Source organism: Festucalex cinctus, chromosome 20 (genome assembly GCF_051991245.1).
Source record: "Festucalex cinctus isolate MCC-2025b chromosome 20, RoL_Fcin_1.0, whole genome shotgun sequence".
NCBI lineage: Eukaryota > Metazoa > Chordata > Actinopteri > Syngnathiformes > Syngnathidae > Festucalex > Festucalex cinctus.
Window position 1 is genome coordinate 20,696,848 of NC_135430.1, and position 143,638 is coordinate 20,840,485.

Genomic DNA, 143,638 nt, shown 5'->3' on the forward strand with positions numbered 1-143,638 from the left:
ATTTGACATGGAAAACACAAATATGTCAAATCTAAGGTATCCCAAACCATAGCTGTTAGACAAGGTTAAAGAATGCTTTTTTTTTTTTATTGTTATATAATTCATTGAGAGTTCCATACTTGATCTATTGCACCCATTTTTTTTTCCTTTTACAGAAGTGTGCTATTCATTTCGTGTTTGGATGTGGATACGGAGACCACACTAATCCAAAATTTATACAACCAAAAACTTTAAAAATGTCATGAATTGATGGTTTTTAACCACCTTAAAATAATGTATGAAGCCCATCATGAAATTTTACCAATTAACATGCAAATCAAATTATAAAAAAAAAAAAAAAAAAAAAAAAAAAAGCGGGGGAAAGTGAGTACAAATTAAAAGGAACATATATTTTTTTTTTTCCCCAAACCTAAATACAGAACGATGTCCAAGGTGTCAGTCTGTGGAACAATCTGGATGAAATAAAAATTTTGAATTGAATTACTTAGTGCGGCCGAGGCTAACTGCAGAACTCCGTCCCAAGTCACATGATCTTTTCTGAAAAAAAAAATAATAATAAATTAGCGATGCTGCGCAAGCACAAAGTATTTACAGTCTATCATGAATATATCATTTATTATACTTACCCTGCAGATCTGCGTGATCCACACGACTGGCTCGCCGATCACGATGTACGATTGTCGAAAGACGTCAGCCTGTTGAGCCAGCAAATATGAATCGGAGTCAAGATCACAACTTGTCGCTATTTCTATCGCGTAACAAATATGAAGTAGTTGAGTTTGCTGTGTTGTCACCTTTATTGGAGCAGAGGGATTCTTATACAGCAAATGAAGCAGATTGCTCAGCATCCGTTTCTGCCAGTCTTCATGTTTCTGTATGGACGTGAATGCAGGTTCCTGTCTCCCACTGCAATAAATGTTAAATCATTTCCATTTCTATCACGTCTTTGCTGGACGACATAGTTTGTGTATTTATGTTGATTACCCGGTGAACTGTTGTCGGATGGCTTTATTTAGGCGGTAGTGGTCATTGAACGGGCTGCCGTGGGAAATGCACAACATCAGGAGGAGCATAGCAACAAAGACGCACAAATCCCTGAATGACAAAGAGAAATACACTTTGCTAAACACTGCCAACAACTTTAAATCCATGAACATACAGTATATCACACTCACCTGAGAGTTTTATGGATCAAAGCTTCACGTCTTCTGCGCGCTCGAGTCGGCCTCAACTCCGCAACAGTCGGCGGACGCGCACGATTGAGAAATCTCGCTCGTTGGCGCTGTTCACGACGCTGAAAGTCAGAAAGCGTTTTGTTTGAACCATTAGATGTGAGATCTCAGATTTGCAGTGAAAACGGACGTTCGTCACCTTTTGGGGGTCTGAGCAGCTCTCGGATCGAAGAGCTGCTTTATTAAAAACGATTCTGGAAGGATTATGAAAGGCAATTCTCTTTCCGTTCCAAATGGAGACAGTCGCAGCAACAGCAAAGATCTGTGGCACCAAAGAGTCATTATTGTGAATGTATTATTCAGGAATGAAGTCAAACGTGTTATTTATTTAGAAGGGGGAATTATGTTCTACCACAATTGGCTGGATCAGGAAGATGCACAACAACAAGGAGTTGAAGACAGAATGCAGCCAAAGTTGCAGCTTACGACTGCTGAACCTGACAAAAAAAAAAAAAAACACACACAACTTTCAATGTTATTTATTCCAAAAGTACACGTTACACGTATTCATTCATTTTTGTTACGTACTGAGGTTGGATCCCAAAACGCAGACACAAATAGGATTTAACTCTTTATTCACGCAACTTCACGAAACCAAAAACAACGAGAACGCGTCGAGAATCACGAGACGCCAAGCACAGCTTATATAGGCAGTGAATCAATCTGATTGGTTGTGGCTAACAGTACTGACACGGAATTATCTGGTTGGCTGTTGCCCAGATAAAGAGACTAAAGATTCTTGACATCACATAGCGTTTGATCAGTTGAAACCAGATGCTGTTACGTCAGTTCAAAACAGACACTTGACCACACGGTCATGACCCAAACAGTACCCTTGCATGACCCTGGTCATGACATTCTTCTGGTCAATGTTAAAACGTTCAGCTGTGTAGATACAGCAAGAATTTCTCTTTAAACTCCCTTTTGAAAATGTCAAATTTGCAGAGGTTGTTAAAGATCTTTGCAAAGACACAAATTATAGAATGATTGTGTAAGTATAAATTGCAAGTACCTGAGTCCCAACAGTGCAGCGAGCAGTAGACCAACAACGGACAGAAGCAGACACAGAATCCAGGCCAAATAATAACACCAGAACCAATTTGGTCTCATTTTCCCACATACGCCATCAAAAACACGCCGACATCTTCTGCGCTTCGGCTTCTGAATAACTTCTGTCTGGATTTCACTGGCCTCATCATTCACATCGCTTGTGACCACATTCTCCTATAACAAAAACGAAAGGAAAGATCAAATTATAGATGAAAGGAAAAATAGGATGAGTCAAATAGAGATTGTGATCAGTTGGAGATACGACCTGATATTTATTCTTCATGGCATCCATGTTGTCCACTGCAAAGACATCGCAGAGAAACAAAGATAAACCCAAACAACCTGTAATGGAATTTTCTTTTACCATAACGAGATCAACTTCACCTTCAGAAGGATCCTGGTTAGTTTGCGTTCCTTCCTGTTCCGTCGTCCGCTTCACTCCATGCACTCGAAACAGGAACGTTATCAGCGTCGCCATGGGCAACGCCACCACCACACTGAATACTCCGCTTCTCAGGGACTCGGCTGTGACGCCCGCTTCGAAATGCAACTGTGAAAAGCAACCTTGGACTTAAATATCGATACGCAAAATTATGTTTCTTATTTTTAACCCACCGCTTCGTCCATTTGCGATACGATGAGTGCATTGACGCACGCGTAACCCGCAAATAGCAGCAAGCAGACGCCAAGTCTTTGCGTACGTGTGAATGAGTGAGGACGAGGGCAGCAGTACACAGACGTCCACGTGTGGAAATCCGCCAGGTAGTCACACAACGTGAGACGTAACATCTGCAGGCAAACATGCAGAAGATGAAGTGATTGTTTGATCTTAACTCATTTGCTACCAATAACGTGTAAATCCGTTTTTTGTTTTATGTTCTAAGTGACCCAAAGACGTATTTATACGTTGTTGTTTTTTGTTTTGTTTTTTATGCTAGAGCATACAGAAGGCTTTGATGCAGCCTCTCAACTGCAAAGAACGGTTGCAGAAATGGTAGTTACCACACAAACGGCCAGCAGGTGGCAGCAGAGCAAAGGAGATCAACCAGGGACATGTTGAAAAAAAGCTCATTTACTCAAAATTTTAAATTAGATTTTTGAAAATTGATGAAACTTAGTAATCATGCTAATTGCTGCAAAACGGAAACAGATAGAAACATACTTTTGTTTTCCCTGATGAAATGTTTTTGTAGCAATAGAACACAATATTCTGTGGGCCTTGCAAAATCAGTCCAAATCCAGTCAAACAACCGTGAGCGAACGGGATTGCGAAATGTGAAAATGGCTGGCGAGCGAATGGGATCTATCCAAATGTGTACCTGAGCCAATCGTATTCCACGGGTACAACCACGGAGCATTCTCTCCACTTGGCCGTCGCCTTTGCTGACGGACAACCAGCACTGGCTCACGAAGAGCCACGTTCGCTCCGCCATGTTAGCTCGCCCTACCTGAGGTCACGCAAGGTCACAAAATGTAGCCTGGCATGATATAAACAACATGAGAGAAGAGCCTTAATTACCTCAGATACTTCCACCAGTTTGAGGTATAAATCTGGTGAAGGTCCCGAGTTGTCGTGCCAGATGTGGACCCCCCACACTGGACCCAGGCTATCTGCTGCACTGTGACGTCATTGAAACTGTTATGTACATTTCACATCAATTTGAATATGCTTGGCTGTTACCTGAATATAAAGGTGTCTTGTGAGTTCCTCCTGAACAGAGTGCATCCTGGGACGTGTAGTTCTCTCGTCTGTGAGATGCCGTCAACACCATAAAGTGTTAAGTAAACCTGCGAAAAACATGATTAACAACGAAATTTCACTCCCATAGAGAAATGCATCCGCGTGGGGATGTGGCACCAGAACCCCAAGTTGCAGGTCGCTGTTCTAGCATGATAAGAGCCATTCCGTGAAAGAAGTCATTCAGACGCTTGGCATAATATGACCTTTGCACTCAGTTTGTATGCGGAGCAGAGGCCAGTGTAGATCGTAACAGCGTAGAGATGTTGGTCCAGTCGACAATTGTCATTAAGGTAGTGGACTTGTCGATTCTGCTCGGAGATCCCGTCTGCTCTCCTGCATCGCACCAATGCTGGGACGTACAGAAACGTACACAGCAACAGGACAACCAGGACTGTCGCATCAGCGGGCTCACTGGAAGGACGAATGACACAAATGACAGAATGTTACGTCACATGTATACATAAATGCAAAACCAATCAATTAAAAAATGAATTCATATTTTTATCAATTAACAAAACATTAAATATGTTCATAATTAATAAAATTCTGAATAATCATAGATTCAGTCCAGTATTACTTTTGAATATTTAAATTAATTTATTAAAGGTCATTTTTGGGCTATAAATGTATAAAACAACGTGAAAATCGGGGGGGTGCAGCTTTTATAAAATAATCCAGTTGTGTTTTTAGGATAATTTTGCATACATATCAAATCTTGAACTTAATTATTCTGCAACTCAATGTTTTAACACCTGTGAGGAGAAAGTCACCTGACAAATAGATCCAGGTCAGCTGCTTCATAAGTAGTCTGAATCTGCTTTTGCGCCACGGTTAGCGCCCTCAACTGGTGACAACTGGGACACGCAAAATGGCAAGTGAGGCGGCTTTGAAACGAGTTTCAGTGTATAAACATAATCGGCACGTCCAAACCTGCAGTTGACAGCGTTGGCGCTGTGTGATTGGTGTGCGCTGCAGCCCAGATGTGTCCAGGCCCCCTTGAGCCGGTCAAAGGTCAAGCATTGGCTGCTCTCCACTGCCACAGTGTAATTGATCTGGCTACTCAGGTGCTTGTGTCTGATTGGTTTGCCAAAGTCACCATTGAAGAACGCCAAGTAGCCAACCCCTGCAGCTAGATATGAATTCCTAATCAGTTTAATCCGCACTCGCAAGAAAATTGATGGCTCGAAGGAACCCACCATTGAGGTTGGATGTCGGCAGGGTGATGCGAGTCGTGTTGGTCTCCCAGGGGTGAATCTTACGCAAGTGGTGCATGCTGGGAGCCGGCTTCGCAAACATCCTGCCACAGTAAAGGGACAAGAATCACCCCGGATTCAAAACATGCCACTTGAAAAATATTGTACCTGAAGAGCAGTATGATGGGAAATGGCCGCTCAGGTGGCAGCGTGAAAGTCACACTCAGCTGGATGGCCTGTTGGAAATGTTCCTGGGTTATGTTGAAGCTGTGGTAGTTGATGCGGTTCCACGGGAGGAGATACTCAGATGCAGATTCCTTCTATGAGACATATTATAACATAATTTTTAAATTAATTAATGATTTAGTTTAAAAAAAAAAAAATCAATACAGGTGGCAATTACATTTTCAAAAAAGAATCCAACTTTTTAAAAGGTAGATGAAACAGGTTTTTTTAAAAAAAGAAAAAAAATCCCTAAACAAAAAAGTGACCATTAAAAAGGAATAGAAAAAGCAGAAAATAATGTCTTTGGAATAGCCAAAAACAAGTCAAAAAATTCATTTTTTTTAAAGGCAGGAAATAAAACCTTGAAAGAAAAAAAAACATAAAATATCCAAAAACAAAAGAAGAAAGGCAAGCACCATAAAATGTCTTTGGAATTGTCAAAAAAAAAAAGTCAGAAATGGATTAAAAAAAAAAAAAAGCAGGAAGGAAAGCATTAAAAAAACAAAAAGTAACTGTAAAATGTCCAAAAACAAAAGAAGAAAATAAAAAAAAAGGCATAAAATAAAAGGTTTAAAAACAAAAAGGCAGAAAAAGTAACTATAAAATATCCCAAAACAAACGAACTCACCAAAATTGCCATAAAATGTCAGAAAATTAATAGCAAAAAGCCACAAAAAAAAACCACAAAAAAAAAGCCATAAACTCCACATAAAAAGAAGACAGAAAATGACCATAATACAATATTTTCACAAAATTGCCAAGAATGTCAGAAATTTGACGGAAAGACAGAAAAGTCTAAAAAATGTATATTTATGGTGCAGCTCTAATTAGCTCTGAGTACGGTCGACTAAAACTAACACACTGTTTCGTTCATCATAAAGTTCTAAGCTTTTGTGGCTCCAGACAGATTATGTGTTATTTATTTATTTATTTTCTTTTGTCAATAAAGAGGTTGCAGACACCTGCACGAACGTAACAGTAAAGTAAGTTGAAATTAATTTAGATGTTATTTTTTTTTAGCTAACTGGCTCCAAATATGCCACAAACTTTGTCTTGTCTTGGTTTCATCTCCACAATGACTGGCTGAACAAGCGACCGAACTGAGATTTTCCTCCTTGTGCTGCATTTATACAGACTCAAGTCCACCACTGGTCCACTTATCTGCAAAACAGCAAAAATTCAAATGAATGTTGCGTTTCTTTGAGGCAGTTATTTTACAGTATGTCGCCCCACTTTGCTCACCCCGCCCGGAAAAGGAACCCGAGTCCAAGGCGAGTGTTTGATTTCAGCAATCAGGCTGAGCACACAATTTCCTCCGTGAGAATGAATCACGGCCGCAGGTGTGTAAAAGATGGCGGAATCGCCGCTGATGACCGACGTTGACGAGTTGTGTTGCGCCATCAGGAGAGAAATGCCGTCGCTACGGACTCTGTGCTCTTGGATTTTGCTGAACAAGGTGTGCTTCTAAAATGACACAAAACAGGAAAAACAACACTCGATAACCAGAAGGTTAAACCAAGTTAGCGATGTTGACCTTTGACCTCTCACCAGAATCAAATCCGAAGCAGTCTGTAGAATGTTTTCCACCAGCTGCTGTATCCTACTGGTTTGCAAATCAACACTGGATGCATCCGAAATGTCGTTCCCTAAATGGAATCCATCTTGTGGGACGGATGCCATCTTGCACGCGAAATCAGCATTGTAAGTCGATTCGACCGTGACGTCATTCGCAGTGGCGGCAGACTCCAGACTGTACGATAACATGGCGACCAAGATGTTAAGCGTCGTCTGGTCCAGTTGGTGGCGCTTCGGCACGCTGGCTCGAGAAAGTTGCCCTGAGATGGCCTTCACGTGAGCAACCACTTGTCCGACGCTCGCTAATGTTACCTGAGAAGAATATTATTGGATGTCAAGTGCTCTTTCTTTCGGAAATCTTGAACTTACCTGTCTTGTAACTTGTAAAAGATCTCTGAGAATGCTGATGTTGTCAACCAGTGAGTCCTGGAATCAAATAACATGTTACAAAAGAACGTAGAGTAAAAGTCTCAGATCGCCAACATTGTTTGAACTTTGTCACAGCAATACTAAAATGTGAAGTTTTGTGATTTCAACAAAAAATATCAAATAGATATCTGCTGAACATTGTTGAGGAAGGAGGAAGAATATGGGCTCATATGAATTCACATGGACGGAATAACAACTTGTGGTGTTCCACAGGGTTCAATTCTAGGGCCTTTGTTGTTTTCATTGTTAAGAAAAATACGGTGGTTGTTTGACAGTGTTTTATTAAACTCATTCACTCGCAGCCATTTTGACTGAAAGCAAACTGTTTTACTGGACTTGGACTGATTTTGCAAGGCCCACGGAATATTGTGTTCTATTACGATAAAAACATGGAACCCTCCAAAAGAATGATTAGTCTCTTCTTTCATCAGGAAAAAAAAAAAAAGTATGTTTCTATCCGTTTCCGTTTTGCAGCAATTAGCATTAGAATATTGCTAAGTTTAATTATTATTCACAAATCTGTTTAGAATTGTGGGGAAACGGCTTGTTTTCATCCTGGGCCTGTTTGATCTATTTTTGTAATTACTACCAGTTTTTTCACCAGTTCTCTGCAATTATGAGACTGCATCAAAGCCTTCTGTATGCGCTAGCAAGAAAAAACATATCAATACGTCTTTGGGACACTTAATACATTTAAAATAGAACATATTTATATGTTTTTGGGAGCAACTGAGTTAATATTGGCACACCCAACTTTTCTTTGTTGCATGTGTGCTGTGTTGTTGTTTTTTTGTATGTGTACCTGGTCCCGACTTTCCAGTTTGCACATAGTGCAGATGAGGACATTCCGCATGTGACTCTGAGTGTGCTGGTCTGCCTGACTGTCCAAGCTGAGTCGATTAAGGATGCCGGACAACAGACTGACATAGTTGCTAATCTCTGCGTTGTTCCCAAGCAGAATCAATGCAGACAGGTTCTTCAGCCCTGTTTGGGACCTGAAACAGAAAGTGAAATAAAATCCGTCACACAATATCAAATGAAATATTTAACATCGTACTCCTTACAATTCTGCATCAGGATTGTGAGAGGAAACATCTCTGAAGAAGCTCGGTTGGACTCGGACAGTCACAGGGCAAACTTTAGTGGACGATCCGTACATGCTGCTGCTGATTTTTGTGTATACGGTTACTAGAAAAATGAAAAAAGTCTTGAACCAGTCAGTCACGTGTTGGTCTTGATCAATTTGATTGCCTCTGTCACCTTTATAGTCATCACTGGGATGTCCAGATGGAAGGCTGAAGTAATACTGGAAGTTTCCGCCCTGGTACAACATCCTGGGAGGTTCGTCCCCAACACTGAAGCTGAACTCGTACAGTAAGTCCTTCAAAAAGACACACCACACGCGCACGCGCTCGATTTTGTCTTTACTTTGATTTTGGAGACGTTAGCTAAATACTGAAAAATGTGAATTTCTACGGTCGAGCAATGTCTTTTTCTTTTTTTTTTACCTCTCTCCCTGAGGTGCAGAAGATGCTGAAGTGAGTGTGCAACTCGACCCCTTTGCTCGGTTGCACTTGGCATGTCATTCCTTTCGGAATGGGCTTTGTTCTCAAGAATAGTTGAGTGCGGCCCAAAATCCGACTTGCAGATTCTTTTTTTTTTAACAAAAAACAGTCCATACTGGTCATTATCCAGTTATTTGAGTTAACTGATGAATGAAGGACTTACTGGCGATGACCTCCAGCATGTAGACGCTGCCTGGCTTTAGACTCAACGGCCTGACGCGGAGCAACGCGGAGGAAAGCCCTGCAAAATTGCGACATGCGTTATGATCAACAATAAGCGCATTTTTCCTTGCGTCGCGTACCCGTGTAGGTGTACGATGCAAATAACCCCGCCTGGATGGGGTCTCGAGGGAGCTCGATTAAGGTTTGCTTTGGGATGATTTGCCTGGGCCTGGACCCCAGCAGATTACTCCCCTCAGAGGCATGTGGCACTGGGGTGAATGACGGCTCATCTCCTGGACTCAAGGTCGCAACATCCACACCTAAAAATGCATAATGTGGAGTAGGGGTGTTAAAAAAAAATCGATTCGGCGATATATCGCGATACTACATCGCGCGATTCTCGAATCGATTCAATTTTTAAAAAAAATCGCTTTTTTTTGTTGTTTTTTTTATTTTTTATTTATTTTTTTTATTTATTTTTTTTTAAAGAGCTCAGAATTGTTCATTCGGTATTCTTACCGATTCAACGTCTTATCATCATTGCCTTTTTTTTTTTTTTTTTTTTTTTTTTTTTTTTTTTTGTGTGTGTGTGTGTGAATCGATTTTTAAACTTCCATTTTTAATGGAAAAATATTCAACAAAACGTCTGACTTCGGGTTAGGATTCACACCTTGAGCATGGAAGAATGTTATATGAACGGAACATTAAGCCTTAATATTTTATTTTAATGCTGTTCAAACATGAAACAGATTACAACCTCTATAAGACTGAAATTTCAGATAAATAATACATTTTCATATAAATCTTACACTCTACAAGCTTACTGATTAGTATTTTCTAAATTTGAATGAAAAAAAAATCGCAACAATCGACTTATAAATTCGTATCGGGATTAATCGGTATCGAATCGAATCGTGACCTGTGAATCGTGATACGAATCGAATCGTCAGGTACTAGGCAATTCACACCCCTAATGTGGAGTGTATGGGCAAATAAAAAAGATTTAAAACTATACATAAAAAAAACATACCTGTTGGTCTCCCTGCTGAGATTCCTGGATCTCCCTCCTCTGCGATTTGCAAGGGAATATCATAATCTGATCAGAAAAAGAGCACAGAGGCAAAACTTGACAATGACATTTGACAAATAATGATTGACATATCACTCAAAACATGGCGGCGCCTGCTCGACACCTTGTCCGTTTATCGCGTCAGCACTGCCCCAGTCTGCGGAGGAGTCGTAATCGACTGGCGATTGACTTCCAATTTCCCTCTGACCCAAATGGACGCTGCCATCACCATCACCATCACCAGCGGCATCACCAGCGGCAGCCCAGTACAGAGAATCCAGAAGGCCAAAATCCCCCCGGGAATTCCAAGGGGGATCCTCTCCTAGCCATAAAGAGCATTAGAAAAGGCATTAGCTGTGAAATAATTCATACAAAATCACCACATCGTTCTAAACCAGAGGCTTGCATTTCATTTGGCGCAGCGTCAAGTGTCAAATATAAAGCACTGTAAAATACTGTAAATATGTATACATGGATTCTTTTCATACAATTTGATCAATAGCATTGAAGACATTATCCCACTTCTTTTGAAAATCAACAAATTTCACTGATATGAGTATTTGAATTACGGTGATGTTATCGTTCAAAAGACAAAAGTTAAAAGAAAAGACAAAAAGTCCTTCTGCCCTCCCTTTTATATGCTGGCGAATTAGGGCCACAAATAAATATATTTTTTTAGAGGGTGGGAGCAATATGCCGAGGAAAAAAAAACTCACAAATTTGCCACTTTCTAAAGTGGCTAATTTGCGAGCAAAAAAATATATCGTAAAATACAAAAAAGAAAGTACGACGGTGTATTAGGGCCATGTATAATTTTTAGTTATTTTTTTAAGAGGGCGGGGGCAATATGATGATGATGATGATGATGATGATGATTATTTCACTTTTAATGCTGAAATGTCTTTACCATTATGTGTGCTAAATTAAAAAGTTATGATTTGCAAAATGTTTTCTGAAAATGCTGAAAAAAAATGTTGTTTTTCGCCTATTGCTTAATATGCATATTTGATGAAAACTAATGCAAACAAAGAATATATTTTAATGAGCCACCATTATTTGCTCTGGCAATAGGTTCTATCAATATTTGTACAAATGTAACTTGGATAATAAACGTAATCATTGTTAATTATTTATTCAATACATTATTATCATATTTTTGTGAAGCCTCACCCGATCCTGCTGGTTCATTGGTGGTTGGAGACGCTCCACTGACTGTCTCTGTCAAACCGGTATAAAAAGCAGACGGTTTTGTTTCACTTTTTGATCACGTTGGAGTCCATATTGCTTAATATTTTACATACCAACGACGGTTGCCTTGGGAACAAAAACACCTGATGAGTAAGCAGGGTGGGACACATTTGGAGGATGCGGATAAAGATGTGAGGGGAGCATTGATGTTGTGTCTTTGATGGCGGATGGGGCACTGAGGTCGACCGTCGAACAAAATGGGACTGTAAAAACGGACAATTGATCACTGTCACAGAGTGGGAAGTGAATCCATGAAGTCAGGGCGGAAATATCACGACATCATCGACTCCAAAAAGAGGCGACAAGGCTGATTTACCTTCTAGCATAAGTTTGGAGGACGCATTAACCAAGTGCAAAGCCCACGTGTACTGGGTGTGCTTTGGCGGAACCTCACAGTCTTCACACGTGGCTTTAACAGAGAAAGGCTGATCCCAGTTTACTTGGTCTCCTTCACATTCCAGACAGGAAACTGCCAGCCTCCTGATTTGTAAACAATCAAAGATAACTTGGAGGAAAATCTGAACTGGCCACTTTAATCCGAATGTTAACGTCTGTCATTTGTGCAAATACGATCTGCAAAGTCTGCATTGAAGTCAAATTCGTCCCGTACCCGACAACGTTTGGCGTTAACGTGACGAAAGCTTCCGTCGAGGCTGACAGCTCTCCACTGCCGACGGCGAGTGTGAAATGAAACTGGTCAAAATTCGGTTTGAGGAAGCTCATAGGGAAAGTGAGCACGGCGGAGTTTGTAGCAACGTGACGACTGAAACAGGAAGTCGTGATGGAGCTGACTGGTTCGCACGTCCATTTGACGCTAGAAATGGGACGACATTTTATTTCACCCGCAAAATAGCCAAAGGACTCCTTTCAATGTCTGTTAAACAGAATTCATATCCTCCACCTGATTGGCTCCATCGGATAGTCAGGATTGTAGGAACGCTGTCCATCCAGTGTTACCATGGCGATGCTCCTGCTAATGAAAAAGTTGGTGCCGCCCTGGATGGAAGCCACAGGCCGGCTGGGAATCACTTGAACTCTCACGCTGTAGTTACTGTACACCAAACTGCCAACTACCTGGACCTGCAAAACATTAGCAGAATCTTATGGCACAAGTAAAAATATATTTCACTAAATAGTTCTCTCCTGAAATCATAGTTTAAGAAGTGTATAGTGGCTATACGACACAATCACAACAAGATGAAGCAACATATGTCAACGTCAGACTTTACAATGAATCTGAATCGAATTACGCGAGTGCTTCTATACTGGACACAGGAAGTTAGAAATCGGGTAGGAATCGGACAACAGCTACTCTTACTGCCGCACGTGTTCCTTTTCCTTGATTGCTCATTTATCAACTGTAAATAAAACATTGACAAATGACTGTGCAGTTTAGTTAAGTCATGGCTGTAATTAATTGTCAATTATTTAATTTTTTATTTTATTTTTTTACGTTTTTGTGTTACTCAGAACTGACCTGAAAAGTTTCATCATCAATTGCATTGTTCATGGTTTGTAAAGTATTCACATTTGTCGTGAGATGCATAACAATGTTTGATATTCACTATAAAAAAATCTATTAAAAAAAATCTCTGCAACTTTTGGATGTTTGAAGAGATCATGTAAGAGATGACATTTCATGAAAAAAAACAAAAAAAAATGTTGAGGTCATGTGATCCACAAAGTCAATTTCAAGATCAACTAGAACAAAAGGTTAACAAAATCTTCACCAATATTATAAATGATTGATGGATTTAGAATCCTTGTCCCTTTCCAACAATACCTGTTTTGTGAAGACTGAATTCCTGAGATGTAAGGTTTTAAAGGAAGGCGGCCACACCCCTTTTTGCCAAAAAAAAAAAAAAAAAGTTAGCAGACCTTAGCTCCCAAACCCCTGCGATTTGCTTAAAATTTGACATTTATTGTTGTCCCATCACTGTCAACAAGAAAAAAGTTCCATTAATGTCAAAATCTGCTTGGTTAAGAGAAAATTGTAAGATAATACGTTTATTAAGATAAGATGAATTAAAATAATTTATATGTACATTTAATATGGTGGCGTGATTTGTGTCCAAAATGTATGTTTCCAATGATTTATTGTTTCACAAACTTAATTGGTCTGTAATCCACCTTTCCATTTTGTAACACCACTTGAAATCCCCCACAAAGTTCCAGGATGTAAACAAAATGGCTGCAACGCAGATGGACACCCGTCTTACTTTTGAACTTACCCTGGCCATGGCAATGTAGGTGTGATAGTGCAGGAGATGTGCTGGCAGTTGGAGGTTCTGCTTGTGAGCGTCTGAAACAGGCCAAATGTGGCCTGCGGAGTCAAACAAGGTCCACGTGTAACGGACGCCCCTCATTACGTCACATTCGATGTCTGCCTCGTAGGACACTCCCAGACGGATGGCGTTGTGTCTTCGCACCTGAATGAATGAATGAATGAACGCCCCCTTAACACATTCACTGCCAGCCCAGCAAAAATGCATTATTTGACGTCTTTTTCCGTCAATGGCAGTCAATGAGTTAAGATGAGATATAACCAAAATTGGCGGATTTTTAAGCAAAATTTGTCTTAAAAAAAGAAAAAGGGAAAAAAGGATGCTGCAATATAATCACAAAATATATTGGCACATTGTGTTTAAAACATTCACTGCCAGCCCAGCAAAAATGCATTATTTGACGTCTTTTTCCGTCAATGGCAGTCAATGAGTTAAGATGAGATATAACCAAAATTGGCGGATTTTTAAGCAAAATTTGTCTTAAAAAAAGAAAAAGGGAAAGAAGGATGCTGCAATATAATCACAAAATATATTGGCACATTGTGTTTAAAACATTCACTGCCAGCCCAGCAAAAATGCATTATTTGACGTCTTTTTCCGTCAATGGCAGTCAATGAGTTAAAAGGTACTTGGACAAGACAAGCGAACCTGCAGTTTGCGAGGGCCCATGTTCTTAACAGGTGGCGGCCGACATGGATGGTCTAAGACGAAGATGATGCTGCTTAGGGAGGCCCAACTGACCCGGTTGGACGCAGTCACTTCCAACAGGAACTCTCCCGTCCTACAACCCACAAAGGCATCAGCGGGTTGCTGCGTGTTTGAGGTGACATGTCAGGAGAAACGCGTCCGAATCTGAATGAACCTGCGGAAGACGTGCCGTTCACTGCTTTGTCCCATCCTTGTCGTCCCGTCGCCGAAGCTCCACAGGAAGGTGACGTCCGTGCCGGAATTGACCCGGCAACTCACGGCGCTCGTCCGGTTCCGAAGAACGTAGGCCTGGTGGAACAGCTTGTTGAGCTTCACTGCTCTTTGGATGAGTACGGTCAACACTCCGGAGGTGAGGGACGCGCGACCGTCACATATCACCACTCTTATGTTGTACCTGCATGAATGAGAAAAACATACATTTCACTTTTTTTTTTTTTTTTTTTTCTTTTGTCAAATATTCTACCTGGAAAGTACAACTGAGGTTGTTCTTTAATGAAGCTATTATTGATTTAAAAAAATATATATATTAATTGTGTTGGCTTAAACTGAAAAGTGGTCCCAATATTATTTGGTTAATCTTTTTAATATATCTTGCTAACTTTTATATTCATAACTGTAAATGTGTTAAGTCAAAACCTTTTTTTTTTTTCTGTAAGTATATTTATTTTCCATCTCTACTTCTAAAAATAAGAAAGCTGTTAAGACTTTAACCTTGTGTTCTCATTTTGGTGTTTTTAATATTTCTTAATTTAAAAGACCCCTGCCAATTTTTTTGATTTTGAATTTTTTGAGATTTTTGTGTATGACTTGCGAGTTTACTGTGCTGCGTAGTGTTTGCAATGTTTTGGCTTTTGATTTCAATTTGTTATAGTAATATTAATAATAATAAAAAAAAGTAAAGTAATAAAAAGTGGTCCCAGTATTTAAAATTACTATATTTAAATGTGGTCTATACTATAGAGTATATAAGCCACACCCACTAAAAATAATAATAATAATAATAATAATAATAATAAGTTTATTAGGTGATTCGGGTTATGCAGAAACAAAAACGAATAAACAAAGCCCAAGTTGTTGTACTAGTCAAGCCGAGTTTATCCTCCTGATTTTGACCCCCAACATGGCGGACAAACAAAGATCATGAATTTGAGAAACTAGCAACTGTATTCGATATAACTCTCAGTATGACAAGTGAATGAAACCACACTAATAAACATTATGTATAATTAATACATACCTAACTTGAGCATTATTATGCACATATACAGTATAGGCATTCATAATGCTATTTTTTATTGTGTCTTATTAGAATGCAAGCGTAGCATATAAGTACATACTGACAGTCTTATCGAAGACGTTTTATTTTGCGCAACATACCTTCCAGGTGTGTCGTATCTTTTGGTGACGTTCCCGCTGCTGGTTCTGGTGGATGTGGAGTCTCCAAAATTCCAGAGAAACTCGAGAGGTTCCGGCACGTCGGTCACAGCCAGGAAGGTCACGTCCGTTTTAGTGGGATAAGTTTGACGCTCTGTATAAACGTGCACAGCTAAAAAAAAGTGAAACAGATTTCACACAGCAACAGAGCATTAGCTTTTAACACCTGTAGAGATGTACGGAAATGATATCGGTAAATATGCTGCATCTGTTGCATTTGAAAGGGTATTCGAGGGCGTCTCCTTACTTCTGTCAATCATGTTGAAGGTGGTGGCATGAAGGTCGGGGAATGCAGGACGCAAAATCACCTGTAAGTACACAAGTCGATATTCCGATGTTACACTAAGTCATTCAGTCGTATTTCATTTTCTTTCTTTCTTTTTTTTTTTGATGTATTCATATTTGAAGGGATGCTTGACTCATTGAGCCATTTTCGGCAGTAAAAAGTTGCGTATAATTAATGTGATAACTTCATTATTTTTCATGTACAATTAATACCCTTAAAGAGTAATTTTTCCACTTGGTGTCGACGATGACATCGCCTGCGCTCAGGAAGTCGATAACGGCCAATTGTGGCTCAGTTTACTGACCGAACCCAGAAAACGGGTGAGCCATGATTGGTCGTCCTCAGCACAGGTGATGTCATCTTCAGTCAACGCCAAGTGGCAAAATGTGTTTTTAGAGGTATTAATTGTACCTGAAAAATAATCAAGTTAGCAAATGAATTCTGGACAAAAAAAAATCACTTTTCACTTCTGAAAATGGCTCAAAAGAGTCAAGCATCATTTTAAAGGTAAAGCGTATAGTGATTTAAAAAAAAAATAAAAAATACATACACATAGAAGACTTGTAGTTTCTTGGCCGGTTATTTAACTCTATTTAACAACAAAAGCTAAAAAGAATGAATTGTAAAGCTCTCTACTTCATGACAAGGGATCAAAAGTCAGTGTTTGACGTAAGCTGATTGCCTCGCATGTTTGAATTGATTGTACATTCCAAAAATAGCAACAAACTTATAACCTTTCGTTTTTGGTAAGATTCCATCATGAAAAAGTTATGCTAGCAACGTAGCTGCCTTGGTGTCACGTCGGTTCAAAAACTGAGCATTTTTATTTTTGGAAAGGATGATTTTTTTTTTTTTTTTTTTTTTTTTTTGGTAAAATTGTATTGAAAATGTGTATTAACCATTGAGTCTGTGCTGTGCACAGTTAAGCTACAAGGTTGTTATTTTACAAAAAAATAACATAATTAATGAACCAAGAATACTCACATTGATCTTCTGTGTCCATCCACATTCATTTGAAGCAGTCACGCTTTCACTCAGGAAGGTCCAAATCTGGTGTACACAGAGTTGGACATTTTTGCGTGAAAACTTTTCTTGAATGCGCTCACTAAATTCTATCTCAACAGACATTCATTCAAATAAGCAAAACAAACAAAACGACCCCCCACATGTGTACCGGCTTTAATTGCGACGCTCACATACCAGGCTGCTATTCAGGCCCTCGCAGGTCCTCTCGACCCCCACCTCCTTGTCTCGGCCCCCGCGACTAAACGAGCAGCACAACTGTGCTCCTGGCCCGTCAGCCACGCACGCCCGCAGCGTGACGGGATCCCCCACATTGGCGGCCCGCGCGGTCCCACTTTGGGAGCTTGTCTGTGGGAGGGGGGTTCCGTGAAGCAAAGAGATCTCCAACGGCGGCAGGACGCAAAGGCTCAGGGGGGGGGGACGCTTGGAAAAGGGCTTGGAGAGTGTCGCCTCTAAAAACAACATGACAGGGAAAAAAAAAAAAAAAAAAACGTTAGCATAATAAACATTCACAAATGAAATAAGTATTTTTTTTTTTTTAATCAGACATACTGATTTCATGCCTGACTGATGCTTCCAAAATAAATTGATATGAATGTGCAAAGGAATCATCATCTGACATGTTGACCTGCTGTGAACTTTGACCCCATGAGGTCCCACAGAGGAACTGTACAGCGATGTAATGGGTTCCGCCCAGTACCACTATCCCACCAAAAAAAAAAAAAAAATCAGTGTTAAAAGAAAAATTATAGCAATACACTGAATGCATTATTATGCACAAATAAATGTTTTTACTTTCATGATGTTATTGTTGCAATTTTCAGCTTGTCCCATCAATGACTTATTTACATACTAAATATAAATAAGTACAATTTGTTAAGTCAAACTTGCCCCTGAAATTTTGAGTAACCCTTGATTTATTTATTTTTATTTTTTTTTATGCTTTTAAGAACATGTTTTTCAACCAGTTTTCAGATTTGCAACATGTTTTTGTTTTTTTTTAATATTAAAAAATATACATCTTTTTTTTTTTTTATTCTAACAAAAAGTTTAGGGAGGTTGCAGGCTAAGTAGTAACGTAAAATGAAAATCCCTCCCTTAATTTTTCTACAGTAAATAAAGCTTTACAAAATGTCAATAGAATTGAAATTTTAATCTTTCGCTTATCACTCATTATCATTATTTTCAATTCAAAAACAAAAAAGTGCATTCTCACCACATCTGCTGGCCAGCAGGTCGCCAGTGTGAGGTCATGCCAGCAGAGAACTTCAAATTTCAATTAATTTTTTCATTGATCGCTTATCGGCTGTTGGATTTTGAAAAAGAACCGATGCCGATAATTGGCCCGGCCAATAATCAGTCTATCATGTATATAATATTTCAATGTGTTACAGTTTTGTTTGCACAATCCTGCTTAATAATAAACTTTTTAAACATTACAACTAATGCAATGTTTAAATGTTAACATCACATGTTTTATATGGGCCCATTTAAAATTATTATTATTAAATCACACTAAATTATAACATGTGCAAAACAGAAATAAGAAAACCAGTTTAAGATTGCTTAAGTAGAACAATACAATTAATTTTTCCGATCTTTTTTTAATTTAATAATTCATTTTAAAAATATACAAAACACTTTTTCAATCCTTTAAATAAATAAATGCTGTCTCTCTAACATGAAGCTATCTGCATGATTTTTTTGTGATCTACATTGACACAAAACACCTCCACGAATCTTTATTTCTTTTCACACGAGTGTTTAATTTGGCCTCTCACCTGTGACCTGGTCGGGGCATCCCGCCAGCTTCTCGCAAACTTCCAGAACAAAAGTCTTCCCGCCAAGCGCTTTCTCCAGAAGGATCGACACGTTCATGTGGAGCAAAAACCGTCCTTCTGTCCTGTCAAGTGTCCGATTTCCCACCTTGCTCCCAATTGGAAGTTTAGGGACTCTGAAGACAAAGAAATCAAACACAGAAATGATGGGAAAGAAATAGAAGATAAAAAGAAATGACATTAAAAAAAATAATCCCCACCTTTGTTCTCGTCTGACCTCTGGTGAACTTCCATTAGATGAAGTGTTGAAGCATGCAGATACTCTCGCGCCTTTGAAATGATGTCCACAGTAGCACCATTGTGTGGTTAATGCTTCAACATTAAACCTTTTATAAAAAGAAAACAATTGCACATATGTCATGTTAAACGATGTGATGTGATTATTGCATTCGCAAAAAAATGAATCTTGGATTTTGAAATGACTGTCAGTGACAGTTTCAGGGTCTCGGCTAAGATTTAAAACCGAGGTGGGGAACCTTTTGGCCTGTGGGTCATGTATGGCCATTCGAACTGCTCTGCCATTCATTTCTAAACACAAATAAAAGGTCAGGGGACTCAATTTAACACACTCACGCTTATAATGGACAAATCGTTTCAGAAAAGTTTCCATGGCCGCTGGGAGGACTAAATAAAACTAAATTAAGTGCCCCATCCTTGATTTATAATGAATGACTGCACAAAACGTGATTTTAAATCTCGTCCAAGCTTGTATTTTTTCCCCCCCCCCATATTTCCTGTAAGACAGCCCAGCAGAAAAACTGTTATGAGTAATGAGTTGTTTCGTTGCCTATTTTTTACAGCATATAAAAGAAAATCTGCAACTTTTTTTTTTTTTTTTTTTACTTGTTCTCTCACCCTTCATCCAGGCAGGATACCAGGTCAAGGTCATCAGGGACAATCCTGACAGGATGAAGCGAGCTGCAGGTGTCGTCGCACCCCAAGGACCACCACCAAGGGCCCCCCAAGGATGCTGCTGCAGACCAGTAAAGAAGAAGGCAGGTGAAAGTGGCCATGGTACGAACTAATAGGGGCCAAACACGCATCTGTGCCTGTGGCAATCGTCACAGGAAGGAAAGTGAGGCCAAGAGGAGGTACGTGCAAGTGACTGTATGCAGGTGAGGAGAAGAGGCAAGTGTGAAGAGGGGGAGGAAAGTTTCACTCAACATGACTCAAATATCACTTGGGTCACTTATGTCACTTTTATTATAGATACAAAACTACACTGTGTGAATATTATCTTACATTAAGTTAGGTCTACACGTTTCATCGTTCAATCGAGAACTCGATTTTTTTATTATTTTTTTTATTTTTTAATGCAATCATGCAATTCTCTCGCCCTAATTTATCACTCGTGGCCAAATACGACGTAATCCAACCACATGAAAAGTTTAGTCTGTTCATTTTGAGTTAACAGGTTTAAAAATAAAAACCACAAAGCGGCGAAATGTGTCGTTTGCCAAGTTAGCCATTTGCAAAAACACAGTAAACAAATAAATATAAAGTTCTTCGTCGTTGTGGTTCAGTTAACTCGCCCGGTCTACCTTAAAAAATCTCTTCCGGTTTCCCAGACGTCCCCTTTAAGAGACGAGAGCACTTCTCTTGATGACCGGCAGAGGTCGCCGTGAGACCGCAACATTTTTTTTTTGTCTTGTCTGGACCAGCTTGAAGCAGACGAGTGTCGGGGCTCAAACCCGCGTTCTCGCTTCGTTTTTTTTTTTTAACCAAGAAGCGCACAATTGCGTGAATTCGTTTCATATTAATAATTAGAGCCTCTCACAACACGGACGCGCGCATTTGTTCCATTTATTTTCCATTTAAACTAAAAAAAAAAAAAAAAAAAGACGCGCAGCTCAGGTCGAATAAAAAAAAAAGCACAAGAAGACGTAGTGTGTTAGCGCTGCATTATGAATCGTGTAAAAATAATCACAAATAAATAATTAGTGTTGGCGAATTCCCAACACTTGATCTAAATGCGTCGAATTTTGACGGATCACACCACACGTATTCATCACGCACACACTTTTACCTCTTTGTGTTTTAGGCGTGTTGGTGCGTAAAAGCCCCCCCGGGCTTGCTTGAAACTTTTTAAATGTGTTGAATTGATAAATGAGAGTGTCAACGAAATATTTGAAAAGTGGTGGAGAGGGTGGAAATAAATGCTGATTGAGCGTCAGCGAGCTGGAGAAAATGAAGCTCTTCTTTTAATGTTCTTCTAGATTTGTATTATTATTTTGTTCTTAAAAAATGGTGTGCTTCAACATGAGATGCTAAAGCGGTTTAATATCATAATTTGATGTGACTAAGAGGGAATTCATATTTTTCATAGCCAAATCTAAGATTAAATATTACTTCATTTTTTTTTTTTAAACCCCAATATTCTTTATGTATTTTTATTTGCTTTTTATTCATTGCGATTACTACCTCCATTCCCTCTAAAATATAAATTGGATTTATTGAAATGTTTTATATAAATGAAGTAAATATTCAAATGATTTTTTTTTTTAAATATGCCACAGAACGAGTCGATTATATTTTTATGTTGATTTTTATAGGCTCACCCTTACGTCACTCGGATGACAGGCAAGCCTATCACGAGGCAGACGAATCATTCAATTTCAAGTCTTCACTTATCCTTCCATTACATATTTTGCATGATTGTGAAAGGAAACCGGAGGACACGGAGAAAACCCTGCACGCATTTTTTTTTTATGATTCTATAAAGTAAATCTGCATGACTTCCCTTGAGGACACGAAACTCATGAGCCTGAACAGCTGCAAATGAGCTATAGAACTAATTTCAATACTGACCGGGAAAGGTCAAATACTGGACTTTTTTGTTTGTTTGTTTGTTGAAGACGTTTTACCTTAACTCCCAAATGTTTCTTTAGCTCTAAATTGCAGGCGTGTCGTTTTAAAGACTTCCACGCCTAAAAATATAACACTGGATGAGCCTTTTGGATGAAAGGTGACACGTCGTCAGCAAACATGACAAGATGGTTGCCTCCAATTGAGCTTTGCTGATTACCACGACGACAGAGAAACTGAAAAAAATCCAATAAAATTATAGACTCAGTGAGCGTTGAGAGACATGACAGATTAAAATACACTGCAACAAAAAAAAAAAAAGTGTGGGATAATAGAGCGAAATGTCTCGTTTTATTTCAAAGAAAAACCTTGAAAATGACCGATTGCAAATATTTTATGGCGTCTTAATTAGTGCAATAACATGGAAACTAACCGGCTGACTGGATGAAAATGGATGGTCACCTTTACATCAAGACAGAACCCATACAAATGTTGGCTCAATTTAAAGAAACATCACTGCAGTGAGGTCAGACATGATGATTTATTACAAAAATATAGAACAACACCTATAATCGTTCTCCTTGTGCCAGAGTCTTCATAAGGGCAATTTCTCACTGAGGGGTTTTGCAGCCAATCAGTGCAAACCTTCTAAATCAATCTTTAAAAAAAAAAAAAAAAGTGTAACATTTATTTGACTTTGCTCATTGCATCATAATTTTTTATATAATTTTTTTATATGATTTTCAGAGGACAACTAAAATCCAAAAAAAATAAAATCCATCAAATATTTCGCAAAACAGATGATTGGCTGATGTTTTAATATTAGAATCTCACTTTAACCAATACAAATACATATTTGTGATGCTCATTCTTCTTGCTAAGTCTTGAGCCTCCTGTGACATGAAACATACTTATTCAAATGGCCTTTTCCCCTGGGGGCAGGCAGGGGGCTGTTGTGCACTCAGATTACACTCCAAACAAGCCCAAATCTCTATTAATGAAGACCAAAAGCAGTTGTGCAAAAAAAAAAATAATCTAATGAAATAGGGCGAACCAAAATGAGTTGAAAATTAATGATGCTTTCATTAAGTTGGAAAAAAAAAAAACAGCTTCAAAAAATGATTCATTTAACATTAGACAGAATGTGACATGACTTCCACTTCCTTCCATAAATAAAACCTCGGCAATAAGAATCCTCTTTGCTTTTCCTCTTGTCCACATCCTGCACTCACAGTTGAAGGAATCTGGAATGTCTCCTATACCCTCAAATTAAAATACATAAACCAAATAAATAAAGAACCTTGATCACCATACTGGAGCAGGCTGACTGACGTTTGACATGAGAGAGATGAGAAAATGTGGGCTGCTGATCAATACGGGAGCTCATTAGGTGACGTCACATCATATTCATTTTACAAAAGGATGTTTGTGGATGTATTTAGAGTTGCGTGCGCGTCATAATAAAAATATATTATTTGAAAGGCAAATGATTTTATTCAGCTCATTACGACCACAAACACGATTATAATATAACAAACATTAAAAAGTAATTTGCCGAGAAATGTATTTTATTATTGACAAGCCAATAAAAAACTTGACCCACATTTGCCCTGAAACTTCAGTTCTAAAGTACACATTAAAATATGTATCAATAAGTCTAAGTTGTATGACACTGAGGTGTTACTGCATGCCTGCTTAGTTGGAAGCTTTTTTTTTTTTTTTTGTTGCCCACACCCTCAGCCTGTTCCTAACTCCCTGGTATGAGGAGGGTCAAAGGTCACCGCCGCTTGTGGCCGTGTTCAAATCCCTCTAGCGCCCATTGCTCTCAAGTGAGCTGTCATCTCACAAAAAAAAAAAAAAAAAAAGAAGAGAGATTTGTTTGCATGTGCAGGCCATGCAATTATCTGACAAACATCTGCATTTGTTCAACGTTTGATTCTTTTTAAAGGCTCATATTATTGTTGCAATTTAGCTATATTGTCATTTATCATTTATTTTGTTGCATACAAATGATTCCTATTTTCTTTTAGTGTTTATTTTGCTATGTGCTTTAGAAGAGGTGCAGAGGTGTGTGTTGCTAATTCTTATATGTAAATAGATATTAGATAAAATATTAATAACAACATAACCAAAATCCATCATAAAATGTGAGGTATTTCGCCACTTGCTAATATTAAGTTCAAATGAAGACCTCATTGAAATACCTCAAATGTAGGTCATGTGAATGTATTTTTACATGTTATTTTTTTATTACATTTTGAAAATAAATGTACAATTGTTTTGAATCATATATTTCTAAATCACCTTTTAAATTTGCATTGAACTGAATGATTGAATTCCCACATATTAAATTGTACCTTAATATGTTTAATTGTGATGAATACCATGTGTATAAATTATTCTCGTTAAGCCTGATGAATAATTCATGAGCTCGATAGGAGCTTGCGGGCCATTCAACTAGAGCAGAAAAGCATTTGAATCGCCGTTTGAATTACGCATTGCTGCACAAACGCATAACAAAACAACGTCGACGAGACTGCAAAAGTTTCATGAAATGTTTCAATTGCATCATTGTCTGCCGGCTTCGGTGGACATTTGGTTGTATACGTGCAGTGCGGAGGAAAGCCTGCACAAATGCAGCTGACGGCGCATGAAGCCCTCCACACTGCTTTTCCCCTTCCTCTCCCGGGCAAACCCCCCCCCGACCTGGAAGACCCCACGTCTCTCCCGCTCGGGTCTTTTCAGCCCTTTAACCCCAAAGCATTTGAATGAAGCTGGAGGAGCACGCGTCTATTCATAAAATGGTGCTTATTGAGCCAATTATGATGTTGACATGAGGCTACAAAATTTTACAAGACGAAAATATACAAAATCCACGAGCTATTCCGTTTTTTTGTTTTTTTTTCTTAATTTGTAATATTTTTTCCCCCTTACCATCCTCCACAATCCACACGAGACGGCCACCATGCAGGGGGAAGCCGGCTAACACCCAGCAAGGTGCCGCTGTTTACTTCTCTTATATCCAACCTCGAACGTTGGGAACGTGAAGAATATAGACGACAACAGAGGAACGTCATTAGATGTGCTATATGGTCAAGACCACGTTTAGGCGACACAATTTATTGATTGCTTAGCACCGAATGCTGAAAAATTAACATCAAGGATATCGGGGCATAAATTTAAAGTCCAAGTATTTTTGTGCATTGTACTGTGAAATGCTGAATTTGTATTTCATTCATTTTCAGTTATAGATTACACTTTTTATTTTTACGTCAGGATACATATGGTGCAATTTTGATAGATCAACTTTGCAACCTAGAGCAAATTGCATTCCTTTCAGCCGAGATTTTTTTATTTGCGATAATTATAAACTACTTTATTAACCGTGAAATTTCACCTCACTGATAAAAGCGTGAATTAAATTTAGAAAAACAACACTGGCCTGCATGTGGAAGTTGATGTTGAATTATTGCAAATACACGAAAGTAAACAAATGCACATGGCGATTAAAATGTGGACTTTTTTTTTTTCTATGCTGTTACGTGTCAGTTTGATGTGCAGAACACACTTTGCGTTGCACCCAAAAGCGGCGATTGATTACACGCCGCAGGGTGAAATCTAACCGGGATAAAAGATGAAAGCGCACATGCAGACCGTTTTTATCGTCCCCCATACGCGTTAAATTGTCTTAAAGATCAACGCAAAGTTGATCAAACGTCCGCAATGGCCTGCTCAAGTGAATCGTTCTTTGCTCAATTCTTTTTCATTCTGCTGCAGTTACAGTCTGCTGGTTCCCAATCCGCACTGGAATTTAGCCGCTTGGCTCCGCGCTTGTAGATTTGGGCCCCTGCACGCATGCATGCAGGCCCCTGCAGCGGCTGCATGGACTTGCTGGGTCGGCTGGCCGAGGTTGCCTGCATGGCGGGGCTCTCTGCAGGCTTAAAATGCATCGCAGAGGCGATGGAAAATCAATGGAAAAGCATTTCGGTCAAACGTTTTCACTTAATTTTTTGGCTGCAGCCTACTGCACCTTATCATATATTGAACCTGAAATAAAAATATATACGGTTTAAATTGCTATTATTCGGATAATTAGCACTTCTGGTGAATGGTGGTTTTACATTAGGAACCCCCCTGAAGGCAAAATAGCCTGTATACTATTTTTTTGTTCTTGATGTGTTGTTCTGGGTATTTTTAAAATCTGGAAATTTCAGTAGTGTTGAATGGTTCATGTGCCGTATTAGGCTATAACTGTCAAAAAAATCCAATACTTGTAATCCAAAAATGTTCATAAGGTGCCTGCCTTTTTATTACCCCTGAAACATTCCATGTCCAACTGGGTCAAAAATAATCCAGATTTGGTCGAAGAAAAATGGACCAACACAACAATTTGGTTGAGTCAAATGAATAACGCATGAAACAACCCCCAAAATTGTGTTGTTTTGCACAACCAACACAAATGACTTGACCCCCTCCCCCCCCCTTTTTTTTCCTTCCCATTTCCAACACAAAAATCGAGTTGTTTTGTGAATCATTTGCCCCAAGTTTTTCGGTTTAAAAAAATAACCTAAAAAGATGGATTATTTAATTATTTGGGTAAAATAACCCCAAAAGTTGAGTTGTGTTTGTGTTCAATAACCAAAAAAAAAAAAAGTTTTTTTGTTGTTGTTGAATAAATAACCCCAAAAGTTTTATTAATTTTTTTAGTGGTTTAATAAATAACCACCAACTTTTTGGGGTTATTTAAATTTTGGGGTTAATTTAATTACCCCTAAAAGTTGCCAGTACCTTTTTGACCCAATATGGGTCATGTTTGACCCAACTGATTTTGGAGTGGAAACCATTTTTCCTATAAAGATGGAACAATCAAACAACATAAGAGAATTTGTGGAAAATGTCTTGATCGTGTGCATGGTTGTTTATATTAGCTACAGAACACGATGAGCAATATTGAAAATGGATGGATGTGTTCTTTGAACAGTTTCATTGAGCTTGTATTGAATTGCATGGCAGGACTGATCAAATGTTGTGGACGAGCCAGCTGCAATCGTGTTTCCCTAAATTCAAACCCATCAATGTCCTCATCAAAGAGTGATCTCATAAAACAGACTTTTTTTTTTCTCTTTACACTCAGATGTGTTTAATGAATGTTTAATCATAAAAAAAACACAAGAAAGGAAAGTGCTTTATAAATCCACTGTTCAAGTTTCCATTTTGAGTGCAGTTGTCCCGTATGCATACAACAATAACAACCAAAAAAAAAAAATGTCTGAATGCAAGAAATCTCAGAAAATTCACAAAAATAAATATTCCGTTTCATAACCAGTGACTTCAAACTCCATGTCAAAAAAAAATATGACCTCAAGTATTGTATCAAAAAAAAAAATGTCGATGACTGAGGAAAATGAGCAGGATGAAGAATATTGTCATTATTCAGTATTGTTTACAAAGATAGTGTCAGTGAGCTATCAGACACGACCACCCTCTCCGTGCATGGACCCTGCGTGAGAAAACGTGTGTTGTGCATGTGTGTGTGTGTGGTTGGGGCGATTTGGGCGCAGGCTATTCCTCTTCCTCCTGTGCCGTGCACAGCCTATATGCTTTTGACATGCGGATTAAAGGTTGAAAGCTTTGCTCTTGCAACACAGCAACCCCCCCCCCCCATGTCTCGACTGTGTGCAACCCCCACAAAACCACCCCCACCCTTTTCCGCCATTTTTTTAAATACATATACGTGGGCTTGCTCATACCTCGGGGCCAGAGCTTTTTTTTTTTTTTCTTTTTTTTTCTTTTTTCAAATAGCCGCTTTACAGGCTGAAATAGGGCTCGGGGTTTGAATTGTCACTCCTGGAGGAGGCCGACCCTCAATGAGCATGCAGGGGGCTTCACATGTCTACTGCCTGCTTTAATCACAGGGTTTAATATTTACCACATGTTGATTTAAAAGCAGTTTTAAACAATCTCCATTTAAATACAATCATCTGAAGGGAGAGCCACCCTTTGCTGAGCTTAGCTGACGTCACTCTCGCCATTCACCGGATCTGCTCTCTCCTTTTCTCTCTCTGGAGAGAAAAAAAAAACCCCTTGCCAATTAGCAGGACCTTGTCCTAAATTCTAACATCTTTCCACATTTCGTCAAAACACGCAGCACACGTGTAGGTGCAGCCGCAGTCATTTGCACGTGTTTCCTGCGTGCTGACGCCCGAACGGCTACAATTCATTCGAGCTACACAAAAACAGCTTGGAGTCACTACATTCATTGATGCTTATAGTTACATTTATGGCCGTTTGATAAATAAAGCTACATTAAAAATAGGGCGTTTTTGGTAGCAGACTTCTAAATGAACCCAGCTGATGAATGGCTTCACAAAGAGAAACCAAATATCAGATTTAAGGGTCATTTTAAATCGTATCGTGGGTGTATTCAACAAGACTCATGTTTTTGTTTTTGTTTTAAGCATTATACATTCGCCCTTTGTGTGTGTGTGTGTTTTTATTATTTCTGATCAGGCAGCCACGGCTGACGCATGAGGACCCCCAAACAGTGACAAAGTGCATTTTGCTTCTTTTCTTTTTGTTGTTGTTGTGCTTTGTCCGCTTTGTTTCTGAGTAGCCTTTGGCTGGCCTCTCTTTTCACCTCAGCTCTTGTGAACGTCTGCGCAGGCGTCTTAGCGAATGAGCAAATATGCACAAATATAAAATTGAGTCGATCACGTGAGTAATCTCAGCCTTTTCATAATGTAATGTGTTTTCCCCATGCTGTTTTTTTTTTTTTTTTTTTTGATTGTCTCCATACATAAGGCTTGTGTTGTGTCTATCGAGCCTCGTGGGCATAATCCACTGAAATTAAACCAAGAAAACAAGTTCACGTTACACACTCACGAAAAAAAACAAAACAAAATTAAATCTGATAACGGCTGTGATAGACAGAAAATACGAAAGGCTTGAAGGCTTGGGACGTGGCTGTTGAGCATGTCAATCATGAGGGGCAAACACGTCCAGCTCGGGTATAGAAAATGAGTGGCACAAAGTGGAATAACCCTGATATATGCTTTTAAAGTTCACCAAAGACTGATTCAAATAGTACATCCTCGTCTAAAGGAATGCCGTGATTCTATATTTTCAACCTCTGTCAGGCGAAGCACCAACCAGAGACACCCTGGCACAAGTCATACAATCCAACAGGTCGAGTAAAATTAAGGTTACAAAAAAATAATAAAATTGAAAAAGTCAAGTCATGAGAACTTAGGGCTGGTAGCTTTTTTTTTTTTTTTTTTTTTTTTTTTTTTTTTATATTATAAATCCACTGAGGGGTCTTTTTCTTTAAGCTTCAGTTGACTTCCTGTGTTGTTTTCCTCTTACTTCGAATACAATTGCAACAAATTTACAAGACGAGGGGATAAAAAAAGAGAGAGAAAGAAAAGCTCACTGGTGATGTTTTGAGATGCAGCCGGCTTTTTTTTGTTTTTTTGTTTTTTTTTTTCCGCGCTGCTCAGTGGGCCTGTTTCGAGGTCCTGTAAGCGTGTGGGGGAGGGAGAATGTGTCCGCCTGGCTGCCAACTCCACACGGGGTGAGACGGAGGGGGAGGCCCCGGACCCCTCCGAGAGTTGAGGGAGTAAGCGGGGCATAGATCCCCGTCGCTGCCAACCACCAGCGACGGCGAAAATGGGAAGTTTGCCATGAGGCTGAAAGGCATTTTGGCGTTCCAAGTCGAAGTGCTCGCACTGCTGCGTTTACGTCGGCTCGGTAAATTCTCCTCGCAGGGGTGAGAGGAGGTGGAGGAGTTGGGGGAGGAGGAGGAGGAGGCAGCCCTGGTGACCCTGGCTTGTTTTGATTGCGCCCTGGAAAGCCTGAATCTCCCCCCCAGCTCCGAAGCAGCCCTGCACTTTTTACTCCTCGTCTCCCCCTCCTCGAGTCGGTCCGGAATGCTCTGATGTCCGTGCGAGCTGAAGGGGCACGCGGGGCCCACATCCGGGGTTTCCTCGGCGGATTTCACTTCCGCTGCTGCGTCTTCTGCGTTGCTGGAATATTCGCTGTTGATCGGTGGCACTTTGACTTTCACTGCTCCGGCCTGGCTCTGATATTCATATTCATATTCATCGCGACAGTCTTCCGCTTTTAATTTCACTTTGTGGAGAGCAAGGGGTGGCGTCCTGGCAAGCTTGCAGCCGCCCTCGGAACGAGGAGACGCCGTCACGGCAAGCTCCTCCGCCTCGGTCTTGATTTTCTTGGGCGGCGTGGGCAGCCTTTGTCCGGCGAATCTCGCTTCTTTGTCCCGCCCGCAGTGTTCGTGGACGGGACACGCCGATGTCCTGCGCCATGCGTGGAGGGCCGCCTTGTTCACGTTTGGCTCCGAACGGACGCGTTCGACCACCGAGTCGGTGTTTGGACCCGTTTTGTCACGTCCGTCCTCCGTGAAAATAACCGAAAGGAATTTCGATCCAGAGTTATTCCGAAATTCACATTCTGCTTGAGATGTGACAACATGGCCGTGCAGCGAGTTGTCATGCTGCTGCTGCTGGTGGCTGTAGTGAAAAGTGGGCTGCAGAACCAGAGGCGCCTTTATAGGGTTAAGAGTTTTGGCGAGGGTCCCTACCCGGGCCCGCCTAAACCGGATACTTTGAACCGAAACCCGGCTGGAAACGGAGCTGGAGTCGGAATGAGAAGAGCTTTCCTCCTCATCCGAGCTGACCTCTGTACTCTCAGACTGAGTGTCGTCTTCATCTTCCTCGGAGCTGCTGCTGGTAGAGAAGCCGGAGCCGAAATCCGAGTCGGGGTAGGCCCGGTCCGAGTAGGTGCTGGACTCGGTATCGCTGCTCTCCGCGAAGTTGCTCGCCTCCAGTTGATGAGGTTGCAGGTAGAAATCCGGGCTCAGCTGAAAGGCACCAAAAGCGGAGGATTTGGGCTGCACGAGCAGCACCGGCGGGACATGCTGCTGATGTCTGCTCCTCCAGGGGTGTCTTCCGCCGTCCCTGCCGCCGCCGCCGCCCCCCTCGCGCCTCCTCTTCCTTTTGTGAGGAAGGTCGCCGGCTGCGCGAGACAGCCTGGACTGAACGGCCATGGCGGACTGCAGCGCCGCGGCGGGAGCGCTCCGGAAAAACGAGTGTCTCTGGCTGAAAGTCACCCGATTCCCTTGCAGCTTGGCGGTTTCATAGTTTTTAAAGTGTCTGCGAGCGGACTTGGTGGCCGAGCGGTCATCTCGTCCGTGGCTTTTGTGGCAAAAGTGAGGTAGTTTGGAGTCGCAGGGCTCTCTCCTTCCCTTGCGCGTGCGCGCTTTGTCTTGCACGCCGTGCAAACTGAACCAAACTTTTTTGCGCCAAAGCTCGGCGTCGGCGTCGGCGTCGGCGCGGAGGAGCCCCGCGGACGCCAGGCCGTCCCCGGCGGGACGCGACGCGGCTTTGCTTTTGTTGGCGGACTTCAACACTCGCTCCGTCTTGCAGGAGAAGTAGAGCGCCTCCACGTCCTCCCGCGATATAAGCGTGCACTTGGCTGCGTGGAAAGCTATGGAGTTGATTGCTTTGAGCTTGCGCAGCTCACCCAGGTCGCAGTGGTGCTTCTTCACCTTCAGGTGGTCCATGCGCTTGTGCACGGTGGTGCGTGGAATGTTCTTGAGCAGCTCGGTGAAGACCTGAGACAAAGCAAACATTTGCTTGCCTTGGATGAGCAGGTATCCCAATTTAACTCCTTGCATTTCCTCAAAGCCGCACTCCAGGTCTCCCATGTTTTGTGGATCAGCTCCAAATGCTCATGGATTCATCAGGGCATCCTGCTCATGGACCTCCACGCCGAACTTTGACATGCCGACTGTCAGGTGGAATGAGCCGGTTGCGTCCCGCAGCACTCGGCGCACGCACAGTCCGGCATGGTGGAGGAATGAGACGGATGCATCCGCCGAGCCGGGGGAGGGGGGTGGGGGCTGCTCGCTGCTATACCTGCCTCTGCCGGCTCCACTTCCCTCTCTGGTCGGCAGCAGAGCGAGGGGAAGGTGTGCACAACTGCCTCAGCCAGAGGAATAAAACAGCAAGTGGAGGGAGGGGGGGCTGTGTGTAAGGGGAGGGAGAAAGCGAGAGAGAGAGAGAGAGAGAGAGAGAGAGAAAAGCAGCTAAAATGCAGCTGCTATTGGCACCACAAATAAAATGACAGCAAAGGGGTGGCGCGCCAGTCGGGAGACACCTTCATCAATTAATGTTCACGGACTCGACGCCCATTGGATGCTCTTGACAGGTGATGCAATAAAAATGATATCCCAACCCCACCCACTGGCTCCCACATCCACTTTACAATCGCCCACAGCCCATATAGTAAATCACTCATAATCATTGCGACCATAGCTTGAAAAAAAAAAAAAGAGGGAGAGATAGACGCTAAAAATCCATCGCCGCTTTGCGCCACTGCACGACAATATTTTCCCTTTGCTTTCTCATTAAAGTAAACACACATGACGAGAGTTGCTTTTCCACAATTTAGCTCCTAAATCCTCCTCATGTTGGCTTTTCATGCGTGTGATTTAGCTTCCATGCACTGACCTATATATCCTATACAAGGATTTCTGCTTGAACTTCAAATAAACATCAATTTGTACATTTTCAAAAGTGTTTAAAGGGAGCAAAACGCGCGTGTGTGTTCATGAGTTCGAGCAGGAATTTTGAATGTCATTAAATATTCTCATAAAATCAAATAAAAAAAATCGTGTATTAAAATCGCTGTAATTTATTTCTTACGGTATTTTTAATATCTCTAAAATGCGTGCAGTATAAAGAGGTTTTGCAGTCATGTTGGCGTCTCATGCACAATTGTCTTAAAAAAAATAAATACATTCCCTTATTGGTAATACAAATGTGGTAATTGCATCAAGCTTTTTGCCCACGCACATTAACATGATTTTCATGCAAACACGAAAAGCACGCATCACGCGCATCATTCATTGCAGAAGGATTTTCAGCGTCCACCTCGCACGCATGCTCTGTTGAAGTCGGAAGTGGGCATGCACCCACAATGCTGTGCGGCTTCGCCTCTTTGCGGGCTCCAGTTTGGACCGATGTCTCCCTTCATATCTTCCGTCTTATATGCTCCAAAACACGTGAGTCCCCCGCGGCCATTGCAGTCCACATGCACGCAGAGGCGTGCGTGATGGGGCCCATCATGCAGTCAAGAGTGGGCATGCGTGCTCTGCATAAGCCTATTTACTTGTTTACTTGTGTCCCTTAATTCGGTCTGCAAGGCAGAATGAGGGACAAGCAGCATTTTGGTGGTCGAGGTTTCCAGGAATTTTCGATAAATAGCCTTCATATTTTGCTGAATGGTAAAACGACCCAAATGGTCGTTATTGTTGGAGGACTTATACTCAGTTCTGTTGCATGCACATATAGTTACTGTTTCTCTGCTATACATCAAATATTGGCTTATCTGTTGCGTAAGAATTATAGACATTCGGAATATATTTGTAATATTTACGTGCGGTATTTTTCCACAAACTTAGCACAACGATAGACACGTGTCTCACAAAGTTTTATCAGTCTTCCTTTTGCATCATAACTTGTGCGTAAGTGCGGGTCTCTCTTTGGCACACACGGATTGTGACATGCAACATTACCGAGCATACGGAGTTGTACGGATGCAGAGAGGATTGGGGGTTGCTTGTTTAGTTTCCGGGTATACCACAGGGACTTATTTAGTTTTTCCGGGTATACCACAGGGATATGTTTAGCTCATACAAGCGAGCATGTTGTGCTGAGCCCGGCTTGAGAGATGAGGCAACCACATATGCGTCTGGTGCTTGCGGGATATACCTTTTTTTTTTTTTTTAATATATTTTTAGGATTAAATTAAAGTAAGAAATTTTAAGAATTTATAATGGAATATCTACGGCAGATCCAGCAATATTATTTGCTATATGTGTTTCTTGTTTGTCCATATCGTAACACAATTATTATTATTTTTTGCCTTTTGTCGTCTCTGCACAAACTGACAAATTGTGTTATTTTGTTGAGACGTGGCACGTAATTCACACGAGTGATATATTTTTTTAAATATGCTTTACGCGTGTCCTATATGCTTCTCCTGTTCCTATAGCCGACAATCCAATCGCACTTTAGGGTTAAAAAAACAAAACAAAAAAAACCGACACAAATATTCGAAATTTGGACTTAATTACTTTTAAAAGCGGGACCCTTTGTCATCCAGATTTATGTGCACCAAATGTCACATGGCGTTGCCTCCTTCTCCCTCCCGTGCCTGTCACGGATATTGGGAGAACGACTGGCCGTGAATGAGAGCTCATCCCCGGAGCAGAGTAAAGCGAAGACCCCGCTGGCACGGAGGCAGAGACAACAAGTCCTCCAACGACTTTGGGACCAATTGAGGTATTTATACCGCAATTTATTTATCTTCAGCAGTCGTCTTTATAATCTTGCTTATCCTTTCTATTTTTAAATTGTTAAATGTAAGTATGATTAACAATTTAAGTTAGTCTTTTTTTTTTTTTTTTTATTGTTACACATCGTGCACATAACACCAATAAATCCAAACCTATTTGATAGCCATCCTGCAGTGCAGTCAGCTTTTTGGGTTGACTAAAATTGGGACTGGTCAAGGAGGTGAGGGCACTTGTAAGAGCATAGACTTTTTATGACACAAAGCCACTGCCCCCCTGCCAAAACAATGAATTCCACTCCACCCCCCACCACCCAGGGAGAATGTGATTTTACATGCAATCCGAGCCTGAAGTGTGTGCGGACAGTGGTGGGGGGAGGGCTCGCTTTCACCTTTCACCCCGTCGTGTTGAACCCCCCCCCCCCCAAAAAAAAGTATACAGATGGGTCCAATATAGGGACCCAGAAAGAAAAAGTCAGATTCAGAACACTTTAATAACCCAGTTAATTTAATATTTTATTTAAAATTATTTATTTATAATTTCACGTGAAGTAACTTACACAGTTTAGAAATTATTGTATGCCACATGTCACCTTAATTGTTGTATTATGCAAATACATTTCAGTCTCCTATAAAATGCAATGATATGATATGACAACAAGACTTATGTATAAGAAGCTATAATCCAATCCATTGTTCAAGAGCGCTATTATTGTGCTTTCCAGTGAAAAAAACATTAACTTAGAACAGGGAAAAAAAGCTCAAATAGGCCTACATAAACCATAAAATATTCAACCAAGAGTAAATTAATGAAAGGAAACAAGAGTGGTTCATTGGTCTTAATTTGACATTGGTTGAATAGTTTTACTGATCATTTTAGCCAACCAAAGATGCTTGTCGTTATTTAACATTGCACGCACGTAAACATGAATTAAATGCATTTTTAAAACATTGATTTTTAAAACAAGCACATATGTTTGTGAACATAATGCGTCAAAATACTCGTCGACTACTCTCGGCTGTCACTACTCATTTGTTGAGGCTTATGAGGTCAAACTGTGAAAACATTCCATCTTCTTCGGCTGAGTTCTCGCTGCAAACCGCACGCACGCACGCAAATGCGCGTACACGCACACAGACGAAATTAAGGTGTGCAATTCTACAAATAGGTTGTCATGGCTTCATTAATTGTAAAAAATAAAAATAAAAAAATTAAGTCGAAAGAAAGAATTTTTTTGTAATTTAAAGGTAAAGGGAAGAAAAATATACATGTACAAAAAGTCAAAATGGTGTGAAGTATAGCCTTGTACATCATGCAAGGCCTATATTGCATTTTTCAAAACCGTTGTTCAAATTGCAGTTCCAAATTCTAGCTTTGAGAGCAGCTTTCTATTTCATATCCAGAGTGAGATAGTCCCGAACAACAATTCTTGACGTGTAAGGGCGTCTTGGTCATCTGCGTGAATATGTCCAATTTGGTAAGAGGTCAGCAATGGAGTAGCCAACCTTTTGGAACAAAACATCCCTGCCTTCTGCAACCTGAGGAACATTACAGATTATTCAGGCGGACTACTACTTAATCAATGCAAGTTGACCAAGAAAAAAAAAAAGAAGAAGATATTTGTAATTTTCAGTGTTTCAGTAGTTATATGGGCCCCTTCACAACCACTGCTCCTTCCAATGCCTCCCTTTGTTCTCTACGCCTAATAGGTTTTCCCCTGCCACACACAATTCACTTTTTTCCTTTTTCTGCACCCCCCCACCACCTTTCCCTTGCTCCCCATCCCCCCGCACACCCCTTTTAGTGGAGTGCCCAGTGTCGACTAGAGCATTTGAGCAATTTGAAATTAAAGCAAACAATGGCTCGGCACTCCCAGGGACCTCTCGCTCACCATATTACACGGAGGACGCTCGTGTGCTCTTGCGCATTATTGGCAAGTCATTACGTTTCTCTGGAAACGGAGAGCAGGAGCTCGCTCTGAGGAATCGGTGACGTAAGCAGCAGCTGAGTGCTTGGAATAGCATACGTGTGCGTGCGTGTGTGTGTGTTCTGGAGCATCCTTGGCAACAGCATGTGGATGCTGTCAAAACAAAAGACATTTTTGTTTTTGTTTATAATCATTCAATGTTTAGTAAGGATCAGATGTAATAATTCTTATAAGGCTGTCCAAATTCCTCTGGCTTGTATTGTGTGCATACATTTCTCATTCCTTTAGCAACCCTGCTCAATGAAATGTCATGAAGTATATGTTCACAATATTTGATCTCATTAAAAGCTGAAAAGAAATGCATTTGAAATGAATGATAAACAAATGCATTATTTGTAAGATACATTTGTATTTTTCATGTCGATATTAATAACAGGGAAGATTATCAAAATTTAAAGTTGTCAAACAACTATTGTTTTAAATTAAATCTAATTAGAATATATACAAGTGTATCTCTGATTAACGTCCATTGTGTATGGTAGGCAATGACAACTATTTTAATATATATATATTTTTTTAAGTTTAAGAATAAATTATGTATAATAATAATAGTTATTTGAGCAACTGATAAATGTATAGTTTTCTCTGCATGAGGACAAAGGTAAAAAAAATTGGATGAATAAGATGATATTAATGTAATTAATACACCGGAGTCTTGTTATTAGGTTGTAATGATTTGCAATTGATTCTTGGTCCGCTGTAAAATTAAAAAGTAATTAAAGTTTCTCAGTAAATGTAATTACAATAATTATAAATAGCTATATAGCTTACATTTAAGCTATTTAGTGTTTACTATAAGTTCAGTTCATTCTGTGTCTAATTTTGTTGTCTTGGTACCATTTAAATTAAAGGCTTTCTTTACATTCAGTTTCTATTATTAAATCAATCCACTGTGCACTATGTAATCTAATATATCTATAGTTAGACCTCAAAGTTTAAAATCACCCCAACTATTAAGGTTTAAAATGATTAACTTCCCTTCATTGCTTTATATATCACGGTTTTAATAATTCAAAGTAGGATCACAGTGTAAAACGCCTATACTTATGCCACTAATAATGATTGCAAATAAGTTAATAGAATAAAATGTTTTTATTCGTGTATAGGGAATACCATTGCACTCATGCGCCAATGTTTTACTTCCGGGCATACTTGCACGTATGGCCAACGCGTCATACGTCATGACGTACTTCCGGTTCCCCTTGGAGGACCCCCTCCCTCCCTTTAACCTCAACATAGCGTCGTGAAGTGCTTGTTTTGGTTTAAAATATCGCGTCAAGAAAGCACGCCAACACGTTTTAAAACATGGAATTTCGGCGGAGTGGGACCCAATGCAGCAGAGCGGAGGACCGGGGGACGCGTTAAGCGAAGGATTTGATTCGCCTTCCTGTCGTATTGCTCCGCATGTTCAATTTCTTCGTAGATGGTCTCCGGAGAGCGTTGTCTGCTGGTGGACACAGAGTTGTCGACGAGTAACATGAAGGAGATGATTGGAGGGTGTTGTGTTTGTTCAGACGAGAGAGGCTGGGCGGAGAACCCGCTAGTATACTGCGACGGACACGGCTGCAACGTCGCCGTGCACCAAGGTAAGCTCGTCGCTTTCTGCTAAGCTAGCTGTTAGCGTCCAAGCTAGTTAGCCTGCTGCAAGGTTATGGAGCGTGCAGCTCCCAAGGCCAAGCTTGAGGGCACGACAACGCAACTGCGTTAGCTGGGTCGTATTTGTCAAGTAAGCCAGCGTTTTTAAAACGACAGTCGTAACGTTCTTCGGTGTCAAATCTCCGTTCGAGGGTTTTGACACAAAGAAGAGAGAAGCGTAAAACTGTCAAAATGTCATCGCGCCAAACTTGGGTGAGATGAAAGCATGAATGCATTTTGGCTGTGTTTACAAACGCTGCTACTCACCATGTGGGGAGGCCCACTTTTCAAATGTCCTTATTTGAACAAACACAAGCAATAAATTAATATGTATTACAGTAAACAATATCAAAGTTGTTAAACATAAACGTTTTAGTCTGACACTAAAATTAAGTCAGATAAACCATGAATTTAATATGAAATTCAAAGTATATCCTTCACTCATGATCACTCACAAAACACTTTGACTTGCACACCTTTAATCACTACGACAACAACTTAAGATTCTACCAAAGAAGCTTAAATGTGAATCTGCCGGCAGGTCAGGGATGATGTCTGCAGTTTTGAAATACCTAAATATCGACAACATTGTCGGAGTGGTTAATGTCTGTAAATTGAGAATTTGGCGTGGTAGGTACAGAGATTTCTGTTGTTCATTTCAATGATGGACTAATTTATTTATATTCCGCACTACCCTGAAATGGGATTTTATTATAATGTGAAGCTATCTCTTAGAAGTGGAGTTCAGAGCTTTAATTTTACGTGTTTAATTAACACATTTAATTAGAACAGCTCTGATTTAAATCTGGCAATTTCAATATTTGAAGAAGGATTTTGCACATTCCCAACTGATTCAATAAGAAGTTAGCTCCTACAGTTAAAAAATATAATTCTTTTGGAGTTTTCCCTCAGCATGTCTGTTTACCAAGGTTCTTTATTTTAACCTTCGGGGTTACGTTGTCCGCAGAAATCTGGATTATAGCGTGTGATTTTTTTGGATTATAGGATCTGTTCAGATCAGAGATAATCTAAAAAATTGTAGATGTGAGCTTTACAGCCAACATCTATAAATGGCAGCTCCAGCTTCACTAACTTGATGTATCTATCACTAAACTAACTGTCCTAAAATAATGAGTGGAGCACTATTGATACCGAAATGCTTAAATATGCTAATTAGAGGATTGGAACATGTTTATCGAAATTGTGTTTAAAATAAGTGAGTGATTTGAGTTTATTCGGGGCTAATGCTAATCGTGATTGTTCATCGTTTAGCATGGGCTAACTTGCAGTATGGGACCCTGCAGTTAGCTTGGTTACTTAGCACAACTCTCTAGGTCAGCTGTTCGGTTTCCTCTCCTTTTTTTCCACCATGGACTGCTTTCAATTAAAGACAGATTTTTATGGACAGATGAAACAGCGGCACAATGACATGGACATAACCATCTTGCTGGTGGCCATCTTGTGACATGTTCGGCCACCGTCTGATGGCAAATGTAGCCGTTAACGCCAGCCGCCGTAACAGTAGACTACTATGACTTAACTACTTTGAAAAAAAAAACAAAACAAAAAACACACACCTTTGGCAATCACATAAACACGTTGACTGAAATCATGTTTTTGATCTGCAACAGTTAAATTGTTAAGCCCAAGTGTGGGAAAGGTTTTGTGGGAATGCTTGGTAAAATGCAATAGTCTTTTTGCGTGACTCCAATTGCTGATTGTGCTTTGTTTTTGTCTCTCTGTAGCCTGCTATGGCATTGTGCAGGTGCCCACTGGTCCATGGTTCTGCAGAAAGTGTGAATCTCAGGAGAGAGCGGCCCGCGTGGTGAGTCTTTCATTCCATCTGGCACCTCATTTATGATCAAATTACTGGAATAACAAGACAAATGTGTTTTAGTTAATTATATATATTTACCTATTTCTGCAATCTATAGCAATTGGGTTCAGACGAGTATTACAATGAACATTGCCAGATAGCCTACGCCAAAATTTCACATTTGGAACTTGTCCTGAATTTTGCAGTCCATAATGCATTGATTCTTATGATACAGCTAAAGCCATTGTGCAGATTGTGGGATCTTTGATGAAATGCGCTGTTGATTGATGGGCTTTGCTGAGGGTTTTAACTGACTGCTGCTCTACTTTTATAAATGTAGTACGAAACCTATTTCAGGTGAAATGTCTTGTTGCCTGAAAGAAATCAGTCTTCCCAGAATCCCCACATAACCACGTTTAGTTGAAGAAGACTTTTGTCATTTTTTTTTTTTTCGTCATTGTCATTAACATATTTTAAGCACCACGTCTGGCAGATCCGCTCAGCACCAATTACTGTCAAGTGTCACGCGTCTAATTAAATATGTGTGACAAGCATTGATAGGGGATTATGGGCATATAACCAGGCTCTCTTGTTTCTGCGTCCCATCTGTGGAAGTAGAAGTTTCAACTTAATTTGACCTTGGCAAACAATAAAGTCTTCTTCACAATCTCAAGACTGTGTCAAGCATAGATAGACTTAGTATAGCTGTTGATACAGTTGTTTACGGTTTGAATGGGTCCAGATTTAATATTGCACACAAATACAATAGTGGAATACCACAAATCCAGAGTTTGAACTGCGGCATGCACAGCGTCGCACAAGAGTTTAGAATATCTTGTGAGACTTGGGTTCCGTGAAGAACTAATAATAATGAGTAATATTTGTCCTGTTTTGTGCTTTTATGTGACGCAGAAGGCAAATGAGAAAAATATGATGACCACAGAACTGGAAATAAGAGCAGATAGAGCCAAGCAAATCTTTATTGTCGCTGCTTAGAAAGGTGTCCATATATTATTAATAACAAAAGATGATGAAAGAAATTTTACACGGACAAGTTCTTCTTGTGGTACATTGTTCAAGTGGTTAGAACATCTGCCTCACAGTTCTGGGGTTGGTGGTTTGAATCCCTGGTTTTCCTGTGACGATATCTCCCGCACTAGTGTGGGCTTTCTCTTGGCACTCTGGGTTCCTTCCACTTTAAAAACAATGTTTCTATGTGCCCTGCGATTGGCTACCGACCAGTCCAGGGCATGCCCTGCCTCGCACCCAAGGTCAGCTGGGATAGTACCGCTCACGTACTTTATAACTTTTATTGACATGGAACGGAAAAATACATTACACATGCTTTTGTGTTGTATGTGAACATGCTTAAGTAACACAAAATTGTCACGATATGATGATTCCAGTGGCCATTGTGCCTTTTCGTTTTATCCACAGAGATGTGAGCTGTGTCCCCACAAAGATGGCGCCCTAAAGAGGACGGACAATGGCGGTACGCAGCATCACACGCACGCACATAACCGCGCTCTCATCTGCGCTAGGCCTCTTGTGTTGATAATTGCGTGTCGGCGCCAAGTTAAAGGGATTTGAACGTGCTGCAAGAGCTTCTGTTTGGTTAGCGAGTGCGAGTGTGTGCGCGTGTGCTGCTTTTCCTGCACCTTCCTCTCCAGTCTGTCTTTTATGTGTATGTGTGTGTGTGTTTGTATGTTTATGAGGGGGTGGGCCACGTTGGGTATAGTGCGTCGCCTGTGAGGAGTCTCCTTGCCGGGGTTCATTGAGAGGTCAGCTTGGTTGAGAATGTAAATATTCTGTGTGTGTGTGTGTGTGTGTATTGAATCAGTTAGAGAGAAGCACAGCTGTGGGATTGTGTCCAGGCCTGCAGGGAGGCATCATGACAACACTAACACACACCGTTTTACTACTTTCTCCTTTATTTTACCCTTCCCACGACCCCGGTCTTGCTTGTCCTTTTCCTCTCCCCCTCCATTTTCATTATCTTGTCCTGTCAGCTCCTCTTCCTCAACTTGTTGAACTGCGTACAACAATTTTTACAACCAATCAAAAAAGAAAATAACATTGACCCGTATTCATATTGCGCCAATTTGCTATTTATTGCAGCGAAGACGTGGAAAATGCATTTGGAGGTTGTAGGCGTCATCAGTTACATTCACAGGTTACTGTGAAGCATCATCGATGCTTCATTCAACTGTACATTTGGTTTTATAGCACTTAAGGCCGTGTTGTACTGAAGGCAGCATTCTTTTATTTATCTGGTCCTGGCAGTCGTGGTTCTAATGTAACCTTCAAACGCCAAGCGTGTTTTTGTGATTGCGCCTCAGTTTCTCTTGAATTTGAACCACAACACAAATAAATGGCCAAAAGTTCACCGTCCGTACACATTGGACTTCTTCGTTGCGCAGCTTCACAAAAGGGCTTTTATGGTGACAATGTGAATTGTTAGCTTGAGGAGCAAGGCCGTGCCACTTTTATAGTCCTTTTTTATAGGCCTCTTCCAGATTCTTGGAGCGACTTCAAAACAACAACATGCCCCATTTCACACCCGCTGCCTTCTCCCTGTTCCGCCCTCTGCCCAGCTCCCCTGTCCTGTCCGCTGGGTCAAAGGCAGGTCAGGGGTTCAACTGTAAGTTTAAGCCTGTTTTTGTTTCCTCTGTGGGGGGAAAAGACAGACACTTCCAACGTGGCAGAAGTCTCCCACTTCCATCTGACCTCCTGCTCACCTTCTTCTGCCACTCCTCAATTTGCCATCAATTCTGCTGTCAGTTTGTCTTTGCTGACAAGCAGCTGTTGTGCCTGTTTGGTGGCACAATAAAGACCCTCTTAACTTAATTGCAACTGTACAATTTAAAATGTTCAGTGTTCAATTCAGTGGACGTTATGATTGTTTCATTCTTACTTGCATATTAATTAGGGAATGGGCATTTGATTCAATTAAAAATTGCAGTTCAATTATGCAAACGATTAACTTCTTTTTTTTTTTTTTTGGCGGCGGCGGAGGGGCAGAATCTGAATGTTCTAAGATCCTGTTTGAAGGGTAGAATCATAATGAAGCAATGATGTTGTCAGGAGGACTTGAGATGGACAGCAGGGTGGGCAACAGGGCTGATGAAAGCGTTGTCATCCATGTTTACTCCAAAATATCTCCACACGGCTGACCTGGAAGGCATAAAGTGGTATTGGTGTGATCGTATCAGAGCATTTATGCAAGTATGCGACTATGCGCACAAACAGACAGTATAAGTGCATCCCCATTTTAGACAGGTAGTTAAACGTTGATGGCGCGTTTGCTGTTGCAGACAAATAGTGCATGCCATTGTGCCTCAAAATTAATCCAAGAAACCATTATTCTGTAATCACTTCCACACAATCAACAGTATTTTATTCTTATTTATTTTTTTTGATCAACTAGTGGATTCGTGTTATTATGACATATTCCTAATACTAACTCAGCTTGAGGAAACCTTTTTTTCTAGATATTCCGCAATCAGCTTTGCGACTCACACAAATTTTAAGATGATGGGTCTTTTTGTTGTTCAAGTTGGTCTCTCGTTGTGTTTCACTTCGCTTGATGATACTGAGGATTTTTTTTTTTAATATATATATTTAATTTTAGATGCTAATGGCTCCAACTGTATTGTATGTTATATGACTAACAAAACAAAACAAAAAAAAGCTCTACAAATGGAATTTCAAGATATTTTAGATTGACCAACAGTATAAGTCACCTGCCGCGATTTGTTTATGCAGACTGTGATTTCCCAGTTTTAGTTGCAGATGACATTGAACCAACCATGGAAGTAAATATTTTGTATAGAATGCATTCATGTTGTGCATATAATATAGACCCTTGAAGGTGGTTACAACTTAGAACTGTCACTTTTTATCAGTCTTTAATGCTTGTGCACATCACATTGGTCTCTGCCATGACACAGCAGTCAAAAATTAAGTGTATATGTTGGTTTGTCAGTTTTGTCTTTTTCAAACTGTTACAGGCTGGGCCCATGTGGTGTGTGCCCTTTACATACCTGAGGTGGAGTTTGCAAATGTCTCAACTATGGAGCCCATCGTGCTGCAGTCTGTGCCCCATGATCGCTATAACAAGGTAACAAATAAATCACAATGTTTAGGAATCTGTTTAAAGAAGTACGTACATGTGCTGGTAAAAAAAAAAAAAAAAAAAAAAAATTAGAATATCCTCAAAGTTGAATAATTTCCATAATTCCATTCAAAAAGTCTGCAGGTGGTTCAGAATGCAGCCAACAACTTTTTATTACTAACTCTTGTTTTCATTTTTATAGTTTGTTTTACATGTCTGTATCATATTTATTATTATTTGTTGTGTTTTAACCTTGCTGCTGGAAATCGAAGGCTTTGTTGTAAATGTGCTCTATAAATAAAGTTAGTTTATATTGGACTGGTATCATACCAAGTCCTAATCCACTATCTCAGCAGTGCAATGAGAAGACAAAAGGTGTGCACCCAAATTGTCTGATCTATCTGAATTTTTATTTATACATTTAATTTTTTTTTTAACTATTGCTGCTCCATTGGGCAGTATCTTTGTCCCTTGGGATTATTATTTTGTTGCAAAAAAAAAAAAAAGGAAAACAAACCCCATCCTTTTTCACTGAATACCAATCATCCCTTTTTGTGTGCTTTTGTGATGTGTTTTTATGTAGACATGTTATATCTGCGAGGACCAAGGCCGAGAGAGTAAAGCAGCCACTGGAGCATGTATGACATGTAACAAACATGGCTGCAGGCAGGCCTTCCACGTCACATGGTGAGATTCCCTCACGTCATATTTACCTCACTGGTCAAAGTTGGAGAGTACTTTGTAGGTTGAGAGATTGCTTATGCACTTTTGAAATTAGGAACTCAGAATTAATATATGCATCATCCTGTCACCGTTTCTTGTATTTCACATGCCTTTAATTTGTCTGTCCTGCCACAGTGCCCAATTTGCAGGGTTGCTGTGTGAGGAACAAGGTTCTGATGCAGACAACGTCAAATACTGTGGTTATTGCAAATACCACCACAGCAAATTGGTAAGTGGACGTTTCTGTTTGGCACAAATTCCACAAACCTTTATTTTGTAATTACAAAATCCACAAAGCAAGGCAAGAGTCGAGGTTTTCTGCAAGAGGCGTTGGTTCTAAAAATCCAGGTTCATCTTAATTTCAAATGTCATATTTAATTAGATGTATTATTTGGATTAAAATGTTGTAAATTGTTTTAGTGGTAGAGTAGCCTGCCTCTTCGCAGCTTGCTTCACTTGAACTAGCTTGTAAGAACACCTTCCTTTACTGTAGACTTGGCTTCAGTTTAGGTTTTGTTACATCCACTTGAATTAGAGCATCTTGACCAGAGGAGCTAAAGTCTGTGTTAAACTGTTTATGAATGTCTCTTGGTTGTGTTGCACAATGTTAGCTGATTCATGACATAATAAGGTTGGGGTTATCAGGACTTGATGGAAAGCACGCAACACGTTTATTTTGTAAAAGAGATTAGAATATATTTTGCTTTCAACCTTCACATTCAGGGATTTATTTTGTTCATCCATTCTTTCAGTCATTCACTCATTCCGATCACAGTCATTTGTCACTTTACTGTCATTCTTCTTTTCTGCTTGCCTTCACAACCATTTAACTCCTTAGCCAAAGTTCATACTGTCTTTTGTCAGAAACATGCAACATCTATTCCATCCATAGCTATATTTTATGTAGCGTGTCAGTATTCAGAAATTCTTTCCATCAACTGATTCCTTGGATACATCTGTATTTTATGTGTACTGAATTTAATCATGTCCCAAACAATTCTCTCTTGACCCTTAGTTCCGTGGCCTCATCCATTGTGGGTATTTTTTTTTTCTTTTTTCTTTTTACCGTTTTCCTGTTTTTGGCAGGCCTTTAAGTATAAACAGCAGAGCATTGTCCCCCCCCCCCCCCCCCCCCCCCATAAACAACACATTACCATGAACATTATTGTGTTCCAACATGCACATAGCCATCAAAATTCAATGGTACCATTAAGGTACAGTACCATAAATTTCCCAGCAATATTGAAATCAGAAAGAGATGGCTCGTGAGTATTCATTACAAGAAGTTCACTGTCACAGCGTACAGCAAGGTCTGCTCTAGAGAGAGACCGATAATCGGGGCCGATATTTGACATATCGGCATCGGCCTTTTTTTTATTAATCTGACGGCCGATATAAGCGATCCATTTAAAACTCCGTCTTTTTGCTTCGAATGCAGCCCAGAGCGTCTCTGTCTGTTAGGGAGTCCAACTCGAGCAACGTAACGCCCATAGCAGCATCTGATTGGTTAGCCGTGCAGGAGCCAGAACCAATCAGTAGTGTATGACATGTATCACAGTAGCCGGTCCCGCACGCACCCACGGACACAACGCGAGAGACACATGCTTCGAATGTAAGTTAAAAGAGAAGAAACTCCGCCGAACTTTTCACCGTGATAAGCTAAACACATTGAATTATATTGTGTATTAAATACACTATATGAATGAAGCTGCATTGCCTTGCATTGAATCCCCGCTAGCTAACAGTGGTGTGTTCAGCTTTGCATGTAGGCTAACACCCAGTAGCTAATTCGCTACTTGAACTACTCGGGGAGGGAATCACACACATTTTCACTTAATTAAGTAAACAATGTTTGTTAGAAAGGTTCCAAATATTAACAGTTGTCATTATTATTTTGTCTAGTTCCATGTTAAGAGTAGAGTGACGTCATTATATTTGCCGCTCGTGACGCACGCATTGCATTCTGGGTCAGGTCCACTACTTGTTGCATAGCGGTTATTAAGCAGTTAGATGCCACAGTGACACTACATAGCGTTTAGTTACTTTATATTGTGTTTATTTGTCGCACTGTTTTGCCATTGTGTGCCTTAAGCTTCGACGTCGATTTGATTGACAGCTCGTTGTGCACCTCGTTAAAGTCCGCTCCGTAACTAATTAAGTGTCTCAAACACCGTTTAACTACACGAACGTGTTCTCTTTCTTATGTTAGGCATTAGTAGAGAAGTGCGCTAAAGTATAGTGTGCTTATTTGCTCGTTTTGTCTCTCTTTTCACGTCATGTCTGCCGTCAGTTGGGACATTACGCTCTCAGTGGGCGCCGCCATTATGTGACATCTACGGACGGAGTCGGCTGCAATTAATGTTCAGTGATGTCATTTCGTTACGTGCATCATAGTTTGAGTAATGAGCTCATGTTTGGTGTGTTGTATAAGTTTCTCGTGTGTTAATAACCATTCATGTGTACAGCTAAGAGAGTGCTTGTTAATGTAAATTAGCAATGTTGCAGCCCAGTTATTATTTAGACAAATAAATCTGTGTCATTACGTAATACACTACAGTACAGTAGTGAGAGAATAGTGTGCCCATATACACACGTCTCTGTAAGTGTAAAACACATTAAAATGCAGAAACTGGCAGCGGTCCACTGCAACAATGTCTGTTTAACCAAGTTATTCTTACTATTATTATAACCAAGTTATTTTACTCTACCTTTTTCTGCATTGATTGGGACATCCTAAGTGGCAGTAAACTACATGATGAAGTGTGTCCTGAAGCTGTCTTTTGACAGTTCTCTTGTAGAGAGTAGCATGATATTCCTGTTCTAGATTTAAGATCAAGAGCTTATCAATACTGTCTATATGGTAACAATCATAATGAGAATGAGGTCTACAAGAGCTGCATGGTGTTCAGGGATGAATAGTTTCCCTCATGGCAATTATTTTTTGTATTTTTATAGTTTTTTTCTGTAGTAATAAGTAATGCCACAGCTGATGCACATTTTGAATGACAGGATTCCTCCTATTACTTGAAAATGTTCAAATATAATATTTATATCATAAAACTACTAGTATCCCAAATGCTATAAAAGATAATGTCATGTGGCCCCCACATTTAACTCCCCCCGCCACCAACGTCTTATTACAGATGGAAGGATGTAAAATGAAAAGTGCAGTGTGAGAATCCAATGTAAAGAACTGTTAGGGTTTGCATTATTAAAAAAAATTGCTGCCAACATTTTAACTTTTACTGCATCATGTGGAATGCACTTCTGCTCTTGTTGATGGTTATTGGTCTGCAGATAATTTGCTACACTAAAGCACTGTTCATTAAATAAAGCAGAAATGTGATCATTTTTATGCCTATTTGTCAATAACAAGAGCACAGCTGTTTTTTCTTGTTTTTTTTTTTTTTTAAACAAAATACACAGTAGTGAGTAAGAATTGTTTTATGATTTATGATTTGTTCATGAACTTGCAGTGTCCAGGTAGAAAGCAAATTCTGAGACAGACAAGTAGGCATGTGAATTCCTCATCGCTGGGGAAATCCATTGAAATGCACATTTGAACACAACAATGTACATATTATTGTCTGTGCTCTTTTTTTTTAAAAGAAAAAACAAATATATATATATATATATATATATATATATATTTTTTTACAGCTCATGCTTGTATGTTTCCTTGAGGCTCTGAATACGAATATGAATATTTTCGGCAAACCAGAAAAGGATTAATTGTAGGGGTGTAACAGTTTACGTATTTGTCACAAACCATCTCGGTCCGGACGTCACAGTTTCACTGCATACACTCGTTACTTTGCATATTTTATATACCTATATTATATAAAACACAACGTATTGTACATGTAAATATTGCTCTTTTAATAGCTTTGCTAGTATGAAATGATCCGACAAGCTTTTTAATGTGAGCAGTGAGACCACATCGATGATATTTTGCAGTGTTAACAAACACAGATGGAAAACTCATGCTGTCATATTGATTTGTGCAAATGGTTTTGACTGTTGCTGGAAATGCTGGATTTGTTTGGCTGACTGTACCAGAGTGAATCAGTGATGAATAAAGTGGGATGGGCTTTAGAAAATGCCGATTGAAAAATGTGCACAGCATATCAAAAAAAAACAAAAGACCATCGCTAATTCTAGTTATGTTCTAACATTTTTTGTATGCAGGATGCCAGTTTTTCTGTAAAATATGTGGGCCATTCGAAGAGATATTTTGTGAATGTCAGTAAAATCAGATCTTTCTTTGCTTTATCTTTTTGACATGCTACCAACATTAACAGTAATTTTATAAAAGAATAATTGTTTTTCTTTAAAATCTTTTCGCATGAGAAAGGGAACCAAATGGTGTTACTCGTTAATCTTGTACACATATTTCAAGAAATTGATATATTAGGATATAGCAGATTATAACCAGGGCATTTAAAAATAAATTAATTAATTAATTAATTAAAAAAAAAAAAGTTTTTCTAAATGTGCACACTATCAATTTAAAAAAATATAGATTTTCCAAATACTCATACTGAATGCAGTCCTTAATCTATGCCTGGAGGTAATCTCACTGCTTCTTAATCACCATGGCAACAGACGCTATGAGCAAAATATCAAGCAGGCTAGGACTAAGATGGATGCTAAGGCCATCCAAAAGTGTCCCAGGGTACCTAATAAAAATTGTACCCTTAAAAAGACAGCACGTGTCCTGTGCTGCACAGTGCATTGCATTGCAGTGCATTGTGTTGAGGAATTTGTTTTTTTTTTTCCTTTTTTTTCCCCTTCCAGTGCTAGTTTTGCATTAGGTTAGGCTGAGCAGGCAATTCAAAGGAAATCTGCTCTTTTTTTGTTTGTTTTTTTCTTTTTTTTAAAATTAGCATGACCGTATGCAGAATGGTCTGCCAAGTGCAAATACAAGTACAGTAGTTATTGATTTAATCAAGTCAGCTGTCTATACACACAGAATCATACCTAGCGAGTTTGTAAAAGTTGATGTTCCGGCATTTGTCTACCAAAACTTTGTTTTGGCAAGCTTAAAATGTTAAGCACTGTACCAAAAACAAACAAACTAGAACATATTTTTAGCTATTTGACCACTTTTATAGCATACAATGCTATACTCATGGATGTTTTGTGTGGCTGATTTTTTATAAATTTAGACCAGGCTTCCCCAATCCTGGTCCTCAAGAGCCGCACTCCTGCAGGTTTTAGATGTCTCCGTCCTCCAACATACTAGGACTCCGGCCCTCAAGGTCCAGGATTGGGGAAGCCTGATTTAGTCCTTTATTTTTTAATTTTGACCTGACTTCCTGTGATTTTCTTTCCCCCCCTCATTTTTCTTTAGTAATTCTAGATTTTAGTTCAAGCCTCTTTTTTTTTTTCTTTGAACTTCATCCAGTAACTTGGAGTTCCTCTTTACTTTTTTTAGCGAAGGCGCAGGGGCCGCGGTAGTAGATCTCAAAGCTTAAGTGACTCTTCCTCTCAGTGTATGGATAGACCCCCAGACCAGGAAAAGAAGGTAAGACAGCCTTCAGATCTTACCCTCTCTTCGCCTCCCACCCATGACTGCGACCCCACCAAAGATATGTACTGTCACTTTTATATGCCCACATTGTGGAGGGACAGTCAGACATGTTCTACCAGTACTGCAATTAAGAAACGCTGCTGCTGCTGCTGCTGCTGAAGTAGCAGCTCTCGATTCACTTCTATTGGTAGGTTTGCTTTGTATGAGATGATGAGTTTTAAAGAGCTGAACTAACAAGACAAAGTCAGGTGTGTTTTATTTATTTATTTATTTATTTATTTTTAAAGAACGATGGACATAATTGATGACTTAAGAAATTTGTTGGTGTTGAAATGATTGTTGATTCATTGCATCATCAAACAACTAAGGCAAAATTGATTGCACAACTTGACAGCGTATTCAATTTCTACAGCTGGCAGTATAACAAAGAAAAACATGTCACCAACCATGGGAAGTTGAGCAACCACTCAGACCATCAGTCTTATTGTGCTTAACGTGACATTGAAACGGGACTTCAGAGAATCTCACATTCTGTACAAAAATGTTTTCATACTTGAGTCCTATCATTCCATTCATCATTGTGTTTTTGATTTATTTGATTATGAATTACAGTTTTAACTGTACAGATCAATACTTTCTTATTTGAAAGAATTGGGAAATCGGTTTTGATTTAACAGAACCAAATTTGCATCGTTACATTTTAAAATATTAATCCTTGAATAGTTGAACCGTATCGCATCTTGTGTCTCGAGATGCGTATTGAATCATCTTTTCCATGAGATGCACACCGGATATAAAAAGGATTGATTTAGCTGATTATTCGTTGTTTCTTTGATTTTGCCCCTATAATGCATTTACAGGTCTTCAGAAGAAACAAATCAATAAAAACATTACGTGGAGGCACATGCCCAGTTCCACCAGCAAAAGCTCACTTTGTGCTGGAAGAACCACAACATTTTCCAGGGATTCCTAATAGCACAATCACTTGCACTTTTAACTTTATTGAGAGCTACACTGAAGGCTAATTTAGAGGCACAAAAAAAAAAAAATAAGTGAGGATGTTCATGAACCGAGGTTCCGCGTCACCAAGTTGTGTGTGCCGTTCATATGTTTGTGTGCTTGCTTGTACACGTCCAATCAGTTCTGCTCACCTCGTTAGACCCTCCAGTCAAAATACAGCAGGGGCTTAAAAAGATCTTTCACACTGGACACTTAGAAAAGGCCTCCAGGAAACACACGCAAATCCTGCAGGAAACGGCGCGGGGGAATTCCTGCCAGGCCAGGGCAGATTATACCCCCATACCTCTCTCACTTCCTGTTCCTCTATTTCACCCTGTCTTCCCTCACCTCTCCAGACTCGCCTTCCTTCTTAGCTTCTTCCTGAGGCCTTTGAATGGTTGCGAACAAACAAGCAGTATATTATATCTCTTATTCTTCCTCTACTAGTGACGTTTTTGCTGTTAATTGAGAGGTTGTGCAAGTTTTATCATCACATTCTAATTTTGTGGCAAAATGAAACGGGGATATAGTGATCAGTGATTTTGTTGCCATCACCCTCCCTTGTTTCATAGGTTGAATAATGGTTTGACATATCCACAAAACAAGATTGATGCTAATGTGCATTGTTGGAGGCTTATTTATTTGTTTGACCAAATGTATCAGTCATGTGCAGTTAGAGCCTAAAACATCTGTCAACAAACATTTGGGCAAATGTTTCACTCCTAATGAGTCTCATGATCTTTATTCTACATAGACGGAGTGGGTGTCAGTCTGTTGTCGGTCCGCTCATTGTTTGGGCCGTTGTTGATAAATAGATGTGGACCTCGTCCTCTGCCGCACTCATATTTACCTCACACACTTTCAAAGAGCGTTTGGACATGTCAAATGAGCTTGCGGCTAATGGTGGCCAGCGGAGAAAAAAAAAGGGGGCGAGCGCAAACTGAAAGACATTGTCTCCGCCTTTATAATCAATTGACCTGATTGATAAGGGTGTGTAAGGTTATGTTGTGTGTGTGTGTTCTCACGCCCAGTGTCTTGGGTTTGTGTGTGTGTGTGGGGGTGCGCGTGCATGCATGAGTGATATCTGACCCTGGCTGCTGCATCAACACGAACCTATGGAATGTTAATGAAAGAATACAAAACATTTTAGAATCTGTCTCTTTCTGGCCACTATTTCTTTTCTCTCAAGATTTTTTACTTTCATTATGAATTAGATACATTTTTCAAAATTGTTTCCTACAAATGAGTGATTGACTAAAAATCATTGAGACAAAATATATGGTGAAATTTATAATTGTGCTGTAGTAATTAAATACATGAAAATGTGTTCTCATTGTTAGGTGTAAGTAGTATGCTCAGTACTAGAATGTGATGTATTAACCAGCATTAGTTTTCAACTAATCTAAATAGGATACGCGGTTCGGGAAATGGATGGATAATTTAAGTATTTTCATTCTTTTGCATTTTGGCTTGCTGACATCCTTATTGATCAAGTAATATAAACCGCAAGCCTTAAAATCTTAAACGTGACCAACGAATAATTTTTGTTCTCTTGACCAAGTTGAGTAATATTTGTTTTATTCCTTTTTTAGCTACTTACCGGTAATCTACTATATATTTAGTTTATAGTTGATAAAAATAAGTACATTACACAATGTTGGAGGTCATCGAAACCTACTCCTATTTATATTAAAATGCAGATTGATTGGTAACTTATTACATGCCATTGTTGTGCTATATATTGGCAAAACTCAGATTCTCTTGATGTGTGTGTCTGTTTGGGTGTGAGTATATTTGTGTGTGTATAGCTGCAACAGCCACCATAAATAATGTTCAGCCGTCGCCTTTACTGTGTTTTTACTCTGTTCTTTAAGTGCAAGTTATTTCATTCAATTTTGCTGAACCACTCCGGTGTTCAATGCTCCAAATTTCTTGATGTTAATTTGTGTTCTATTAGAGCATGTGTTGGCAATGTTCAGACATGACAAAAAAAATAATAATAATCATATGTGAACTAAATTTTAAAAAAGCGCAAACCTCCTCTCCTGTCCCCCCAAGGAGCCATCATGCTGGCAGAACATTGTGGCTTGTCGTGATCATAATCATCACCACTACCACCAGACCGGTTTTCAGACCGGTTTAACTGAAAACACCTGCCTTCTTTGGTAAAAAAAAAAATAACAGAAGAGTAGTAAGATAGACCAAATGTTCTTGCAGAAAACATGTTTACATTTACAGCAATATGTATTAAATGTAAACAGACAAAGTTTTATGGTATGACATGTAAATTTTAATCAAGTATAATGACCGGGGTTGCTCAATTGTAGCCGCAGTTTTTAGTTTCAGCCACAAATACGCACATGTTGAGGCCAGGCAATTAGCATTAGCGGAAAGGCAGCTTACAAGCATGTTCCAGTGGAGCTGCTATCTCCTCTTTCGGCTGGTGGGGTCTGTTAACTGCCACTCAGTGCGGAAGTCTGGCTAAACTGTCACCAGCTTTCATGTGATCATTTCCCAATGAGACCCTGAGGGGAGAAATGCAGGGGGGGGAGGAGGAGATGCGGTTGTGCTGCTTCTGAGTTGTCACGGCACCAATACAGGATTGATGCACATTTTCGCAGTCTGTCTAACTGACGGCGTGTGCGTGTAATAGTCTGTATGCGCATCTGTCTGTCCGTATGCGTGTGCAAAGAGGTGTCAGGGTGTGGGGTGTTCATGTGAGGTGCAAATGCGCCGGCACCCGGTCAGCACCTCACGGGTGCAAGAGAGGAGGGCGGGCGGTGTGCGAAATGGAGAGGGTGTAAATTGAGATGCTATGGTCCAAGAAGGAGGGTATGATGGGATGAAACAATGAGATCTTGTGCACTCGGGCACGAGGCACTTAGACACACTACTCTCAAACTTCAGCAGGCTGAATTCCTGTTGCTCCCAAAGCTTTATTTTCCCCTCATCTCTCCGCAATCACTCTCTTTGTGTTTGTGAAGCTTTCATCTTAGAGTGATCCTTTGAAATGTAATGCTTTTTCCTTCACACACACGTGCGCACGCACACATGTACTCCGCGGCCGTTCCTCTGATTTATTCGCTATCTTTTTTGGAAATAATCATTCCCACAATGGTTACATGTTGAGATGTCAACAAATATTTTTTAGCTTAGCCTTGCTTATGTGTTATTTCCCTTTTTTTTTTTTTTCCTTTCCTTTTTTTTTTTTTTGTACTCTTAATACTCAGAAACACAAAGAACGGGACAGACACAAACCCAAACACAAGAAGACCTCCATGGACATGTCCCCTTCCCTTGTTCTTCCAAACATCATGGTCCCAGAGAAGGTGAGGGGCAGCCTTCTCTTTTCTGTAGTGAACTGCTCTTTAAATAGAAAATCCTATATTGAGCCAAATGTTCTCGTTTTGGTCATCAGTGGATTGACTTCCCCTGGAAGGAGACATGTTTTCTTTTGTCATTTGTTAGCAAGCTGAATTACATAAACTGCCAAACCAATTTCCATTTTGGTGTCTGTCTAGATTAAATGCTTTCATTTAATAATGATTTCTGTGCTCCCTTTCCTGCAACAATCATTATTCCGCATTCATGTTCCCTTTCCACCTTCCACCTCCAGACCTACAACAGCAGCAGTTCAGTGGGAGGGGGTCCAGCTCTCTCCGCATCCTCACAGAAGCGCCTGGATGACGGTAGCGCCCGTTTCACCAACGCCAACTTTCAGGAAGTGTCGTCCACTCACTCTATGGGCAGCTCCAAGGACCTTCTTGCAACTGACGGCGGGAAGGTGGCGCCTGACATGAAAAACAAGAAGAGTGCCGGTGGAAGCCATGCAGTGGGACAGAGGGGTGGCCGGAAGTCTCTCGCCTCCTCAGGGAAAGCGCTCCCTTCTGCTGTGGTCACCATGGCAACCTCCACATCTGTGTCTGCCTCCACTGGGCCTTTCCACCAAGGTAAATTGATAGCTGCAAATGTTTCTGAATGTTAATTTTTTACACAAAGCGCCTGCAGTTGCAAACATGGTCACAAAGTGTCGGATCATCTGGTGGTCTACCCTGCAAATGTGTTTATCCTGTGTGACTGGATTCTGACCAGACACCAGACTTTTTTTTTTTTGTGTGTGTGTGTGTGTGTGTGTGTGTGTGTGTATGGCCTTGATAGCAATGTTTTGTCTGTGGCCCCTGGCTCCTATAATCTTGGTACTTGTCTGAGAAAAGATACACACAGACATGTGGGGGAGGTCAGAGCCAGTGCTTACACTAAGCTTTTGTGTTTTCTATAATCAGAACCTTGAGCTCTCATCAGGTGTGTGCTTTGTCTATCTTAGGAGTACCAAAGTGTATTCATCCCCCTGCGTACTTCCTTTGTGGGAGGACGGCATGAAGAGCGGGGGCTTACTTTAGAGCGGATGGAGATTAATAAAACGAAATTTAATGATTATTTTTGGTCATCTTGTTTCTCCTGTTCCCACGTTGATGGGAATGCAAAAACATTAGTAGGGAGATGTTACACCCTTAATGTCTGCCCCGTCCCGAGCGTTCTCTCATCCTCTATTGGTTTTTCACACCCATTTCAAACAGTTCCATATTCACTTGTCTTATCCCATTTCCTCTGCCTTCTCCTTCATACACCTGTCTTACCAAGGGCTGCTGTTGACGAGTGCCAGCAAGACACCCGCTGCCCCCGCATCCTCTGATTTCCTAAGCTTCGTCGACGCCTCCTTGCGTACGGGAGGCGTGACTTCCTTCTCGTCGCCGCCGTCGTTCAGCTGCCTCGTGAAGCCGAGTTCAGAGAGCGGTGCTTCGGAGGGAACAACAAATCTTTTTGGCTCTCTTGCAACGACCGCTCCTGCAGGTGATGGTGAACTAAACGTGATTTGATGACGAGTACACTTACATGTGAGACTGTGTGGAAGTTTTACATTACGGTTATAGTGACTACAATTATGCCTGCCGTCAGCATAAGGACGATATTAAGACTGTGGGATGATGCTATTCGGGGATAGGGACTGGGCCAGCCCGCGAATAGCACGAATATGCATATATTTGATGGCCATAATGCATTGAGAGAGAGGGGAAAAAAAACAAGCAAACAAAAAGTAATCGTGTCACAAATACATGTATGAAAATGTTGCAGCGTGTCATACACATTATGGGGGAAGTAAGTTTAAAAAAAAACAAAAAAACTAGTACAATTCTCAGTGACGTCACTGTACTAATGAGATTTAATATTTATAATGAAAATATTAACAGTCTGAAATTTCGCAGTTCATCGGTTAAAAAATAGCAGTAATACAGTTTAATCCCTAGTAGTATGGTCTTTTGAAATTAAAGAGACCCATCAAAACCCCACATGAGGAAGTACTTGTAGACGGCAGCAAGGTCAAACTCCCATCTCACAGGACCTTGAGTCAATCCAGATTCTTTTGTACTTAGCTTGGATTCATTATGTCAAACATTGGAAAATAAAGGACAGCCTAGTAGTCCTTGATAATTTTGAGAAGCTAACAAATGTCAGTTGTGTGAGAGTCTGTCTTGTATAATTGTCTTATTGATGATACATTTAGTGTTTATGTGCTGTGTTAATGGAGGTGTACATGTTTGTTTTTGTTTTTTGCTTGAAAATGAAACATTTATTCCCCCCACTTTTAATCAATATCCCACTTAAAACCAAAGTCATTTCTTTTGATAAATGTAATCTTCTGATAAATGTACAAAAAAAAAGGCTGAATATTCATTGCTACTTTCTAATTATTGCAGTGGGCGGGAAGCTGTATGAGAATTCCCACAGTCTCTCAGCCAGTGAGACAACGAGCCTCAGTAGCCCGGCTGCCTACAAACGGCCACAGCCCTCCAGCACCGGACCGGGGATCGCTGGAGCAACCACGGCAGGAGGGGAGGATGGAATAAAAAGGAAAAAGAAAGGCAACTGGCGCAACAGATTTGGACCGTGCTTCACAACAGACGTCAAGCCACCCGAGTCATCACCCTCCCTTGCTTTGCCCACCACTTCCACGGCCAGCACCTCCTCCTCTTCCTCCACAGCCCCCACTTCTTCCTCCTCCTCGACGCTCTCCGGCCGGCCTGGCTCAGCCTCCAGCGGTGGTTTAGGAATGGGAGGAGGAGGAGGAGGAGGAGAGAGGGGTCTCGGGGTCATAGGTGTTGGCTGCGGGATTCAGAAGTCCCCCTCACTCCTCAGGAATGGGAGTCTGCAAAGCAGCAGCGGGCCAGGTGAGAGAGCACAGAAATATAACCTTTCCGCTTCTGTGAGCGCACACTCTGATTTTGGCACAGCCATTTGCAAAGAAGGCATTGAAGGCCAAACCACAAAACTGAGGCAAAAGTGTTGGTATAGTTGTGGAAATGCTGTTTTTGACATGTTCATTTGTGGCGTTTTCAAGGTGTTCAACCAAGCTTAATTGGGATGAATTTTTATTTTTTCATTGATACCAGAAAATAATTCCAACCTTGAACATGAATTGATTAAATGTACCGGCTTATCATGTCTTTCATCCGTTTTCTCCTGATTACTGTAATTTTGATATAAATGATCTAAAATGAAAGGCATTGAGGATCGACACACTATTATGTGTATAAGATTTAAATTACGTAAACATTATAGTTTTTAATTCCATGGAGAGCTTTTTGCTTATATTGTCACTGTAAAATGTAAAACCTCCTCTGAGCAAGGTTGGTCAATTTCATACTTTTTTACTTATCAATAATATTTCTCAGTCCCCATGTGGGTCTGTTATGTTTACAAATTATTGACAACCTAAAGTGTTGAAAATGACTTGCTCTCTCAACGATTTAATGGTTCAACAAACATTACTTTGTGTTGTTTTCTTGAAAAGTGATGTTTTTGTGCATGTGAGGATACTGGAAAGAGCTCTTTCTATTCATGCAAAGTGTATAAAATACAAAGGCCATGGAAAAGTCATGAAAACACTTGACATCTTGAGAATATTTAAATGAGATTATCATACTGTTGTGTAAAAGTCATAGTGTGTGTGGCTCAATTTCTTCAGATATTTGTTCTAAAACATCTGCTGTTCTGGTAGGTTTGTATAATACTGGTGATTTTTTATTTTATTTTTTTTAAATGGATTCACTATTCTAATTGTATTGACGAATTTAGGAAAATGAACAAACAAAATTTACCAAATAAATTGGAACACAGTTTATATTAATTGTTGCTAGTGGTGACTCAAGCAAAGAGCTGCATTTATACCCCATTTAAAATACAAAAGCTGCTTTTCACCATGTTAAGCCAAAGTACCAAGCCGTTGCTACATTGTTGCGTCTTTCTCTACTTTAAACCATTATGTCTGGTAATTTTATCCAATTTTCATCCAAATGATAACATTAAAAGGAAATGACAACCTATTTCTATTGGACGGAAAAGATATTAACAATTACCTGTAACTATCAACATTAGTCCTTAAAAACGGTAATACAAACCTTTGTAATTGGCTTCCTGCAATGAAATTTTGGTGTGTGTGTGGAGCTACCCAGCTTTTTTTTCTTCTTTTTTTTTCTTCTTCGTCTTTGTGTTCAGTTGCTTGGCAACTGCTTTGGAGTTCCCCTCTGCTGGAGGAAATGGTTCAGTACAGCTCTCGCATACATCCCGCATTTCCACTTTCTTCCAAGATTACCACCTTTTTGTTTATCCTCACTGTCTCCCAGCCCCCTGCTCTTACCTTTTTTCGCCGCTTCTGACATCCTTCCTCATCTGATAATGACGTACGCTTATTTTCCAAAATGCTAATAATCTACGGTATTGACCGAAATATGATGTTATTGTGTTGCTGCCTGAGTGCTGAGAAAATATATTTAATAGCTTCAGCACCACTACTAATGTTGTTGAGTTCTATTTTATTTTTTGTTAATTTTTTTTTTTTTTTGTATAGCTCTAATTTGCAATTAATGTGCAAGGTTTTTCTTTTTCTTTTGGTTTAATTTGGTGCTTAACTCTTAGAGTAAGTATTTCAGAACTGAAAATAAAATGAAGCTGAAGTGGTCAATTTGCTTACTTAACTGTAAACTCTAAATTGTGTCACTTACCTCAGTGGTTGCATGGTGCGGATATTCTAATAATTTAAGTGTCACAGTAAATTTGTGTACTTTAGCTTTACCACAATTATGTGTTGAAAGGGGTAGCCATTAGCCACTCCAAAACCATTTATAATTGCATACGTATTACTTTGCTGTTTTTTTATTTTGTGGCTGTATACATAATATAAAATAATAATAACTAGAGCTGCGAGCAGCTATAAATTCCATGTGTGTGGCGTGTCTGCTGCTTTTCCCTATCGTAGTTCGGTGTCATTTGTTACCACCGCTGGTGTGAGAAGGTAGGGGAAAGGGTGCTGATATGGCCTTGCATTTTGTGTGTGCCTGCGTGTGTGTGTGTGTGTGTTAATCATGTGTTCGTCTTCACACTGTAAATATTTAGCTGAGGGTTAATGTAGGGCAGTAATGGGGAGAATCCTTGGCTGCCCTCCTTCCCCCTTCATCCTGCTTACTCCACCATGCTGATGGATAGATAGTTAGCTTGATAGATATGTGCTGGTGGGTGGTGAGAGGCAGGGCTTCGTTTTTGGTTAGGTTAATGTTTGACGGGGGGGGGGGGGGGGGGGGGGGGGGGGGGGGGGTGAGGTGGTCTGTAGCCAGACCCGTGTGTTCGTTTATGCGTGGTAGAATTTATTCTGTTCAATGTCTGTGTGTGGTGGAGAATAAGAAAAAAAGAAGGGGCATGACTTTTCCCCTGTAACAATTTATTTTTATTTGTAATACATTTGTGTTTTTGTTTTGATTATTTTTGATGCAACTTTATGCGTTTGTGTGCTAGTGTGTGTGGGCATACTTCCGTGTGTGTGTTTTCAAAGGTTTACAAATCCGAAACATATTCTTTGATATTTTTTTTTTAACCGAAAAATATTGATGTATTTTTACTGAATTTTATTCTGAATGGTCTGATTGAGCAGTCTCAAATTACAGTTAACAAGCTAGAGCATTGTGGTTGATTGTGCTTAAAATAGTTCAACTATTTAGGCTACCAAAATTTGTATTTGAATAATTGATCCAAAAAGATATTATTTTAATGTGTGCGCGCACACACACACACACACACACACTCGTGCTTTTTCTGCATTTTAAAACCACGACATGATGCCAATTTTTTTGCAGTTCAAATTAACGATCCATAAAAGGACAACAATATTTTCTCATAAAAGCAGAAAATCAATCCGACTTAATTGCTGTACGTATTTTAGAACGTTACAGATGATCTGAGCAGGGAAAAGGAAAGGATGTGAGTCAGAGTTCAATTAGTTACTGAGCATATGAATAAGTTTTATAAAAAGACATTGTTGGGCAAGTTGTAAGCCCCATCAAATGCAGTAATTTAAAAACATTTGTCTTATTTGAGTGTTGTGCCATGGGTGATATTTATTACATTTTCCTTTGGCTCTTCTGGGCTACAGTTTTTTGTTTTTGTTTTTAAATAATTAGAAGCTATTTATTTGAACCGTGTTTTTTCCCCTACTGGGATTACTTTTATTTGTCAAAAGTTGATTCCCCAATCTTTAAATTTAAGCAAAGGAGTGAATTACAATTGTTTTTTTTTCATAATGGAATGGTTGCTATAAGTTAAAATATTGTCATCATACCTAATAAACAATCATAAATGTTTAATTGAACCTTGAGCTGCTCATACATTCATACAATGTCGTCTTTTTTTTTTTTTTGTGCATCAATAGGTGTAAGAAGCTATTCATATTTGATGTGAACAAAACTAATAAATTGTTGGTTTGGCCTCTCATCCAGCTGCTGAACATCTCACAGGAGCACATATGCCCTCTGTGTGACTGCAGACCAGCTTTTGCGTTACCATTTTTCTGGTGCATATTACAAAGTGTTATAAATAGTATGTAGACCCATGTAGTGTATAGATAGCTCCCGCTCCCCCCCATCATCTCCCTTCTCCCCTCCTGGCACAAAGATCTCTTGTTCCCCCAGTGAATGTATGCTGCCCTGAGCCATTCAGGCTTTTGTGGGACTGAGGGGCCCTCTCTCCCCCCCCTACCACCACCTCTGCTGAGGTCAAAGGGGGCTGGGGCAGGGCTTATCCCCGGTTAGCGGCTGAGCACAGGCGTGTGTGTGCGTGTGTATGCGAGGCAGGCTGAGATAAGGGGATGAGGCATGCACACATGAATGTGCGGAAACAGCCTTGCTCATTTTATTTTATGTGCATATAAAATGTTGTTTTAATTATATATTTTTTAATTTTTAGGTTTTATTGCTTTCCTGCACCTTGCAGTCTTAAATATTTATTTTTTGTGTTTCATGTTTTGGGTGTTGATTTGAACTCCTTTCCTACAGGAAACCTGCATTTTTTTTTTATTTAATTTTATTTGACTGAAAATGTTATATTTGGGTCTAAATTGTTAGCTCAGCACGCTGTTAAAATTCCCTTCAATGTATTATTTTTAGTTTAACCAGTTGGGAACATTTTCAACAAATGTAAGAAACAAAAATTAGTCGCTGTGTGTTTTGTATTTAAATTATTAAAATTGTTTTTATCCATTCCCCCCAAAAAAATCAATCTAAAAAAAATTAAATAAAAAGTAATTGGTGGAGAACATCCTAGAAGAGCACTGACACAGTTTTATTAAAATATATATATATATATATATATATATATATATATATATATATATATCACATCAAAAGCATGTTAACTTTATTGTATTGAAAATCAAATCAATGTTTTGAACGGACTGTTCACAGGTGTTTTCTCCAGCGGCGATGGGTCGTCGTCGTCGTCGTCGGGCCCCGGCGCTGTTGCAATGGGCGGAGTCGCATCAGACCAACTGCAAGCCACATCTTCACTGGCCCCTCCCTCTCCCTTCACCGCCACCGCACCCCTGACCAGCACGGCCGCCACACACGTGAGTCGGGAGCACAAGAGCCGTGCTGACGACACACAAGCACACTTATCCTTCTGTTTGGCTCTTTCACACCGGGAAAAAACTAAATAAAAAATTCCACACACGCAGTTTATTCAGCACCCGCTGCCAATGCAACGTCTTTACGATGAAGCGTAGATTAACTGCAGACGCGCAAATAAACACCGCTCACTAATTAAAATATCTTCCGAGGCAAATCTCTCTGCATGGCACGTTAATTATGTGTGAGGCACAGGCGTCCTGACCTTGTGTGAATTGTCTATTCTCGGTGAGTTATTGGACAGCTGATAGTGCTGCGCACACGCTGGGGTCTTCAGGTTTATTCACAATTCAGAAGATTCCTTTGCCGCTTTTGGTGTTTGCCCGCCAATTTCAATTACTGGTGGCTTTCATAGAAAAATTCTTTATTTTGTCAATCAAGCGATGTTTTATTTATTTATTTATTTATTTATATATTTATTTATGTTTTTAATCCTGATTAAATTTTCTAAAAATGAAACATTCTCAGAGCAGGTGCACTCATGCTAGGCTAACTATGCTACATTTGTGATTGACAAATTTGTTATTTTGATAATACAGTGGGGTTAGAAAAACACGACTTATTTTGAATACATTTTTATAAAGTTTTTAAGATGACCATATTCAAAAATTTCAAAAACTCTTTTCTCTTTAAAAATGATTAGCTGGGGTAAGAAAAACAATAACAATCTGTTTTAGTTTTTAAAAATTGAGTATTGAATTGAATATTGACCTCATATTTGGTGATGTTTTTGTTGTCAGCAACAATATTTTAAGATTGAAATATATTTCAGCTTTTAAAATTATATACTAGAGATAGACCGATATGTTTTTTTCTTAAGGCTGATACCGTTACAGATTATTAGTAGTCAAGGAGGCCAGTATCGATATTTCAAGCCGATATTCATTTGCAATAAAATGGAGAAGAAAAAAAAAAAATGTTTTAAACTATATTGATACATTTGTTTAAAACATAAAAAAAATTGCAGGGAGCTTCCAGGGTCATTAGAATGTGTTAGGCTAAATTAAAAAATAAAGTACATAGATCCCTAAAGATTTCTACTGTAAATATTTTTTTTAATATCCCAACACAATTTCTTGATTTATTTTTATTTTTAAATTAAAACGTGTAGGGAGTTCCCATTTTTTTATAAAGCGGAAATTTAAATGGATCCATAAATGAAAAGTTCCCTGCATCTCACTGAGTGACAAACGCATGCGAATGTAGCTCTTTTGGGGTATTTGTTCGGGTTCGTAAAAGGTTTCAAAAGATCTTTGTAGTGAAAAATTGTCTGCATATGTTCTAAATGTGTTTACGACAAGTAAATCCTGTCTGTGATCATCTTACAATTCCTGATGAAAACCCCAAATTCGCTACGTTCGCAAGTATTCGCTGCTCAGTGAGATACCAGGCCTTCAGATGGAAAAAAAAAAAAACGGCCGGTGGGCCGATTATCGGTCTATCCCTATTATATACTGTATCTTATGAATGTTTTCCAGCTGCTTAAAGTTTCATCCTAATCCTAATAAATTCAAGTGATAATATTTTGGTAGCTTTTTTTTTTTAAGCACCATTGAATTACCCCATAAAGGAGGAAAAGGGAGTGCCGTGTTTAATCTGTAGTCACTGACCTCGGTGTCCTTCTTTTCAAAATGTCCTCAGAGAGAATTTTCTGTCAGTGTCCACCAAACTCCATTTTTCTCCCGTGTCCCCTTACCACCTCTCTTTTGCTCTCTGCAGCTCGTTCACACATCTCTCCCCCTTCACTTTCCCTTTTACCCCCTCCCAATGCATCCGTCTCTCTCTAACTCTGCCTCTGTTGTCCTGTGATGTAATGACATCTGACAAGCACCACAGTAGGGCGCTATAAAGTGTATGTGTGAGTGTGTGCGTGATTGGGGTTGTCTTGATTTTTCAGGCCTGGCATTTATCTTAGCCAGTACCGTTCTCTGTTCCTACCGAATCTGCCGCGGCAGGCACAGGAGACCTCGACTATTTGCTGTGTGTATATGGTGGAGAGGTTTGGTCTGTATAGTGTGTGTGTATGTGAATAATTGAGGGATAGGGAGACGATGCACTCCTGTGCATCTATAACACGCGCACACAGTTAGCCCAACTAAAGAATTCCGACTGCAGTCTTCCATGTGTGAAGACGGACCCAGGCCATTTGTTATTTTCAGTCCACTAGCCTCGCACCTGGCTGCCTGTTATTGGCTATCATCCTAGGACAGAAAAAAATAGGAGTGCGTATTTGAATGAAAAATGAATGTCAATGAAAAATGAATGTCAATGGGAAGCAGGCGGGTATATGGTACTGGGGAAAAGGAAGAGGGGTCGTGAGGAATAATCGACTAATTTCAGTGAAGGGGAAATGGACAGTGGATGGCGTCTTCATTTAAGAGGAATATAATTTTTCCAGGTTGTTTTCCTATATTTGATGTTGAATTAGTAATAGGAGATAATGGCTTTCTCCTCCCAGATGATATTCTAAATGTGAGCAGATGTGTCGCAACGACTGCTCCATATCACAACTGTCTGACCCAACGCTCATCTTTGCCTCATAGTCAAAAATCAGTGAAAGTGTTTTGTTGCCTTTGTTTTGGTGGCATTAAAATAATTAGTACTACAGTAATAAAACTACCTCAACAAAAACAATTGTGCACTATCCTTCATGCTTTTCCATCTGATAGGACCAAAACAGGCATTTTGTTCCCTCCCATCCTATCATTCCCCGCCCTCTCACTCAGACCACACCCCTTTCCACAGCCTTTATTTGGGAAATACTTTAATTGGATTAAACTCTATGCATCAGAAACACTTTGTCAGCATGTCAGCGTTGTGTCAGTTCTCGGAGGGGCTTTGGGCCTCACGTGTGAAGCCGAACAGAAAGATGCGGTGTCGCAATATTCTTGTTTTATTTCTCCCCCTCATGAAAGTTAGATGAAATTCACGGCCATTATTCTTTTCATCTATACGGCAGCATATATATATCTTTTCTTTTTTTTCTTTTTTTTTTCTTTTTTTTTCTCATCATCAAGCAGAATCTCAGAGGCCAGGTCGCTTGAGCCTTGAACACAGGTTGTGGAAAAAGTTTTTCAATTATTTATTTATTTTACTTTTTTTATTTTTAACCTGGCAATTGAACTGGGGTGTTTGGACTTTCTACATCCACGATACACTGTATTATCTTACCCCAACTATACAAGTATGAGCACTATTATTGATATAATTGATTGGTTATTGAGACTAAAAGTTAATTGTATTCATACAAATTAATTTGCTAATTCAATCAAAGCATTCTCAAATGCAGTAATTTTTATCCCTTTAAAATTGTTTAGGTTTTTATTGTATCAAATTTATTTTAACACCCTCTTAATAATTTAGAAAATATTGATTTGATTTACTAAAAAAAATGTGGTAAGGTAAATATTGATTTAATTAATTTTACTGAGTATTTTTTGAATTAAATACATTTGTGGGGGTTCTTTTTTACATTGTTGGAATATTGTCCAAATTATTTTGACGACGAGAATGAATGAGTAGTTGAATTTCTAAAAAAAAATGTTTACGTTAGTATGAAGTTCAATGAGAAATCGTCAGAGTTAGACTGAGTCAGAACGCTTCAGGAAAAATGGTCATACTGTTCATAAATGGAGTTGTAATAGATTTACTATTTGTTTGCTTTATTTGTACCTGGGGGAGTCGGGATCAGCGCAACAGAATCTCCACACAGCAAACAGTTAATCCGTCGATGACATATATTGAAAATGTTGATTTTGATATGCCGCAATCGGGCTGATTAATTTACTTGACTCATCGACTGGGTAATCATTTCCACAAAGATTCATACGTGACAGCCCTCCTCCCTACCAAGCACCCTCCCCCTCCCACGCGGATGACATATAGGTCGGATGTATACAGATTCGCGTTCATACTGCAGACACATTGCATTTATATCCAATTTATACCCACATATGAAAGAGGCCTGGGTCAGATAAAAAAAAAAAAAAATTAGAATTGCACTGTTCACTTGGTATTAAAAATCATACCAAATTGCACATTGAGGCTTTTTGTAACGTTTTCTTTCTCTCTGTGCCTTTTTGTTTTCAGGTGAGCGTCCTTCCAGGGTCAGTATTCAATCTGGCCTCCTCACATATGTTCGGTAACCGTCTGAATCCAAACTCTGCCATGGCAGCGCTCATTGCCCAGTCGGAGGCCTCACCCGCAGGTATGGAGCATACCCCTGTGACACAATCGTGTGTGTGTGTGTGAGAGAGATCGGAGGGTGAGGGCGGGCGGGGGGTGGATAATGCATTGTCACCACCCCCTCCTCGTGGTCCCGCAGAAAGGTCATGGGTCAACGCTGGTGAAATTCTCAAGCTCCACCCCGCTAGCTCTAGTGGCCCACCCCCCACTCCTTTCCTCCTTGAATCATTTTTGTAATGCAGTAAGTTTTAGACACTTTTTATTTCTCTTGAAGGTGGTTCATAGTGTTTTCGTGTTTGTTCAGTGATGATTTAAGGCCTTTCAAAATCAGTCAATTGTTCGTGAAACAAGATATTTGCTTGAGAATGAATCGGAGAAGAAGGGAAGACTTAGGATGACGCCGCCATCATCAGTCAGATCCTCTCTGACCTGCAGGTTAACTCACTAATCAGGCTGAATGACAGGGTCACAGTGTGTGTGTGGGGGTGTGATGTGAGAGAGCAATGCAAGTATTATGTAATTGTTGGATATGATACGTAGCTCTTCCATCTTCATGCCAACGCAATGTTTAGAACTGATTAAATCATATAGTCGAAGACATTTCTTTTAATTGCTTGCAAAATTCTCCCCAAAATTTGCATGTACATACACTGTTTGGAATTTAGAAAACGTTTTTTTGCAATTGTTTCGAGACGCCAAAATTTCACGGGGACCCTCAAGTGTCTCAAATACTTTTTACTAATTTCTTTTAAAAAATGATTGTTTTTATTTTAATTCACGCTCTTAAAAACATGATAGTTTCAAGTGTGGTACAAATGCATGCACAATATGAAAAAGAAAATATAAAAAATTTGTCAAAATAATTAACAGTGTATGATATACACAACCAAAATGCATTTAAATTATAGGAGTGGGACATACAAATTTAAAAAAGCATTATGATTAATTCAAAATAAAATTAGTTATAAATATTATTATTAATATAAATATTTTTAGTTACAAATGTTATTAATTCAGTTAATCAGATTGCACGTTATTTGCATGGTATGCTCCAGGTTTATCATCCCGTCGTGTGTGTGCAAACAGGCGTGTGTTGCATTTGTGTGGAAGTGCGCCCATTTACTTTGGCAGCCGTCTCTCGCTACTTTTTGTGCGTGTGGTGGGAGGCGCTAGGATGCAAAGGGGCTACGAAGGAAACACATTTGAAAAAAAAAAAACAAAGTTGAACGAAGGACGATGGCACTGACCCAGTAGGGTAAATGCTTAGATTGACTGTCTTAAGTAGAGGGGTGTTTAGTGCTAGAATGTAAATGCAAAAGTGTGCGCGAGTGTGTGCATGTGCGATTCATTACTCTCTCCGAGGGAAATGAAAAGAAGCGTCTGGCCAGCGGCCCAGAGGAAGGCGGATACATAAGAGAGCGAGCGGGCAAGGCCCACTGGACAGAAAGCAAATGAGAGCACTTTTGAATGGAGGGTCGTGCGATTGTTACAAAGAGAATCCAAGTTTTGTCGTTATTGTTATTGTTAGTAGAATTAAGGAGGTCAATAACCGACATTTGGAGCCAATATTCACGTTCACTGATAACAGTGAACAAGTTAACACGTTTTTAAATTGATCTTTTATCCCCCTTCAGATTTTTAAAAAGGTTGAGACGGCAAAATGCTGAATATTGGCGCCAACAATCGGCCCGGCCGGTAATCAGTCCATCCCAAGTTAAAATGGTTCAATCAGTTGGTACTAACTAGATGAAGTGCAATTTCTAGAAAAATTGAGTGGGAATATTGAAAGATAAATTATGAAATTATAACCTCCTGGTTACTGGACAACACGCTTTACCCAACCGTGCCACCGAGCAGTATCAGACACCTGCTAATGATAAGTTATATGCATGGAAAGTGATACTGTTTGTCCCATTGAAAATTGAATGGGGAAATGTTGATATTAAATGTTGGATTGTGAAAATACTGTAAGTAATATGGAATCAGACGATATATACCCTGGAGGTGTTAATTTTTTAAGCTAGTCGAAATTTGAACAATATAAATGGTTGTCTTGACAACAGGAAGTCAAAAATAACAAGACACATTACTGATCAACTACTACTGACTGCAAGACAGGCTGGTAAAAAGTGTGCCCAGATGTTTGTTTTCATGTATGTTTTTTTTTTTTTTTTGCTCATATTTTTTCTCCAAAGTGTGTATCTGTTTTTGTTTTTAATGGTAAATGTGATGTTGTGTGTGCTTGTGTAGATCAGGAGGCTGGAGACAGCAGCGTTGGCGTGCAGGGCTTCTCCATAAGGGCTTCTCCAAAGACCACACCGCGGTGAGTGCACACGCACACGCACAGATGCTATCCCTCCCTCTATCCCCATTTACATTCCAAACTGACCCCCCCTTCACCCATCCCCCCTCTCTGCTTTTCCCTCTGCTGGGCCCCCCCATCTCCTCTTTCTTCCTCTCACGCCACACACACACACACACACACACAGATACACACACTCCCATTTAGCTCCTCCACGCCTACAGGCAGTTCTCGCTCTGTCAGCCAACGATAACCTGTGTTTTTGAAGGTGCTAACCGTCCTTCGACTGCAATTGAATTTTTCTTGTTTTATTCACATAAGAAAAGACATTTTGTTTTTGCATATTTTTTTCCTTTCGGGGGATGTTTGGAAGCTTCGGTCAAGATGGGAATAATTATTACAGAAATCCTTTATTTTGTTTTTTTGTTTTTGTGGGTTGGATCATTTCATTTGAAGGTTGGTACAGTAATGTAATTTTGGTATTTTTTGTGTGTGAATGCTGAAGCATTCCCACATATGTTGTTGTGATTTTTATTCACCCTACTTATTTTGCTGTGTAACAACTCCCACATAATACTTCCAATTTGCATTGTTCAAATTTCAACTAGCTTCAAAAATTCACGCCTCCCGGGGTATAATATCGTTTGATTCCACATTACTTAACAGTATTTGCACAATTTAACTTGTAATATCAACTTTTCTCAATTCATTTTCAATGGGACAAACGTTGAACTTTTTCCCAAGTATCACTTTCCACGCCCACTTCCATACATATAACTTATCATTATCAGGTGTCTTACACTGCTTGGTGGCACAGTTGGTAAGTAACCAGGAGGTTATAATTTCATAATATATCTCTCAATTTACTTCATAAGCATTCCATATGCATTCAAATCTTAGCATTCAGCTTTCATTTGAAATTGCACTTAGTCTAGTGAACAAAAGTATTTTCTTTTTCTTTATATTGTAATGTAATTAATTATTTTACGTATTTGGCAATTTTAATGTTGAACTTTTCTGAATGTAATATTAGCTTTTTCATGGAACTTGTGTGTGCATGAGGAGCGATACAAAAGTGGGAAACATAGTTTTAAAAACTTACACAAACACGTGCCAATATTCACGTTGTCAATAAAGTCTCAGTTTGCACGTCCTCTTGTCCTACCGTCTCTGTCTTTCTCTCTCACGCACGCACTCACACACAGCCTGGCCCCTGTTCATTAGAGGCCACTGTAACAACAAATTGATGTAGTTTTATAGCCAGCAGTGTCTATGTTTGTCTGACATTTATGTTTGGTCGTTAATCTCCCCATTGACCTCTCTATCTCCCCTTTTCTATCTGCGCCCGCATTCTCCGGCTCTCCCTTTCATTCAGCTCGCCAATTGGCGGCCTGCAGATCCGCTATGACTCGTCAGGGTCGTTGCCGGGACCGGGGCTGGGGTTGCTAGGGGCCGGGGGCAGCGGCGAGACGCTGCCCCCGGTGGCCACCACCATCGAGCAGCTCCTGGAGAGGCAGTGGAATGAGGGGCACAGCTTCCTCCTGCAGCAGGGCGCGCAGGGTGACGGTGAGAGGCCACACACCCGTGGACATCCTTTTGCAGTGATTCATTTTGCGGATAGAGAAAAGGTTTAAGGTTTAAGGTCTTGTTTGGCAAGTCCCGCCTTCAAGTCTTCTGTTTTCCCGCTTTGTCGCTCTCAGTGGTGGGCATGCTGAAGTCTCTCCATCAGCTGCAGGAGGAGAACAGGAGGCTGGAGGAGCAGATTAAAACGCTCACCATGAAGAGAGAGCGACTGCAGCTTCTCAGCGCTCAGCTATCAGTGCCTTTCACACCCACCTCAGCATCCTCAGGTATACGCGCTCTTCCCCATTCATACATCAAGATTTCAAAACAAAAAACATTTATTCTAAATAGCGAGAGCACGGCTCTGGTTTTGTTTGCTAACTCTGCTAACATTGTTATGTAGATGTCAAGGGAGGAGCCTCTGACTCATCTTTACCTGTGCCAGCTCAGGTAAAGCACACTTTAAATCACGTCATCAACTTCCTGTTTACTATATTTACTTGCTGTTTTAAGTTTATTGCGATCACAAAGTAAAATGTTTTGAGGATACAAAAAGGGAAGTCAACCCAAAAAGTTTGCTTTAGGGCTAGGTTTAAAAAAAAAAAAAAATCAAATAATTGATATTGGATTGATTTTCTTTTTCAGCATGATATTGATAATTTTAGTGTCTGTTTTTCCCCACCGCTGTTGGTTACTGCAAGTTTGCAGGAAAGTAGCTACATTTGTTTTCAAAACTTGATATTAATGACATTGGGGATGGGACTTAAGTTTTTCTTCCTCCCACTCCTTTTCAGGATAGGTTTAGTAAAATTTGTCGAGTAAAATTAATATATTGTTGATGTTGATTGCTGCCTGAAATAAATGAACAAATGGAAAAAATAGTTTATGGAAGACCTGACTAATTGCACTTGTGGCAATTCTGAATGTTTTGAATTTATATTTACAATTATTAAATTAGAATTATGAAAACCATTTCATCTCATCCATGCTGATGTCAATGTTTCAGTAACACTTGAGTGATTATAACACGTGTTTCTTTCATTAATAAATAAATCATTTAACCAGCTACTGCCTCAGCAAAATTTTATTTGAATTTCATGTGTGCAGAGTTTTGTTTTTTAAAAGACCATTCATGTTCCCCATAGCATGTTTTTTTTCCCCCCTCATATCTTCAGTTTCATTAGGCATAGTAAGATGTCATCGTCTTGCTTAAGATTACAGAGTTGACACGCCCCCCTCAGGCTTGTGCCATTCATTCAATATTTGTATTCCTTCTAGGACAACCCGTCATGCGGAGGCCACAGCAGTAGCGGCTCTACCTCATCCCTCTCGACTCCCCCCTCGCTTTGCCAAAGCCCACCTCAGCCACAGCTGAACGGCGTCATCGCCGCAGGGAGCATGTCCGGATTGATGGGCACCTTCGGTGCCGGAAGCACACTTGGTATGGGGGGCGTGGCCGGCGCTCTGAACGGAGTGATCCAGACGCCGGCGGGGACCGCGAGCCCGCACGCGACGGGGGCTGCAACCTTACCCGTCAATAGCAGGTAGCGTCGACATCAGCTGTATTGTTTTCAAGCTGTCAAGTGTCTCTATTAAATTATTGCCCACTATCCAATTAAAACGTTGAAACATCAGTCAAAATCATCAATGACATTTTCCTGTGTTAGTTCTGCGCGGCTCAGCCTGGCGGACCAGCAGAGGCTCCTCCAGCAGCAGCAGCTCCAGCAGATGTTGGCATCGCAACCCTCAGCGGTATGACGACACACGCTTCTGTTACTTTATCCTTCAATATAATGAATTATTAAATCAATGTCCTTTCTTCCCCGTATTTGTCGCCCTTTCCAGGAGCACTTGCATTGACTTCACTCGTCTGTCCCTTCCTCGTCTCTTGTCTGAAATAGAAATATCTGTCTGATCTCTGCAATTTTCACCACATTATCTCCGCCCAAAGCTAAAGCAGCATCATCAACACCCGCTGCAGTCCTACACTGGCCACATTTTTCTCCATCAGGGCGCTCCAGTACACTTGATGGCACAAATTCTATATTACAAACTTTTTTTTTTTTTTTTTTTTCTCCCCCCATAACCGTTGCACCTTTTTCCACAAAGATGTTTTTCATCACACCTCTGTTCTGGTCTTTCTGCTGTGTCACTCTCTCAGGGGTCTCTCTACACATGTTAGCACACATGCTAGCAAGGCTGCAAACACACACACACAAAAAAGCGCACAGTATGTTTTGTAATGAAAAAAAAAAAATCCCTTCTAAAGGAGCAGATGCATGTTTGGCATCTGTCTGGCAGGGGTCCTAAAAGGACAAAGATATTCCACACATTCCCAAAATGCCGCTCCGCCTTCCTTTGTGTGTCATCGAGGCAAGTCCTGCTCAGTCACCACTGAAGCCTGCTTATGATTCTCTCCTCTCTGGGCCACACATGAGAGGGCACAAACGGAACTGCAGAGAAATCTGATCGTTCAGAGGGACACGCGGATGCACATGTGGAAGTGGTCATCCTTCTCGAATGAGCCCCCGAGCTGCACCTACCTCTCCAGCACGCAGGACCTAAATGGCCGACAGCAGCGGCCAATAAAAAAAAAAAACAGAAACACACACAAGAGTCAGGATTGGCCAATCAGCGTCCACGCCCAAAGTGCCTGAGGCCAAGTGATTTATTTTTCTTTTCTGTTTTTTAACCTTTTTCCATGTCTCTCACTCTGCTCTCTCTTTAAGCTGCTGGCAATTAAGCTGCGTTGCCAAGGCAACAGATTAGAAAACACTCTGATGTCTTGTCACTTAAAACCAGGAAACGTTTTTGTGCTGTATTCTCTAATATTAAAGCTAACTTTTGTATTATTTTTTTTTTAATTTATTTATTTGTTTACGTAACGGGTGTGAGATGATGATATCCTCCAAGCCCACAGATGTTGCTATTTAACATCACCTTGTCCTACTGTGTAAAGTTTGGTTTCCTCATTTTGGTTTCTCGTAAGCCCTTTGATTGACTTCTATTCTGGTTCACATGTTTAAAAGTTGATGAGTGTTTGACTGCAGCTGTCTAAAGGGTGGTGGTGGGGTCCGTTTTTACCTCGTTAAATGTAAATAGATCTTTTCCCTCATTGGCTGATGGTGTACATAATAAGGTTTGTGTGAAGGAAAGCCAATGAAGCCTCAGTTTGGTATGTTTTTTTTGTTTTGTTTTTTTGGTTTTTTTTTAACATGGTTGGAGGTTTACTGGACACACAAAGTATTAATTTATTTTTATATGTGCAGGGACATTGTTTCTTTTTTTCTTTTTTTTTGTAAGGTTTCACACTGTTTTCTTGCTGTTTTATACTCCAAGGGCACCAGGTTTTCAGCCGTGCACAAAATGTTTGTACTAGTAACAAAATAATGGTGGGCGGGGGAATTGACATTGTATTTCAGATCACAAATTAAAGAAACACTCTGGATTAAGTAACAGGCGTTCCTTGTCTTCATAAGGAGATGGTTGACAAGACACGCCGAACACGTTCACAACTACTTTGCAGCAAACTATACAAATATGTAACCACTTACTTCCCGATGGCTTTCCTCAAACCTGCCACTACAATTCCACCTGTAGCAAAGCATTGAAAAATAACGATGATTCTTTCGAAGCAGCATTGCAAGAGTTAATATTTTAGAAATGTATTATTTGTGAAGAATGTTCTCTTTTGTGTTATAAATTGCAATTCGTTTATAATCTGAAACACTATCAAATCCCACAGGGCACGAAACCTTATGGAGAGTCGACACGTTTGTTTTTGTGATAATGCTACGCTCGCACTAGGGAGACGAGTAACCATATATGTGGCTCTTTGGGAGGAAGAACATTAAAACCTGTGAAAATATTTAACAGTGCCCAGTCTCGAGAGGGCACGTAAACACTATTTGATTTAAAGGCGGTTGACGCCAGCGCAGACGATACAAAATGACTTGACCGCCTTTATGTTGGATGCTATTAAGTGCGTGGGGAATGAAAATGGATGAGGAAATTGGATTGTATTTAAAACACGCACACAGCTAAGATGTGCCACTAGTGTGTCTGTGAACGTCATTTAAACAATGCTTCAAGGCTGCTGTCCTTAAACAAAACAAAACAAAACACACATTTGATGACTTCCAGCTGCTAAGAAGGAGCGTGAGTGTGTTAAAGGTGGGGGTACCACTCTGCTACATCTGCTTCTGCCCTGGTAATTAAAAGCTCACCCCCCTCCGCCACTGTTCCCCCAACATAGACCCCCACTCCACATACACCTCCCCTGCATTCACGACACACACAAAAGTAACCTGAATTCAACAAGCCCCCCCAACCCCCTTTTCTCTTCTCTTTTACCCCCCCAACTCCCCCCACCTTTACACAGTATCAGACCTGTCAGTCAAACGGAGCCTGTTTAAATAACACACACCATCGCCACCACGTCGGACCTTCTCTTTTTATAAGCTGCTATTCCCAACACAGCAGAGCCACTGTGTCCATCATCGGCCCTCCCTACCCCCTCATCCCTCGGGTTGTTAGGGAGTCAGGCTGGTTGTGGGGGGGGGGGCTCGTACCAGCTGATGGAGGACCTCCGTGTGCCGCCTATCCAGGTGCCTGTTGGCAAAGTCAAAACATGACTTAAGCCGCGCGGTGTAAGACAACGAGATGTCTGCCTGAGAGCTCAAGCAGGAGGGTTAAGCCCTGCATGATTAGACTGACGTCGCCCACATTGCTCAGCTGACACAGATCAGCACTATACGCAATCTCCGTTACACAAAAAAATCACCAGCCTCCAATTCAACAAATAAATTCTATGTGTAAAAATAATTGTAGTGCCGTCCCATGAGTAATTTCTATACATTTGGGGATATATTTTTTTGGTTAATTGAGCTAATTTAATTAGATCATCTCTTCAAAGGGAGGAAGCAAAGAACAAACACAGGGAGAAAAAGAGACTCAAGAGTAAAGAAACCATTAGCAAGACGTGGTGGCCGTTGGTGTGTACAGTAATGCAGTGTAAATCATCACAGAGTGGCTGTCATTAAGAGGCTTAATCCTGGCTAGGAACCCGCAGTCAGCTGCCAGGGGCCCCAGTACAGCGCCCTGAGGAACCAGGGCTGCCAGCTAAAGCTTTAGGACTGAGGCAAGAGGACGAGGACAAGCTCATGTGTTGGGGGGGGGGGGCAGCTGAGGCAATTCCCAGGGAGCAATGTGTGCGTGTGTGCATGCCCCACACAGGTCCCTCTCCTGTAGGATAATGGTGGCGAAAAGAAGCAGCAGGATCCTGCTTCATCCCTCTTCATTCTCGGACAGCTTGTATTCTTCTGCAAAGTGACACACACTCGCACACAAACGCATGCACATAACTAGCTTCTTTTTTTTTTTTTAATGGAGCATAAGCTTGTTTGATCAAATGTATTTTTTTTTAATGTGGAATCTTTGTTTTAAAATTTGAAATATGAAAGGCAAAAAAAAAAAAATCCACTGAATTTTGAGGCAAGAAATATAAACAAAAGTGGATACATTCCTGTTATGAAATAATGTTGAAAAATAAGGTAAAAACAAGTATAACAAAATCGTTTAATTTAAGTAATTATCGTACACGAGTATTAGCTGTTTTAAGATATATTTTTTTTATATTTTTAACATTTTTCTTCAAACGTTTTAGCTTGCGAAAAGCTTACAAAAACATTCCAATTTATACATAACCTAAATGTGAATCTATTAATTTGAATACAATTTTCCAGGAATAACAGTTGATTGGCGCCAAGCTTCCCGCAGCGGCGGCTCGGCTCGGCTCGGCTCGGCAGCAGCGTCCTCCTCGGAGGGACTCAGCGGTGTGCAGTACGCGAGCCTGCCTGCCGAATGAAGCCCTGCGCGGCATAGCTTGCCGTCTCTCCCCCGCTGACTTCGGCTCGAGGAACTCCGCGAAAAATATCGGTGAGTTGGAGACCAGTGGTTGGGGAAACATGCTTTAATTCAGCAGTTAGTCAAACAAGACCATAAACACGACAACGTTTTGTGATTTTGTGTCGTCTGCTTTTCCCCTTTTGAAAGGGAATTGCAGCCGAGAGAAAACAGCTTCCTTGTTGGCGTCGTTCGTCGCGTTACTACCAAAATAATTAAAAAATAAATACATAAACTGGAAATAAGTAGTAATAAGTAATTAAAATAAGCATACGCCATTGATATTTTCTGTTTAAAAAAAAAATATCGCCATTTGCTAGCATACTTGAGTTGACTGTGCGAGTTCACTGTCAATCAAGAATCTGTAAAATCCAGCTCTCAAATAATACTAAGGCTTATTTCATAATCAGTCAGCTGTGAGTCGACTCGTGCTTTACAGCTACTTCTAATGGTAGATTTGTAGGTCCTTCTACTTTTACTGTATTCTAAATACGTCATGGCAATGTGAGTAAGACGTATGGCTGCTGTCTGTCATGGCGACCTGCTGTCTGCTTTGAGGACCATCAAGGAGGGCAGTGAAGTCACATGACCCACCCCCCAAACAGAAAGCCACTGAATTATGTATAAATGCAATTAAACTCTACCACAAGGCCTCGTTTATATTTTGTACACACGTTTTATTATTTTTATTTTTATTTTTTTTTGTTTCCCCAGTGAATAAACTTTTTTGCATGACCATATTAAAATGGCAGTGTAGTTTCTTTTTGACATGTGTTCAGCTGTTGAAAATGGATGAATTTGGCCAATGTTGTAATTTTGTGTTTCCTGCATTCCAGCGAACGGAGTGGCGAGGAGCTCCACGCATGGACAGGTGCTGCTGGCAGAGATGAATGTAAGCGCACGCGGGTCTATAATGAATGAATGTGACGGGATATAGATGTGAGATGAGCTCTGGTTTTGATCATCAGGTAAAAATAGATCAGTCACGGGCGGATCATTACTGATAATTACTTGCAAGCGATTGGCCGTACGTGAGCTCTATTCTCATTATGAACTCTTCCAGGCCTTGCATGCTGAGGGGCGCTCACGTGTGTATGTGTCCACATCATAGCACCGCCGCATGAACAATGGGCAGGGAGGGATGTGTTATTAATTATTTCCCCCTTTTTTTTTTCTTTTTTTTTTGCCAGTGTTGTCAGGTTGAGAAATTTGATTTTAGTATTCATCAAACAGCAGCGGCTTGCACATGCATATGATATTATTAAGAAATCCTCTCATCTGATTCCACGCACCCACCTGTGCATATATATGTGTGTGTGTGTGTGTGCACCCTTTTCTGATTATCTAATAATAAATAAATAAATAAAACAGGGAAGGAGCTGCAGCAGGTGGGAGTTTTTTTTTTTTTTTACACTTTTACATGCACTCATTTAAAAAAAAAAAAAAAACAGCTTATAAATGAACGTGCAACCACTTTACAGTAAGGGTATATGTACAATAAATTGCTAAGTATTTCCAAATATTGAGAATGGTTACCTCCATGCTGTAATGGGAACGTATAACTGACTCACATTCAGTTTCTATTTGTGTTTTTTTGTTTTAGGTGTGTGCCAAATGCCGATTCTTAAATTAAATTAGATTTTCCAAAAGCAAGGCCTTATAAAGTATCAACTTTAAAATTGAACTTTAATCACAAAATCAGCTGTTGAAAACTCGCAAACAGAAGACACAATAGATGGATAGGAAAATTGGGGGAAATTAGAAGTATTTGACAAATTAGTCACTAGTGTTTTGCATTTGAGCGTGACGGCGATGAGAATGAGGAGAACCATGAATACAGACAAATAAAAAATGTCAAATTTTTGAAGCAAATGTAAAATATTGCATAACATTTGGTCTATATCAACCTACTCCTAACTAGAGCTGAATTTTATTTATTTATTTATTTATTTATTTATTTATTTATTTAAAAAAACAACCCTCTAGAGCTGAACAATTAACCAAATTCAAATGGACATCACAATGCAGTAGAATGCAATTTTAAAATTGCAAAGGCTGCAATTTGGACCCCCCCCCCCCAAAAAAAGCATCATTTATTTATATTTGTCATGCCAAGACAAGTTTAATTCTGAAGAAATGCAGTCCACGTGTCTTCATGGCATTGTTTCATGAAACATGAAATGCTCATACTGCCTAACTCTGCACACGGGTGGACTTTTCTTTCTTTTAGCATTTCGGTAGATGGGTGCAGATAGAAAGAGATGTTTTCCCCCACGGCGTTTGCACCGTTGTGCGATAGAACATAGCCGACTCCCAGCCAATCGAAGCGGCTCCCCTCATTCCCTTTAAAATCACCTGTGCATTAACGCCGCCTGCGCCACAACTTAGACCGCCAGTTTTTACGCCGAGCACAAGTGCGCCTTTTACCAAAATAGGGCCCCGCATTTTAGAGTTTAGTAAGATAACAACTCCAATCCAATCATATAAATAATTTGTAAAAATGACATATGGGCAGATAACATAGAATTGTAACTTCCTTATTAGTATGGTAATGTGTAACTGCCTCACATTAGCTGGTTCTGCCATTGCAATGTTGCTTCCTATCGATAACGAGGAACAGGTGAAAGTGGAACTAATTGTTCCTTTTACGTTCCCGGAGGCAAAACTGTCGTGAAACCACCTCGACGAGTCTTTTGTTCATTGTTGAATATTCAAAAAAGCAACAGCTGTTAAATGGTATGGACCGAGGCTGCATGGAATGGAACGGTCCGTCGTGTGGTGGGTGGGAGAGGGAGCACACCCCCGTTTTTTCCTTCCACCGATCCACAGGCATCATTTATTATGCGCTGGGCTGGAGGGGAAGGTTGGTGCGTTGTGTTTTGGAAGTTGGGAGAAGAAGGGATGGGGGGGCTCACATTAGCTGCCCACAAGCGCATGAATGGACAAAGAAACACACACACACACACACACAAAGCTGATCCTCACGTGCACAATCACACGCACACACGCAGACGAGAGCGGTACGAAGAGTGCAGAACAAGATCATTATGGATCATTACGTTTTGCCTGTTTGAAATATTAGAATAATAACAGATGGCTGTTAAGTTTTTAGTGGTTCATAACAGGTGTGTGCGTGCGTGCGTGCGTGTGAAGACATCCATTGGCTGCTGTGTGTCATGTGACGTGTAACTAAAGCCAGACTGCGAATGCACACACACAAAAAAAGTAGCCTCATACTTGAACTGTTGTTTTCTCACATTCGTGACATCTGACAGCAAGCTGTGCTCCCTTTTCAAGGGAGCGGATGACTTGCATACATACAGTACATATCGTACTGTATATATATATGAAGCGAACACCCACACTCATGTGAGGCTAACTGCACAGACGTACACAAGTTGTACATGCAAAAGTCCATCGCGTAATCAATTAGGCCATGTTTTCCTTATTATCTCATTCACTCGCCGCCATTTTCACATTTCGCAATCCCGCTCGCTCCCGGCTGTTTTACTGGATTTTGACTGATTTTTGCAAGGCCCACAGAATATTGTGTTCAATTGCTATAAAACATGGAACCTATCAAAAGAAAAAGATTAAAGTCTCTTCTTTCACCAGGAAAAAAGTATGTTTCTATCTGTTTCCGTTTTGCAGCAATTAGCATTTGAAGAGAGCTAAGTTTCATCAGTTTTCACAAATCTATTTAAAATTGTAAGTAATTGAGCTTTTTTTCTAGATGGCCCTGGTTGATCTCCTTTGCTTTGCTGCCACCTTCTGGCCGTTTGTGTAATAACTACCATTTCTGCAACCGTTTTTTGCAGTTGAGAGGCTGTATCAAAGCCTTCTGTGTGCTCTAGCATAAAAAATAAAAAAAACAAAACGACAACGTATAAATACGTCTTTGGGACAGTTAAAACATTAAAAAAAAACGTATTTACACGTTATTTGGAGCAAATGATTGATCTAAATGAGGTAGGCAGCATTTCACAAATGGCTCTCAGCAATGATGCAATTCTTCAGCATTGCAAACTATAACCAAAACAAGCAAAGTGTTCAAATCATGCGTCTACGAGAGTGTCAGTCAACACTTTTCAGTAACTGCGCAGTGCTATGAACAAATACCAGAACACACAGACAGACGGGAGATCTAAAACAAATAGATGGCAGCGGGAATTTTTCCCCAATAAGGAACACAGTCCCCATTAGTCTCCCTCATTCTCAAGCTGTTGACACTCATTAGCGGCGCAGTTCTTCAAGCTAATCTTTTAAAAGTCCCACGGTGACATTGGAAATGGCCGGAGGAGATGCGGAGAGGGGGATGGAAGTGGGAGGAGAGAAACTCAATCTAAAGCACCAGGTGCACCTTTTGTCTGCGTAATCTCCCGACCCTCGAGACTGCGCGCGCACGCACGCACGATGGCCAACGTACGCGACCTCCCGTGCGTTCGCGCGGTGCTTCGGATCCTGCGTGGGTCGCGGAACCACACCTTGCCGCTCGGACTTTCGCTTCGTCTGTGCAAAAGATGCTCACGTGGCACCTGTGCAGCTTCACAAGCATCCGCGTGAGAGTAAAAACAGAGTGAGCACGTCTGCAGGGCTGACACATGTGAACACTTTATTTGGTGCACGTGTGAAGAAGCACTTAACGTATTCGTAGCATTCCCGGCGCACAGGTGCACCTCACTCGTACCTCCAATTTGCACTTAGCACGATATAGTTTGTGGTTTCAGTGATTTTTCTTGGTTTAAGTGTACTTAACTCATCACAATTCTGTTTAATGTATATTGTAATTTTAATTAATGTTCTCTGATTTGCTTTGTTTTACTTCTTAAACTTCTTGACTTGAAGTCTATCTATCTATCTAGTTCGCGAGCTTGCTAGCTAGCTATAAGGGATGTCAGGCGATTACAATTTATAATTAACTCGCGATCAATCGCAAATTTTATACCTCTTCTAAATGTACAATAAAATATTTTTTTTCCAAGTTTTCATACTCTTGTTCACATAAAAGTGGATTTTTTTTTTAACTATTAGAAATATGTTTCCATCATTTACACATTGATCCATGCATCCATTTTATGAACCACTTGCTCCTCACAAGGGTCGCGGTGGGTGCTGGAGCCTATCTCAGCTGGCTATGGGCAGTAGGCAGGGTACACCCTGAATTGGCTGCCAGCCAATCGCAGGACGTTGATACAGTAGTTTCATAATAATTCATAAAATTTAGTCAAAATTAAAAAGATGTACTGTACTGTAAGAAAACAAATGTGATATTGATTTGTGTTGAGGTTATTTTTCTACCACTAGATGGCATAATTGCATTTGTAGGACATTAGTGACAGCTCAGTGCATTTTTCTTTTCATATTATTACATTTTATCTTTAACATGACGTAACTTGTGGAATTCTGCACATTTTTTAAAATTGTAAAATACAACTTGACCCCAGTGCATTATTATTACATTTATTCCTACTAAATTCTGATGTGGATGTGTCTGCTACATTAACTCAAAATTAACGCACTAATATTCACACCCCTAATATATATAAATATATACTTAACTGTTTGTATGAATGTATGATAGAACTAAAAAGTTTAATTCACCATCATTTGTTTGTGTCATGCATGTTTGTGCGCATTATAGTTGTTGTTTTTTTCTCATCTTCCTGGAGGTGGAGTTTACTAACATGCAGTAATGCCGTTCAAGAACAAAGGTCGGCGGTTCGAATGGGGCACCTACAAGCTTGAGATGGTAAGAACCTTGCTTTGTGCATAAGAAGAAGAAGAAGAAGAAGAAGAGAAAAAAAAAACGCCCTTGAATAACATTACAAGCTGTGTTAATCAATGGCTCTTGCAGGGGCCAGAGCGGGCACCCCATGTCTGGCCTCAAAGTCCTCAACTCGTGCAAAGCCTCGAGTGGCGACAGAGCCAAGGACAGACGGGACTGTTCATTGTGATTTCATCTCATTTCTTGCTCGAGAACAAACATCAAATACGGCCTTCTTATCAGGCACCATCCTGCTCTACCTATCTATCACCAATCAATATCTCCCATGTGTGTGTGTGTGTGCCAAACAGGTCCGTGGGCTGTGCTAACTAAGGTCAAAGGTCAGGTATAACTCCAGCGTGGAATGACAGACTGGGCCTGAGGTAAAAGTAGATAAAAAAGGGAGAGCTAAAAGGGGGAGATTTATGTCGGCGGTGTGTGTCCAAAATGGCCGATGCCAAATAGACAAGGAGCAGTTGTTATTATTGCTTCTCTTGTTCCCAGCGCAGGTTTGAAGCGTGGCCCGAGGTGGGCAAAAAAAAAAAAGAAGAGGAGGGGAATGAAGCCGACTGGCCACATAATTAGGTACGTCTGCACAATGAGATGGAATGCTTGACAATATTGTGAACCGATTGGCCAGATTTACCCGCCCAAAATGTTTGCTTATTAAATGTCCAAACCTTCATTATGCCCCAAACTATGATGTCAAAACAATATTATTCCAAACCCATTTTGCAACATTACTATTTAACATTAATTGCTTAACTCCCAAAGTGTAATTTTAACATTTTTAGAGTTAAATTGCATTTAAATTAACACAGACAGAGAGAAAACCGATGTGTCTGAGAAGTTATTTTTTTAAATTAAATATTGCGCACAAGTCATACATATTCAAAAAAAAAAAAAACTAATACTGAAACTAACTAAACTAAAACTAAGCATTTATTAAAGAACTAAAACTAATCAAAACAGAACCACCCTGAAAACTAATAAAATTAACTAAAATGAAATTAACTAAATTAACTAAAATTCCCAAACTATAATAACTTAACACTTAGTGAGTTCAAAATGTACTCTCTCCCTATGTTAAATATTTAATTATTGTATTTTAAGTGTTGATATAATAACTGTGGGGAGTGTGGAGCTATAAAAACTCTTTTTGCTGTGTTGATCCAAATGGTCTTGGACGTAAGGCCTACTTGAGCTGGAAGTATCTGCAAATGTGTTGTTCTTCAACTGAAGGTGGTTACGTGAGAGTAGATGCGTTTTAGACTCACTAAAACCAGGTCTATCTAGCGGCACAGGTGGCGTAACGCAATTTCGATGGAATTGATCGAGGCGTCGTCAGGCAGATCTGGTGCTCTGCAGATGTGTGCGGTTGTTATCAATTGTTTTTATACATCTCTTTTGTTGTATCTCATTCAGGCAAGCGTTCCCGATGACGCGGTCGCCTGCCTCGGAAGTGCCACCGGTACCGCCTTTTTTGCGACAAGGAAGAACGCACGGAATCGCATGGAGGTGAGGGTGATGCGACACTTTTGTTTCCGCTTCTCCTCCTGATCTGCAATCGGCTACAATGTCTGGGAGAGAGGGGGGAAAAGGGAGAGGGCGAAAAAGTGAAGGGGGGTGGCGATCCTTTGTTCTGTCAAGGACTTAACACAATCAGAGAGTACAGTGTGTCAGGAGCACACAGGCATATATCAACTTCAATCTCTTTTTAATGAAAAATCCTGCCCTGTCTAATATGTGCAAATTAACCCCTCTCCCCCCCCCTCTCTCTCTCTCTCTCTCTCTCTCTCGCTCTCGCATGCTACTCCTCCTATCTCAGTCTTTTCTGTACACTTTTCCAAAAAGTGTCACTGCTTGCACACGCAACTCAGCACTTCTCCCGAGCTCACTATTAACTAGGGATGTTCGATACCACTTTTTTTTCAGACCGATACGATACCGATACTCAGACCCTCAGTACTTACCGATACCAAGTGCCGATACCAGTAGTACATTTGATAAATTTAAAAAAATAAATAAAAATAAATAAATAATAACAAAAAAAAATCACTAAAAATATTTTTTACAAAAATACTTTAATTTTGACAAAAAAAAAAACAGCACGGTCACTCTCCAATAGTGTCAACGCTCAAAATAAAAAAACAAAAAATGCTCTTTTAGTTTAAGATTCACAATTTTGAAGTATTTCCAAAACTGTGAAGTTTTGGTGAAAAACACAGACATGCTTGTGGGTTCATTGATGTCAAAACAGGAAGTGATCCTCCTGAATTGCCATGGTGTTAAACCGCTGCAGGGTAGCGCCAGCTACAGGCAAGGAGGACTCACTCAACGTCTCCAGCATCGCTCACTTGTACTCGTCAGCTTCACGAGTACTCGAGTACTTGAAAAAAGGCTGGTATCGGCCCGATACCGATACCCGGTATCGGCACTCGCCCATCCCTACTAATAACAGAAACAAAGTCTGCAGCCAAATTAAAAATGAATCCACTCTCTTTTCTCGGTTTTCCTCGAATGTCAGCTCAGGTTAGTTATTGTGCGTTTGCAGAGCCGCTCGCTGATTGTCATTTGGAAATGACACTTAATGAGGATTTGTTGGGAAGAGACACGGCGGCTGCTCTGTGCGTGCGTGCCGGCCCCAACAAGGCCCCCCTGCCCTAATGGATTTCCTGGTATGGAATCTACAGTATTTTTCCCCTCACCCTTTCTGCTCCGCAGGGGGTCCGACTGGCCACATCACCCCCCTGCCCCCTTCTCTCCAAGCACACACTTTGCTAATTGGAGAAGACTGGTTTCGGTAAAAAGAAGTCTAATCATCGTTTTCTGTTACTAATGTCAGTGATTGCATTAGCATAATTTTCCACAGTTTAATATGAACACTTTATGAACATCTTTTAACAAGTGTAAACTGCAACCAAGTGGCATGAGATGCAAATCCAACAAGTGGGATGGTATGATGTTGCAACCTATCCTAATTGTTAATACCTGCATACGTGGGGGCCTGCATGTGGCACCAGCAGAGGGTGGGAGGGTCCGCGCATGCAAATCGCAGCCATCGACGGCTTGTGTTGAAGTGAGAGGTGGTGGCATAAACAGAGTGTGCCGTTACCATGGAAGCCACTTTCACCTCCGAGGCCCAGAAAGAGAGGAGAGAGAGAGAACACAAAGAGGGAATAAGAAGAAGAAAATCCTTTGCTAGATAGAATTACATGTTTTCCTGCATTTATAATGATACAATATGTTGATGTATGTCATCTTAACGCATTCACTCGCCGCCATTTTCACATTTCGCAATCCCGTTCGCTCCCGGCTGTTTTACTGGATTTTGACTGATTTTGCAAGGCCCACAGAATATTGTGTTCAATTGATATAAAAGAATGGAACCTATCAAAAGAAAGATAAAAGTCTCTTCTTTCATCGGGAAAAAGAAGTACGTTTCTATCTGTTTCCGTTTTGCAGCAATTAGCATTAGAACAGAGCTAAGTTTCATCAGTTTTCACAAATCTATTTAAAATTGGAAGTAATTGAGCTTTTTTTTCTACATGGCCCTGGTTGATCTCTTTTGCTCTGCTGCCACCTGCTGGCCGTTTGTGTAATAACTACCATTTCTGCAACCGTTCTTTGCAGTTGAGAGGCTGCATCAAAGCCTTCTGTATGCTCTAGCATAAAAAACGTATAAATACGTCTTTGGGACAGTTAAAACAAAAAAAACGTATTTACACGTTATTGGGAGCAAATGAGTTAATGTGGTATAGGATGCAGTCGGTGAGCGTTTATTGGGCCAGTTGTGGCCCTCACACCAGTCAGCAAGTGGTCGCCAGAAAATGTACAATAATAATAATAATAACAAATAATTACTCCTCCATCTCTATTGGATTTGAATTACTAACATGTCATTTAATGTACATCATATAAGACTTAATTAACTTGACTTTTTTTTTTATGAGAGTAATGATTAGATCAGTGTTTACCAACATTTTATAGAGACTGTTTTATGAGAAAAATCTCACAGAAATATTGATAATCTCATCTCAATGTACTAACAAATGTACTGTATTTGAATACAGAGACGTTTTTCTCGCAAGAAGCCGTGACTTGTTCTGTTGTATGAATGGCAACAGGTGGATGAGAAGCTTGATTGTATTTTGTGCCATATGCAATAATGGAAAATCAATTCATTAATTGTTGGCGGTCTGGCCCATCGGGGATTTTGGTTAGGCGTACCCACGAACATGATGTAACACATATTTGCCTGTATTTATTATTTTTTTCAGCATGATGTGCAATGTGCACGTCAATCTCCGACGATTGGTCAAGCATGACTCAGGAAATTGAACATTGTGTGACATAACAGCACTTAAACTCTCTGCTGTAATGACATTTTTTTTTCCCCCCTTTATGCCTCATAAATGATTCATCTTTGCCAAATGGAAAGTGTTTTCTGTTTTCGATAGCAGTAAGTTGTATCTCCAAAAGGTACGGCGTGTAGTACATTGAGCAAATGTCTGTATTTTCTCTTAGACATTTAAGTCGCAATCATGTTTCGGCGTGTCGCTGCGTCTGATTGGTGGCGAGTGGGAGAAACCTGCACAACTCCTCCAAGAAATGTCGGACGGACGAGCGAGTGCGTCGTAGCCATGCTAGCTTTCAAGGCTGACCATGAAGGCTACGGGAGGTAATCAGAGGAAAATATGTCCTCCTCCTCCTCCTCCTCTTCCTCTTTCAAACCTCCATTAGACCAACCGGCATCTCTCTGGGAAAATTGATTTTCCTCTTCCACTCCTTTTTTTTTCTCTCTTCCAAGGTTCCATTTGAGGCTTGTTCACGCTATCGAAAGAGCAGTTGGAGAAAATGAGAATAGTTAGGTCACACTTGTACTTGCACACTTTGATTTGGACGTCATCTCGGACGCACGGAGAAACCTACAGGATTTGTTTCGACATTTGCTTTTTGTTCTTTTTTTGTTTAAATGCGGCTGCCTAATCCTTTCCTTCCTCATTCTTCACGTCTTCACTGTCGTATTCGCACTTCCTCCCCCTTGCTAGACGAGATCAATGTGCCATTGATTTTCCTATCAATGAACATTAGTATGGATCAGACTGCAGCTTGCTGCCGTGCCCCGAGTCTTAACGCACATACGCACGCATCTAGCACCCATGCAAACGTACATACGTCATATACGAGACTGTTTCCCGCTTAGAGTGCATCACTGCACAGTGCAACAAAGGAGCACTAGAAATAAAGCAGGGTGGTCTCGACAAAGGAGAGGTTCTAGTTGAAAGCACAGCAGCCAATCAATGGACGGCATGACGGAAAAGCTCGGAAATGAAATCAGACTTGTTTGTTCACGCGCACGGGAAAAACACTCATCGGTCAAGCGGCAGCGCGTCGATTCACTGCGGAATAATCCAGCGCGATGGCCGAGCAGTCTCGGTAATGGCCGCTAATCGCGACGGTGAATGGGACGAACGCCGCCCGCCTCGCACCACACACGCCCTCTTGTTACCTTCCTCGCTCGCTCTCACGCGCATTTGTCTCTCTTCTCTCACCTGGTAATAAGCTCCCAGTCAGGTGAAGATTGACACTTCTCTCCATTTCTTTTGTGTTCCTTCCACACCGGCGGCCATGTTTGTCTTTGGCTTCATTTAACGCAACATTTAGGAAAGAAATTTGCACATACTGTACAGTCCTACACTGGCGGTATATAATGGTAATCTCACACCACATGCTAATTCGGTACACTTCATTCCTGACTTATTATATTGGAATCCGAGCCTACATAGTCTCATTTCTTGCTAAATGAAAACCATCATCATCAGTAGAAAAAAAAGACAACACAAAAGGCTCGTACACAGTCTAAAACAAACCTAATATTGATATGATTTTTTTCCGCACGATCCTCTACAAAGTTGTCACAAGATCTCGGCGTCTTCCTGTCAGCAAAATTGTTCAAAATAGTCACGTGACGTCAAAGAAAGGCCTTGACGGAACAAAGGGTCATCCTTCTTTGGGAGTACGCCCGTGAAAGTTGATCCAGGGTTCAGAACTCCCTCCCCAATCTCCCTTTAAGTCGAAACAAACCAGGAAACCTCGGGCCGTCCGTTGTCGTGCCTGATTGTAAAGTGTTTAGAATTTGGCTTCGCTGATCATAAAGGTGTTTGTGTGTGTTCTGTACATATGAATGTATGTATGTGTATGTATATAGGCCTACTGTGGATGTGTTTGTATATGTATATTTGTTTACATGATAGTGTGTATGTGTATATTATATCGGCTATATATATATAGTGTATATCGGTGGCGTCGGGCCAAAACCTTGTAGGCTACTTCTAAAATTGTCACTTTTCAGGAGACCCCAAAACCGTGTTTTTCCCCACAACCATTAATATTGCACAATCAAAGAACAAGCCATTTTCAACTCAGATTACTAAATAATTTGTAAAAATGACACCCACACGTGTGGAGTGACCAAAAGTATAAAGCATTGAAAAAATATTAAATTACTCTATATAGTGGGTCTCGTCTATGTTGTATATCGATATTTTTTTATGCATTGCATTTAGTTCTATAATTTATATTTATTAAATATGTAATCCTACAAATGATATATACAATATAGTATCTTAACGTACATACATTAATCTTAAAAGTCAAACACACGCTGAGAACTTAATTACTACAGCTGAATTTAATTTAAAGAGTGCGTGCACACCGGCTCGAGCTTTTCATCCGTGGACAGGAACCATGTGAAGAAACAGCGCTTGGAATATCATCGACGTTATTAATGGAGCACATTTACACACTGAATTCAACTTTGACCACAACAAAAGGCGGTGCGGTGGCTCGAACGTGAAGCAGTGAGGCATGCGACAAGCTGCAGGCGTCGTGGGGAAATATGGCGTCTCCTTGGTGAAAACGAGCAAACACTGCTCGGATTAAATACAACAATTTGTGGTCCGCGGAGGCGCACGAACACGTCGCCATGTTCTTCCGCAGTCACTCGGCGCGTTCTCGGCTTGAACGGTAAACGAGGCTTGGTCGAGTGTTCGGCCGAGGATCGAGCTACTTTCGGCGGCCGCGGGGGGCAGCAGCAGCCGGCTGGAAGCTGCTTTTCCCCGGCAGGGTGGAAGCAGGAACTGCCGCCTCGGCTCTGCTGCGGGCTCCGGGAAACGCGCACACAGACAACAATTACAAATAAATACAAGCCAACGCGCACATGCGCACAAATATTTATATCATACTTGTTATTTTAATATGGCGCATTTTTTTTTAAACCTAACGTTTTGAAGGAGGTGATTACGTTTTTATTTTTAAAGATAAGAAGTCCACAGGCAATAAAGCGAAATTGAAAAAAATACAAACAAAATAAAATCCTATATGCAATTTTTAAATAATTAAATATAATAAAATGTAAAGTATTTTAAAATTGTTTTTGTTTTTTTTATTGTTCATCGAATATCATGTCAAACGATTACACACCCAGATAATTATTGTTACTTTCATACTAAGTGAGGTTCTATCAATTTTTACGCCTTACATCATTTATTAGAGAATCTGACAAAATGGTGTACTATAATGACGATAACATTAAACGCAAAAGGCTTTTTTTTTTATGGTTTGTTATCTTGTTGATTGATCTCATTGATCGTTCCAACAATCATAAACAACATCTACATTTGACTTTCATGATGTTAGCAAAAAACAGAGTGGCGCTTATTGACAAATGCCCACTAATATGACACGTATTATTTCCATCAATGTATGTCTCGTCATACATACACAAAGCTTCAACCCTTCATTCATTCTCTGCCCTCTTTGTTCCCCTCTGAGCTCATCGCACACCCAACACTGCCACCTAGCGTCCACTTAGCAGCACTTCACGTCGCGCGTCTGACAACGAGAGCGCGCTGACACTGAAATGTTTATACATATTGTTCAAATATGACTTCAACGTGCAAAGCTGCATGCATACTAGAGTTTTTTTCATGCACTGCTCGGCTTATAATTCATCATTTAAGCCCATCACTGGCAACATGTACTTCCCTCTTGCAATAGTTGTATAATGTACCGTTGCATAATTGGACTATATTTATGACCACCCTCAGGCTAACAGGCAACACCTCTGCCGTTTTAATCTTCCTGCTTAGATTCAATTTAATTTCCTCCCCTTCCTTATTTTTTTTTTTGCTTTGTTTTTCACTTGCTGCTTGATAAATCTAAATCTACCCATCCATCCATCAAGTTATGTTTTTATTATCCACATTCGTGTCCTTGAGCAAGACAATGACCCCGGGGTGACCTCCGGCAGGGTGTCCTCCTTCCTAACATAATAATCACATTATCAGGAAGAATGTCGCTAAGCCATATCCGAAAGGCTTGCACCTCCAAAGCCCAACAAAGAGATGTTTTAATTAGTCCTAACCTCGTTAACGAGGCCTTGACAGCCAAGATGCTAATTACGATGCAATCTTTGCACATTTCACGCAGCAAGCTTTACACTAAATGACGTGTAGTACAGGGAGCACAATGTGCTGCTTTCGCCTACATTAGTGATATGGCGTGTAAAACTTATTTTTCCTCACTGCAATTATGCAAATCAAAATATGACGCGTTGCACTACACTTCTGCGCCACTTTAATGTATTCGTCATAAGATAATGACCCACCCCCACCCTATGTTCTTGTTTGTTTTCAGAATTGCTCTTAAGGATTATTAAATAGAAGCGAAATGTGACATTTGATGTGATGTCGCGGTTTATAGTGGCGCTGCAATGTACTGAGAGTGGTTTCTATCATTTGGTGTGAGGTGTGAAATAATATAGAACAGGTAAGTAAGTCTAAAATAAAAATCTGACTTTTGAGTATTTGGTTTTGGGGCAAATGAATGTCTGACAATAAAATGCACAGAATAAATAGTAAAATGTTGGAGTTGAGTTGGTGTTACCCTCGACCAACTCCATTTTTTTTAATTTTTTTTGCAAGTATATTTTCCCTCCCTTATCAGCATTTAGCTAATGGTGGTGATAAACTAAAGTGAGATCAATTGAAATAGAATAAAATCGAACAGATCATCCATTCAATTGAAAACTCGACACTAAACAAAAGACAAAATAGGTACAAATAGACAAACTGCCTTTCTGTTGTGTGTGAACATTTGTCACAGAACATTAAAAAAATATCAGCAATATTTTTTCCTGTTACCTGTAAATGTTTAAATGTGTTTAATGATTTATTTACAATGACTTATAGCTAAATAAAAGCTCATGAGAGGGGTCAATAGCCTATACTGTATAACAGAATCACATTTATTCCTGTTTCAGTTCCTCATTAAAAAAAAGAAAGGGAAAAAAGGGCCTGCAACTTTTTAGACATCAGCGAGGTCATTTTTTATTTTTTTATTTTTTTTTTATTTGCACCAATTTGGCAGTTCACGCTCATCTCACTGCAATTTGCACTGCACAGCAGGACGTTGCACGTTTTTCTTTTAAAAATAATGAATGATAATTGAAGAATTTGAGAATTAAGATGGCGTTGTGCCGCGGAGTGGGAACGTGTCTTTTTTCTTTCTTTTTTTTTTTAACTAATCAATCGTGTTTGCGGGCGCACTTTGGTTCAGCAGAAAGCATGTGACGTCACGCAGTGAACTAAAACAAATTGGACTTCGGACAAAGCTTTATAAGGGAAAGGTCACACAATTCTCATGACGAATTAAGACATCATTAGCCTACAACATGCACATTCAGCAAAATTATTTTGATCTCTATAAACTTGTTAAACGCATTAAGTGAGAACGGCACTTCATCCAGATAATGAGAATTTCCATCGATCTTGACACAGCGATTCCATACATTTCATGATCTTATGATGGAAAATGGACATAAGCGTCTGGCCTGATTAAAAAGCACACAAAATTGAAACAACGTACTCCCACCCTTAATCATGCGTCAGTTTTTGACTGTGAATTTTTTTTTTCGAGATCAAAAACTTGTCGCGTGTAAAAGAGACGAGTTCAACGAGTAACGCGTAACGTTCAAATGTCATAGGAATTCTCAAACACAGGATGACGGTCCATTGACGCGAAGGAAAATATTAATGATGCGCTTTTATTGGTATTAATTTTTAACAGTAGTCTGACTGCAGTTTGATGTGCTTGAACTGACACGTGTGTCTAATAAACATATCTGTAAGTATGATGGAGTGCAACTCCAATAATAAACACATTAGTATTGTTAAACGAATGTCTCTTTGATTTGAAATATTATTATGTTAAATTTTTATATTACTTTAGGTGGAAATTCAACTCACACTCTGCTGTTTATATTATGTTTGTTACATCCACAGCTGTTGCTCAAGTGTCACCTCGACAGTAGTCCGGAAGCTGACGAGCATCTCTTCATAAACTGAACCATTGTTTTTTTTTAATTTTTCTCAACAGTGAGACTCGAACCGTCAAGCCAGATACAGATGAACTCATTAAAATCCATGTATATCAGTTCCATCTTAAGCACAACAGATCTACCGAGAAGGGGGAAATAAATAACATCGTCTCACATTTTAGTTTTAGTTTTTTTTTTTTTTTTTTTTTTTAATACAGTGCGTAGCCTACTTCCAAACTGAAGGAAATTTAATAATTTTAACAGATTACACGATATTAAAGTCTTTTGTGTATTTTTAGGTTTTCATGTAGTTGCAGAGCCTGTCCATCCATTTGTTACTTGCTATTTATTTATTTATTTATTTATTTATTTATTTATTTCGATATTAAATAGAGGCACAGTTCATATTTAGCTGCAGCACTGGATTCCCCGACGTGTGATTTCCCCTCCTTCCGCCCCCCGCTTGTCAGCTGATATGTCACGTGTCTTCGCTTGCCCCGCCCTCTCTCAAAATGGAGTTGTCGGAATCCGTGCAGAGAGGGCTCCGGTCCCTCGGTGAACCGTCTTCCGTGGACCACGCCGTCTTCCCGGCGCTGGTCGACGTCTGCTTCCGCTCCCTGCTCCCTTCCGGTCGGGACGCGGGTTTGCTGGGTGAGCTGCGAGACGCTCTTTGTCTCCCACCGCTTCTTGCTCAGAGGAGACCCCTCCATGTTAAAGCGTGTGCGCTGTGTGTACGCGACTTGCTTTGCATTAATGGCATACCCGGAAGTATATGTTTATCAGTCCCAATTTGAGAGTCGAGCTCGGTCGTATTGAGTCCATACCAGCTACTATTTTCTTGCCCGCGGTTTCGAAGCATGCATGATGTGATATTAGCGTTAGATTCACCGTAATGGCTCAAAACGTTTTCAATCCCCACAAAGAAAGCCCCCCTCCCGTCCCCGCCATTTGGCTGCAGCTGAGGGTTCCATTCACATGCAAATCATCATTGATTCGAGACGTCAATCAGTGCGAGGGGAGCTCCGACCTGCATCAGCTGCATACCCCGTCTGTTGTTGTTGTTGTTCAATCTGGTTGTTGTTGGTGTGTGACGTCACGCCCTCACTTCCGGGTTCTGTTCTCTCAGACGAGCCCGAACTGAAGCAGGTCGAGAGGGTCCTGCTGAAGCGGATGCACACTGCAACCACCACATTCATCCTGGAGGCGGTCAGACAAAACGCTGACGAGTCCACGTTAAGGTAAATAATATACTGTGGATAAATTAGTACAATAAGCCTAAAATGATTTTTTTTTCATGTGTAATTCTGGTAATGCGTCATCATTTATAGTGTGGTGTGAATAGTCCACTGAATCCAAAGCGTTTGATCGCTGATTTTGAAGTTTAAAAAGCGTTGGTTGCCCTCAACTTAATTAACAATGTTAATGCACATGTTCAAGCACGTATTTAATATACATTTATGTAACTATTTTCTCCCTGTAGCGCCTGCCTTGAGGAGCTGTCATTCAGTTCAGAAAGAACCGGAATATTCTATAGCTGTTATCAGGTGATGAACACAACACGTGCATCATTTTGTTATTATTGCTTCAAATAACATGTATTGCGTTATTTTTATTCACAGAAACACAAAAAGGAGTTAGAACGATTGTTAGCAAGGTAAGCCATAGAAAGATCCATCCCTCCATTTTGTCCATCCAAGATAAATTTCACTGATACATTTTTAATGCAGTTTAAGTACTACCGGTACATTTATTTCACATGGCAATTTGAAATTTTGCTACAAATTTTAGTGAGGATCATGGAAGTTGACATGATTTGCGTTTGCGGGCCCCATAAAATGATGTGATGGGCCGCATCTGGCCCCCGGGCCTTGAATTTGGCACCTATGTTATAGTGCCTCAATTTTTCCTTATTAAGTCTATTTCTGTCAAGTCTACAGGAGCCACCAATCAATAAGAATAGCTGTATTGATCAATAATGCAAATGGACTAGTGTGATAGCTATAGAAGTGAACCTGTTTTGTTGTTTTCATAGCATTGGAAGGCAACCAGCTCACATTACTGACGTGTCATGGAGACTCCAATATCAAGTGAAGGTACACAACGACATTGGCGATTCATTTAACACAAATACTGGAAAGAAAGAAAAAAAATAAAAAATCTTTTGTTTTGTTCCCACGGCAGAACGGACACGTCGACAAGATCAACGAGCCTTTCTACCTAATTTCACTCAACACTGAGGTAAAAACATCCAGCACATCCATATGCTGCTTATTTAGTTTTACTTGGGTAATGAAATGTTGTTTTTTCTAGAATAAAGGTCATCCCGAGGATGTCAACTTTACCTGCACTATGGAGCAGTTACAGGTAGACATGACAACAAAACAGTCCACCTTAAACCGCTTCATTTGCTCTTGAAAATTGGAGTTACAACACATTTAGTGCCGTTTTCTTTTCCACCTGTGGATTTATGACACTTGATATTTTCAGTGATTTTTTTATTTTTATCCCCCCCTCCATATTCAGGACATGGTTGGCAAGTTGAAGGACGCTGCCAAGAGTGCAGAGAAAGCCAGTCAGATGTGATGATGATCAAGTTTTCCAGCACGTCCAACATGTTTCCGAGCCTCAGTGGCTACGTATGCATGGACACATTTCACCAAATTCAAAAATTGATCTGATTAAAAAAAAAAAAAAAAAAAGAATCATGTAAACACGGCTCAATCGGATGCAAATTTGCATCCGATTGATTGGGGTGGGTTGGGGGTCAGATAAGACGGAAGTGCCAGTCAACAATAACGGTGGGAACTCGTGTGAAGTAGAAGAAGCAGTTGGGTTTGACGCTTTATAACCAAGACCAGTCAAAACAAAATCGTGTTCTGGAGCAGGATTATGCAACCCTGGTCGTCAAGAGCCAATGACATGCCACGTTGTGCCCAACTCCTCAACCCCTCCCCTGTTCTATGGTAAGTATCACATATTTGTGACATCATCATGTGCGCTACCTCATCTTGACAGAAGCTCAGATGCATCATGGCAACATGGCAATTTTTAGTTGCATTTTTAAAGCGTGACTGTTTTGTTTGGGCAAACTCAAAATGAGTTACTAAAATTCAGCCTCATGCTGTTTCAATGTACATGTTAGACTTATAGTAGGACTCCAAAGTATATTTGTATTCAAGTTCGTTTTGCAACCAATCATCGGGTTATCAGTGTTAGACGTCTGCATTTTCTAAATTATTGGTTTATTGATATTGGTTGAAAATAGCATAATCATGCATCCCTAATTTTATATGTATATGTAAATGCAGGTTTTAATAACTGTTTTTTTTTTTTTAAGGGTTCATGTGTACGGTTTAGTTCAATCTGAAGACATTGTGTCCATGTAAACATAGCCATTGTGTTTTTGAAGAAATAAAAATCATAATTGTGACTCGACTTTGTGATATGATCTGAATTCTTGCTATCAGAAGCTCCCGTGTTGCTGCCGAATGTGAATTTGTGGCTAATTTTTGTGCTGCTTGTGAAATTTTGTGCGTTCTGGAGCAACAAGTTCGACACTTGAACGATACCGCAGCTGTCCCAGCCTTCCAACTAAATTCTGTACGACACGAACCTCGTGTTATCGTTTTTTACAACAAACCCACTCGTGTTATCTTGGAAATTCAAAATGATTGGCATGTCTCTCGTTTTTTTTATTTATTTTTTTAAAGTGCGTCACACACCAGAGCACTATTATTACGCATTTGTTTGCCCTTGAGTATGTCATTTGGGCTTGAAGACCACATAAAGCGCCTCATGCGTGGATTCATTTTTGTTTCCTCGAATAAGAAGTGGGCCAAAAAAAGACAGCCGACAGTAATTTCAAAGCACCCTTAAGCAGAGGGTCACGTGACCCAAGCGTGGGCGGTCCAAGTACAAGCCATTTTGGGGACGGTGTCAGTTTCCACAGAGCGCGGGCGCGCACGTGCACGCGCACACACTAGCGCTGCTGCTTTCCACTCAGGAGGAGGGGGCCAAGTGGGGTATTTTGGAGGCAAAGTTGCGCTGGCCAAGTGCGGACCGGACCGAGCCGACGTCGGAGGACTTCGAACCGCGGTGCCAAGCGCCGATCGGACACGCTCGCAAAGTGCGCGGGCGCCCACGGAGGGCGGCGTTGGCGTCTCCCGTGTGAAATGCGCTCGCCTCGGCCACTGACAGCGTCTGCAGCCTGCTTCAAGATGGCGGCTCGGCTCCGATTCATTTGCTGCTGATTCGCCTCCCAACTTTCATTGTCTATCCGCCCCCCAGCCGCAGCCAGCCGAGCCCGGCACACAGGTACGCGCTCTCGGCATCGCCTCGGCTTCGAAGCGACACCCGTCGCGGTTGTGCCGCGGATCTTTTCGCGTTCGCGGCTCTTTCATCCCCCCCCTCGCGCCGATCCAGCGGCGGATGTTGAGGCTTTCGTCGGTGCGGCGAACACCGACGTGGAGCTCCGTGTGTGTCTGCGCACTTTCTGCTGCATGTCTCGATGAGAAAATGTTCCCAGCTCGGCTTGAAAGCCGATTTAAGCCGCACGCACACGCCGGATTCCCCCGCGGGTCTCCGGCCATTGCATCGATGCGGCTTGATGGTGGATTGGGATTGTTTTGTGTGCTTTTTTGTTCGTGTATTGTGGCAGCTCGCGGGTGAATCGCGTTGGACTCGGGTGAGATGTTAGCACGATCGAGACGTCCGGAGGCTTCGAAGCAGCCTCATTTGCTCGGAGCCTTCTCATTTTATAGAAATGTCACGTCTGGAGGCTTGTGCACGCGACGTGATCGCCCTTGTGCTTGTTTGTGACATATTTTTCGACTTATTAACTTAACTTGGGTGCCTACTTGGCGAAAGCAAGAGCACATGCATGGTCCGTTTCATGTGGAGCTTCAGATGGTTCGGAACCGACGACCGTACTTTTGTTCGCATCAGTTTAGTTGACACCGTGTGGCTGATTTGGATTTTTTTGTTTTTTGTTTTTTTAATAAAACAATGCTCCAATATTACAAAAGGCTTCTTGTGTGTCTGGCGGAGCTGCCAAAATCATCAGGAATTCCATTTGGAGTTCTGTGGCTTGGATCCAGCGTGGGTTGCTCGTTTCTTGCTTTCAAACGTGATAAAAAATATTCATATTTTCATACATTCTGCGGAAGTGCATCCGCGAGAGATTTGACAGCTAATATTTATTGTCAAGCCGCCGTTGAGGCTGTCACACGCATTGGAAGCGCGCGGGACTTTCACATGATATCACAAGTGGGTCGGAACAGCCGAAGTCCATTCTGTTTGCTTCAATATTGTTTCTTGTTCTTCCTCTCAATCTCTGAGTTTTATTTTCCGTTTTTAACAGCGCTTCGGAGAAAAATAACAGCGTGTAAGTTCAGTCGGTCTCGACAAAATGATTTGTTTCAACCTTTTACACCCGCTCGCTTTATGTTCGCTTCAGAAGTGTGAAAGTCCGCTCGACATTTGAGAAAGCAGACGAACGTTGTCAGTGTTTGTGCTCAGAATGTGAAATAAACTCTCTTGTAACACTTTCGGATTCACGAGCTCGAACGTCTTGATCAGAAAATATTGACAAATAAGAGGAAGAGTTTCGTCGGAGCTTTTTAGATCGTAAATCGACCAATCAGGCTGTTAAAAAAAACATTTTCTGTCTTTTTTATGTTTGTCACTGCATGACAAGAAGCCGAATCAGATTTCATTTATGTAGAGGCGAATTGCGAAACGTTTAAAAAATAAATAAATTGTGTTCTATCATCTCATTTTGCCATTTTTGCGTGTGGCAGCCTCACGCTTGTCCGCATTTGTCAAAAACAGAAGCCGTCGCGGGTTCATTTTTTTCCTGCACAAAATGGCAGCCGCGCAGTCGGCGTGCATGCGAGCGAGCGAGCAGAGAGGGAGGGAGGGCTGCGTTCCCCTCTCGTTCCCGCGTCTCGAGTCACGCAAACAACTCGCTCAATTTTGAAATAAATCCCCCATCTTGTCGTTTGCGTTGTGCTTACGTTGTGCGGGAATCGTCAAAAGTGGTTGCCATAGAAACGCTCTGGGATTCACCCCAACACCTGACGTTTAAGATGCTTCATGATAAATTGTATAAAAAAATTAAGTGACTTGATAATAGTTGTTTGGATTGTAAATCAGGTTAAAAAAAAATCAATCAATCAATTTACAATGAAATGTTAATTTTTTTACATGCACGTTTTCCATATTTAATTCATACATGTGAGTGCTCGTCCTGACCTATACTTCAACCTTTGAAAATATTGCAGCCAATGCAAGACGACGTCCTGAAGCCTTTGTGACGAAGATTTATGACGCTTATGATCAAATTAGCATAAAAGATGGTGTTGCTTTAACACAAGTTAAGCAAACAGCCTTAATTCTTCCAAATGGCGCTCTGACCGTCGCTCTTTCTTCTTCTTCTTCTTCTCCTTGTCTGCTTTCCTCGCGCCATTTTAGCTCCTTTTGCTCATCATGCATCGGACGACGAGGATCAAGATTACCGAGCTCAACCCGCACCTCATGTGCGTCCTGTGCGGGGGTTACTTCATCGACGCGACCACCATCATCGAATGTCTGCACTCATGTGAGCGAGCACGCGAGATGGCGCGAATGAATTCCTGGTGCGTTTCCAATTTATCAACGCGCCAATTTGCTGTCTTGCAGTTTGCAAAATGTGCATCGTCCGTTACCTGGAGACCAGCAAATATTGCCCGATTTGTGACGTGCAAGTGCACAAAACCAAGCCGCTGCTCAATATTAGGTGAGAAGCGTATTCTTCACAAAAATAATAATCATCATCATCTTCTGTTCTTTTTATCTTCCAATTTGCTGAGTCATTATTGAAGTGAAACTAGCGTGTGACTTCCTGTGTGCAGGTCTGACAAAACTCTGCAGAACATCGTGTACAAACTGGTCCCGGGCCTGTTCAAAAGTAAGGACATTTTGCTTTTCATGAGGAGTTCTACATTTTAGTCAAGTACAAATAAAAATAAAAAATAAAAAAGTGCTGGAAATAGATTGAGAAACTCGGTTGAATTTGCATTTAACGTAATTTGATTTAAATTGCTGAGAGTGTTAATTAATAAGCCATTTTTTTCCATGGACAGATGAGATGAAGAGGAGGAGAGACTTTTATGCTGAACACCCTGTGGAAGGTGAGACTTGAGTTAAAACTCTAAAAAGGTTCAACAAAAAATAGTAGTAGAGTTTGGGAAAAAAAAACTGCATTTTTTTTTCTCCTTATATATCACAATTTAATATTCTTGTTTTTTTTTTTTTTTCTTTTTTTTAATTAAACAAACATGCAATAAATGTATGTTTTGCAACTGTTTCGGATTTTTATATATAATTTTTGGGGGTTTTATAGGGTTGTTTTTTTGCTATCATAAAGGCAACCATAAATTAATTAATGTGAAAGAGTTTGTGCTTCAATTAAGTTACTAAAATCTTTGACTTGCAGCACAAAATTCTTACAAACATCAAGAATGCAAACAATTCTTTATTTAAGTATGTACATATAAATTTAAATGTCACTGTTTTATTGGGGTCACGTGTCCTGACGTTCTGCAATCCCATCATCCTACCTGCAATATGATTGTATATCTCATATAGTATCACTATAAAGTTTGATGAAAACGTTTTTCCTATCATGTATTTGCCTTCCAGCTTCGAATGGCTCCAATGAAGACCGAGGCGAGGTGGCAGATGAGGACAAGAGAATCATCACTGATGATGAGATCATCAGCCTCTCCATTGAATTCTTTGACCAGAGCGCCAGGTAATAAGATGACGTCTCCTCGTTTGCGACACATGAAGTTGCTTTTTTGCAATATCAGCCATCATCCGTGTTATTGTGTGCAGACTGACAGGCGGACACGAAGACAAGAATTCAAGCAAAGATCAGGTTTGCACATTTCCTATTTCTTGAGTGAATTCCATCTTTTAAGGTGGACCAATATTTGTCATGATGATGTCATTGTTGTGCAGATGGCAAACAAAAGGTACCTGCAGTGTCCAGCAGCGATGACCGTCATGCATCTGAGGAAGTTCCTGCGCAGCAAAATGGACATCCCCAACACTTACCAGGTCTTTTCCTCAACATGTTTTTTTTTTTTTTTTAACCTTTTAAAAAATATATATATTATTCATTGACTTTTATTTTGTCTGCAGGTTGAAGTCATGTATGCAGATGAACCACTGAAAGATTACTACACATTGATGGACATAGCATATATCTATACTTGGAGAAGGGTGAGACAAATGATGACAATTCTCATATATTATAACATCAAAGGAAAATGTCTCTGTCCATTTACAAGGTCCTAATTTCTAATTGTGTCATGCAGGGTTATAAAATCAGTCCTGTAGAAAAATAACAATAAGGGGCGAACAAAAGCACAATCTTCTTAGTTTTGTTTTTCAGGAATGAACAAAAAATATGCATTTAAATTTTACTTAAAGTGGACATTTTATTTAGGATGTTGGTAAATTTTATTTGTGATTTTTCTTTTGTTTGAGCTTGAAATATGACCATCTTGTACCACTTGCAGAGAAGCTGATGAGAATAAATAATTGTCACATGCAGTTATAATAAACAAGAGTATAAAAGGGGAGAAAAAAAAAATCACTTATTATTATTATTATTATTATTGCAGGTATTTCTAAAAAAAAAAAAAAAAAAGTTTAATTGCATTCTAATGTTCTGTGTCTAAAAATAAACTATACATTGTTATTAGCAATTCATGATATTCACATGGGAAGCCACAAATCATGTTGATGGTTTCTCAAAATGATCAACAGTAGGAAGCAAACAATATTATTAATAGAGGCAAGTAGTAATTGATCCAGTTTTCCTATATAGTCACAATATCCCTACCAGTGAGCTATTCACATGGTCCTTGGCTTAGACAGCATTTTATCATTTGTATTTAAAAATAAGCCGTTTCGAACTATATTGTCGTTGGTCATATTGCATTCAAGACCAGAATATAAAGGCGAAAAAAAGCAAAGTAACTTCAACTGTTATTTTCTGAAGTTTGTACCACTTTTAATTTCAAAATGTGTGTTCTCTGTTGTGGTATGTGCGAAATGATGACTGATTCAGAGGTTCAGTTGTTTTTCACTTTTACATTTGCAATTAAACCTTACAAATTTCGTTTTTAACCTTTTTATTAAGTATTGATTTGATTTTTAGGTGCAGTTTGTATGAACCAAATTTTAAATTACTGTCTAGTTGAATCATTTCAGTATAGTTTTATTTATTTATTTTCATATTTTAGCACAGTGTTACAGTGGCTACCGATAATATTCAATGTACCTTTTATGAACAGTTTTGTTTTGTTTTGTTTTGTTTTTTAAATAGTTGATACTTTTGTGTCATAAATTTGAGATCCGCTGACTTACAGTATTTTATGTTTCTGCATTTTAAAAGATGATTAGAATTACTGTTTTCAAGAGTGGAGAAAAATCATCAACTGAGAGAGGGGAAAACATCATCTTTGTATTTTTTATAGAATTAAAAAAAAAAAACTAAAATGTGACTTGAAGTTCCAGATTATCCTGATGTTTTAGTTTGATAAAATGAATCTTACTTAAAAATAGCTGACTAAAAATTGGATATTAAGATAATAACTAAACTAGATTATGCAAAAACGATCTATTTTCTGTTTTAGTTTTGATAGTGTGATACCACTTTCAGCATTTTATTTTACAGGAATATTAATGTCAAAGATTAAAAAAAATAAAAATCGCCCTTAATTGTTAAATGTCACTTAAATATGTTACTTGGGATTTTATATTTAAATTGTACATAATGTCCCATTTAACTTATTTTTGCATTTGTGCAAATTGTGACTTTACTGAAAGTGTAATAATAATAATAATAATAATAGATTAATGTACTATTAATTTCTTTTAATGCAATTTGATGTTTGAACCGAATTTTTCCAAAGCCGTTACGATGCGTTTGTCCTCGTCCACGTCCACAGACGGGCCCGCTTCCGCTCCAGTACCGAGTCCGGCCAAGCTGCAAGAAGCTGAAGGTGAGCCACGGCCAGCAGGGCCCCGTCAACCGCTCCGGACCAGAGAGCGACTCCGCCAGCGACAAAGCCAGAAGTCCCGCGGGGGCCCCGTCCACCTCGTCCTCCCTGCCGAGCCCGGGCGACACGGCGCAGTCGCCGCTGCCGCCCCCTCCCGTTGTCCCTCGCTGCCCACCCGGCAACAACGTCAACGGCACCGCAGCGGCGGCCCCCTCCACTCCCAGCCGACCTTTCGCGCAGCTCGGCGGTACCAACGGCGGCGGGAAAGCCCGGAAGGTCTCACTGAACGGATCTGCAATCTCGTCCGGATGACGACCGGACCGAACCGACGCCAGAACACGGATTTCTGTACGACTGGACTGTCTCTATTGACAATGCCGAGATGACGTCATAAGTCAAAATGGCGCTCAATTCGGTGAAAGAAATCTGCGCTCATTGAAAAGCATTGTGCTTTGCTTTGGATCGTTGTCATTTGATTTGTGAGGATTTTTCTTTGTAAAATGTGATAAAATGTCTTTTACTATGATAACAATCTGCCTGGTTTGTATGATAGTCACAGGCAAAAGCAATACAATTCGCCCTTTTCACCGTATTTGCGTTGGGGAAATATCAGAAATGCCCGGATGTTCGGAATTGTCAGTCGGTACAACGATGTCTGCAGTAGAGGCAAAACAATAAATCAATTCCCTGCTGAACTTTTAAAACCAAGAACTCCCTTTACCCATGCAGAACTGAAATATATTGGGCTTGTTGGTGGAAAAGAAGCTATAGTGCCACATAGAATAGGCCAGGGAATACATTACAAAATGGCCGCCAGTGGCTTCATAAGCGCCATTGACAGTCCAGTTATATACAAGTTCGTGCGCCAGACACGTTCAGCTGACACCGTTACCATGCCAACATAGATCCACTGTTGTAGTCTCTTCCGGTGTCCAGTCTGACGTTTTCTGGTTACGTGTCATTTCTGTAGTGCATTTCAAAATAAAAGAAACGGGGAAGTTGCGTGAGAATATTCTTCCAAAGTAGCCTATTTGGGGGCTGGGGAGAAAGCAAAGCATTTACTCCTTTTGTAATAAGACAATATTTTTATTTACAGGAACGAAAAAAAAAAAAAGTCGTTTTTATTTGCCGCCATTTCTACAAACGAAACAAAAGTTTTTTCATAGCCAGGTTAATTGCTTCTCGTGTGAATATTTTCAATGCATGTTTGTGATGACTCAATTTTCCGTTCTGGAGCTTTCTCTGCCCATGTGCCTCATTTTTGAAAAGGAAGAAAATCACACATTTGAAGCGTTTTCTTTTTTAAGGAAAAAAAAATCACACATTTGAAGCGTTTTCTCAAAGCCACATGTACATAGAAATACAGTAATGCCTTTTCAAACCGGCGATGTCCGGTTTTGCGACATTTCACGCTCAATGACGTCACGACTCCCATGTTTTCCGTTTTTATCTGTTGATTCGCTCGATTGTATGGACAACTTATTGTATTGTTACTGTTGCACAGTATAAAACATCTAAATAAAAACTTTTACACGCACGAGCAACCTGATGGACATTTTTATTTTTTATTTTTTTTAATATGTATTTTTATTTTTTGTTTTTTTGCATGCACTGAGCATGCATTTTGTAATTTACTCTTTGAAATTGTTTTTTTTCAATTTATGCGGTGGAATGGTAATAGAAATATATTTTTTAATTTTTCCACTGAAATATTTATTTTTGTATTAATTAGAAATTAATATCGATTGAAAGCATGTATGCTGAACGAGCACGTTTTGTCGTTGCGTGGGACTTAAGTAGGCCAACGCATCAATCTATGAAATGAACACCGCGGCTTTTTTTGTAGAATAAATGAACAAAAGCAAGTGTATTTAATATAGGCCCTATAGGCTTATTTCTATTTTGTAAGCGCGAGATATATTATGCTCACTTTTATTTTGCAATATTTTCGTTAAAGCAATAAAGAAAAAAAAATAGAATTCAAGATAACTATCTAAATGTAGTTGTATTTGACATTTTGATCTTAGGCCCTCTGATAAATTGAACAGAACAACGTCCTTCACGTGTAGCACAATTACAATAAATTGCCGTGACAGACCAACTCGCTTTGATTGACGTGACCAACCAAGATTCGATCAAATTAAAGCCATAAATTTAGCAAGAGCAAAACATTCGCGTGGTAAGGTTTTCTCTTCTGGTCCAGTTGTCTTTTCTTGCAGCATTCTTGTTGCGAATGGCTGTAAAATGACAAGAAAAAAAATATTTGTTGAGTTTGTCCTTGTTGAATTGAGCCGATGCATTGTTTTTTTTTGTTGTTGTTTTTTTGTGGCTGTGATAAACCTGGAAAAAGTCACAAAAAAGCACCGTTGGTTGGTGGTCATGTGGTTCAACTTCAGTCGGTGACGTTTGCTCTTCTTTGGTCGGCATTCTATCGCTGTGTGCTTGCAGGGTTATTTGCTGTCGGTAGAGGGCGCCCGTGCGCACTTGCAAAGAAAGATGTGTAAAAATAGAACATCATGAACGTGAGAGGAGTTGAAAACCACACAATTTTGGATGGATGGATGGAGGTTGTATAAATGATGGCAAAATGTTGAATTACTACGATTTAAACAGTAATTGATCAATGTAAAGTGTAGTTCATATTTAGACTTGATTTAGACGTCTAAATGTGGTTCTCATTTCAACTCTATTTAGACCAAATCCGGACGATTACGGAGGTTTATATTTAGACCAGATTTAGACGTCTAAATCAAGACCTCATATCAACCTCTCTTTATACCACATCTTGACAATGTAATTAAATACCTTATAATGTCCCAAAAATAACCACACAACAGTTTCGGTATAAAATAAAATGCCGGTTCGCACGAATGGTGAGCGGCAGTCCCAAGCATGCAGATGGTCAACACTTCCTCCCCACTAGGTGGCAGCAACGCGCTTAAAAGAAGCTTACACTTCCGGTCAACACAAACAGAATGCCAACTGTAGTCGACCGTTCACGTCGGTTGCACAACAAATACTTGCTTCTCGAAAACAGCTCGAAGAGCTGCTTATGGGTAAGTGCTCAGCGATACGTTATTGACGTGTTGTTTTGTTTTACAATGTTTAATTTATCTATCAGTCCGATTGTGAGTAAAACGATTGCATGCTACCAAGTTAGCTTAGTAGCTAACTTGTTAGTTAGCTTAGTAGCGAACTTGTTAGCTTAGTAGCGAACTTGTTAGCTTAGTAGCGAACTTGTTAGCTTGCCGTTAGCTTGCCAGTTTATGCTATATACATGGTGTTAGTTTGTTCACAGTTAAGTTGCCAATTTGTGTTACATCGTGTTTGTTGTTTCATTTCTAAATAATTTTGAAGCGCTTCCGGCACGAGGTGTTAGGGAGTTAGTTAGCTTTTTATTTCTTTTATGTTGGCTAGTTGCTACAATGTTTTCAATAAACATAATGATTATGGATTGTACGTCAGCTGTTAAGATGCTCCCCTTCCCAGTAGTGAACCGTGGATCTTGTGTGGTCGCAAGGAGTCAACATATTCAAAAGCGCAGACAGAATGCCACATCATCTTTGTAAAAAGGCAAAGATTTTTTGGTAATTGGAAAATGTTTAAAACTTTCAGCTAACATTTATTTCATTCTTCAAGAGCTAGGAAGAGAGTGTACGAATGGAGAAAAGAAAGGAGGTCATAAGGATTAAACAAATATATGTATTATTATTATTATTATTATTATTATTTTTAAAGGTCAGGTCCATAGTAATTAAAGTTATTCTGTTATTTTTATGTCTGTTTGTCTCAAGAGTTTCAGACAAGAGATGTGGATACCCTGATTGCCATCCATCCAAGTCTTGGGGAGAAATCAAAGCTGAGAGTGGACAGTTGCCCATGAAAACTCTGGAGACTTTTAACATGATGTTGTGGGAAATTAGAAATTGGTGTATTTTTTTTTCTTCTGTGTTTTAATTTATGCATCCCAGGCACTGATCTGTATACATGACTGTATAGTCCACACACCCCCATGCAAGCCGTTGAAGCCACAGGATGGCCTTTTTCTTTTATAGCTCAGTTCCTTAGACCCCCAATATTATATTTGAAAGAGACCTCTTTTGTTGAATTACAGTTGTAATTCTTTAATTAAAAAATACAGGTTTCCTCCTGTAAACATCATGAAGCATATAATTTATACATTTAAGGCAAGTTGTGAAATATCTGAAGTCTTCTTATGTTTAACAAATTTAAAACAAATAACGTTTCTATAAGTACTGTCTCAAATGTCTAATTTTGATACTGTAAATGTATAGGATCGTATGCCGAGAAATGTTTCTTGGATGTAATAATATGGTGACCTCGTGACTTCAAAATGTATGTATACAGATCAGTGATCCCAAGGCAGGTGGTGTCTAAAAAAAAAAAAAAAATTCTGATTATTTTTATTTTTAAACTATTTTGGAAATTTTGTTTATTAGACTTTGAGCCACATTATGAAAACAAATATGTATAACATATCAGTAATATTGTATAGTTTTATTGTAATATGTTTAATAATGTGTAAATAAATCAAATATATATTGGTTTACACATTCAAATGTTTGTGATGGTTGGATGTTTGAAAAAATATGCAGTTATATTTAAATAGGATAGTTTGGTTAATGTTATCCAATAGTAAAATAAGCATCACATTGGTGTTACTGAAACCTAAAAAAAGTCTTACTATACATGGTCATTTTTTTATGAAAAAAAAAAAGCCTTACTATACATGGTCATTTTTTTTTATTAAAATGAAGCCTTACTATACATGGTCATTTTTTTGATTAAAAAAAAGCCTTACGATACATGGTCATTTTTTTTATTAAAAAAAAAAGCCTTACTATACATGGTCATTTTTTGATTAAAAAACAAATCCTTACTAAACTTGGTCATTTTTTGATAAAAAAAAATCCTTATGATACTTGGTCATTTTTTGATTAAAAAAAAGCCTTACTATACATGGTCATTTAAAAAAAAAAAAAAAAAGCCTTACATTGTCGTTTTTAAAAAAAAATTAAAAAGCCTTACTATACATGGTCTATTTTTTTTTAAATTAAAAAAGCCTTTCGTTTATAAAAAACAAAACAAAAAAACAAAAAAAGCCTTACTATACATGGCTTTTTTTTTTTCATAAAAAAATGACCATGTATAGTAAGGCTTTTTTTTTCATAAAAAAAAAAAGACCAAGTATAGTAAGTTTTTTTTTTAATAAAAAAAAAATGACCATGTATAGTAAGGCTTTTTTTTTTTTTTTTATCAAAAAATGACCATGTATAGTAAGGCTTTTTTTAAATAAAAAAAACATGACCATGTATAGTAAGGCTTTAATTTAATAAAAGAAATGACCATGTATATATAGTAAGGCTTTTTTTAAATCAAAAAATGACCAAGTATCGTAAGGATTTGTTTTTTAATCAAAAAATGACCATGTATAGTAAGGCTTTTTTTTTTTTTATCAAAAAAATGACCATCTATAGTAAGGCTTTTTTTTTTTTTTTTTCAAAAAAAAATGACCACGTATAGTAAGGCTTTTTTTTCATAAAAAAATGACCATGTATAGTAAGGCTTTTTTTTTCATAAAAAAATGACCATGTATAGTAAGGCTTTTTTTTAATCAAAAAAATGACCATGTATAGTAAGGCTTTTTTTTTTTTTTAAATAAACGAAAGGCTTTTTTAATTAAAAACAAAAATAGACCATGTATAGTAAGGCTTTTTAATTTTTTTTTAAAAACGACAATGTAAGGCTTTTTTTTTTTTTTATGAAAAAAAAAGCCTTACTATACATGGTCATTTTTTTATGAAAAAAAAAAGCCATGTATAGTAAGGCTTTTTTTGTTTGTTTTTTTTTATAAACGAAAGGCTTTTTTAATAAAAAAAAAAAAATAGACCATGTATAGTAAGGCTTTTTAATTTTTTTTTTAAAAACGACAATGTAAGGGTTTTTTTTTTGTTTTTTTTTTAAACGACCATGTATAGTAAGGCTTTTTTTTAATCAAAAAATGACCAAGTATCGTAAGGATTTGTTTTTTAATCAAAAAATGACCATGTATAGTAAGGCTTTTTTTAAATAAAAAAATGACCAAGTTTAGTAAGGATTTGTTTTTTAATCAAAAAATGACCATGTATAGTAAGGCTTTTTTTTCATAAAAAAAAAAAAAAAGACCATGTATAGTAAGGCTTTTTTTTAATAAAAAAAAATGACCATGTATAGTAAGGCTTTTTTTCATAAAAAAAATGACCATGTATACTAAGGCTTTTTTTAATCAAAAAAATGACCATGTATAGTAAGGCTTTTTTTTTCATAAAAAAATGACCATGTATAGTAAGGCTTTTTTTTTTTTTCATAAAAAAATGATATAGTAAGGCTTTTTTTTGTCATAAAAAATGACCATGTATAGTAAGGCTTTTTTTTAATCAAAAAAATGACCATGTATAGTAAGGCTTTTTTTTCATAAAAAAAATGACCATGTATAGTAAGGCTTTTTTTTTCATAAAAAAAATGACCATGTATAGTAAGGTTTTTTTTTTTTCATACAAAAATGACCATGTATAGTAAGGCTTTTTTTTTTCATAAAAAAATGACCATGTATAGTAAGGCTTTTTTTTTTCATAAAAAAATGACCATGTATAGTAAGGCTTTTTTTTTCATAAAAAATGACCATGTATAGTAAGGGTTTTTTTTTTCATAAAAAAATGACCATGTATAGTAAGGTTTTTTTTTAATAAAAAAAAAGACGATGTATAGTAAGGCTTTTTTTTTCATAAAAAAATGACCATGTATAGTAAGGCTTTTTTTTTCATAAAAAAATGACCATGTATAGTAAGGCTTTTTTTTCATAAAAAAATGACCATGTATAGTAAGGCTTTTTTTTTTCATAAAAAAATGACCATGTATAGTAAGGCTTTTTTTTTTCATAAAAAAATGACCATGTATAGTAAGGCTTTTTTTTTCATAAAAAATGACCATGTATAGTAAGGGTTTTTTTTTTCATAAAAAAATGACCATGTAAAGTAAGGTTTTTTTTTAATAAAAAAAATGACCATGTATAGTAAGGCTTTTTTTTCATAAAAAAATGACCATTTATAGTAAGGCTTTTTTTTTTTCATAAAAAAATGACCATGTATAGTAAGGCTTTTTTTTCATAAAAAAATGACCATGTATTGTAAGGCTTTTTTTTAATAATAAAAATGACCATGTATAGTAAGGCTTTTTTTTTTCATAAAAAAATGACCATGTATAGTAAGGCTTTTTTTTTTCATAAAAAATGACCATGTATAGTAAGGCTTTTTTTTTCATAAAAAAATGACCATGTATAGTAAGGCTTTTTTTTTTCATAAAAAATGACCATGTATAGTAAGGCTTTTTTTTTCATAAAAAAATGACCATGTATAGTAAGGCTTTTTTTTTCATAAAAAAATGACCATGTATAGTAAGGCTTTTTTTAAATAAAAAAATGACCAAGTTTAGTAAGGATTTGTTTTTTAATCAAAAAATGACCATGTATAGTAAGGCTTTTTTTTTCATAAAAAAAATGACCATGTATAGTAAGGCTTTTTTTTCATAAAAAAATGACCATGTATAGTAAGGCTTTTTTTTCATAAAAAAATGACCATGTATAGTAAGGCTTTTTTTTCCTTTAAAAAAATGACCATGTATAGTAAGGCTTTTTTTTCATAAAAAAATGACCATGTATAGTAAGGCTTTTTTTTCATAAAAAAATGACCATGTATAGTAAGGCTTTTTTTTAATCAAAAAAATGACCATGTATAGTAAGGCTTTTTTTTTCATTAAAAAATGACCATGTATAGTAAGGCTTTTTTTTAATCAAAAAAATGACCATGTATAGTAAGGCTTTTTTTTTCATAAAAAATGACCATGTATAGTCAGGCTTTTTTTTTTTCATAAAAAAATGACCATGTATAGTAAGGCTTTTTTTTCATTAAAAAAATGACCATGTATAGTAAGGGTTTTTTTTTTCATAAAAAAATGACCATGTATAGTAAGGCTTTTTTTTAATCAAAAAAATGACCATGTATAGTAAGGCTTTTTTTTCATTAAAAAAATGACCATGTATAGTAAGGCTTTTTTTTTTTTTATAAAAAAATGACCATGTATAGTAAGGTTTTTTTTTTTCATACAAAAATGACCATGTATAGTAAGGCTTTTTTTTTCATAAAAAATGACCATGTATAGTAAGGCTTTTTTTTTTCATAAAAAAATGACCATGTATAGTAAGGCTTTTTTTTTCATAAAAAAATGACCATGTATAGTAAGGCTTTTTTTTCATAAAAAAAATGACCATGTATAGTAAGGCTTTTTTTAATCAAAAAAATGACCATGTATAGTAAGGCTTTTTTTTCATAAAAAAATGACCATGTATAGTAAGGCTTTTTTTTTCATAAAAAAATGACCATGTATAGTAAGGCTTTTTTTTTCATAAAAAAAATGACCATGTATAGTAAGGCTTTTTTTAATAAAAAAAAATGACCATGTATAGTAAGGCTTTTTTTTCATAAAAAAATGACCATGTATAGTAAGGCTTTTTTTTTTCATAAAAAAATGACCATGTATAGTAAGGCTTTTTTTTAATCAAAAAATGACCATGTATAGTAAGGCTTTTTTTTCATAAAAAAAAAAAAAAAGACCATGTATAGTAAGGCTTTTTTTTAATAAAAAAAAATGACCATGTATAGTAAGGCTTTTTTTCATAAAAAAAATGACCATGTATACTAAGGCTTTTTTTAATCAAAAAAATGACCATGTATAGTAAGGCTTTTTTTTTCATAAAAAAATGACCATGTATAGTAAGGCTTTTTTTTTTTTTCATAAAAAAATGATATAGTAAGGCTTTTTTTTGTCATAAAAAATGACCATGTATAGTAAGGCTTTTTTTTAATCAAAAAAATGACCATGTATAGTAAGGCTTTTTTTTCATAAAAAAAATGACCATGTATAGTAAGGCTTTTTTTTTCATAAAAAAATGACCATGTATAGTAAGGTTTTTTTTTTTTCATACAAAAATGACCATGTATAGTAAGGCTTTTTTTTTTCATAAAAAAATGACCATGTATAGTAAGGCTTTTTTTTTTCATAAAAAAATGACCATGTATAGTAAGGCTTTTTTTTTCATAAAAAATGACCATGTATAGTAAGGGTTTTTTTTTTCATAAAAAAATGACCATGTATAGTAAGGTTTTTTTTTAATAAAAAAAAAGACGATGTATAGTAAGGCTTTTTTTTTCATAAAAAAATGACCATGTATAGTAAGGCTTTTTTTTTCATAAAAAAATGACCATGTATAGTAAGGCTTTTTTTTCATAAAAAAATGACCATGTATAGTAAGGCTTTTTTTTTTCATAAAAAAATGACCATGTATAGTAAGGCTTTTTTTTTTCATAAAAAAATGACCATGTATAGTAAGGCTTTTTTTTTCATAAAAAATGACCATGTATAGTAAGGGTTTTTTTTTTCATAAAAAAATGACCATGTAAAGTAAGGTTTTTTTTTAATAAAAAAAATGACCATGTATAGTAAGGCTTTTTTTTCATAAAAAAATGACCATTTATAGTAAGGCTTTTTTTTTTTCATAAAAAAATGACCATGTATAGTAAGGCTTTTTTTTCATAAAAAAATGACCATGTATTGTAAGGCTTTTTTTTAATAATAAAAATGACCATGTATAGTAAGGCTTTTTTTTTTCATAAAAAAATGACCATGTATAGTAAGGCTTTTTTTTCATAAAAAAAATGACCATGTATAGGTAAGGCTTTTTTTTTTCATAAAAAATGACCATGTATAGTAAGGCTTTTTTTTTCATAAAAAAATGACCATGTATAGTAAGGCTTTTTTTTTCATAAAAAAATGACCATGTATAGTAAGGCTTTTTTTAAATAAAAAAATGACCAAGTTTAGTAAGGATTTGTTTTTTAATCAAAAAATGACCATGTATAGTAAGGCTTTTTTTTTCATAAAAAAAATGACCATGTATAGTAAGGCTTTTTTTTCATAAAAAAATGACCATGTATAGTAAGGCTTTTTTTTCATAAAAAAATGACCATGTATAGTAAGGCTTTTTTTTCCTTTAAAAAAATGACCATGTATAGTAAGGCTTTTTTTTCATAAAAAAATGACCATGTATAGTAAGGCTTTTTTTTCATAAAAAAATGACCATGTATAGTAAGGCTTTTTTTTAATCAAAAAAATGACCATGTATAGTAAGGCTTTTTTTTTCATTAAAAAATGACCATGTATAGTAAGGCTTTTTTTTAATCAAAAAAATGACCATGTATAGTAAGGCTTTTTTTTTCATAAAAAATGACCATGTATAGTCAGGCTTTTTTTTTTTCATAAAAAAATGACCATGTATAGTAAGGCTTTTTTTTCATTAAAAAAATGACCATGTATAGTAAGGGTTTTTTTTTTCATAAAAAAATGACCATGTATAGTAAGGCTTTTTTTTAATCAAAAAAATGACCATGTATAGTAAGGCTTTTTTTTCATTAAAAAAATGACCATGTATAGTAAGGCTTTTTTTTTTTTTATAAAAAAATGACCATGTATAGTAAGGTTTTTTTTTTTCATACAAAAATGACCATGTATAGTAAGGCTTTTTTTTTCATAAAAAAATGACCATGTATAGTAAGGCTTTTTTTTTTTTTCATAAAAAAATGACCATGTATAGTAAGGCTTTTTTTTCTTAAAAAAATGACCATGTATAGTAAGGCTTTTTTTTCATAAAAAAATGACCATGTATAGTAAGGCTTTTTTTTTTCATAAAAAAATGACCATGTATAGTAAGGCTTTTTTTTTTCATAAAAAAATGACCATGTATAGTAAGGCTTTTTTTTTCATAAAAAATGACCATGTATAGTAAGGGTTTTTTTTTTCATAAAAAAATGACCATGTAAAGTAAGGTTTTTTTTTAATAAAAAAAATGACCATGTATAGTAAGGCTTTTTTTTCATAAAAAAATGACCATTTATAGTAAGGCTTTTTTTTTTTCATAAAAAAATGACCATGTATAGTAAGGCTTTTTTTTCATAAAAAAATGACCATGTATTGTAAGGCTTTTTTTTAATAATAAAAATGACCATGTATAGTAAGGCTTTTTTTTTTCATAAAAAAATGACCATGTATAGTAAGGCTTTTTTTTTCATAAAAAAATGACCATGTATAGTAAGGCTTTTTTTTTTTCATAAAAAAATGACCATGTATAGTAAGGCTTTTTTTTTCATAAAAAAATGACCATGTATAGTAAGGCTTTTTTTTTTTCATAAAAAAATGACCATGTATAGTAAGGCTTTTTTTAATAAAAAAAAATGACCATGTATAGTAAGGCTTTTTTTTCATAAAAAAATGACCATGTATAGTAAGGCTTTTTTTTTCATAAAAAAATGACCATGTATAGTAAGGCTTTTTTTTCATAAAAAAATGACCATGTATAGTAAGGCTTTTTTTTTCTTTAAAAAAATGACCATGTATAGTAAGGCTTTTTTTTTCATAAAAAAATGACCATGTATAGTAAGGCTTTTTTTTCATAAAAAATGACCATGTATAGTAAGGCTTTTTTTTTTCATAAAAAAATGACCATGTATAGTAAGGCTTTTTTTTTCATAAAAAAATGACCATGTATAGTAAGGCTTTTTTTTTTTCATAAAAAAATGACCATGTATAGTAAGGCTTTTTTTTTCATAAAAAAATGACCATGTATAGTAAGGCTTTTTTTTTTTCATAAAAAAATGACCATGTATAGTAAGGCTTTTTTTAATCAAAAAAATGACCATGTATAGTAAGGCTTTTTTTTCCATAAAAAAATGACCATGTATAGTAAGGCTTTTTTTTCATAAAAAAATGACCATGTATAGTAAGGCTTTTTTTTTTCATAAAAAAACGACCATGTATAGTAAGGCTTTTTTTTCATAAAAAAATGACCATGTATAGTAAGGCTTTTTTTTTTCATAAAAAAATTACCATGTATAGTAAGGCTTTTTTTTTTCATAAAAAAATGACCATGTATAGTAAGGCTTTTTTTAATAAAAAAAAAAATGACCATGTATAGTAAGGCTTTTTTTTTCATAAAAAAATGACCATGTATAGTAAGGCTTTTTTTTTCATAAAAAAATGACCATGTATAGTAAGGCTTTTTTTTCATAAAAAATGACCATGTATAGTAAGGCTTTTTTTTTTCATAAAAAAATGACCATGTATAGTAAGGCTTTTTTTTTCATAAAAAAATGACCATGTATAGTAAGGCTTTTTTTTCATAAAAAAAATGACCATGTATAGTAAGGCTTTTTTTAATCAAAAAAATGACCATGTATAGTAAGGCTTTTTTTTCATAAAAAAATGACCATGTATAGTAAGGCTTTTTTTTTCATAAAAAAATGACCATGTATAGTAAGGCTTTTTTTTTCATAAAAAAAATGACCATGTATAGTAAGGCTTTTTTTAATAAAAAAAAATGACCATGTATAGTAAGGCTTTTTTTTCATAAAAAAATGACCATGTATAGTAAGGCTTTTTTTTTTCATAAAAAAATGACCATGTATAGTAAGGCTTTTTTTTCATAAAAAAATGACCATGTATAGTAAGGCTTTTTTTTTCTTTAAAAAAATGACCATGTATAGTAAGGCTTTTTTTTCATAAAAAAATGACCATGTATAGTAAGGCTTTTTTTTCATAAAAAAATGACCATGTATAGTAAGGCTTTTTTTTACTCAAAAAAATGACCATGGAAAGTAAGGCTTTTTTTTCATTAAAAAATGACCATGTATAGTAAGGCTTTTTTTTTTTTCATAAAAAAATGACCATGTATAGTAAGGCTTTTTTTTCATAAAAAAGTGACCATGTATAGTAAGGCTTTTTTTTTCATAAAAAAATGACCATGTATAGTAAGGCTTTTTTTTCATAAAAAAATGACCATGTATAGTAAGGCTTTTTTTTCCTTTAAAAAATGACCATGTATAGTAAGGCTTTTTTTTTCATAAAAAAATGACCATGTATAGTAAGGCTTTTTTTTCATAAAAAAATGACCATGTATAGTAAGGCTTTTTTTTAATAAAAAAAATGACCATGTATAGTAAGGCTTTTTTTTTCATAAAAAAATGACCATGTATAGTAAGGCTTTTTTTTCATAAAAAATGACCATGTATAGTAAGGCTTTTTTTTTTTCATAAAAAAATGGCCATGTATAGTAAGGCTTTTTTTTTCATAAAAAAATTACCATGTATAGTAAGGCTTTTTTTTTCATAAAAAAATGACCATGTATAGTAAGGCTTTTTTTAATAAAAAAAAAAATGACCATGTATAGTAAGGCTTTTTTTTTCATAAAAAAATGACCATGTATAGTAAGGCTTTTTTTTTCATAAAAAAATGACCATGTATAGTAAGGCTTTTTTTTCATAAAAAATGACCATGTATAGTAAGGCTTTTTTTTTTCATAAAAAAATGACCATGTATAGTAAGGCTTTTTTTTTCATAAAAAAATGACCATGTATAGTAAGGCTTTTTTTTTTTCATAAAAAAATGACCATGTATAGTAAGGCTTTTTTTTTCATAAAAAAATGACCATGTATAGTAAGGCTTTTTTTTTTTCATAAAAAAATGACCATGTATAGTAAGGCTTTTTTTAATCAAAAAAATGACCATGTATAGTAAGGCTTTTTTTTCCATAAAAAAATGACCATGTATAGTAAGGCTTTTTTTTCATAAAAAAATGACCATGTATAGTAAGGCTTTTTTTTTTCATAAAAAAACGACCATGTATAGTAAGGCTTTTTTTTCATAAAAAAATGACCATGTATAGTAAGGCTTTTTTTTTTCATAAAAAAATTACCATGTATAGTAAGGCTTTTTTTTTCATAAAAAAATGACCATGTATAGTAAGGCTTTTTTTAATAAAAAAAAAAATGACCATGTATAGTAAGGCTTTTTTTTTCATAAAAAAATGACCATGTATAGTAAGGCTTTTTTTTTCATAAAAAAATGACCATGTATAGTAAGGCTTTTTTTTCATAAAAAATGACCATGTATAGTAAGGCTTTTTTTTTTCATAAAAAAATGACCATGTATAGTAAGGCTTTTTTTTTCATAAAAAAATGACCATGTATAGTAAGGCTTTTTTTTCATAAAAAAAATGACCATGTATAGTAAGGCTTTTTTTAATCAAAAAAATGACCATGTATAGTAAGGCTTTTTTTTCATAAAAAAATGACCATGTATAGTAAGGCTTTTTTTTTCATAAAAAAATGACCATGTATAGTAAGGCTTTTTTTTTCATAAAAAAAATGACCATGTATAGTAAGGCTTTTTTTAATAAAAAAAAATGACCATGTATAGTAAGGCTTTTTTTTCATAAAAAAATGACCATGTATAGTAAGGCTTTTTTTTTTCATAAAAAAATGACCATGTATAGTAAGGCTTTTTTTTAATCAAAAAATGACCATGTATAGTAAGGCTTTTTTTTCATAAAAAAAAAAAAAAAGACCATGTATAGTAAGGCTTTTTTTTAATAAAAAAAAATGACCATGTATAGTAAGGCTTTTTTTCATAAAAAAAATGACCATGTATACTAAGGCTTTTTTTAATCAAAAAAATGACCATGTATAGTAAGGCTTTTTTTTTCATAAAAAAATGACCATGTATAGTAAGGCTTTTTTTTTTTTTCATAAAAAAATGATATAGTAAGGCTTTTTTTTGTCATAAAAAATGACCATGTATAGTAAGGCTTTTTTTTAATCAAAAAAATGACCATGTATAGTAAGGCTTTTTTTTCATAAAAAAAATGACCATGTATAGTAAGGCTTTTTTTTTCATAAAAAAATGACCATGTATAGTAAGGTTTTTTTTTTTTCATACAAAAATGACCATGTATAGTAAGGCTTTTTTTTTTCATAAAAAAATGACCATGTATAGTAAGGCTTTTTTTTTTCATAAAAAAATGACCATGTATAGTAAGGCTTTTTTTTTCATAAAAAATGACCATGTATAGTAAGGGTTTTTTTTTTCATAAAAAAATGACCATGTATAGTAAGGTTTTTTTTTAATAAAAAAAAAGACGATGTATAGTAAGGCTTTTTTTTTCATAAAAAAATGACCATGTATAGTAAGGCTTTTTTTTTCATAAAAAAATGACCATGTATAGTAAGGCTTTTTTTTCATAAAAAAATGACCATGTATAGTAAGGCTTTTTTTTTTCATAAAAAAATGACCATGTATAGTAAGGCTTTTTTTTTTCATAAAAAAATGACCATGTATAGTAAGGCTTTTTTTTTCATAAAAAATGACCATGTATAGTAAGGGTTTTTTTTTTCATAAAAAAATGACCATGTAAAGTAAGGTTTTTTTTTAATAAAAAAAATGACCATGTATAGTAAGGCTTTTTTTTCATAAAAAAATGACCATTTATAGTAAGGCTTTTTTTTTTTCATAAAAAAATGACCATGTATAGTAAGGCTTTTTTTTCATAAAAAAATGACCATGTATTGTAAGGCTTTTTTTTAATAATAAAAATGACCATGTATAGTAAGGCTTTTTTTTTTCATAAAAAAATGACCATGTATAGTAAGGCTTTTTTTTCATAAAAAAAATGACCATGTATAGGTAAGGCTTTTTTTTTTCATAAAAAATGACCATGTATAGTAAGGCTTTTTTTTTCATAAAAAAATGACCATGTATAGTAAGGCTTTTTTTTTCATAAAAAAATGACCATGTATAGTAAGGCTTTTTTTAAATAAAAAAATGACCAAGTTTAGTAAGGATTTGTTTTTTAATCAAAAAATGACCATGTATAGTAAGGCTTTTTTTTTCATAAAAAAAATGACCATGTATAGTAAGGCTTTTTTTTCATAAAAAAATGACCATGTATAGTAAGGCTTTTTTTTCATAAAAAAATGACCATGTATAGTAAGGCTTTTTTTTCCTTTAAAAAAATGACCATGTATAGTAAGGCTTTTTTTTCATAAAAAAATGACCATGTATAGTAAGGCTTTTTTTTCATAAAAAAATGACCATGTATAGTAAGGCTTTTTTTTAATCAAAAAAATGACCATGTATAGTAAGGCTTTTTTTTTCATTAAAAAATGACCATGTATAGTAAGGCTTTTTTTTAATCAAAAAAATGACCATGTATAGTAAGGCTTTTTTTTTCATAAAAAATGACCATGTATAGTCAGGCTTTTTTTTTTTCATAAAAAAATGACCATGTATAGTAAGGCTTTTTTTTCATTAAAAAAATGACCATGTATAGTAAGGGTTTTTTTTTTCATAAAAAAATGACCATGTATAGTAAGGCTTTTTTTTAATCAAAAAAATGACCATGTATAGTAAGGCTTTTTTTTCATTAAAAAAATGACCATGTATAGTAAGGCTTTTTTTTTTTTTATAAAAAAATGACCATGTATAGTAAGGTTTTTTTTTTTCATACAAAAATGACCACGTATAGTAAGGCTTTTTTTTTCATAAAAAAATGACCATGTATAGTAAGGCTTTTTTTTTTTTTCATAAAAAAATGACCATGTATAGTAAGGCTTTTTTTTCTTAAAAAAATGACCATGTATAGTAAGGCTTTTTTTTCATAAAAAAATGACCATGTATAGTAAGGCTTTTTTTTTTCATAAAAAAATGACCATGTATAGTAAGGTTTTTTTTTAATAAAAAAAAAGACGATGTATAGTAAGGCTTTTTTTTTCATAAAAAAATGACCATGTATAGTAAGGCTTTTTTTTTCATAAAAAAATGACCATGTATAGTAAGGCTTTTTTTTCATAAAAAAATGACCATGTATAGTAAGGCTTTTTTTTTTCATAAAAAAATGACCATGTATAGTAAGGCTTTTTTTTTTCATAAAAAAATGACCATGTATAGTAAGGCTTTTTTTTTCATAAAAAATGACCATGTATAGTAAGGGTTTTTTTTTTCATAAAAAAATGACCATGTAAAGTAAGGTTTTTTTTTAATAAAAAAAATGACCATGTATAGTAAGGCTTTTTTTTCATAAAAAAATGACCATTTATAGTAAGGCTTTTTTTTTTTCATAAAAAAATGACCATGTATAGTAAGGCTTTTTTTTCATAAAAAAATGACCATGTATTGTAAGGCTTTTTTTTAATAATAAAAATGACCATGTATAGTAAGGCTTTTTTTTTTCATAAAAAAATGACCATGTATAGTAAGGCTTTTTTTTCATAAAAAAAATGACCATGTATAGGTAAGGCTTTTTTTTTTCATAAAAAATGACCATGTATAGTAAGGCTTTTTTTTTCATAAAAAAATGACCATGTATAGTAAGGCTTTTTTTTTCATAAAAAAATGACCATGTATAGTAAGGCTTTTTTTAAATAAAAAAATGACCAAGTTTAGTAAGGATTTGTTTTTTAATCAAAAAATGACCATGTATAGTAAGGCTTTTTTTTTCATAAAAAAAATGACCATGTATAGTAAGGCTTTTTTTTCATAAAAAAATGACCATGTATAGTAAGGCTTTTTTTTCATAAAAAAATGACCATGTATAGTAAGGCTTTTTTTTCCTTTAAAAAAATGACCATGTATAGTAAGGCTTTTTTTTCATAAAAAAATGACCATGTATAGTAAGGCTTTTTTTTCATAAAAAAATGACCATGTATAGTAAGGCTTTTTTTTAATCAAAAAAATGACCATGTATAGTAAGGCTTTTTTTTTCATTAAAAAATGACCATGTATAGTAAGGCTTTTTTTTAATCAAAAAAATGACCATGTATAGTAAGGCTTTTTTTTTCATAAAAAATGACCATGTATAGTCAGGCTTTTTTTTTTTCATAAAAAAATGACCATGTATAGTAAGGCTTTTTTTTCATTAAAAAAATGACCATGTATAGTAAGGGTTTTTTTTTTCATAAAAAAATGACCATGTATAGTAAGGCTTTTTTTTAATCAAAAAAATGACCATGTATAGTAAGGCTTTTTTTTCATTAAAAAAATGACCATGTATAGTAAGGCTTTTTTTTTTTTTATAAAAAAATGACCATGTATAGTAAGGTTTTTTTTTTTCATACAAAAATGACCACGTATAGTAAGGCTTTTTTTTTCATAAAAAAATGACCATGTATAGTAAGGCTTTTTTTTTTTTTCATAAAAAAATGACCATGTATAGTAAGGCTTTTTTTTCTTAAAAAAATGACCATGTATAGTAAGGCTTTTTTTTCATAAAAAAATGACCATGTATAGTAAGGCTTTTTTTTTTCATAAAAAAATGACCATGTATAGTAAGGCTTTTTTTTTTCATAAAAAAATGACCATGTATAGTAAGGCTTTTTTTTTCATAAAAAATGACCATGTATAGTAAGGGTTTTTTTTTTCATAAAAAAATGACCATGTAAAGTAAGGTTTTTTTTTAATAAAAAAAATGACCATGTATAGTAAGGCTTTTTTTTCATAAAAAAATGACCATTTATAGTAAGGCTTTTTTTTTTTCATAAAAAAATGACCATGTATAGTAAGGCTTTTTTTTCATAAAAAAATGACCATGTATTGTAAGGCTTTTTTTTAATAATAAAAATGACCATGTATAGTAAGGCTTTTTTTTTTCATAAAAAAATGACCATGTATAGTAAGGCTTTTTTTTTCATAAAAAAATGACCATGTATAGTAAGGCTTTTTTTTTTTCATAAAAAAATGACCATGTATAGTAAGGCTTTTTTTTTCATAAAAAAATGACCATGTATAGTAAGGCTTTTTTTTTTTCATAAAAAAATGACCATGTATAGTAAGGCTTTTTTTAATAAAAAAAAATGACCATGTATAGTAAGGCTTTTTTTTCATAAAAAAATGACCATGTATAGTAAGGCTTTTTTTTTTCATAAAAAAATGACCATGTATAGTAAGGCTTTTTTTTCATAAAAAAATGACCATGTATAGTAAGGCTTTTTTTTTCTTTAAAAAAATGACCATGTATAGTAAGGCTTTTTTTTTTCATAAAAAAATGACCATGTATAGTAAGGCTTTTTTTTCATAAAAAATGACCATGTATAGTAAGGCTTTTTTTTTTCATAAAAAAATGACCATGTATAGTAAGGCTTTTTTTTTCATAAAAAAATGACCATGTATAGTAAGGCTTTTTTTTTTTCATAAAAAAATGACCATGTATAGTAAGGCTTTTTTTTTTCATAAAAAAATGACCATGTATAGTAAGGCTTTTTTTTTTTCATAAAAAAATGACCATGTATAGTAAGGCTTTTTTTAATCAAAAAAATGACCATGTATAGTAAGGCTTTTTTTTCCATAAAAAAATGACCATGTATAGTAAGGCTTTTTTTTCATAAAAAAATGACCATGTATAGTAAGGCTTTTTTTTTTCATAAAAAAACGACCATGTATAGTAAGGCTTTTTTTTCATAAAAAAATGACCATGTATAGTAAGGCTTTTTTTTTTCATAAAAAAATTACCATGTATAGTAAGGCTTTTTTTTTTCATAAAAAAATGACCATGTATAGTAAGGCTTTTTTTAATAAAAAAAAAAATGACCATGTATAGTAAGGCTTTTTTTTTCATAAAAAAATGACCATGTATAGTAAGGCTTTTTTTTTCATAAAAAAATGACCATGTATAGTAAGGCTTTTTTTTCATAAAAAATGACCATGTATAGTAAGGCTTTTTTTTTTCATAAAAAAATGACCATGTATAGTAAGGCTTTTTTTTTCATAAAAAAATGACCATGTATAGTAAGGCTTTTTTTTCATAAAAAAAATGACCATGTATAGTAAGGCTTTTTTTAATCAAAAAAATGACCATGTATAGTAAGGCTTTTTTTTCATAAAAAAATGACCATGTATAGTAAGGCTTTTTTTTTCATAAAAAAATGACCATGTATAGTAAGGCTTTTTTTTTCATAAAAAAAATGACCATGTATAGTAAGGCTTTTTTTAATAAAAAAAAATGACCATGTATAGTAAGGCTTTTTTTTCATAAAAAAATGACCATGTATAGTAAGGCTTTTTTTTTTCATAAAAAAATGACCATGTATAGTAAGGCTTTTTTTTCATAAAAAAATGACCATGTATAGTAAGGCTTTTTTTTTCTTTAAAAAAATGACCATGTATAGTAAGGCTTTTTTTTCATAAAAAAATGACCATGTATAGTAAGGCTTTTTTTTCATAAAAAAATGACCATGTATAGTAAGGCTTTTTTTTACTCAAAAAAATGACCATGGAAAGTAAGGCTTTTTTTTCATTAAAAAATGACCATGTATAGTAAGGCTTTTTTTTTTTTCATAAAAAAATGACCATGTATAGTAAGGCTTTTTTTTCATAAAAAAGTGACCATGTATAGTAAGGCTTTTTTTTTCATAAAAAAATGACCATGTATAGTAAGGCTTTTTTTTCATAAAAAAATGACCATGTATAGTAAGGCTTTTTTTTCCTTTAAAAAATGACCATGTATAGTAAGGCTTTTTTTTTCATAAAAAAATGACCATGTATAGTAAGGCTTTTTTTTCATAAAAAAATGACCATGTATAGTAAGGCTTTTTTTTAATAAAAAAAATGACCATGTATAGTAAGGCTTTTTTTTTCATAAAAAAATGACCATGTATAGTAAGGCTTTTTTTTCATAAAAAATGACCATGTATAGTAAGGCTTTTTTTTTTTCATAAAAAAATGGCCATGTATAGTAAGGCTTTTTTTTTCATAAAAAAATTACCATGTATAGTAAGGCTTTTTTTTTCATAAAAAAATGACCATGTATAGTAAGGCTTTTTTTAATAAAAAAAAAAATGACCATGTATAGTAAGGCTTTTTTTTTCATAAAAAAATGACCATGTATAGTAAGGCTTTTTTTTTCATAAAAAAATGACCATGTATAGTAAGGCTTTTTTTTCATAAAAAATGACCATGTATAGTAAGGCTTTTTTTTTTCATAAAAAAATGACCATGTATAGTAAGGCTTTTTTTTTCATAAAAAAATGACCATGTATAGTAAGGCTTTTTTTTTTTCATAAAAAAATGACCATGTATAGTAAGGCTTTTTTTTTCATAAAAAAATGACCATGTATAGTAAGGCTTTTTTTTTTTCATAAAAAAATGACCATGTATAGTAAGGCTTTTTTTAATCAAAAAAATGACCATGTATAGTAAGGCTTTTTTTTCCATAAAAAAATGACCATGTATAGTAAGGCTTTTTTTTCATAAAAAAATGACCATGTATAGTAAGGCTTTTTTTTTTCATAAAAAAACGACCATGTATAGTAAGGCTTTTTTTTCATAAAAAAATGACCATGTATAGTAAGGCTTTTTTTTTTCATAAAAAAATTACCATGTATAGTAAGGCTTTTTTTTTCATAAAAAAATGACCATGTATAGTAAGGCTTTTTTTAATAAAAAAAAAAATGACCATGTATAGTAAGGCTTTTTTTTTCATAAAAAAATGACCATGTATAGTAAGGCTTTTTTTTTCATAAAAAAATGACCATGTATAGTAAGGCTTTTTTTTCATAAAAAATGACCATGTATAGTAAGGCTTTTTTTTTTCATAAAAAAATGACCATGTATAGTAAGGCTTTTTTTTTCATAAAAAAATGACCATGTATAGTAAGGCTTTTTTTTCATAAAAAAAATGACCATGTATAGTAAGGCTTTTTTTAATCAAAAAAATGACCATGTATAGTAAGGCTTTTTTTTCATAAAAAAATGACCATGTATAGTAAGGCTTTTTTTTTCATAAAAAAATGACCATGTATAGTAAGGCTTTTTTTTTCATAAAAAAAATGACCATGTATAGTAAGGCTTTTTTTAATAAAAAAAAATGACCATGTATAGTAAGGCTTTTTTTTCATAAAAAAATGACCATGTATAGTAAGGCTTTTTTTTTTCATAAAAAAATGACCATGTATAGTAAGGCTTTTTTTTCATAAAAAAATGACCATGTATAGTAAGGCTTTTTTTTTCTTTAAAAAAATGACCATGTATAGTAAGGCTTTTTTTTCATAAAAAAATGACCATGTATAGTAAGGCTTTTTTTTCATAAAAAAATGACCATGTATAGTAAGGCTTTTTTTTACTCAAAAAAATGACCATGGAAAGTAAGGCTTTTTTTTCATTAAAAAATGACCATGTATAGTAAGGCTTTTTTTTTTTCATAAAAAAATGACCATGTATAGTAAGGCTTTTTTTTCATAAAAAAGTGACCATGTATAGTAAGGCTTTTTTTTTCATAAAAAAATGACCATGTATAGTAAGGCTTTTTTTTCATAAAAAAATGACCATGTATAGTAAGGCTTTTTTTTCCTTTAAAAAATGACCATGTATAGTAAGGCTTTTTTTTTCATAAAAAAATGACCATGTATAGTAAGGCTTTTTTTTCATAAAAAAATGACCATGTATAGTAAGGCTTTTTTTTAATAAAAAAAATGACCATGTATAGTAAGGCTTTTTTTTTCATAAAAAAATGACCATGTATAGTAAGGCTTTTTTTTCATAAAAAATGACCATGTATAGTAAGGCTTTTTTTTTTTCATAAAAAAATGGCCATGTATAGTAAGGCTTTTTTTTTCATAAAAAAATGACCATGTATAGTAAGGCTTTTTTTTCATAAAAAAAATGACCATGTATAGTAAGGCTTTTTTTAATAAAAAAAATGACCATGTATAGTAAGGCTTTTTTTTCATAAAAAAATGACCATGTATAGTAAGGCTTTTTTTTTCATAAAAAAATGACCATGTATAGTAAGGCTTTTTTTTTCATAAAAAAATGACCATGTATAGTAAGGCTTTTTTTAATCAAAAAAATGACCATGTAGAGTAAGGCTTTTTTTTTCATAAAAAAATGACCATGTATAGTAAGGCTTTTTTTTTCATATAAAAATGACCATGTATAGTAAGGCTTTTTTTTTCATAAAAAAATGACCATGTATAGTAAGGCTTTTTTTTTTTCATAAAAAAATGACCATGTATAGTAAGGCTTTTTTTTCATAAAAAAATGACCATGTATAGTAAGGCTTTTTTTTCATTAAAAAAATGACCATGTATAGTAAGGCTTTTTTTCATCAAAAAAATGACCATGTATAGTAAGGCTTTTTTTTCCATAAAAAAATGACCATGTATAGTAAGGCTTTTTTTTTCATAAAAAAATGACCATGTATAGTAAGGCTTTTTTTTCATAAAAAAATGACCATGTATAGTAAGGCTTTTTTTTTCATAAAAAAATGAGCATGTATAGTAAGGCTTTTTTTTTCATAAAAAAAATGACCATGTATAGTAAGGCTTTTTTTTCCGACAAAAAAACGACCATGTATAGTAAGGCTTTTTTTTCATCAAAAAAATGACCATGTATAGTAAGGCTTTTTTTAATAAAAAAAATGACCATGTAGAGTAAGGCTTTTTTTTCATAAAAAAAATGACCATGTATAGTAAGGCTTTTTTTTTCATAAAAAAATGACCATGTATAGTAAGGCTTTTTTTCATAAAAAAAATGACCATGTATAGTAAGGCTTTTTTTTCATAAAAAAAATGACCATGTATAGTAAGGCTTTTTTTAATCAAAAAAATGACCATGTATAGTAAGGCTTTTTTTTTCATAAAAAAATGACCATGTATAGTAAGGCTTTTTTTTCATAAAAAAATGACCATGTATAGTAAGGCTTTTTTTTTCATAAAAAAATGACCATGTATAGTAAGGTTTTTTTTTTCATAAAAAAATGACCATGTATAGGTAGGCTTTTTTTTCATAAAAAAAATGACCATGTATAGTAAGGCTTTTTTTAATCAAAAAAATGACCATGTAGAGTAAGGCTTTTTTTTCATAAAAAAATGACCATGTATAGTAAGGCTTTTTTTTTTCATAAAAAAATGACCATGTATAGTAAGGCTTTTTTTTTAATTAAAAAAATGACCATGTATAGTAAGGCTTTTTTTTCATAAAAAAATGACCATGTATAGTAAGGCTTTTTTTTTTCATAAAAAAATGACCATGTATAGTAAGGCTTTTTTTTTAATTAAAAAAATGACCATGTATAGTTAGGCTTTTTTTTCATAAAAAAATGACCATGTATAGTAAGGCTTTTTTTTTCATAAAAAAATGACCATGTATAGTAAGGCTTTTTTTTTCATAAAAAAATGACCATGTATAGTAAGGCTTTTTTTTCCGACATAAAAACGACCATGTATAGTAAGGCTTTTTTTTAATAAAAAAAATGACCATGTATAGTAAGGCTTTTTTTTTCATAAAAAAATGACCATGTATAGTAAGGCTTTTTTTTCATAAAAAATGACCATGTATAGTAAGGCTTTTTTTTTTTCATAAAAAAATGGCCATGTATAGTAAGGCTTTTTTTTTCATAAAAAAATGACCATGTATAGTAAGGCTTTTTTTTCATAAAAAAAATGACCATGTATAGTAAGGCTTTTTTTAATAAAAAAAATGACCATGTATAGTAAGGCTTTTTTTTCATAAAAAAATGACCATGTATAGTAAGGCTTTTTTTTTCATAAAAAAATGACCATGTATAGTAAGGCTTTTTTTTTCATAAAAAAATGACCATGTATAGTAAGGCTTTTTTTAATCAAAAAAATGACCATGTAGAGTAAGGCTTTTTTTTTCATAAAAAAATGACCATGTATAGTAAGGCTTTTTTTTTCATATAAAAATGACCATGTATAGTAAGGCTTTTTTTTTCATAAAAAAATGACCATGTATAGTAAGGCTTTTTTTTTTTCATAAAAAAATGACCATGTATAGTAAGGCTTTTTTTTCATAAAAAAATGACCATGTATAGTAAGGCTTTTTTTTCATTAAAAAAATGACCATGTATAGTAAGGCTTTTTTTCATCAAAAAAATGACCATGTATAGTAAGGCTTTTTTTTCCATAAAAAAATGACCATGTATAGTAAGGCTTTTTTTTTCATAAAAAAATGACCATGTATAGTAAGGCTTTTTTTTCATAAAAAAATGACCATGTATAGTAAGGCTTTTTTTTTCATAAAAAAATGAGCATGTATAGTAAGGCTTTTTTTTTCATAAAAAAAATGACCATGTATAGTAAGGCTTTTTTTTCCGACAAAAAAACGACCATGTATAGTAAGGCTTTTTTTTCATCAAAAAAATGACCATGTATAGTAAGGCTTTTTTTAATAAAAAAAATGACCATGTAGAGTAAGGCTTTTTTTTCATAAAAAAAATGACCATGTATAGTAAGGCTTTTTTTTTCATAAAAAAATGACCATGTATAGTAAGGCTTTTTTTCATAAAAAAAATGACCATGTATAGTAAGGCTTTTTTTTCATAAAAAAAATGACCATGTATAGTAAGGCTTTTTTTAATCAAAAAAATGACCATGTATAGTAAGGCTTTTTTTTTCATAAAAAAATGACCATGTATAGTAAGGCTTTTTTTTCATAAAAAAATGACCATGTATAGTAAGGCTTTTTTTTTCATAAAAAAATGACCATGTATAGTAAGGTTTTTTTTTTCATAAAAAAATGACCATGTATAGGTAGGCTTTTTTTTCATAAAAAAAATGACCATGTATAGTAAGGCTTTTTTTAATCAAAAAAATGACCATGTAGAGTAAGGCTTTTTTTTCATAAAAAAATGACCATGTATAGTAAGGCTTTTTTTTTTCATAAAAAAATGACCATGTATAGTAAGGCTTTTTTTTTAATTAAAAAAATGACCATGTATAGTAAGGCTTTTTTTTCATAAAAAAATGACCATGTATAGTAAGGCTTTTTTTTTTCATAAAAAAATGACCATGTATAGTAAGGCTTTTTTTTTAATTAAAAAAATGACCATGTATAGTTAGGCTTTTTTTTCATAAAAAAATGACCATGTATAGTAAGGCTTTTTTTTTCATAAAAAAATGACCATGTATAGTAAGGCTTTTTTTTTCATAAAAAAATGACCATGTATAGTAAGGCTTTTTTTTTTCATAAAAAAATGACCATGTATAGTAAGGCTTTTTTTTCATAAAAAAAATGACCATGTATAGTAAGGCTTTTTTTAATAAAAAAAATGACCATGTAGAGTAAGGCTTTTTTTTCATAAAAAAATGACCATGTATAGTAAGGCTTTTTTTTTCATAAAAAAAATGACCATGTATAGTAAGGCTTTTTTTTTCATAACAAAATGACCATGTATAGTAAGGCTTTTTTTTTTCATAAAAAAATGACCATGTATAGTAAGGCTTTTTTTTCATAAAAAAAATGACCATGTATAGTAAGGCTTTTTTTTCATAAAAAAAAAAATGACCATGTATAGTAAAGCTTTTTTTAATCAAAAAAATGACCATGTATAGTAAGGCTTTTTTTAATCAAAAAAATGACCATGTATAGTAAGGCTTTTTTTTCATAAAAAAATGACCATGTATAGTAAGGCTTTTTTTTTCATAACAAAATGACCATGTATAGTAAGGCTTTTTTTTTTTATTAAAAAAATGACCATGTATAGTAAGGCTTTTTTTTCATAAAAAAATGACCATGTATAGTAAGGCTTTTTTTTCCGACATAAAAACGACCATGTATAGTAAGGCTTTTTTTTCCGACAAAAAAATGACCATGTATAGTAAGGCTTTTTTTTCCGACAAAAAAACGACCATGTATAGTAAGGCTTTTTTTTCATAAAAAAAAATGACCATGTATAGTAAGGCTTTTTTTAATCAAAAAAATGACCATGTATAGTAAGGCTTTTTTTTCATAAAAAAATGACCATGTATAGTAAGGCTTTTTTTTTTTTCATAAAAAAATGACCATGTATAGTAAGGCTTTTTTTTTAATTAAAAAAATGACCATGTATAGTAAGGCTTTTTTTTCATAAAAAAATGACCATGTATAGTAAGGCTTTTTTTTCCGACATAAAAACGACCATGTATAGTAAGGCTTTTTTTTCCGACAAAAAAATGACCATGTATAGTAAGGCTTTTTTTTCAGACAAAAAAACGACCATGTATAGTAAGGCTTTTTTTTTAATTAAAAAAATGACCATGTATAGTAAGGCTTTTTTTTCATAAAAAAATGACCATGTATAGTAAGGCTTTTTTTAATCAAAAAAATGACCATGTAGAGTAAGGCTTTTTTTTCATAAAAAAATGACCATGTATAGTAAGGCTTTTTTTTTCATAAAAAAAATGACCATGTATAGTAAGGCTTTTTTTTTCATAAAAAAATGACCATGTATAGTAAGGCTTTTTTTTCATTAAAAAAATGACCATGTATAGTAAGGCTTTTTTTAATCAAAAAAATGACCATGTATAGTAAGGCTTTTTTTTCATAAAAAAATGACCATGTATAGTAAGGCTTTTTTTTTTCATAAAAAAATGACCATGTATAGTAAGGCTTTTTTTTTCATAAAAAAATGACCATGTATAGTAAGGCTTTTTTTTCATAAAAAAATGACCATGTATAGTAAGGCTTTTTTTTTCCGACATAAAAACGACCATGAAGGCTATTTTTTTTCTGACAAAAAAAACGACCATGTATAGTAAGGCTTTTTTTTCCGACAAAAAAAACGACCATGTATAGTAAGGCTTTTTTTTCCGACAAAAAAACGACCATGTATAGTAAGGCTTTTTTTTCGACAAAAAAAACGACCATGTATAGTAAGGCTTTTTTTTCCGACAAAAAAACGACCATGTACAGTAAGGCTTTTTTTTCATAAAAAAAATGACCATGTATAGTAAGGCTTTTTTTAATCAAAAAAATGACCATGTAGAGTAAGGCTTTTTTTTCATAAAAAAATGACCATGTATAGTAAGGCTTTTTTTTTCATAAAAAAATGACCATGTATAGTAAGGCTTTTTTTTCATAAAAAAAATGACCATGTATAGTAAGGCTTTTTTTTTCATAAAAAAAATGACCATGTATAGTAAGGCTTTTTTTAATCAAAAAAATGACCATGTATAGTAAGGCTTTTTTTTTCATAAAAAAATGACCATGTATAGTAAGGCTTTTTTTTTTCATAAAAAAACGACCATGTATAGTAAGGCTTTTTTTTCATAAAAAAATGACCATGTATAGTAAGGCTTTTTTTAATCAAAAAAATGACCATGTATAGTAAGGCTTTTTTTTCATAAAAAAATGACCATGTATAGTAAGGCTTTTTTTTTCATAAAAAAATGACCATGTATAGTAAGGCTTTTTTTTTTAATTAAAAAAATGACCATGTATAGTAAGGCTTTTTTTTCATAAAAAAATGACCATGTATAGTAAGGCTTTTTTTTCCGACAAAAAAATGACCATGTATAGTAAGGCTTTTTTTTCATAAAAAAAATGACCATGTATAGTAAGGCTTTTTTTAATCAAAAAAATGACCATGTATAGTAAGGCTTTTTTTTCATAAAAAAATGACCATGTATAGTAAGGCTTTTTTTTTTCATAAAAAAATGACCATGTATAGTAAGGCTTTTTTTTTTTTTTTTTAAATGACCATGTATAGTAAGGCTTTTTTTTTCATAAAAAATGACCATGTATAGTAAGGCTTTTTTTTCATAAAAAAATGACCATGTATAGTAAGGCTTTTTTTTTCATAAAAAAATGACCATGTATAGTAAGGCTTTTTTTTCATAAAAAAATGACCATGTATAGTAAGGCTTTTTTTTTCATAAAAAAAATGACCATGTATAGTAAGGCTTTTTTTTCATAAAAAAATGACCATGTATAGTAAGGCTTTTTTTTCATAAAAAAATGACCATGTATAGTAAGGCTTTTTTTTCATAAAAAAATGACCATGTATAGTAAGGCTTTTTTTTCATAAAAAAAATGACCATGTATAGTAAGGCTTTTTTTAATCAAAAAAATGACCATGTAGAGTAAGGCTTTTTTTTCATAAAAAAATGACCATGTATAGTAAGGCTTTTTTTTTCATAAAAAAATGACCATGTATAGTAAGGCTTTTTTTTTCATAAAAAAATGACCATGTATAGTAAGGCTTTTTTTTTTTCATAAAAAAATGACCATGTATAGTAAGGCTTTTTTTTTTCATAAAAAAATGACCATGTATAGTAAGGCTTTTTTTTCATAAAAAAAATGACCATGTATAGTAAGGCTTTTTTTTCATAAAAAAAATGACCATGTATAGTAAGGCTTTTTTTTTCATAAAAAAATGACCATGTATAGTAAGGCTTTTTTTTTCATAAAAAAATGACCATGTATAGTAAGGCTTTTTTTTCATAAAAAAAATGACCATGTATAGTAAGGCTTTTTTTTCATAAAAAAAATGACCATGTATAGTAAGGCTTTTTTTTCATAAAAAAAATGACCATGTATAGTAAGGCTTTTTTTTTCATAAAAAAATGACCATGTATAGTAAGGCTTTTTTTTTCATAAAAAAATGACCATGTATAGTAAGGCTTTTTTTTTCATAAAAAAATGACCATGTATAGTAAGGCTTTTTTTTTCATAAAAAAATGACCATGTATAGTAAGGCTTTTTTTTCATAAAAAAATGACCATGTATAGTAAGGCTTTTTTTTTCATAAAAAAATGACCATGTATAGTAAGGCTTTTTTTTCATGAAAAAAATGACCATGTATAGTAAGGCTTTTTTTAATCAAAAAAATGACCATGTAGAGTAAGGCTTTTTTTTCATAAAAAAATGACCATGTATAGTAAGGCTTTTTTTTTCATAAAAAAATGACCATGTATAGTAAGGCTTTTTTTTTCATAAAAAAATGACCATGTATAGTAAGGTTTTTTTTTTCATAAAAAAAATGACCATGTATAGTAAGGCTTTTTTTTCATAAAAAAAATGACCATGTATAGTAAGGCTTTTTTTTTCATAAAAAAATGACCATGTATAGTAAGGCTTTTTTTTCATAAAAAAAATGACCATGTATAGTAAGGCTTTTTTTAATCAAAAAAATGACCATGTAGAGTAAGGCTTTTTTTTCATAAAAAAATGACCATGTAGAGTAAGGCTTTTTTTTTTCATAAAAAAATGACCATGTATAGTAAGGCTTTTTTTTTTTCATAAAAAAATGACCATGTATAGTAAGGCTTTTTTTTTAATTAAAAAAATGACCATGTATAGTAAGGCTTTTTTTTTCATAAAAAAATGACCATGTATAGTAAGGCTTTTTTTTTTCATAAAAAAATGACCATGTATAGTAAGGCTTTTTTTTTTAATTAAAAAAATGACCATGTATAGTAAGGCTTTTTTTTCATAAAAAAATGATCATGTATAGTAAGGCTTTTTTTTCCGACATAAAAACGACCATGTATAGTAAGGCTTTTTTTCCCGACAAAAAAAACGACCATGTATAGTAAGGCTTTTTTTTCCGACAAAAAAACGACCATGTATAGTAAGGCTTTTTTTTCATAAAAAAAATGACCATGTATAGTAAGGCTTTTTTTAATCAAAAAAATGACCATGTAGAGTAAGGCTTTTTTTTCATAAAAAAATGACCATGTATAGTAAGGCTTTTTTTTTCATAAAAAAATGACCATGTATAGTAAGGTTTTTTTTTTCATAAAAAAATGACCATGTATAGTAAGGCTTTTTTTTTTCATAAAAAAATGACCATGTATAGTAAGGCTTTTTTTCATAAAAAAATGACCATGTATAGTAAGGCTTTTTTTTCATAAAAAAAATGACCATGTATAGTAAGGCTTTTTTTTCATTAAAAAAATGACCATGTATAGTAAGGCTTTTTTTCATCAAAAAAATGAACATGTATAGTAAGGCTTTTTTTTCCATAAAAAAATGACCATGTATAGTAAGGCTTTTTTTTTCATAAAAAAATGACCATGTATAGTAAGGCTTTTTTTTCATAAAAAAAATGACCATGTATAGTAAGGCTTTTTTTTCATAAAAAAATGACCATGTATAGTAAGGCTTTTTTTTCATAAAAAAATGACCATGTATAGTAAGGCTTTTTTTTCATAAAAAAATGACCATGTATAGTAAGGCTTTTTTTTTCATAAAAAAAATGACCATGTATAGTAAGGCTTTTTTTTCATAAAAAAAATGACCATGTATAGTAAGGCTTTTTTAATAAAAAAAATGACCATGTAGAGTAAGGCTTTTTTTTCATAAAAAAATGACCATGTATTGTAAGGCTTTTTTTTTCATAAAAAAATGACCATGTATAGTAAGGCTTTTTTTTTCATAACAAAATGACCATGTATAGTAAGGCTTTTTTTTTTCATAAAAAAATGACCATGTATAGTAAGGCTTTTTTTTCATAAAAAAATGACCATGTATAGTAAGGCTTTTTTTTCATAAAAAAAAATGACCATGTATAGTAAGGCTTTTTTTAATCAAAAAAATGACCATGTATAGTAAGGCTTTTTTTTCATAAAAAAATGACCATGTATAGTAAGGCTTTTTTTTTCATAAAAAAATGACCATGTATAGTAAGGCTTTTTTTTCATAAAAAAACGACCATGTATAGTAAGGCTTTTTTTTTCATAACAAAATGACCATGTATAGAAAGGCTTTTTTTTTTTCATAAAAAAATGACCATGTATAGTAAGGCTTTTTTTTCATAAAAAAAATGACCATGTATAGTAAGGCTTTTTTTTCATAAAAAAATGACCATGTATAGTAAGGCTTTTTTTTTTTCATAAAAAAATGACCATGTATAGTAAGGCTTTTTTTTTCATAACAAAATGACCATGTATAGTAAGGCTTTTTTTTTTCATAAAAAAATGACCATGTATAGTAAGGATTTTTTTTCCTAAAAAAATGACCATGTATAGTAAGGCTTTTTTTTTTTCATAAAAAAATGACCATGTATAGTAAGGCTTTTTTTCATAAAAAAATGACCATGTATAGTAAGGCTTTTTTTTCATAAAAAAAATGACCATGTATAGTAAGGCTTTTTTTTCATTAAAAAAATGACCATGTATAGTAAGGCTTTTTTTCATCAAAAAAATGAACATGTATAGTAAGGCTTTTTTTTCCATAAAAAAATGACCATGTATAGTAAGGCTTTTTTTTCATAAAAAAATGACCATGTATAGTAAGGCTTTTTTTTCATAAAAAAAATGACCATGTATAGTAAGGCTTTTTTTTTTCATAAAAAAATGACCATGTATAGTAAGGCTTTTTTTTTCATAAAAAAATGACCATGTATAGTAAGGCTTTTTTTTCATAAAAAAATGACCATGTATAGTAAGGCTTTTTTTTTCATAAAAAAAATGACCATGTATAGTAAGGCTTTTTTTTCATAAAAAAAATGACCATGTATAGTAAGGCTTTTTTAATAAAAAAAATGACCATGTAGAGTAAGGCTTTTTTTTCATAAAAAAATGACCATGTATTGTAAGGCTTTTTTTTTCATAAAAAAATGACCATGTATAGTAAGGCTTTTTTTTTCATAACAAAATGACCATGTATAGTAAGGCTTTTTTTTTTCATAAAAAAATGACCATGTATAGTAAGGCTTTTTTTTCATAAAAAAATGACCATGTATAGTAAGGCTTTTTTTTCATAAAAAAAAATGACCATGTATAGTAAGGCTTTTTTTAATCAAAAAAATGACCATGTATAGTAAGGCTTTTTTTTCATAAAAAAATGACCATGTATAGTAAGGCTTTTTTTTTCATAAAAAAATGACCATGTATAGTAAGGCTTTTTTTTCATAAAAAAACGACCATGTATAGTAAGGCTTTTTTTTTCATAACAAAATGACCATGTATAGAAAGGCTTTTTTTTTTTCATAAAAAAATGACCATGTATAGTAAGGCTTTTTTTTCATAAAAAAAATGACCATGTATAGTAAGGCTTTTTTTTCATAAAAAAATGACCATGTATAGTAAGGCTTTTTTTTTTTCATAAAAAAATGACCATGTATAGTAAGGCTTTTTTTTTCATAACAAAATGACCATGTATAGTAAGGCTTTTTTTTTTCATAAAAAAATGACCATGTATAGTAAGGCTTTTTTTTCATAAAAAAATGACCATGTATAGTAAGGCTTTTTTTTCATAAAAAAATGACCATGTATAGTAAGGCTTTTTTTTTCATAAAAAAATGACCATGTATAGTAAGGCTTTTTTTTCATAAAAAAATGACCATGTATAGTAAGGCTTTTTTTAATCAAAAAAATGACCATGTATAGTAAGGCTTTTTTTTCATAAAAAAATGACCATGTATAGTAAGGCTTTTTTTTTCATAAAAAAATGACCATGTATAGTAAGGCTTTTTTTTTTAATTAAAAAAATGACCATGTATAGTAAGGCTTTTTTTTCATAAAAAAATGACCATGTATAGTAAGGCTTTTTTTTCCGACATAAAAACGACCATGTATAGTAAGGCTTTTTTTTCCGACAAAAAAATGACCATGTATAGTAAGGCTTTTTTTTTCGACAAAAAAACGACCATGTATAGTAAGGCTTTTTTTAATCAAAAAAATGACCATGTATAGTAAGGCTTTTTTTTCATAAAAAAATGACCATGTATAGTAAGGCTTTTTTTTTGTTCATAAAAAAATGACCATGTATAGTAAGGCTTTTTTTTTTAATTAAAAAAATGACCATGTATAGTAAGGCTTTTTTTTTGTTCATAAAAAAATGACCATGTATAGTAAGGCTTTTTTTTCCGACATAAAAACGACCATGTATAGTAAGGCTTTTTTTCCCGACAAAAAAAACGACCATGTATAGTAAGGCTTTTTTTTCATAAAAAAAATGACCATGTATAGTAAGGCTTTTTTTAATCAAAAAAATGACCATGTAGAGTAAGGCTTTTTTTCCCGACAAAAAAAACGACCATGTATAGTAAGGCTTTTTTTTTCATAAAAAAAATGACCATGTATAGTAAGGCTTTTTTTAATCAAAAAAATGACCATGTAGAGTAAGGCTTTTTTTTCATAAAAAAATGACCATGTATAGTAAGGCTTTTTTTTTCATAAAAAAATGACCATGTATAGTAAGGCTTTTTTTTTCATAAAAAAATGACCATGTATAGTAAGGCTTTTTTTTTTCATAAAAAAATGACCATGTATAGTAAGGCTTTTTTTAATCAAAAAAATGACCATGTATAGTAAGGCTTTTTTTTTCATAAAAAAATGACCATGTATAGTAAGGCTTTTTTTTCATAAAAAAACGACCATGTATAGTAAGGCTTTTTTTTCATAAAAAAATGACCATGTATAGTAAGGCTTTTTTTAATCAAAAAAATGACCATGTATAGTAAGGCTTTTTTTTCATAAAAAAATGACCATGTATAGTAAGGCTTTTTTTTTTCATAAAAAAATGACCATGTATAGTAAGGCTTTTTTTTAAATTAAAAAAATGACCATGTATAGTAAGGCTTTTTTTCATCAAAAAAATGACCATGTATAGTAAGGCTTTTTTTTCATAAAAAAAATGACCATTTATAGTAAGGCTTTTTTTAATAAAAAAAATGACCATGTAGAGTAAGGCTTTTTTTTCATAAAAAAATGACCATGTATAGTAAGGCTTTTTTTTCATAAAAAAATGACCATGTATAGTAAGGCTTTTTTTTTTCATAACAAAATGACCATGTATAGTAAGGCTTTTTTTTTTCATAAAAAAATGACCATGTATAGTAAGGCTTTTTTTTCATAAAAAAATGACCATGTATAGTAAGGCTTTTTTTTCATAAAAAAAAATGACCATGTATAGTAAGGCTTTTTTTAATCAAAAAAATGACCATGTATAGTAAGGCTTTTTTTTCATAAAAAAATGACCATGTATAGTAAGGCTTTTTTTTCCGACAAAAAAATGACCATGTATAGTAAGGCTTTTTTTTCCGACAAAAAAACGACCATGTATAGTAAGGCTTTTTTTTCATAAAAAAAATGACCATGTATAGTAAGGCTTTTTTTAATCAAAAAAATGACCATGTATAGTAAGGCTTTTTTTTCATAAAAAAATGACCATGTATAGTAAGGCTTTTTTTTCCGACATAAAAACGACCATGTATAGTAAGGCTTTTTTTTCATAAAAAAATGACCATGTATAGTAAGGCTTTTTTTTCCGACATAAAAACGACCATGTATAGTAAGGCTTTTTTTCCCGACAAAAAAAACGACCATGTATAGTAAGGCTTTTTTTTCATAAAAAAAACGACCATGTATAATAAGGCTTTTTTTTTCATAAAAAAATGACCATGTATAGTAAGGCTTTTTTTTTCATATAAAAATGACCATGTATAGTAAGGCTTTTTTTTTCATAAAAAAATGACCATGTATAGTAAGGCTTTTTTTTTTTCATAAAAAAATGACCATGTATAGTAAGGCTTTTTTTTCATAAAAAAATGACCATGTATAGTAAGGCTTTTTTTTCATTAAAAAAATGACCATGTATAGTAAGGCTTTTTTTCATCAAAAAAATGACCATGTATAGTAAGGCTTTTTTTTCCATAAAAAAATGAACATGTATAGTAAGGCTTTTTTTTTCATAAAAAAATGACCATGTATAGTAAGGCTTTTTTTTCATAAAAAAATGACCATGTAAGGCTTTTTTTTTTCATAAAAAAATGAGCATGTATAGTAAGGCTTTTTTTTTCATAAAAAAATGAGCATGTATAGTAAGGCTTTTTTTTTCATAAAAAAATGACCATGTATAGTAAGGCTTTTTTTTCATAAAAAAATGACCATGTATAGTAAGGCTTTTTTTAATAAAAAAAATGACCATGTAGAGTAAGGCTTTTTTTTCATAAAAAAATGACCATGTATAGTAAGGCTTTTTTTTCATAAAAAAATGACCATGTATAGTAAGGCTTTTTTTAATAAAAAAAATGACCATGTATAGTAAGGCTTTTTTTTTTTCATAAAAAAATGACCATGTATAGTAAGGCTTTTTTTTCATAAAAAAAAATGACCATGTATAGTAAGGCTTTTTTTTCATAAAAAAAAATGACCATGTATAGTAAGGCTTTTTTTAATAAAAAAAATGACCATGTATAGTAAGGCTTTTTTTAATCAAAAAAATGACCATGTATAGTAAGGCTTTTTTTTCATAAAAAAATGAGCATGTATAGTAAGGCTTTTTTTTTCATAAAAAAATGACCATGTATAGTAAGGGTTTTTTTTTAATTAAAAAAATGACCATGTATAGTAAGGCTTTTTTTTCATAAAAAAATGACCATGTATAGTAAGGCTTTTTTTTCCGACATAAAAACGACCATGTATAGTAAGGCTTTTTTTTCCGACAAAAAAATGACCATGTATAGTAAGGCTTTTTTTTCCGACAAAAAAACGACCATGTATAGTAAGGCTTTTTTTTCATAAAAAAAATGACCATGTATAGTAAGGCTTTTTTTAATCAAAAAAATGACCATGTATAGTAAGGCTTTTTTTTCATAAAAAAATGACCATGTATAGTAAGGCTTTTTTTTTTTTTCATAAAAAAATGACCATGTATAGTAAGGCTTTTTTTTTAATTAAAAAAATGACCATGTATAGTAAGGCTTTTTTTTCATAAAAAATGACCATGTATAATAAGGCTTTTTTTTCCGACATAAAAACGACCATGTATAGTAAGGCTTTTTTTCCCGACAAAAAAATGACCATGTATAGTAAGGCTTTTTTTTCCGACAAAAAAACGACCATGTATAGTAAGGCTTTTTTTTCATAAAAAAAATGACCATGTATAGTAAGGCTTTTTTTAATCAAAAAAATGACCATGTATAGTAAGGCTTTTTTTTCATAAACAAATGACCATGTATAGTAAGGCTTTTTTTTTTTTTCATAAAAAAATGTCCATGTATAGTAAGGCTTTTTTTTTAATTAAAAAAATGACCATGTATAGTAAGGCTTTTTTTTCATAAAAAATGACCATGTATAGTAAGGCTTTTTTTTCATAAAAAAATGACCATGTATAGTAAGGCTTTTTTTTCATAAAAAAAAATGACCATGTATAGTAAGGCTTTTTTTAATCAAAAAAATGACCATGTATAGTAAGGCTTTTTTTTCATAAAAAAATGACCATGTATAGTAAGGCTTTTTTTTCATAAAAAAATGACCATGTATAGTAAGGCTTTTTTTTCATAAAAAAAAATGACCATGTATAGTAAGGCTTTTTTTAATCAAAAAAATGACCATGTATAGTAAGGCTTTTTTTTCATAAAAAAATGACCATGTATAGTAAGGCTTTTTTTTCCGACAAAAAAATGACCATGTATAGTAAGGCTTTTTTTTCCGACAAAAAAACGACCATGTATAGTAAGGCTTTTTTTTCATAAAAAAAATGACCATGTATAGTAAGGCTTTTTTTAATCAAAAAAATGACCATGTATAGTAAGGCTTTTTTTTCATAAAAAAATGACCATGTATAGTAAGGCTTTTTTTTCCGACATAAAAACGACCATGTATAGTAAGGCTTTTTTTCCCGACAAAAAAAACGACCATGTATAGTAAGGCTTTTTTTTCATAAAAAAAACGACCATGTATAATAAGGCTTTTTTTTCATAAAAAAAATGACCATGTATAGTAAGGCTTTTTTTAATCAAAAAAATGACCATGTAGAGTAAGGCTTTTTTTTTCATAAAAAAATGACCATGTATAGTAAGGCTTTTTTTTTCATATAAAAATGACCATGTATAGTAAGGCTTTTTTTTTCATAAAAAAATGACCATGTATAGTAAGGCTTTTTTTTTTTCATAAAAAAATGACCATGTATAGTAAGGCTTTTTTTTCATAAAAAAATGACCATGTATAGTAAGGCTTTTTTTTCATTAAAAAAATGACCATGTATAGTAAGGCTTTTTTTCATCAAAAAAATGACCATGTATAGTAAGGCTTTTTTTTCCATAAAAAAATGAACATGTATAGTAAGGCTTTTTTTTTCATAAAAAAATGACCATGTATAGTAAGGCTTTTTTTTCATAAAAAAATGACCATGTAAGGCTTTTTTTTTTCATAAAAAAATGAGCATGTATAGTAAGGCTTTTTTTTTCATAAAAAAATGAGCATGTATAGTAAGGCTTTTTTTTTCATAAAAAAATGACCATGTATAGTAAGGCTTTTTTTTCATAAAAAAATGACCATGTATAGTAAGGCTTTTTTTAATAAAAAAAATGACCATGTAGAGTAAGGCTTTTTTTTCATAAAAAAATGACCATGTATAGTAAGGCTTTTTTTTTCATAAAAAAATGACCATGTATAGTAAGGCTTTTTTTTTTCATAACAAAATGACCATGTATAGTAAGGCTTTTTTTTTTTCATAAAAAAATGACCATGTATAGTAAGGCTTTTTTTTCATAAAAAAAAATGACCATGTATAGTAAGGCTTTTTTTTCATAAAAAAAAATGACCATGTATAGTAAGGCTTTTTTTAATAAAAAAAATGACCATGTATAGTAAGGCTTTTTTTAATCAAAAAAATGACCATGTATAGTAAGGCTTTTTTTTCATAAAAAAATGAGCATGTATAGTAAGGCTTTTTTTTTTCATAAAAAAATGACCATGTATAGTAAGGGTTTTTTTTTAATTAAAAAAATGACCATGTATAGTAAGGCTTTTTTTTCATAAAAAAATGACCATGTATAGTAAGGCTTTTTTTTCCGACATAAAAACGACCATGTATAGTAAGGCTTTTTTTTCCGACAAAAAAATGACCATGTATAGTAAGGCTTTTTTTTCCGACAAAAAAACGACCATGTATAGTAAGGCTTTTTTTTCATAAAAAAAATGACCATGTATAGTAAGGCTTTTTTTAATCAAAAAAATGACCATGTATAGTAAGGCTTTTTTTTCATAAAAAAATGACCATGTATAGTAAGGCTTTTTTTTTTTTTCATAAAAAAATGACCATGTATAGTAAGGCTTTTTTTTTAATTAAAAAAATGACCATGTATAATAAGGCTTTTTTTTCCGACATAAAAACGACCATGTATAGTAAGGCTTTTTTTCCCGACAAAAAAATGACCATGTATAGTAAGGCTTTTTTTTCCGACAAAAAAACGACCATGTATAGTAAGGCTTTTTTTTCATAAAAAAAATGACCATGTATAGTAAGGCTTTTTTTAATCAAAAAAATGACCATGTATAGTAAGGCTTTTTTTTCATAAAAAAATGACCATGTATAGTAAGGCTTTTTTTTTTTTTCATAAAAAAATGTCCATGTATAGTAAGGCTTTTTTTTTAATTAAAAAAATGACCATGTATAGTAAGGCTTTTTTTTCATAAAAAATGACCATGTATAGTAAGGCTTTTTTTTTTTCATAAAAAAATGACCATGTATAGTAAGGCTTTTTTTTTCATAACAAAATGACCATGTATAGTAAGGCTTTTTTTTTTCATAAAAAAATGACCATGTATAGTAAGGATTTTTTTTCATAAAAAAATGACCATGTATAGTAAGGCTTTTTTTTTTTCATAAAAAAATGACCATGTATAGTAAGGCTTTTTTTCATAAAAAAATGACCATGTATAGTAAGGCTTTTTTTTCATTAAAAAAATGACCATGTATAGTAAGGCTTTTTTTTCATTAAAAAAATGACCATGTATAGTAAGGCTTTTTTTCATCAAAAAAATGAACATGTATAGTAAGGCTTTTTTTTCCATAAAAAAATGACCATGTATAGTAAGGCTTTTTTTTTCATAAAAAAATGACCATGTATAGTAAGGCTTTTTTTTCATAAAAAAAATGACCATGTATAGTAAGGCTTTTTTTTTCATAAAAAAATGACCATGTATAGTAAGGCTTTTTTTTTCATAAAAAAATGACCATGTATAGTAAGGCTTTTTTTTCATAAAAAAATGACCATGTATAGTAAGGCTTTTTTTTTCATAAAAAAAATGACCATGTATAGTAAGGCTTTTTTTTCATAAAAAAAATGACCATGTATAGTAAGGCTTTTTTAATAAAAAAAATGACCATGTAGAGTAAGGCTTTTTTTTCATAAAAAAATGACCATGTATTGTAAGGCTTTTTTTTTCATAAAAAAATGACCATGTATAGTAAGGCTTTTTTTTTCATAACAAAATGACCATGTATAGTAAGGCTTTTTTTTTTCATAAAAAAATGACCATGTATAGTAAGGCTTTTTTTTCATAAAAAAATGACCATGTATAGTAAGGCTTTTTTTTCATAAAAAAAAATGACCATGTATAGTAAGGCTTTTTTTAATCAAAAAAATGACCATGTATAGTAAGGCTTTTTTTTCATAAAAAAATGACCATGTATAGTAAGGCTTTTTTTTTCATAAAAAAATGACCATGTTTAGTAAGGCTTTTTTTTCATAAAAAAACGACCATGTATAGTAAGGCTTTTTTTTTCATAACAAAATGACCATGTATAGAAAGGCTTTTTTTTTTTCATAAAAAAATGACCATGTATAGTAAGGCTTTTTTTCATAAAAAAAATGACCATGTATAGTAAGGCTTTTTTTTCATAAAAAAATGACCATGTATAGTAAGGCTTTTTTTTCCGACATAAAAACGACCATGTATAGTAAGGCTTTTTTTCCCGACAAAAAAAACGACCATGTATAGTAAGGCTTTTTTTTCCGACAAAAAAACGACCATGTATAGTAAGGCTTTTTTTTTCATAAAAAAAATGACCATGTATAGTAAGGCTTTTTTTAATAAAAAAAATGACCATGTATAGTAAGGCTTTTTTTTCATAAAAAATGACCATGTATAATAAGGCTTTTTTTTCCGACATAAAAACGACCATGTATAGTAAGGCTTTTTTTCCCGACAAAAAAATGACCATGTATAGTAAGGCTTTTTTTTCCGACAAAAAAACGACCATGTATAGTAAGGCTTTTTTTTCATAAAAAAAATGACCATGTATAGTAAGGCTTTTTTTAATCAAAAAAATGACCATGTATAGTAAGGCTTTTTTTTCATAAAAAAATGACCATGTATAGTAAGGCTTTTTTTTTTTTTCATAAAAAAATGTCCATGTATAGTAAGGCTTTTTTTTTAATTAAAAAAATGACCATGTATAGTAAGGCTTTTTTTTCATAAAAAATGACCATGTATAGTAAGGCTTTTTTTTTTTCATAAAAAAATGACCATGTATAGTAAGGCTTTTTTTTTCATAACAAAATGACCATGTATAGTAAGGCTTTTTTTTTTCATAAAAAAATGACCATGTATAGTAAGGATTTTTTTTCATAAAAAAATGACCATGTATAGTAAGGCTTTTTTTTTTTCATAAAAAAATGACCATGTATAGTAAGGCTTTTTTTCATAAAAAAATGACCATGTATAGTAAGGCTTTTTTTTCATTAAAAAAATGACCATGTATAGTAAGGCTTTTTTTTCATTAAAAAAATGACCATGTATAGTAAGGCTTTTTTTCATCAAAAAAATGAACATGTATAGTAAGGCTTTTTTTTCCATAAAAAAATGACCATGTATAGTAAGGCTTTTTTTTTCATAAAAAAATGACCATGTATAGTAAGGCTTTTTTTTCATAAAAAAAATGACCATGTATAGTAAGGCTTTTTTTTTCATAAAAAAATGACCATGTATAGTAAGGCTTTTTTTTTCATAAAAAAATGACCATGTATAGTAAGGCTTTTTTTTCATA

The 143,638-nt window shown here is 36.0% G+C and overlaps 5 protein-coding genes and 2 long non-coding RNA genes across 16 annotated transcripts in view; 4 read left to right on the plus strand and 3 right to left on the minus strand.

Annotated features, from left to right (window-relative positions):
- pkd1l1 (polycystin 1 like 1, transient receptor potential channel interacting) overlaps nt 1–17,433 on the minus strand; it is a 22,649-nt gene extending 5,216 nt beyond the window's left edge. Inside the window, exons 1-43 of the mRNA XM_077509717.1 lie at nt 17,403–17,433; nt 17,187–17,252; nt 16,164–16,224; nt 15,860–16,028; nt 14,637–14,876; nt 14,423–14,555; nt 13,721–13,918; nt 12,391–12,569; nt 12,100–12,303; nt 11,806–11,969; nt 11,543–11,692; nt 11,412–11,459; nt 10,366–10,563; nt 10,203–10,268; nt 9,313–9,492; nt 9,174–9,251; nt 8,954–9,096; nt 8,706–8,826; nt 8,510–8,633; nt 8,248–8,440; nt 7,386–7,442; nt 6,990–7,328; nt 6,684–6,905; nt 6,489–6,602; nt 5,385–5,536; nt 5,220–5,320; nt 4,954–5,152; nt 4,794–4,877; nt 4,227–4,434; nt 3,964–4,070; nt 3,802–3,901; nt 3,602–3,730; nt 2,898–3,071; nt 2,667–2,832; nt 2,548–2,582; nt 2,245–2,456; nt 1,585–1,669; nt 1,372–1,494; nt 1,176–1,294; nt 985–1,095; nt 795–906; nt 627–695; nt 485–537 (exon numbers count right to left, since the gene is read on the minus strand). Of these exons, the coding sequence (XP_077365843.1) occupies nt 485–537; nt 627–695; nt 795–906; nt 985–1,095; nt 1,176–1,294; nt 1,372–1,494; nt 1,585–1,669; nt 2,245–2,456; nt 2,548–2,582; nt 2,667–2,832; nt 2,898–3,071; nt 3,602–3,730; nt 3,802–3,901; nt 3,964–4,070; nt 4,227–4,434; nt 4,794–4,877; nt 4,954–5,152; nt 5,220–5,320; nt 5,385–5,536; nt 6,489–6,602; nt 6,684–6,905; nt 6,990–7,328; nt 7,386–7,442; nt 8,248–8,440; nt 8,510–8,633; nt 8,706–8,826; nt 8,954–9,096; nt 9,174–9,251; nt 9,313–9,492; nt 10,203–10,268; nt 10,366–10,563; nt 11,412–11,459; nt 11,543–11,692; nt 11,806–11,969; nt 12,100–12,303; nt 12,391–12,569; nt 13,721–13,918; nt 14,423–14,555; nt 14,637–14,876; nt 15,860–16,028; nt 16,164–16,176 (5,672 nt within the window). The 5' untranslated portion in view covers nt 16,177–16,224; nt 17,187–17,252; nt 17,403–17,433. The remainder of the gene's footprint in view (nt 1–484; nt 538–626; nt 696–794; nt 907–984; nt 1,096–1,175; nt 1,295–1,371; nt 1,495–1,584; nt 1,670–2,244; nt 2,457–2,547; nt 2,583–2,666; nt 2,833–2,897; nt 3,072–3,601; nt 3,731–3,801; nt 3,902–3,963; nt 4,071–4,226; nt 4,435–4,793; nt 4,878–4,953; nt 5,153–5,219; nt 5,321–5,384; nt 5,537–6,488; nt 6,603–6,683; nt 6,906–6,989; nt 7,329–7,385; nt 7,443–8,247; nt 8,441–8,509; nt 8,634–8,705; nt 8,827–8,953; nt 9,097–9,173; nt 9,252–9,312; nt 9,493–10,202; nt 10,269–10,365; nt 10,564–11,411; nt 11,460–11,542; nt 11,693–11,805; nt 11,970–12,099; nt 12,304–12,390; nt 12,570–13,720; nt 13,919–14,422; nt 14,556–14,636; nt 14,877–15,859; nt 16,029–16,163; nt 16,225–17,186; nt 17,253–17,402) is intronic.
- An 11,710-nt stretch (nt 17,434–29,143) lies between these two features.
- Nucleotides 29,144–31,838, minus strand: skida1 (SKI/DACH domain containing 1). The gene has a single exon (XM_077508782.1). It carries the CDS (start codon nt 31,587–31,589, stop codon nt 29,361–29,363), a length of 2,229 nt encoding a protein of 742 aa, XP_077364908.1. The 5' UTR covers nt 31,590–31,838; the 3' UTR covers nt 29,144–29,360.
- Nucleotides 31,839–35,532: 3,694 nt separating this feature from the next.
- Nucleotides 35,533–73,556, plus strand: mllt10 (MLLT10 histone lysine methyltransferase DOT1L cofactor). Of its 6 annotated transcripts, XM_077508776.1 has the most exons (20): nt 35,536–37,814; nt 39,609–39,688; nt 41,117–41,171; nt 43,690–43,799; nt 44,377–44,480; nt 44,652–44,745; nt 49,954–50,043; nt 54,279–54,377; nt 54,665–54,998; nt 55,690–55,899; nt 56,805–57,275; nt 61,836–61,996; nt 66,144–66,261; nt 68,490–68,562; nt 69,917–70,107; nt 70,242–70,391; nt 70,508–70,554; nt 71,383–71,648; nt 71,772–71,856; nt 71,950–73,556. In XM_077508776.1, exons 1-20 carry the CDS (start codon nt 37,652–37,654, stop codon nt 71,962–71,964), a joined length of 2,916 nt encoding a protein of 971 aa, XP_077364902.1. In that variant the 5' UTR covers nt 35,536–37,651; the 3' UTR covers nt 71,965–73,556. The 6 variants fall into 6 exon arrangements, with proteins under 6 accessions (XP_077364906.1, XP_077364902.1, XP_077364904.1 ...); XM_077508778.1 differs by lacking the exon at nt 54,279–54,377 and having other exon boundaries at nt 35,537–37,814; XM_077508777.1 differs by lacking the exon at nt 49,954–50,043 and having other exon boundaries at nt 35,537–37,814.
- A 1,676-nt stretch (nt 73,557–75,232) lies between these two features.
- Nucleotides 75,233–88,979, plus strand: LOC144009115 (uncharacterized). 2 transcript variants are annotated; one of them, XR_013280837.1, is made up of 6 exons: nt 75,233–76,041; nt 76,845–76,900; nt 81,678–82,357; nt 83,198–83,290; nt 86,300–86,453; nt 86,583–88,979. It is a non-coding gene; the product is annotated as an uncharacterized LOC144009115 (long non-coding RNA). The 2 variants fall into 2 exon arrangements; XR_013280838.1 differs by lacking the exons at nt 86,300–86,453; nt 86,583–88,979 and adding an exon at nt 84,327–86,282 and having other exon boundaries at nt 75,234–76,041.
- Nucleotides 83,269–87,806, minus strand: LOC144009117 (uncharacterized). The gene is made up of 3 exons (XR_013280839.1): nt 87,328–87,806; nt 84,764–84,905; nt 83,269–83,352 (listed from the first exon to the last, which is right to left on the minus strand). It is a non-coding gene; the product is annotated as an uncharacterized LOC144009117 (long non-coding RNA).
- Nucleotides 88,980–92,005: 3,026 nt separating the features above from the next.
- commd3 (COMM domain containing 3) lies at nt 92,006–95,588 on the plus strand. Its single transcript, XM_077508636.1, has 8 exons — nt 92,006–92,804; nt 93,280–93,391; nt 93,634–93,697; nt 93,773–93,807; nt 94,186–94,246; nt 94,335–94,391; nt 94,464–94,517; nt 94,677–95,588. Exons 1-8 carry the CDS (start codon nt 92,666–92,668, stop codon nt 94,734–94,736), a joined length of 582 nt encoding a protein of 193 aa, XP_077364762.1. The 5' UTR covers nt 92,006–92,665; the 3' UTR covers nt 94,737–95,588.
- Nucleotides 95,589–96,014: 426 nt separating this feature from the next.
- On the plus strand, nt 96,015–103,742 carry bmi1a (bmi1 polycomb ring finger oncogene 1a). Of its 4 annotated transcripts, none has more exons than XM_077508634.1 (10): nt 96,015–96,467; nt 98,625–98,751; nt 98,832–98,928; nt 99,044–99,099; nt 99,275–99,322; nt 99,834–99,945; nt 100,029–100,071; nt 100,155–100,253; nt 100,338–100,418; nt 102,155–103,742. In XM_077508634.1, the coding sequence occupies exons 2-10, from the start codon at nt 98,640–98,642 to the stop codon at nt 102,515–102,517; spliced, it is 1,011 nt and encodes a 336-aa protein (XP_077364760.1). In that variant the 5' UTR covers nt 96,015–96,467; nt 98,625–98,639; the 3' UTR covers nt 102,518–103,742. The 4 variants fall into 4 exon arrangements, with proteins under 4 accessions (XP_077364760.1, XP_077364758.1, XP_077364759.1 ...); XM_077508632.1 differs by lacking the exon at nt 96,015–96,467 and adding an exon at nt 96,664–96,837; XM_077508633.1 differs by lacking the exon at nt 96,015–96,467 and adding an exon at nt 97,314–97,418.
- Nucleotides 103,743–143,638: the final 39,896 nt, after the last annotated feature.

Coding starts and splice junctions, on each gene's coding strand:
- commd3 (XM_077508636.1), top strand. CDS start 92,666: ATGGAGTTGTCGGAATCCGTGCAGAGAGGGCTCCGGTCCCTCGGTGAA. Junction 94,247..94,334: donor GACTCCAATATCAAGTGAAG/GTACACAACGAC, acceptor TTCCCACGGCAG/AACGGACACGTCGACAAGAT. Junction 94,518..94,676: donor GCACTATGGAGCAGTTACAG/GTAGACATGACA, acceptor CTCCATATTCAG/GACATGGTTGGCAAGTTGAA.
- bmi1a (XM_077508632.1), top strand. CDS start 96,760: ATGGTGGATTGGGATTGTTTTGTGTGCTTTTTTGTTCGTGTATTGTGG. Junction 98,929..99,043: donor AAGCCGCTGCTCAATATTAG/GTGAGAAGCGTA, acceptor TCCTGTGTGCAG/GTCTGACAAAACTCTGCAGA. Junction 99,323..99,833: donor TGCTGAACACCCTGTGGAAG/GTGAGACTTGAG, acceptor TTTGCCTTCCAG/CTTCGAATGGCTCCAATGAA.
- skida1 (XM_077508782.1), bottom strand. CDS start 31,589: ATGGGAGACCTGGAGTGCGGCTTTGAGGAAATGCAAGGAGTTAAATTG.
- mllt10 (XM_077508776.1), top strand. CDS start 37,652: ATGGTCTCCGGAGAGCGTTGTCTGCTGGTGGACACAGAGTTGTCGACG. Junction 66,262..68,489: donor GTCGGAGGCCTCACCCGCAG/GTATGGAGCATA, acceptor GTGCTTGTGTAG/ATCAGGAGGCTGGAGACAGC. Junction 68,563..69,916: donor TCTCCAAAGACCACACCGCG/GTGAGTGCACAC, acceptor CCTTTCATTCAG/CTCGCCAATTGGCGGCCTGC.